At 59.3% G+C, this 114,709-nt stretch overlaps 13 protein-coding genes across 34 annotated transcripts; 2 read left to right on the forward strand and 11 right to left on the reverse strand.

Annotated features, from left to right (window-relative positions):
* Positions 1–3,477: 3,477 nt before the first annotated feature.
* On the reverse strand, positions 3,478–10,986 carry MCRIP1 (MAPK regulated corepressor interacting protein 1). Of its 2 annotated transcripts, none has more exons than XM_074319558.2 (5): positions 10,915–10,986; positions 5,480–5,535; positions 5,263–5,381; positions 4,535–4,636; positions 3,478–4,349 (listed from the first exon to the last, which is right to left on the reverse strand). In XM_074319558.2, the coding sequence occupies exons 2-5, from the start codon at positions 5,485–5,487 to the stop codon at positions 4,285–4,287; spliced, it is 294 nt and encodes a 97-aa protein (XP_074175659.1). In that variant the 5' UTR covers positions 5,488–5,535; positions 10,915–10,986; the 3' UTR covers positions 3,478–4,284. The 2 variants fall into 2 exon arrangements, with proteins under 2 accessions (XP_074175659.1, XP_019591276.1); XM_019735717.3 differs by lacking the exon at positions 10,915–10,986 and adding an exon at positions 10,230–10,315.
* Positions 10,987–11,135: 149 nt separating this feature from the next.
* On the reverse strand, positions 11,136–12,477 carry PPP1R27 (protein phosphatase 1 regulatory subunit 27). Its single transcript, XM_019735484.3, has 3 exons — positions 12,145–12,477; positions 11,909–12,059; positions 11,136–11,601 (listed from the first exon to the last, which is right to left on the reverse strand). Exons 1-3 carry the CDS (start codon positions 12,332–12,334, stop codon positions 11,478–11,480), a joined length of 465 nt encoding a protein of 154 aa, XP_019591043.1. The 5' UTR covers positions 12,335–12,477; the 3' UTR covers positions 11,136–11,477.
* Positions 12,478–16,865: 4,388 nt separating this feature from the next.
* P4HB (prolyl 4-hydroxylase subunit beta) lies at positions 16,866–27,378 on the reverse strand. Of its 2 annotated transcripts, none has more exons than XM_019735704.2 (11): positions 26,839–27,378; positions 25,513–25,719; positions 23,999–24,132; positions 23,716–23,853; positions 20,051–20,155; positions 19,760–19,885; positions 19,368–19,568; positions 18,949–19,069; positions 18,661–18,842; positions 18,474–18,560; positions 16,866–17,719 (listed from the first exon to the last, which is right to left on the reverse strand). In XM_019735704.2, the coding sequence occupies exons 1-11, from the start codon at positions 27,263–27,265 to the stop codon at positions 17,639–17,641; spliced, it is 1,809 nt and encodes a 602-aa protein (XP_019591263.2). In that variant the 5' UTR covers positions 27,266–27,378; the 3' UTR covers positions 16,866–17,638. The 2 variants fall into 2 exon arrangements, with proteins under 2 accessions (XP_019591263.2, XP_074176819.1); XM_074320718.1 differs by having other exon boundaries at positions 18,372–18,560; positions 26,839–27,049.
* Positions 27,379–32,299: 4,921 nt separating this feature from the next.
* On the reverse strand, positions 32,300–36,273 carry ARHGDIA (Rho GDP dissociation inhibitor alpha). Its single transcript, XM_019735725.3, has 6 exons — positions 36,146–36,273; positions 34,488–34,704; positions 34,260–34,343; positions 33,954–34,030; positions 33,803–33,866; positions 32,300–33,689 (listed from the first exon to the last, which is right to left on the reverse strand). Exons 2-6 carry the CDS (start codon positions 34,675–34,677, stop codon positions 33,490–33,492), a joined length of 615 nt encoding a protein of 204 aa, XP_019591284.1. The 5' UTR covers positions 34,678–34,704; positions 36,146–36,273; the 3' UTR covers positions 32,300–33,489.
* Positions 36,274–46,223: 9,950 nt separating this feature from the next.
* Positions 46,224–50,083, reverse strand: ALYREF (Aly/REF export factor). Its single transcript, XM_074320904.2, has 6 exons — positions 49,675–50,083; positions 49,106–49,237; positions 47,538–47,685; positions 46,910–46,973; positions 46,636–46,810; positions 46,224–46,543 (listed from the first exon to the last, which is right to left on the reverse strand). Exons 1-6 carry the CDS (start codon positions 49,909–49,911, stop codon positions 46,529–46,531), a joined length of 771 nt encoding a protein of 256 aa, XP_074177005.1. The 5' UTR covers positions 49,912–50,083; the 3' UTR covers positions 46,224–46,528.
* On the forward strand, positions 50,043–54,270 carry ANAPC11 (anaphase promoting complex subunit 11). Of its 4 annotated transcripts, none has more exons than XM_019735722.3 (3): positions 50,043–50,103; positions 50,609–50,728; positions 53,970–54,270. In XM_019735722.3, exons 2-3 carry the CDS (start codon positions 50,620–50,622, stop codon positions 54,113–54,115), a joined length of 255 nt encoding a protein of 84 aa, XP_019591281.1. In that variant the 5' UTR covers positions 50,043–50,103; positions 50,609–50,619; the 3' UTR covers positions 54,116–54,270. The 4 variants fall into 4 exon arrangements, with proteins under 4 accessions (XP_019591281.1, XP_019591278.1, XP_019591279.1 ...); XM_019735719.3 differs by having other exon boundaries at positions 50,073–50,296; XM_019735720.3 differs by lacking the exon at positions 50,043–50,103 and adding an exon at positions 50,180–50,323.
* A 2,035-nt stretch (positions 54,271–56,305) lies between these two features.
* Positions 56,306–57,086, forward strand: NPB (neuropeptide B). The gene is made up of 2 exons (XM_088788900.1): positions 56,306–56,613; positions 56,807–57,086. The coding sequence occupies exons 1-2, from the start codon at positions 56,371–56,373 to the stop codon at positions 56,933–56,935; spliced, it is 372 nt and encodes a 123-aa protein (XP_088645026.1). The 5' UTR covers positions 56,306–56,370; the 3' UTR covers positions 56,936–57,086.
* A 1,871-nt stretch (positions 57,087–58,957) lies between these two features.
* On the reverse strand, positions 58,958–65,676 carry PCYT2 (phosphate cytidylyltransferase 2, ethanolamine). 2 transcript variants are annotated; one of them, XM_019735648.3, is made up of 13 exons: positions 65,505–65,674; positions 63,523–63,611; positions 63,063–63,224; positions 62,757–62,823; positions 62,086–62,170; positions 61,935–61,979; positions 61,132–61,270; positions 60,856–60,938; positions 60,547–60,624; positions 60,305–60,370; positions 60,085–60,150; positions 59,812–59,900; positions 58,958–59,731 (listed from the first exon to the last, which is right to left on the reverse strand). In XM_019735648.3, exons 1-13 carry the CDS (start codon positions 65,591–65,593, stop codon positions 59,620–59,622), a joined length of 1,170 nt encoding a protein of 389 aa, XP_019591207.1. In that variant the 5' UTR covers positions 65,594–65,674; the 3' UTR covers positions 58,958–59,619. The 2 variants fall into 2 exon arrangements, with proteins under 2 accessions (XP_019591207.1, XP_074177010.1); XM_074320909.2 differs by lacking the exon at positions 63,063–63,224 and having other exon boundaries at positions 65,505–65,676.
* Positions 65,677–65,921: 245 nt separating this feature from the next.
* Positions 65,922–71,803, reverse strand: SIRT7 (sirtuin 7). Of its 3 annotated transcripts, XR_002137700.3 has the most exons (11): positions 71,522–71,803; positions 71,313–71,450; positions 71,125–71,229; positions 69,274–69,344; positions 69,106–69,178; positions 68,418–68,516; positions 68,110–68,346; positions 67,929–68,009; positions 67,658–67,764; positions 67,153–67,238; positions 65,922–66,596 (listed from the first exon to the last, which is right to left on the reverse strand). XR_002137700.3 is itself a non-coding variant. In XM_019735646.3 (10 exons), exons 1-10 carry the CDS (start codon positions 71,801–71,803, stop codon positions 66,398–66,400), a joined length of 1,392 nt encoding a protein of 463 aa, XP_019591205.3. In that variant the 3' UTR covers positions 65,922–66,397. The 3 variants fall into 3 exon arrangements, 2 of the variants coding, with proteins under 2 accessions (XP_019591205.3, XP_088645027.1); XM_019735646.3 differs by lacking the exon at positions 67,153–67,238; XM_088788901.1 differs by having other exon boundaries at positions 65,922–67,238.
* MAFG (MAF bZIP transcription factor G) lies at positions 71,741–80,824 on the reverse strand. 7 transcript variants are annotated; one of them, XM_074320767.2, is made up of 3 exons: positions 80,555–80,824; positions 76,612–76,674; positions 71,741–76,517 (listed from the first exon to the last, which is right to left on the reverse strand). In XM_074320767.2, the coding sequence occupies exons 2-3, from the start codon at positions 76,645–76,647 to the stop codon at positions 76,065–76,067; spliced, it is 489 nt and encodes a 162-aa protein (XP_074176868.1). In that variant the 5' UTR covers positions 76,648–76,674; positions 80,555–80,824; the 3' UTR covers positions 71,741–76,064. The 7 variants fall into 7 exon arrangements, with proteins under 7 accessions (XP_074176868.1, XP_074176867.1, XP_019591290.1 ...); XM_074320766.2 differs by having other exon boundaries at positions 80,551–80,823; XM_019735731.3 differs by lacking the exon at positions 80,555–80,824 and adding an exon at positions 80,269–80,359.
* Positions 80,825–82,488: 1,664 nt separating this feature from the next.
* On the reverse strand, positions 82,489–87,220 carry PYCR1 (pyrroline-5-carboxylate reductase 1). Of its 7 annotated transcripts, none has more exons than XM_019735746.3 (8): positions 87,203–87,220; positions 86,420–86,533; positions 86,140–86,210; positions 85,308–85,487; positions 84,893–85,114; positions 84,620–84,712; positions 84,280–84,443; positions 82,489–83,362 (listed from the first exon to the last, which is right to left on the reverse strand). In XM_019735746.3, exons 2-8 carry the CDS (start codon positions 86,484–86,486, stop codon positions 83,197–83,199), a joined length of 963 nt encoding a protein of 320 aa, XP_019591305.1. In that variant the 5' UTR covers positions 86,487–86,533; positions 87,203–87,220; the 3' UTR covers positions 82,489–83,196. The 7 variants fall into 7 exon arrangements, with proteins under 7 accessions (XP_019591305.1, XP_019591299.1, XP_019591298.1 ...); XM_019735740.3 differs by lacking the exon at positions 87,203–87,220 and adding an exon at positions 86,952–87,082 and having other exon boundaries at positions 86,420–86,558; XM_019735739.3 differs by lacking the exon at positions 87,203–87,220 and adding an exon at positions 86,928–87,045 and having other exon boundaries at positions 86,420–86,558.
* Positions 87,221–89,303: 2,083 nt separating this feature from the next.
* Positions 89,304–91,700, reverse strand: MYADML2 (myeloid associated differentiation marker like 2). Its single transcript, XM_019735464.3, has one exon. The coding sequence runs from the start codon at positions 91,373–91,375 to the stop codon at positions 90,452–90,454; it is 924 nt and encodes a 307-aa protein (XP_019591023.2). The 5' UTR covers positions 91,376–91,700; the 3' UTR covers positions 89,304–90,451.
* A 5,453-nt stretch (positions 91,701–97,153) lies between these two features.
* Positions 97,154–104,766, reverse strand: NOTUM (notum, palmitoleoyl-protein carboxylesterase). Of its 2 annotated transcripts, none has more exons than XM_074319862.2 (12): positions 104,683–104,766; positions 103,213–103,559; positions 102,027–102,079; positions 101,850–101,945; positions 101,314–101,374; positions 101,127–101,185; positions 100,635–100,737; positions 99,794–99,985; positions 99,558–99,658; positions 98,791–98,938; positions 97,843–97,890; positions 97,154–97,593 (listed from the first exon to the last, which is right to left on the reverse strand). In XM_074319862.2, the coding sequence occupies exons 2-12, from the start codon at positions 103,530–103,532 to the stop codon at positions 97,287–97,289; spliced, it is 1,488 nt and encodes a 495-aa protein (XP_074175963.1). In that variant the 5' UTR covers positions 103,533–103,559; positions 104,683–104,766; the 3' UTR covers positions 97,154–97,286. The 2 variants fall into 2 exon arrangements, with proteins under 2 accessions (XP_074175963.1, XP_074175962.1); XM_074319861.2 differs by lacking the exon at positions 104,683–104,766 and adding an exon at positions 104,319–104,466.
* Between the last annotated feature and the right edge of the window lie 9,943 nt (positions 104,767–114,709).

Below are 114,709 nucleotides of genomic sequence, written 5' to 3' on the forward strand. Positions count from 1 at the left end.
TCCACCTCCACCCCGCCCTTTACCTCAGGCCCTTCCCACAGAAGAACACATGGGTACTGCCCAGCATGTGTGTGTGCGCACATGTGCTACTAAAATGAGTGTGGAGACCAAGAAAGAGGAAAACATGGGTGCCGATGAGCAGATCCAACCTAGGAGTCATGGCGTGTCCCCCAGATGCCAGCTATGAGCCAGGCAGAGCGGGTCACTGAGGGCAGGGGACCTCCAGTTGGAGGAAGGTTCCAGGAGGGACACCCTCAAGGGATCAAAGGGACTGAACACACTGAGAGGAGACTTACATGTCCTGGTGGACAGTTCAGGACTCAACTGGTATTAGTACATGGAAAACTCAGCAAATGAAAAGGAAGGCAATTAATAACTCTAAGGAAAACAAAAAGTTGGGCAGAAAAGAAAAATAATCACAATTGACCACATGGCTCCGCTCTGAAGACAAACATAGACATCATAATGTAAATACCCAACACTGATGTAACCAACGTTAAGAGAACTATCTCAGGAGGCTGGGGATGGGAAGAGCGCGTATGCAGCGGGGCTGGGAAAATCGAGGACGGCAGTTCCTGTGTGCTGGTTAGAAACCCAAACCAAAGCGTCCACTGCCTGTAGGTGAGGGGCAGCGGGGAGCTGCGGGTGTCTCCTGGGCACTGGCAGCCCTCCACCCAGGTCGCACCTGCTCTTTGGGACAGTGCCCTCCGCTGGTCAGTCCCTTTTCCTGCTTCCTCCTCTCCCTGCCTGCAGGGCCCGGGGCTCAGGCCCCACCCTCCACCTCCTTAGCAACCTGTAAGAATCGATGTTCCGCGGACTCCGGGTCTGTATGTCCAGCCCGTAGCCCTTGCAGTCCACGCTGTAGCCTCGGCTTCCCACTCAGCACCCCAATTGCACACGTCCACGTTGAGGTCCTTACCCTCTCTGCGGCTTCTTGCCCCTCCAATTCACTGAGGGGGACAGGCCTCCTAAGGACAGGCCTCCCTGTTTCTGCCCTGGGCCTGCTGCTGTGCTCAGCATAGCTGGGCAGTCCTCTCACACACAGGTCCCCTCCTACAAAGCCCACCTCCACCTCACCCGGCTCACAGCAGTGCAGGGCACTGAGGGGCCTCTTAACCCTACGGGAGGCCACAGCCAAGTACAGAAGTGGGGAGCTATGCCACCGCCACCGTGTGGGGGTCTACAAGACAAGACAGACGAGTGAGAAGGGACTGGAGGGCGTGAAGGAGTCGTGGCTGCACTGCCTTTCCACCTGGTCTGTCAGCCGGCCCGACGCGGCTTCAGCCGCCAGGGGCGTGTGGCTGGGCGTTCAATGCTGCGGGGGGAGGGGGCGGGTCACTGAGCAAGCTCAGAACACGTGCTCAGCATTTACTGCTTGAGAATTTTGATAAAAATCAAAGCTAAAAAATCAGAACAAGGCCGGTCTCACAGGAGATCACCGTGTCCTCTGTAATGTCAGGTTAACAAGCCCTGCCCACGGAGCTGTCACCCTGAATGGAAGCAGTGATGTGCGCGCACTGGAGTTCAGTGTGGGGGTCCCACCAGGGCGCTCGCCTCACCCCCGCTGCCCTCACTGTATGAGGGGCAGGGCACCATCTCCAGCCACTCATGACCGGGCAGCCCTGTCTCCTGGGACTAGGAGGTGGCAGTGTGGCCTGGGCCAAGGACCCCTGCCCCTCCCTCCACAAGCTGCTGAGCTACCAGGATCAGCCACCCTTCCCCCAGTCACCATCCAACCTGCACGTATGCCTACTCCTGCCGGGACACCGACACCCCTGTTGTGGCCACACCGAGGGGACGTCTGGACCCCGCTGGGGAAGGGGCAGCATGCGTGCAGGGTCCGGCTCAGGGGCCGACGACTGCCTCTGTGGACTAGGCCCGTCTCCCCAGCCCTGCACTCCCCTCCATGCCCTCTGTCCCCCACCCCGAGCCCCCAGCAGAGCTCCTCACCCACCCTCCAGCCTGTGGCGGTAACCACACCCCCATCTCAAAGGTGTTCCTGGCAGCAAGACCCCAGGCCAAGGGCTTCCATTTCACAGAAAAGCCAAGTTGGTAGAGACAGTGGGAGTGAAAAGGCCATGAGGGGGGTCCCGTGGGCCCACCCGGGCAGGGGCAGGGTTGTACTGGCCCAGGGGCACCACCACTGGTGGGTGAGGCCAGGGAGGGTGGCTATGGGCAGGGGAAGCCCAGAATTCAGGGCTCAGTGTGGCTGGAGGGAGCAGAGGCTGGTGCTCCACTGCCACCTTCAGCACCACAGGATGGGGAAGGGCCCAGAGGCAGCTTGGAGCCAAAATCAAGTCCATTTTTAACTAATGCAGCAAGATATTTAATAATCAGGTATTCCCCAGGTGCCGCCCCAGCACCCCATTTGGGGCGAGGCCTTTGGACCACTGCAGCCCACACCTCACTTTACAGAAGGGGAAACTGAGGTAGGGCAGCCATGTGCAATGCCCCAGGGCTCACAGCAAGGCCATGACTGCGGCCACCAGAGGCATGTGCTCACTGTGCCAAGATGGGGCGGTCAGGTGCATCCCTGAGGTGACCAGCAGGGGAAGCGGGCACTAGCACAGGGCAGCCACCCAAGGCGTAGGTACCCATCTCCACCAGAGGAGACTGAAGCTCCAGACTCAGTAAGTTGCTCAAGGTCACAGGTGCAGCCACGCCCCACCACCCCTGCAGGTCTGCTGCCAGCCAACCGCCGTGGGCAGCACAGGGGGTAGGGTCGTTTGTGCCCCTTGCTCCGCCTCGTCCTTGGTCTAGGTCACACTGGCTGGAGGGTGTGATAGGTGCCAGTGAGCCCCTTCAGCCTCTGGCAGCACCCCCTGCACCCTAGCTGACCACTGCCCACCCCTGGTCCATACTTCCTTCCCAGCCTGACAATGGCTGGGAAGAGAGAGCCCAGGAGACCCAGCCAGAGGGCACTGAAACCCTTGGCAAAATGCCCCCCAGATCCCCAAGGAGCAAACAAGGCCACAGGGTTACAGGGACTTGGCGCAGGGCCACGCACCAGCCAGTGCCCACTGGCAGCGAGTCTCAGTGGCTATTTATCACATGAACCGTACTTCCTGTGCCCAGGTCCTGGGAACCAGCCCTCAGAAGATACCTCCTAGAGCCACCTGTGGGCCACTCAAGCCCTGAAATACCCTTCTGGGAAAGGGTGTTCCCAAAATAAATTCTGATTTGGCTTGTCTGGGTCTGCCCGGCCAGGGTTGTCCAGGTTTGAAGGTCAAGTGCACTCAGGTCTCTCTGGGTGGATCCAGGGCTCAGAGGGACGGCCCCCCCCAGGAGCCCACACGAACCACCCCAGCCTCTCTGCTCCAGGAGGCCCCACCTCCACCTCCTACCGCCCCCAGAGGCCAAGCACCCCCTGGAATTTCTGGGCTCAGGGGCCTTGTGCGTGACCTTGGACTCCTCGGGTTCCAGCCCTGTACGAGCTGCCGGGAGGGGTGCAGAGCCGACAGACCACCAAGAGGCTGATGCAGTGCCGCCCGCCTTTATTCACTGGTCCTCAGGCTCACCGCAGACCCTTGTGGAGAGCACAGGAAGAAAAGGGGGCCCTGCTGACGTCCCAGCACACTGAACAGAGCCAGGACCCACCAGGCAACCTCTAAGCCCAGCCCAACGGGGCTGCTGTGGCCACAGGGCCGCAGACACCAGGGGCCAGGCCTGGTCGCCCAGGATCCTGAGAGGGGCGTGTGGTGTCCCAGGCCCAGAGAGCTCGTGCCATCCGGAAGCTGACGCAGGGAGGGAGGGGCCAGGCTGGACAGTGGTGGGGACTATTCCCTCCCTAGTGTGTCCAAAGCAGCAGTAATGGCAGAACCGCGCTGCCTGTGGGTGGAGCTGCCCTCGTCCTGCCTCCTGGCCACCCCGGGGACAAACACAGCACTAGGAGACAAGAAAGGCCCCTGGCCTCCATCCTGATCCTGAGGTGGCCGGGGTGGGGCAGTAGAGGTGATGGAGGGGAGCAGAGTCAGGGTCAAGCCCCTGGGCAGGGCAGGCGGGGCGGGGAGGGGGGGGGGGAAGCTCCAGAGACACAGATAGGCCCCAGAGAGCCCCGGGAATGATAGGGCCCAGACCCTCTCAGCGACAGGCGCAGCTAGAGACTGGCCAGATGAAAGGAGGGGACTCGGGGAGGAGGGGCAGGCCCTGGCCATCAATCACGCCTCCTGGTCCTGGGGTTTGCGGCCCACTGGAAGCATGGCCCCCTGCCCCGCCCCAACCCCAGGAGAGGAGGCCAACATCAGGCCGCACGGATCTCCCCGAGGCCAGGGGAGGGGCCCAGCTTTAGGACTTCTTGGCGTCCTGCGTGTTCCGGCGCTTCAGGTCACTCAGGTCGATGGGCTTGAAGGCTGTGGGGGCCAGAACAGTCAGCGGTGGGCACCCAACAGGCAGCTTCCCGCCCCCATCTCGCCCCGCCCTCTGTCAGCCCTGGGACCCGCCCACCCTGCTGGGCTGTCTCCCCAGCAGGAAACAGGAAGTCAGGGGCCCTTCCCGCCCCCAGCCCCGCCACCCCCCACGCACCCCTCCCACTCACTCTTCAGGCTGGGGTTAGGGACCTTCTCCACGTACTCCTCCACCAGGCCCCGCTCGCTGCCCGCCACCTGGCTCCGCAAGTCCCGCTCCACGCCCTGCCAGGCTGCAGGAAGGAGGGGCCGGTCAGAGCCCGCCCACCGCGCGGAGCCCCAGCCAGGAGAGCATCCTTTCCCCCTCCCCTCAATGTCCTCTCAGACCCTCCCCAGCCCCATCCATCTCCCACTTCACAGCACTTGACCCCCAGACCAGCCAGCTCTCGACCTGAAGTTGTCCCCAGCATAGCCCAACTCCCTAACGCCCTCGGGGAGCCCTGCGGACCACGCCCCCACCGGTACTGACCAGGGCTGTGGCCAGAGGCACATGTACCCACTGGGGTACGCAGCTCCTCCTCCCAGTGGCCCCTGCCTTTCCTGCCTCCTCCATCCCCCACCTCCCAGCACACAGCCACCCACTTCTGGGACACTCCTGGGTTCCCCCCGGAGTGCACCATCTGTCTTCCATGGCAATCCCCCTCCCTCCAAGAAACCCAACCAGCTCCAAATGCTGCCCCTTCTGGGGTGCTGCCCAGTAGAAATAGCACAGTGTGGACCACCCTGTTACCAGAACCTGTCTTCACCAGACAGGGTCCCTGTGTCACCCCAGCGCCTGGGCCCTGAGGGCTGGGGAGAGTGAGGCGCAGCTCCCACCCTGGACAGGCAGGAGGGGGGCTGCGGGGGGCGCCCAGCGAACCTTCGTAAATGAAGCGCACATTCTCCTCATGGGCCGGGGTGAAGATCTCGCTGCTGTTGGGTGGGGAGCGGGGGCTACTGTTCCTCTTGCCGTTGTAGACGACCCTGGAGACCGGGGAACTGTGGGGAGGCAGCATGTGAGGAGAGGCTGGGGGCAGAGGGGGGACTCCACACCCCTCGACCCAGGGGCAGAGGACACTCCACCACCTAAGACCCACCTGGTCATCGCTGGGGCGTCTGGTCCTCGTGCTCCGCTGCCAGATCCCCTCGGCCTCTGAAAGGGAAAGCCCCAAAGGAGGACAGAGTGTCACCTCTCCAGAGGGGCTGCAGAGAGGGGAGGGGCGTGGGGCATCTGCCTCTTCCCCATAAGCTGAGGACAAACTGCTGTGGCTGGCCAGAGGCTCAGCTGCTGGGAGCCACGGACGGGCCCATGACAAGCACAGCTGCAGCCCCTTCCCCAGTCAGGGGGTACGAGATGAGTCGCGGTTTGGATCTGCGAAAAAGGGCTGCAGTCCTCCTGGTAAACCCTAACTGCCCTCACGGCCTGCAGGCCCTGGCCTGTTGTTTCCACTGAGCCTCAGTTTCCTGTCTGTAAAATGGGAACATGCTTCCTAGTGGTGAGGAACCCAGCAGGGGAATGGAACTGGCCCACTTCTGGGTCCGGAGGCTGGGTAGTGAGCCAATGCCGTCTGTCAGCCAGCAGGGCCGGAGGGCTGGGGAAGGGTGTGAGCCCAGAGGAAGCTGGTGGGCCTGACCCAGTGACTGAGACCCTGGGGTACTGCCTGTTTGTACCCTCTTTGCCCAGGGGATTTTACAGCACTGGGTGGGCTCACCTCTAAACTCACCAGCCGGACAGTGCCCCCTCTCTGCTCTCTGGCTGAGGACACACACCACAGGGTAAGGGAACCAGCTGCACAGGTTCAGTCCCAGGCCTGGCCTTGCCCCAAAGCAGGGCAATCCCAGGTGCTGGGAGTGGGGGGAGGGCACCCTGGGAGGGGCCTGGAGCACAAGAGCCTCCCCCACCAGCCCTGGAGCCCAGGGGCCCCAGACTGCCCAGAGCAAGAGTAGCAGCCCCTCCCAGAGGGCGAGGATGGGCGTGGGTTCTCAGGTTTGCTCAGCGGTCACATAAATGACTTGGTATTTAAACACCTGTACAGATAAACAGAAGCCCACAGGCTGAAGCAAGAACAACAACAAAGAAAACAATCAGCCTCCTGGAGGCCTGTGGAGTCTGGGCCCTCACAAAGTGACTTCTTTCGTGGACACGGGGATCTCTAGCCCATGGTTCTCCTGCCCGTGGCCAGAGCACCTGAGGGCGCCCTGGGAACACTCTCGCCGCACAGGGCTGTGGGCAGTGGGCCGAGGTCGGGAAGCTCCAATCACACAACAGGATGGGGTGTCAGGAAGCCCGACCCCCTCCTGCCTGCCCTCGGCCCTCCTGTGGTCTAGCCTCTTCCACCTGGCAACCACTTCTTCAGGGCACCTGCCTCCCCAGCCGCGCCCACCCCTGGGGCCTTTCTTCCCAGTGCAGCCTTCACGGGCCCTGCGCCTTCCACCTGGGGTCCCTGCTCGGCCTCTCAGGCCTCACCCAGGTGTCTGCCCCCTCAGGGCCCTCGTCGTCCTGCCTGCACAGGCCACACGGGTTCTCTGGGCGCCTGCCTGCTCCCCTCACCTCTGCAGTCCCGAGGCCTGGCTGGGCTGGACCAGAGCAGCTAGCCTGCAGGGGGCTGGGCCCTTGAGCTGAACCCCAGGTCCCTGGAGCCTTTGGTCTCTAGGGTGGGGACCCACCCCATGCCACCCCCACTGGCTGGGCTTCCTGACCAGACCAGGAGCTTGTTGAGGTCCCACCAGTTTCCAGACCCAGGGTACTTGTCACCAAGCACCCTCCTGCACGCACACACGCACGCACGTCCTACTTCGTTCAGTTCACATGTGTCTGGTCAGAGTGCACTGGGAAGACCTCTGCCAGGCGCCAGACACTCAGCAGGTTCTCATATCCTCGGGACAAGTAAATGACATTTTCAAAAGGAGCCTTCGTCTGCCTCCTCACAGGTAGGGGGGTCAAACCCCACCGGGCCTGACGTGAACGGCCTGTGTCCTACCAACTAGCCTTCCGAGACGTGGGGCACCTGAGTCTCCCCACTTCCCCTCTAGCTCAGCCTCCCTCCCCAGGTCCTTCTCACTAAGACCTTTCGCTGGCTCAGTCCTGCCGAGACCCTGCTACTGGCAGGGCTCAGGGTCACTGAGGTGTCTCCTGGATGCACCCGCAGCTTCCCGAGAGGCCAGGGGCCTGCTGCTCGCTTGCCCTCCGTACCTCCTGGGGCTCCTCCAAGGAGCTGGGCCCCCAAAGGAAATTTCCATTAAATACCAAATAAACATGCACACCCTATGACAGCCATTCCGGTCCATCTAGGGGCGCAGCTGGAGTCAAGTAAGGTGACCACTGAACAAGTGTGACAAAATCTCCACCCACCTCAGCAAGGACAGTGTCAGTGGAGCAAGGGGAGAAAGTGGGACAGTCCCCAGACTGGCCCTCCACAGCGTGGCGCTCGGCACCCGCTGACAGCAGAGTGTTTGGCTGGGCAGACAGACACCTGAGCAGCTTCCGCCAGGGGAGGGCGCTGAGCAGGGCCACTGAAGAGGAAGATATGGAGGGGCCAGGTGACAAGGGGCTGGGGAGAACGGCACAGGCCTACGGAAGCGCGGGGGCACCTGAGAAGACCCACCAGGCCACTGAGGGCTCCGCTGAGGTCAGAGACTGAAGGCTGTCAGGACAGAGACCTGCTGCTCAGCAGCTCAGGTCAAGGTGGGGGTGGGAGAGGGTGTGGCCCAGGGAGAGGGCAGCTCGGACGCCTGGCATCAGAGAAGGTACCGGGCCTTCACGCGCCTGGGCCACACGAGACAAGAGCGGGCGAGGGCACGTCACTTCTCAAACCATCTGCCTCGGCTGGTCTGTTTTCCCTCTCTCTCTCACAACGGTTATCGGGCACCTCACATCTGCAGCGCTTGCGCTCACAACCTCACCACGCGTACTGTGTGCCGTCAACTCTAAGAGACTTGTTCCAGGCGCTAATGGCTTTGCAGTTGGACTGCATCTGCGACCGCTAGCATGTCCAAGCTTGACGGCATTTTGCCATTAATGCACGGGACACGAGGTGCTCCGATCACTGGCATCTCAGATCTGATGATAGGACAGTCTCCCCTCAGCCCACAGGCCCCACCATCGGCAAGCCCAGCGGCCTCCCTGCCAGAGCCTGCCCACGTGCTCTTCATTACTTCTGCCCATTCCCAGCCACCACTGGTGTGGGGACCACCACTCATGTGGGGACAGCCTCCAGCATGGTCTTCCCTCACCCCTGGGCATGCCGGTGCCAGCGTGCTCTTCCCAACACCCCCTCCCCAAGTCACTCCCCACCCAGACACCACCCAGCCCTCTATTTCCATCAAGCCCTCAGTCTGGCCCCAATCTATTTCATCAAGTATCATCAGCTGCTGGGCCCCCAGATCCCCCAAACACAGTCTTTGCCACAGAGCCACCTCTGCCTGCTGCCATCACCACAGAGAACCACATACTGCCCCTGCTGTGCTCTGCAGGCCTTGACTGTTGTCCACAGCGGCCTAACTCACAGCACCTGGTGGGTGGCATGCTGGGCACACAGCAGGCTCCAGAACCACTGTGCTGCCCCCAGGCAAGTCCCTTCCCTTTCTGGGCCCTGGTGTCCTCATCTGAGCCACAGCAGCCGCCAAAGGTGCTAAGTCCTCCCGCTCAACAGGGACCCATCCACAGCCACCGGAAGCCACTGCCTCAAATGAAATCTCCATGGCTCCTTATACGTGACAACAGACAGGGCGATCACAGACAGAGCACACCGTCCAATGGCACTTGTGACAGTGAAAGGGAAGCTGTTGGTTACGAAGCGTGACCCAGGACAGTTCTGGGCAAACCAAAGGGAGCCAGGCCCCTCAGAAGGAGGCGGGGCCCAGGCCAGTACAGGGCGCTGTGGAAAGGCTGCAGCGTCTCCAGCCACGGCAAACCGCTGCCCAAGGCTACTTGCAGGCTCCACTGCACTGGGCGCTTTACAGATTCAGCTCCCATCCCACATGGGGCCAGGAAGGTGTCTGACCCCATCTCAGAGGCTCGGCAGTTGAAGCAGCCTGCCACCCAGCACAGTGGGGTCTGGACCCCAACCTCTGGGCCTCCAGGGCCGCGCCCAGACAGCTCAGCTGGCCTGAGTGCCCCAGAGCCCACCTCTGCCCTTGCCTGCCGCTGCCCCCAGCAGGTTCCTGGATGCCCTGACATCAGTGCCAGCACATGGAGGGGCCCTTCCTGATGGGGCCACGCAGTACCTTGTTCTTTCACGGGAACCAAGGGCTCAAGATCTCCGGAGGAGAGGCAAGGCCTGGGGAGCCGAAGCCCAGCCTCTGGCCCCCCAGTCTCATACTTCCCCCCCACACACAGGACAGGAGAAGATACTGTGTTGCCCAGTAAAGTGACAATGGCTATTCCAGAGTTAGAATCCACGACACAATTGCTGGTTGTTCTGTGTTCTTTTGGAATTTCTGCGACTCAAATTTTCTTCGATTCCACTTTCCTGTCACAGTCTGTGTGGGCCGGGAACAGCCTAGTTCCAGCCACTGAGGCATCTAGAAAATCCAAGCAGTGCCAGCAGGATACTGCTGAACTAGATGCCACGCAGGGCTGGCAGTCCCGGAAGACCCTCAGGCAAAGCCTGAGCACTGCACCACCTCACCCACCTTCCTGGTGACCACAGCAGCTCCCCTTCCCAGCAGCAGACCTGAGCGCGTGCACACCCCTCCGCCTGCCACGTCACCTGGAAATCCCGGCATCCCTTCAACTCACCCCAAATCAAGCCCAGTCCTTGAGGAATCGGAGCCCGTCCCCTCCTCCCATCCCCACCCCTCTCTCAGCACTGTCCACCCAGAGGTGGGCTCCTGCTCCTCACAGACCTCTCTCGGGGTTCCGTTCAAGCTGTCCTCTGTCCGAAACTATGGCGCTCATCCTTGGGGGTCCAGCTGAAAGACCTTCTCTTGCAAGTCTCCCCGGGGACAGGACGGGGGACACGACGTTTGCACGTGCCTACGACCTGAAGCTTTTTACGACCCGGGCTGCTCGGGTCATTTTAAGTATGAACCTGTGGATCCCACGCCGTCCAGCCCTGAGCTCCCTCCCGCGGTGGCACCGTCTCCGCCGCACGCCTGGGCAGCCCGCACGGCGGGGTCAGGCCCTGCGAGCCCCTCCCCGCCGAGCGCAGCGCAGGCCTCGCCGGACCCCTTCCCGCCGGCTCCGAGCACCGGAGGGCCGGGCGTCCGGGAGAGGCGGGGTGACCGGGGGGGAACGCTGCGGAGGGACCCGGCCGGCTGCACTGCAAGGACCCGGGCGCAGCCTCAGGGACAGTCCCGTGTAAGTGGGGACAGCAGGACACCTGTCGACCTCGGCAGCGGCAGCTTCCGAGCCCGGGAGGCCGGGCCCCGGCGGTCGCTTCCCGCGCCCCTCCTCCGCACCGCCGCGCGGCCGGCGCCCCCAGCAGGCGCGGGCCGGGGCGTCCGCGACCCCGCCCGGGGCCCTCCCCTCGCGGCCGCCGCGCCAGGGCGGGTCCCTGTCGCTCCCGCTCCGCCCCCGCGGCCGACTCACCTCGCCGCTCAGCCGCCGCCGCCGCCTCCGCCTCCGCCTCCGCCAGCTGGGGCCCGGCCGGAAATGACGCAACGCCGCGCAGGCGCGGGAGCCGCCGGGTCACGTGACGGTCGGCGCGCTGCGCGTCGGGGCCGGGCCGGCGGGGTCGCGGGTGGAGGGTCGGGGTCCCTGCGGTCCGAGGCCGCAGAGGCGGCTGCCGCGGGACTCCGGCGCCTTGCTCCAGCGCTGCCACCCCGGCCCCCAGCCCCGCGTGGACGGCGCGGCCCGCTGGCCACCGGAAGCGGCCGGAGCCGGGGGACTGGGATGGGCTGGTCCCCACTAATCAGGCCACCACCACGGGCTTGGGCATCACGTTTATTGAAAAAGTAAAAAGTGTCACAATAAAAAATTCACCTGGAGAAAAAGCCAGGCCAGAGGTGTGGGGCGGGGGTCGTGCCCAGGGGCGGGGTCTTGGCCAGCCTGGCCGGCTCTGGCCCCGCCAGCGGGCACGTCCTGGCACTTGGGGGAGGTAGGCGCTGGACTTTCTCAGGGAGGATGAGAGTCCTGGGAGGGCAGGGCTGGGCTCAGTCCATCCTGGTCCCTTTGAAGAGCTCCACCAGGTCCTTGAAGTCTGGGTCAATCAGGTCAGAGGGCAGGTCGCCATCGTCGTTGGCTGCGTCTCTGTCTGCCCCCAGGGAGATGAGGTACCTGGGGTGCAAAGGGCAGCCCTGGTTGCAGTGGAGAGATGGCCTGGAGGATGCTCCCCCCACCCCAGAGCCGTGGGCTGGAGCCCTGAGGTCCACCTGTTTTTCCTTTTTTCAGTAGGGTGAGGGGGAAGAAACCTGACCTTTCAGAAACTATGGTGACTTTCCAGTTTGCTCTAGAGAGGGCAACAGGACAGCAAGGAGATTCCAGGAGCCCTTAGGGTTCTGAGCTACACCACCAGGGCCAGCTGCATCCTGGAGGCCACTTGAGGCCGGAGGGGTTGGGATAAGGCTGCTGGCTTCACCCTCACCTGGCTATGTCGGGATACCCGTCGCTGCAGGCGATGTGCAGGGGCGTCCAGCCTGTCTCATCGCGCTGGTGGATGTCAGCCCCATACTTGACCAGCAGCTTCACGCACTCCAGGTTTCCAGAGAGCACGGCTTCATGCAGGGCCGCCAGGCCTGGACGGGGCAGGGCAGGAGGGGTCAAGGAGGAGCCCTTCCCCTACCACCCCACAGACCCTGGGCTGGCCCTGCAGTCACTCACCTGAGGGGTGGATGGTATCCAGGGCCACTTTGCGAGCCCGGATGAAACGACCCACCTGCACTAGGTCGCCCTGACGGATGTGGTCCAGGAACAGGACATCGTTGGGGAAGTGCACGCTGCGCTCAGCCAGCAGACGACGGCGCCGCTGCCGTGGGCTGAAGCGGGAATAGGGGACAGTTCTGCTGGGCATCCCAAGGGCTGTGATGTGGGCCGCCCGGTGGGAACCCCACTGCTCAAGAGAGGAAGGTGCCCAGCCCTGATCAGACACGTGTGCAGGCTCCCCGAGCTGAGGACGGGCTTCCAGCACAGCTCCCTCTGGCAAGGGCACCTCCCACTTATATAGGCCCGCAGAGCTATATAAAGCTGCGTGGTCATGCTCGCACCGCGAGGGGCTGAAACCGAACCGCCCTCCGCCCCGTGTCCAGATCATGTTTGCTGGCTCGTCTTTCAGTACACCTGTCGCTGTGCCCGGCCAAAAGGGTCAGATCCTTCCTGGCTCTCGCAACCAGCCCTGCCACTGGACCTAGAAGGTGCCTTGCAGAGGGCACTAGAAGGGCAGGGCCTACCTATATGGAAAGCACACAGGTACTGAGGACACAGCGGCCCCAGCGGCTCCCCCAGTCCTGGAGCTCTGGGAGAAGGCATGGTGTGCCATGAGGATGGCTGCCTCTACCTCCCCGAAAGCTAGGGCCGTTCACATCTCAGGAGGCACAGGGTCCTGACAGAGCTGAGCAAGGCCCAGGCCTACCCATCTTCCTCCCTGTCACTTCTCGCCTTCCATTATGGCTTGCATCATGCTCGTGGGCCTTGATGGCACTGCCCTCCTGCCTGGGAACCTCCCAGGTTGGAATTTGAATGCCTCAGCTACACAGGCCATCCCGCTCTGCCTATCAGGAACTCACAATGGTCTGTTCCCCTCCATCCCAAACTTGTTCCTGCCCCCACACATTTCTCCTGGTTCCAGGCTCCTGCCACTTAATGGACATGTGCTTACACTTCAAGTGGCATTAGTCTGCGCTCCAAGAACAGGCCATCACGTCGCGGGTGGCATGTGCCTTCTGTACCTGGCCCAGTACAGACTTACCTGTGGGAGCGCAGCCAGTGGAATTTAAGAAGACATGCCAGCACGCCGGGCCACTGCCACCTGCATTCACTGCAGCAGCCAAGGCCTGGGTGCGGCAGAGGAACCAGGGGACAAGATGTAAGCACGGGACATACACAGGAGCTGAGCTGGGCCAGGAGCGCACCTGTGGGGGCAAGGCAGCCCCACTGCACCTGAAGTTGGTTGTGTTGGTTTGCTAGGGCTGCCGTAACAAGGTGTCAGTCAGACTGGGGCCCTGAAACAACAGAACTTCATTCTCTCCGGGTTCTGGAGGCCAGAGTTCCAGGTGTCGGCAGGGTCGGTTCCTTCTGAGGGAGGGTCTCTCCCAAGCCCCTCTCTGGTTGGCTGCCATTGGTGCTCTCTGCTTGCAGATAGTTCAGCCCATGTCTGCCTTCATATTCACAGGCCTGCTTCCTAAGTGTGGGTCTATGTCCAAATCCCCCTTTTCATAAGGACAACAGTCAATGGATTGGGGCCACCCTACCCCAGTATGATCTCTTAAATGATTACGTCTGCAAGGACCCCATTTCCACATAAGGCCCCATTCTGAGGTCCTGGGGTTAGGGCCGCACATATGAAAACTGGGAGAACGCAGTTCAAACCCTAACACTGACAAGAATCCCTCAGTAGTCACTGAAGGCCTGACAGAGAACAGAACCAAGACTCGCCAGCATTCTTCACAGAGGTGGGGCAGGCAGCTGGGTCACCTTTGCATCACCAAGCTGGTCTGGGGCCAACACAATCAAATCAAGTGTGTTTGACACCCTCTAGGTGCAAAGCCATGGGCCCAGTGCTGTGGACAAACAGGGCATGTCTACCATGGCCTCCCAGCCCTGCCTCAGTGGCCACAGCCCAGGCACCCCGCCAGCCCTGCAGGCCTCAGGGTTCCTGCACTTCAGGGCTCAGAGACCGAGCTGGGCGGTCTGAACTCCTGGCCACTGGGGAGGAGTCAGGTACCCTTTCTTTTGGCTTATTTACACAAAGCCCAGAGACTAAAAGTTCTACCCTGCAGAGGAGACAGAACTTTCCTTTGATGTGAAGATTACCTTTTCTGATGTTATGGAAAGTTCTCTCTGCCCTCCCCACTCAGATGAGGATCAGATGAAAGGACGCTGGATGACGCTGCACCAGCAGCATGACCCTCCCCTAGAGTGACCAGGCCTCGGGCTGGCAAGAGACAGGCTGGGGCAAGCCCATCGTGGCTTCAAGGGGACCCTCTGGTCCACCTGCTAACGGCAAGATGAGAGCCGGCGGGGTTGGGGGGGTTCTGTTAGGATCAGAGAAGGGACTGGGGCCCAAAGCCTCCCCCGTCACTACAGACTCCCTGAAAGGCACTTCTGTGCTTTTTATTCCAGGGAGGACACGGGACCGGGGACACGACCTGCAGAATGGCACCTTGGAGTGCTTTGGCCGAGAGCAGTGTAACCCGCCACCATTGTCACAGGGTGCTTGTCACACAGCCACATCAGAAGCAAGCCTGTATTCAGGGAGTTCTGTCCCTGGTCCTTCTCAGCCCAAGTGAATTTATGAAGTGATCTGGTTTGCATGATTTTAAGTTTCTGCCATCTAGAGGACTAAAACAAAAACATGTACTACAGAAAGCTCACTTTGAAAAGTTCAAGGGGCACACCCAGCGGTGCTCCGCCTCCAACAGGAAACACCCATGGGGGGCCTAGAGGCACTGCAGGGCCCTCCCTCCTTGCAGGCACAGGCTCTGGGCCCAGGGGCCTGGGGGCGTGTTGCACAGGCCCAGCGCCTCCAGGCCAGCGGCTTCCAACCACCTGGAGGGAGGGAAGGAGGGAGGGAGGGAAGGGGGGGGACGAGGGAGGGAGGGAAGCGGGGAGGGAGAGATTAGGATGTCCCAGGCTGTTAAGCCTTAACTGCAGGACCCAGAGCCTGCAAAGTCTCTTGGCTAATCCACCAGCGCTGACAGGTCGTGGACTCCTCCCTGCAACCTCCCAGCCAACCCAGGCCCAGGAATGCGCTTATCACCTGCGCATTCTGCAAAAGGGGACAGGTATCCGTGACATCCCTTCCCAGGAGCACGTGATGGCAATGCTCTCACAGCTGTGCCCAGTCCCAGCCTTCTGTGCAGAGAGCCAGGCCCCCACAGCTGGTCTGCAGGGTCACTAGCCTGGTGGCACATTGCTGGGGCAGGGAGGGCAGGATCGGGCTCAGCTCACCCCTTGTCTCTGTGACTCCTGACAGCCCTGGAACACACACAAACCCTGGAACAGACTTGCTGGAGCAGCCCCGGCACACACACACCCAGAACCAGGGAAGGATGCTGGCCATGGGCAGCTGTCCGCTCGGCCACTGAGCTAGAGGAGCGATGCCCAGACGCCTGGGACCGTGGACAAGCCCCAGCCAGGTGAGGCCTGCCCAGAGCTCTGACACCGGGTACTCTCCGCACACCGGCTGCACACCACCTGCCCTGGTCAGACAGGAGCAGCCCTGGGGTTGGTGAGGACCCAGATGGCAGGCTGACCAGACCACAGTGAGGAGGACAGGGTGGGTACATGGCCTCCTGCTGGGAGCGTGACTCTGGTCTTAAGGGAGATGACACCCCCACCTTCCCGTGGGCTGTGACCACTGAGAGAACCATGTTCCCAGCAAGTGCCATGGTCACGTCTTCTGGCCATGCCGCTGGCACCTGGAAGCTCCAGCAACCGTGAGCTTCAGAACTGGGGGCCCAGACACTGGAAACACGTGTGCCTCCCACTCCGAAGAGCAAGTTGGAGGTGAAGGCTCAATGGGACGCATGGAGTGACAAGTAGGGCTCCACAGTGCTCTGTCCTAGGCCTCCTAAGGTGGACAGCGTGTCCACTGGAGGTCAGCATGTCCACGTCACGGGCAGCCCTCCTGCCTGACCGGCCACTGCAGACGCATAGCTGGTCCCCTCACAGTGCTGTCCCAGCCCCATCGCCCCTGCAAGGCTCCCCTCCCGCCCTCAGAGGGACCCATAGGCACTGCAGGCACAAGAGGTACCCCAATCCAGGCTCAGAAGTGCCATCAGCCCCGTACCGCAGCCAGGCTAACAAGTCTGCAGAAAAATCCATCTCGTACTTTTCTCTATGCCAACTACAAGCTGAGGTTCGAGTCAAATTAATTTTAAAAACTTAGTGACTCGCTGTTTTAAGACCGGATCCTTTTCATATGAATGTTTGGTGACAGGCATAGCAACGTGTCGTCTTACCCGTCCCTGAAGCTGGAGGGTTTGTTCCCATCAGACCCACAGTGGTTGCTGGCCTGGGTGGGAAGGGTCCATCCCCATTACACAGGACGCCAGCTGACCTCTGGCTGGGGTTGGCTCCACTTATCAGTGTCCTGATACGGAACTCGAGCAAGATCCACGTTGTGACAACCAGATGCCCCGGGAGGGTAATGCCAGCCACACCCGTTACTGGTTAGCCAGGTAAGCCACGTCACTGAGCAGGGCCAGGCAGCACCCTGACCCTCCACCTGGTGACCCAAGCCCTGTGTGCTTCATGCTCACACCCTACTCTGAGAGGTGCCTGCACACGAGTGGCCCCACCAAAACCACCTTCTTTCCCAATTTGGAATGCCAGCCCCACTCCGGAGACTGCAGAGATCATAAAACAGATGTGAAGACAGGCAGTAGAATTTCAACTTTATTTGGCCAATGTGTTCAGTTCCAATTTCCAATGTGACAAATGCCTGAGGAACTGTCAACAATCGATGGGGTTCAAGTGTTCTGGGCGTCTCTGGCCTGGAGGTGAAGGGTCCTGGTTCTGCCCAGTATACGCCTCAGGCCACCCACAGGGCAAAGCAGTGAAGGGCCTGGCTGGGGAGGGGACCAGGCTGGCCCTGCTGCCCCTAGGACAGAGATCTGAAGTCTCCATTTCACCAAACAATGCGAGAGCCATGCTCAGTCACGGCAACACTAGCATGAGGTGAGAATGACCCGTCCAGTCTGGGTTGGTCCCTCTCCACGCAGGGGACACCAGTCTCCAGGGCGGCCTGGCCAAGGTGCACAGACACCCTGGCGTCCAAAAATGTCTAAAAATCCCACAGATGAAACTTGAAAAGTGACAGCATAAACCTAACAGGAAGGAGACAGTGCCAGCGTGAGATTCCCAAACATTTTAGCGAGCGCTCTGGACAAAACCTTGTACGAAAAAGTACATCACAATTAAAAAGAAACGGCCCCCAGGGTGGGCTGGCCTGGAGAGGGATCCCTTTCCAGAAACTGAAAAGTGGAAGGAAGAGACGGGTCTAAATCTATGTGTGTTAGAGTGAAGTGTTGCCTCGGAAGTTCCCTGTATTTCTGGTGGCCGCTCCTCCTCCGAGTGAGGGTCCCGGGCCCCGGAGCTGGGCTGCGGGGGAGCAGCCCTCCGAGGGCGAGGCGGGTGCCCAGGGCTGGCTGCGACATCACAGTTCGTCCTTCACAGCTTTCTGATCGTCATCGTCCTCCAGGTCAGGCTCTTCTGCTTCCTCTAGGTCTTCCAGATCCTGGGACGTGGGGAGGAAGAGGAGGACGTGAGAGCTCAAGGCCCCCCGAACGCCTCACACACAGGGACGGGCTGGCCACTCTGGTCTCTGTGTGCAGAAGCCTGGGTGCTGGTGCCCTCCCAGATGGATGGCAGCCAGGCTGTCAGCTGGGTGAGCGGCAGGGCAGCCCAGCATGGAGATGCAGCGAGGCCACCCCCTCCAGCTCTCAGGCTTTGTGGGGCCAGCGGCAGCACACGGACCATAGCCCACAGGCGGCCCGGGCCCTCCACAGTCCCAACCCCATCCGGCTGAGCAGCCAGAATGGGCTCCCTCAGCAGACCTGCCCCCACCCACTTCCCAAGGTTTCTGGATGGGCCCTGCCAGCCTGAACTGACCTGCCCTCTGCTCCCCAATGCAAATGTCCTGTTATCCAGGAGCCCCCACACTGCCACAGCCTCTGGGCCCCGGTGCACTTCTGACATGCCCTCTGCTCCCCCACAGCTGACACCAACAGGGCACCTCAGCAAAGGGGCGAGGGAAGGACGTTTGGGTCCCAGTGAGAAACCACATGGGGTGAGTCTGAGGTTTCATAAGTGAACGCTGGCACATGGAGACAATTCCAAAGAGAAGCACGCAGAAGTGCTGACGGGGAGAGCAATCCACATGCACGTACAAGGAGGGCTTTCCGGGAGCACACGTGCCTCCTGCATCAGTCCGTCGGCTGGGGTACAGGCTGTGGCCCGAGGCCAGCTGGGGTCGGACAACCAACACTTACGTCGTCGTCCCCTGCCCCGTCCTGGCCACCGCTCTCCAGAAACTTCTTAAAGCCGTCTAGCGTCCGCTCCCCGTTGTAGTCGATGACCTGTAGGGAGGAAGGGGGATGAGCAGGACCCTGGGGCGGTGCTCCCTCCCTGCAGAGGCGGGGCTTCCACAGTGGGTGCCCCACCCACCCAGAGACTCACCTTCCGGTCTGCGCCCGCCGGGAAGAACTTGAGCGTGGGGAAGCTGTGCACTTTGACGGCCTCCACCTCGTTAGCCGTGGAGTCCATCTTGGCGATGACAACATTGTCATGGTCCTTGTACATCTCTCCGAGCTTATCCCAAATGGGAGCCAACTGTTTGCAGTGGCCACACCACGGGGCATCTGGAAGGAGGCAGGCCTGAGGCTCGCTGGGCCAGGAAGCCATTCCCACCCGCCCTGACCCGAATCCCCTTGGGGAGCCCACAAGCCCAGATGGGGCTTCGCTTACAGAATTCCACAAAGACATTCTTTTTCTCATCAAAAGCCACCTCTTCAAAGTTCTTCCCGACCAGCACTTTGACAGGGTGCTTGTCCCAGTCTTCTGGCAGCTCCTGGCTCATCAGGTGGGGCTGGAGAGCAGGCAGAGGGTCAGGGGCACGGCCGCCAGGGGCCCCCAGCACCGTGTGGAGCTGCACAGCCACCCCTCGGCCGACTGCAAGACCCACGGAGCCTGAGGAGGGTCAAGCCCACGAAGCTGGTGGGGGCTGCTCCCTGCTCCCCACACAGTAGGGCCATTTCACACCGCCCGGGGGCCTGTCCCCAGGAGCCTATGCTCAGGGATGCAGCCAGGATGCAGCCACTCGAAGGCAGCAGAGCCACGAAGGCAGCAGAGCCACGCAGGCCCGCCCCGCCCCGCCCCGCGCACACCTTGATCTTGCCCTCCAGGAAGCGGCGGCAGAACTCCGTGATCTTGTCTGCTGTCAGCTCGTCCGACTCCGGCTTGTACTTGGTCATCTCCTCCTCCAGGGTGATGAGACGCACGGCCGGGCACTCCTCCTTCTTCAGGCCGAAGAACTCGAGGATGCGCTGGTTGTCGGCGTGGTCACTGTCGATGAAGATAAACAGGATCTTGGGGGAGAAAAGGCACGTTGAGCGGCACTAGGAAGGCAGCATGTTCAAGGTGACGTGTCTACTCTGGGCACTCAGCACAGGCACGGCCAGGCCATGTGCCAGCTGGGAGCGGAGGTGGACCCACTCAGCCCTCCCCAAGCCCCCCAGGACCCAGGACAGGCGGTAGCGGGGGCGGGGGCGCCGTGCACCTTGCCCTTAAAGCTCCCAGCGGCGCTCTTGAAGTTGCTCAGTTTGCCATCGTAGTCAGACACGCTCTTGGGCAGGAACAGCAGGATGTGAGTCTTGATCTCCCCTCCGAAAATCTTCGGGGCCGTCTGTTAGGAACAGGTTACTCGCCCTGAGCCACAAGCTAAATGATGCGTAGGTGTGCGCTCAATGGCCCCCCCGTCCCTGGACGCCCAGACAATGGAGACACCGACCAGGGGGCCCCAGGGCACCGCCCGCCCCGGCACAGGCCCAGCGGGACCCAACAGCCGGACCTGTTCGGTGAACTCGATGACCAGCGGCAGCTGATTGTGCTTGATGAAGTCCAGCAGCTTCTCTTTGGTCATCTCCCCCTCAAAGTCATTCCGGCCTTCGTCAAACTGCGGACAGAACAGAGAGAGCCCTGAGCGCCAAGCCCCCAGCGGGCCAGGCAGCCCCGCCTTCTCTGTGGGGTCCACAGCACTGGGGCAGACCAGACCACACATGCCTGTCCAGCAAACAAAGCCACATGGGGCCTGCAGGGACCAGTGTCCTTCCGAGTACCAGGCAACAGTCACGTCCCCAGGGAGAGAGCGTGGGCTCCCAGGAGCACAGGGCCCAGATCCTGCCCCACAGGGCTGTGGACCTACGTGTTCTTCAGTCACGAGCCCCACATCCCGGTGCCGGGAACCCTCCTCATCCCCAAGTCCCTAAAGCTGCAGGGCTCAGGGTGCGGGACACACCCCCGTGGGTGGTAGTGTGCTCAAGTGTGCAGGGTAGTTTGAGAGGGGTGGCACGTTTGACATTGCAGCAGACTGAAAGCAAAGAGGAGAGCCCTACTGTCTTCCGTTTAGGCGAGCACTAAAGGGACCAGGAGATACTACTCTTACCGCTAAAATGTCGTCTGTGAAAAATGAATTTTCACAAGAATTATTTGACAACATGTAATGGCTTTACTAGTGTTATTTTAGAATGAATAAGTTTTTAAAAAGTTTCTCAGCCTTTCTAACAAAACAAAAATTGACAGGTAGAACCCACACCAACAAGCTCTTTGGGCTGCCGACACGTGAGGATTTCAGAGGTCTTGGGGCACAAAGGTGGAGGCCAGAGGCCAATGGGGCCGGGCGCCTTCTGGCCAGGCTGCACAGACGCCACCTGCTGAGGTGGGGCCTGAGCCTTTGCCGGTGGGCACTCCAGGTGAGGCTGCTATCATTCCTGAGCTCTCAAATGAGAACTGGAGTGCAACTACTCACCTTTCTTTCTGGCCCATTCCCCAAACTAACTTTCAGGAGAGCAGGTGGCCACTCCCCGCTCCCACCCCACATCACATTAAGGCAGACTGAGGGTCGGGGCGGCAGATGGCTCAATTGGTTAGAGAGCGAGCTCTTAACAAGGTTGCCGGTTTGATTCCTGCATGGGATGGTGGGCTGTGCCCTCTGCAACTAAGATTGAACAACGGCAACTGGACTTGGAGCTGAGCTGTGCCCTCCACAACTAGACTGAAGGACGACTTGGAGATTATGGGCCCTGGAGAATCACTGTCCCCAATTAAAAAAAAAACAGACTGAAGGTCCGGCACCACAGCACAGGCCCCTAAGCCCCTCGGCCCCCCAGCCGAGCCTGAAACCTGCCCCATCTTCCCCACAGCGCACACATGGATAAAAAGGGAGAACAGCCAAGGCCAAGAGCACAGTGTTTAGAAAATGAGGAGCCAGCTGGGCAGCTCCATCAGGCACACAGCGGGCCAGGCCCCTCGCCCCATTACAGGCACACAGCCACCATCCACATGCCCCCTGCCCGAGCAGCCAGCATTGTCTGCCCAACCTCACGCTGGCCTGCCACTTTGTCGAGCCACAATCTTTTTGGTAATGTTGCCACATTACATTGTGTTCACCATCTACTTTGTTAAAAAGCAGCCAGCCAGCCCTCACTTAGCTGGTGACAACGGCAGGAGGCCCAGTGCCCTGGGCAGAGACCCTCGTCTGGCAGCGGAGGCAGCCCTGCCAGGCCCCAATAGCAACACCACAAAAAGGTTCAACATGGCAGGCGCTGGAGAGGCCACTCCAGCTTCCAGGAACAGGCAAGAAAATAAGAATAAGCGTCGAAACAAAGACACAGGATGCTCAGCTCTCAAACCCATGGTCCGACCTCGGTGACCAGTGCCCAGGACGGGACTGGGCTTCAGTGCCCTCCTTGTCGTCCTGCCCAGCATGCAGCGCTGGCCCCTCCGGGGGGCCTGCACGCCGGGGCCGTGGGGAAGTGGCTGGCTTGGCCAGGCTGCCCTGGAAAACCCGGCTCCCTTTGAGGAACTGGGCTGAACAGCTTGAAGGAAAAGGACAAGAAAGACTGAAAAAGAAAATGTGAGAAACTGAGTGTGACAGCTGAGAAAGTAGGGACGCCGGGCATGGCAGAAACCTGAGGGGCCCTGGGTCAGAGGCGTCTTCCTCTCGTCTGTGGGGCTCTGTGTCTGACTGCAGCTGATTCCCACTGACCCACAGCAGAGGCCGCTGGCTCAGCCAGGCTGCTGCCTGAGCAGACGAGAGCCACCGTGTGGATAGGAAGCGCTGCCTATTCACTGGCACCAGACCTGAGGGCTCTGCTGTGCCCGGCCTGAGTGGACACATGGAGATCGGCTGGCACCAGTCTTTGCAGAACAAGAAACGTGTGCTCTAACCTTCAAGGACCTGCGATTGGCTATGACAACGGGCACTCTCGATGTCGAGGGTGATGGGAAAGAATGGTGTGGACCAAAGCTTCAAAGGCCTGGGACACTGTCCATCTAGACCTCAGGACGAGACCCAGGCCTTTCTCTTCAACACCCACGCAGCTTCATGAACACTCATGGGTGTCCTCATCAGATGTTAATTACAATTTCTCGGACACCTTTGCAATGACAAGTGACTAATTCACTGATCGGTTCCCTTCAGGGAACATTGGACTTCTGCAGAGCAGCGAGCACATACAATGCTTTGAGTGCTATCAAGGAAGGGGCTACAGACGTACCCCAGCGACAAGGACACAGAAAGACAGCCACAGGGAGCCACCTCAGCACCCTGGCAATTCTGTTCTCCTCTGGAGCGCTGCTGGGGCCTCGCCCCGTCGATAGCCCCAGCAAAACGCTAGATACCAGGCAGTTACTCCACGAAGACGCCCGCTCCTCAGCTCACCATCACTGCAGCACACACACACACACACACACACACACACACACACACGGCCCCCAGTGAGGGGCTGATGCCTCACCAAGCACTGTCCTTCCTGAGAGCAGGACGGCATCCTGCCTGCCGGCTCCTCTCCCAGCCTCCTCTCCTCCTGTAGTCTGCACCGTGCTTTCTGGCCCCCCATCCAGGGATAGCCCAAGAACATGCATGCGTGGCCGGCCCCATCCCACGGCCTGGTGGCTGAGATGAAAGGCAAGCACCCCCATCACTGTTGGTAACGTGCCAACACGACTCCTGCTGTGTCCTCGCCAGCAGCCCCTTTATAAAGAGGAGGGACACCAAACGAGGGCCTGCAGGAGCTGTAGGAACGGGGCTTTGCCAGCAGTATGGGGACACGCACCCCAAGAAGTAACACTCTGGAGCCTGTTTGGGGTGAAGAGAAGTTTTGGAACCACATTGCACAACATAGTCAATGCAGCCAGAATGCTAGACTTGGAAACGGTTACAACAAATTGTTACATGTCTCATCAATTGTTTTTTTCCCCAAAAAAAGCTACCTCTCCAAAGCAGCTCTGCCCTCATAAAACAGCACCCAGGGCTATCAGAAGCCGAATGAAGGGCTGAAGGCCACCGAATGGCTCTGATAGCCTGACGTTGCAAAACGGGCCCTGATAAGTAAGGCTGGCGGTCCAGCGGTCAGGGCAAGGTTCTCCAGGTGTGGCAAGAAGGAAAGTGACACCACCCCACAGTGCGACACCTCGACGACCCCGGGCGAGCCGAGCGGCTGAGGGGCCACTCACCTTCTTAAAGAGGACAACCCCGTCCTTGTCCAGCTGGTACTTGGAGAACACATCACTGGTGGACGTCATTCCAAATGGTATGTCATCAGTGGCCTCTGCTGCCAGCAGGAACTGCTTGGCAGAGTCTGACTCCGCGTCCTGCAGAGAAGAGCCACAGGTGGCATACAGCTCACCACCCAGGAGCCCTGTCCGGATCAGCAGCAGGGCACACCACAGTGCCTGGGTCACAGGTACCTGTCCACCAATAGCTGGGCAGGACCCGAATGAACCCCGAAGCCTTTACCTTGAAGAAGCCGATGACCGTCACGTCGCTAGACTCCACCAAGGCCTCTGCAGCAGCCACGTCGGCCAGCGTGGTGGCAGCAGGGCCCGTGCGTTTCTTTAGCCAGTTCACAATGTCGTCAGCTTCTCTGCCAGCTGTACCCAAACACAGGCAGGGGCCACTTGAAACCAGGGCGCACCCTCCCTGCCCATCCCCGTCTAAGCTCTCTACCAAAGCCACCCCAAGACAGCCTCGTGCTACAGAAAGAGCACCTTGTCCATGCACCTGTCTGAATTCCAAGCTACAACGGCCTTTCTGTGTGGGGGAGACTGTGGTTGTGTTAAAGCAGGGGAAGGGCAGTGGTAACCTATCGGGGATAGGATGAAGAGTCCCTTTTCTCATCTAAGCCCTTTGTATTTCCTAAGTTTTCCTTGACGTTTGCATTCATTAAACACACACACTCCCCCCACAGTGGCCTCACACTAGGCTTTGTCTTAATCGGAGATGTGATAACACGAAAAAAGAAAAGCTAGTTAGTAAGTGGACCTCGGTGCCAGTGTTCCCAGTGAAAACAGGCCCAACTCTGCCCTTCCCCCCGTGCCCAGGCCGGTCAGCAGCCCTGGCCTCCGCACCACCTGGACTAGTAAGGCACCAGGTCAGCACGTGCGCGCCGCCCGAAGCAGAGAATGAATGAGCAGGAAGACACCCAGGCCTCTTGCTGCAGGTTGCGGACTCACCCCTCACAGAGTCTGACTGCCTGGGCCAATGTGGGACAGGCTGCTGAACCTCACGTTTAAAAGGATTCTGCCAAATACAGCAGAAAGCTGAGTCACTAGTCACAGGTGGAACTGAGAACAGTCTCACCTAAAGAACCTACGGCTTAGTGACAGGATCCTGGTAGCTTTGGACAAGGCACTTCCTGCTCCAAAAGTGAACACAAGTAAAAATGGGAATAATGAAAACAGCAGCCAAGCGAGAAGACCAAGGCTGCGATGTCAGAATTAACATGACAGGCTGCTCAAGCGGATTGTGACAGACGAGCCTCAGAACCGGTTTCAGACAAAAGACTCTCCTTTGGTCACAGGTACTGCCCGGGCTCCAAAGGGGCCCAGCCCCATGAAAGCAGCCTCGGCGTGAGCACATGGCTGCTGAGGGAGCTGGCCCGGAACTCAAGCTCTGCCATGACAGCTGTGTGACTCGGCTCTCAGCCTCGGCCCTTGCACGTGGAAGCCCTCAGCACTCAGCCTGGTGGCCAGCACAGCTGACAGCGGCCAGCGCATGTGGTGTCGCTGCTCAGTCTGAGGATAAGCTTCAGCCTGTTACCCACCCCCAGATGTCCCTCCCCATTTGAGAAGTTCTTCCGGAATGACAACTTTCCTCCCGTGACCCTCAGAGGCTGAACTAGACCGAGAACAAAGCCCAATGAATGGTTCCCCCCCACATGCCTCTAAAAATGGGCCTCCCCACCCATTATCCTCCAGGGGCTACAGGCAAACCCGTCTGCCGGCAGGTGGAGGGCAGAGCTGGAGTCGTACCTGTGTACTCTCTGGGGGAAGCTGTGTCTCCATTCTTGAAGAATTTGATGGTGGGGTAGCCACGGACGCCATACTGCTGGGCCAGGTCAGACTCCTCTGTGGCATCCACCTTTGCCAGTCTGATCTCCGAGCCTTCCGCCTTCAGTTTCCCAGCTGCTTTGGCATACTCAGGGGCCAGAGCCTTGCAGTGGCCACACCAAGGGGCATCTGAATAGGAAGGTGAGATGTTAGAAAGCAGCACTGGCCCCAGCTTCCCTCCCCTTCTCCTTGGGTGCTTTCCTTCCTGAAATGCTTATCTATTCTCCGAGATAACCCTCTGAACGCAAAGGCTGAGCTGATACCTTGGTACTCTTAGGCAATCTCAGGACGGGAGGGCACAAATCACAAAGCAGCACCACCTCCTACTGAGCTCTGTCACTACTCAGCACAGGAAGACAAGCTCTTTAATGATTAGCAACTTCCTATTACCTGCATGCAGGCCATCAGGGCCTTGTCCCTGGGACTTCACTTCAGGAATGCCGAGAAGAAGCTAATGCCACCACATTCAGATAGACCTAATCACAGGTGACACACATCTGTCCTGCACCTCATTAAAACTTGTTCTCTACACTGTGGGAACAAGACTATCTCTCACCAAGGTTAGCAGCTGCCTTGGGCCTAAGATTTCCAGCCCAGACGGTCAGGGCTTAAACACTCATAAACACAAAGCTTGGGATGCTGCTGGGCAACACTACTGCCAGGAGGCGGCTGTCCTGGGTTGAAGGTGGTGCAGGCAGAAGCAGGACGTTCTGGGGTGCAGTTAGGGGGCTGGCCCCTGGCCCCTTACTTTGTATTTATGGCAGCTCGTACAATGAACCCGGCTTTTCTAAGACTAACAGAGGGACCCTGCCATGTGGACATCAGGCAGAAAATCAGCCCTGGGTCTCAGCCCACAGTCACCCTAGGATGCAGCTGCCTCAGGAAGGGTGTCTCCAGGACGCCAGCAGCGCAGGGACACTGACAGCAAGTCTGTGGGCTGTTTCAGCCCAGGATGAGCCTCCCAAGGGGTTAGGAGTCAGCGTATCCACAGGTGGCCGGAACGCTGACAGCCCTGAGGACCCCAACCTGCTGCGGGGGTTTAGAGGAGGTAGGGTGGAAAGGGGAGCGCGGCCCTCTGTCCCCTAGGCCCCCTCAGTCCCCACTCTGCCCCCCAGCGCCCCCTCCGTCCCGCCCTGTTCTGAACGCGCCCCGATCCCTCCGTCCCCTGGACCCGCCCGCCCCCTGCGCCCCTCTGTCCCAGTCCCCGTCCCCACCCCGCGGTGGCGGCGAGGCCCAGGCAGCACTCACAGAACTCCACCAGTAGGTACTTATGAGCCGCCAGCGCCTCCTCGAAGTTGCCCTTGTGGAGCACCAGGACATGGTCCTCCTCTTCGGGGTCGGCGCCCGCGCGAGCCAGCGAGGCCAGGGCCAGACAGAGCAGAACGCGGCGTAGCATGTCGGATGCGGGCGCGGCGCGTCGATCGGCACCGCCGGACAGCGAGGCCTCGAGAGCGCGCGCAGTCCGCCCCGCCCTTATAAGCCCGGCCGCCGCGCGCGCGCCCGCCCGCGTCCACCCCTGATTGGCCGATGGACTCTGGGGCTCGCCTCCGCCGCCCTCGGATTGGATGTCCACACTAGCCCCGGCCCCCGATTCAGAATAGCTACAGAGGCCACCTTCGCCCTCTCCCGGGATTGGCCGAGGAGCTCGCGCTCGCGCTCTTCCCCAGCCTCTCATTGGCTTCCGGCGAAGAACTTTCTCTCCCTCGACTTGTAACTGGTGGCTTTCTCCCACACTTTCTGCGGGTCAGGAATGGCTGCCACCTTCGGAGGCCCGAGCTCTGCGGCTCCTGATTGGCCAAGAGATGCGCGCACCCCGCGCAATCCTTCGTCGAACGTGGCAATGGGGAGGAGTCCCCAGCCGAGGGGCGGAGCTGCGTCTGCGCCTCCGAAACCCCTCGTGTTGCATTCTGACTGGACCGCGTACCCGTAGCTGGCACCGCCCTCCCGGCTCGCGGGGCGGAATCTGGGCTGACGCAACTTCCGGCGCGCGTGAGGTGCGTGCCTCACCTCCCCGGGGGTCTGGGTTCCGGAGTAGAGGGCGGCTCGTGGGCAGGGGTGCTCCCAGCGGCAGCCGGTGGGTCGTTAAGGGCCCAGGAAGGATGCGATGGGACCGGGAAAGCTCGCGGGGAGGGCTGCGGAGCTGGTCCTGGGAACTGAGAGCCCCAGCCTTCAGCGCGGGAGCCTGCGCGGAGTGGGGCCGGGAAAGGGGAGGTTGGGCGGATCCACCTCAAGGTCCAGAAACGAGGAAACAGACCCAGGGCCCCACGCAGACGTTGCGTAAGGGCTGGAGCCGGCCGCGGGCCGGGAGGACGTCCGGTCACCCGCCCGAGCGAAAGGCCCCAGCGGCGACACTGGCCCTTCCCCTTGGTTGCCAGATCCCACGAAGCTGTGCGATGCTTCTCAGGCGCTGGGTAGCAGCCACGAAAGGATCCCCGGCCCCGCGCAGCTCCAGACCCGCTCTGTGCAACCGGTGGTCCCTAGCTGCCACCGCGGCTGCTGAGCGCTTGAAGTTTGGCTGGCGCTACTAAAACGGGCCCCGAGTGTAACACCCACCCGACTCAAAACTTAGAATACGGGCAAAAGAAAGTACGATGTTTTCACCTGTTCAGATGTTTGGGGCTAAAAACATTAAACACATTGGGTTAAGTACAAATAGTGAAGTTAATTTCACTTGGTTCTTTTTGAGTTTTTTTTTAACATGGCTCTTAGAAAATTTTAAATAACAAGTGTCTCCGGTGATTTCTGTGCTCTGGAGGGATCAGCTCCCTCTCACTGCTCAATGCCTCCCATAACCTCTGCCTTCCCCCAGCTGCCCTCCCCACCGGTACTTCAACACTCCTTTCTTCTGCGCCCCCCCTTCCTCTTCATTTGTATTCACTTCCTTATTTGAAATGGCACCACCACAGAATTGAAGACTCGTCAATTTAATAACTTGGCAGGGAACGGAAACACTCCCCATTAAATGTACACGTCGGCAAATGACATCCTGATTCCAGAAATGGTGAGACACAGAAAAAAGGTGCTTGTGTACTTTTCAGAGTGTGCATTTGTTAGTAGGTTGCTCTTGAAGGCATGTTTTCTCATCTTTCTTACAGGGGACTCCAACTAGAATATGAATACCTGAAGGTCATGACCAGGTTCTCCGTGTGCCTCCCTCACTTCCAGTAGAGCAAGGGTCAGTCAGAGGTGGTTGTACCTGCTGGGACACCTGTCTGCTTCACGGGGGTGACTTTACAGGAGCTGGGACTTGCTGCATAGAAAGGCTGCAAACGTGCCTCAGCAGGTGCCCACTTCCACCCCAACGCAGTGGGGCCCTGGCCTGGGTGCTCGCTCGTCATAACTGGGAATTGCAGATACAATCCCTTCTGCTCTCTGAGGACAGAGGGTTGCTTCATGTCTACTGCCCTAACCCCCACCGTTTATAGTTACCGTGACCCTGTTCTATAGACCATCATTTGGGACCTGAGACAAGGGACATTTGTACCACATCTAGACTTCAGAGGAGCTCATGAGCTGAGAGTTCAGATGCCTAAGTATTGGGGCTTGAGCTTTTTTGGCTGATGGGGACAGAGTGAAGGGATTTGTGACACATGCTGCTGATTAGTTTGTGATGGTTTGGAGGCAGTGTAGCCCCAGAGCACAGAGAATTTACAAAGGTGAGAACATGGGGACCAAGGGGAGAGCAGACCAGTTGGGGACCCAAGCTGCTGGCTGTGGTTGAGACTCACTCTGGTTGCGTCTGGGCCTCCATGGCCAGATGCTGAGGGCAGTTGTCACGCCCCGATGCAGACGACGACAACGACAAGCCACTGTTCTGCAGCCCAGGTGGCTACAGCCAAGTCATCATTCTGTGAAAAGCAGGGCTTGAGCTTGGAGGGATCACGGCATTTTGACGCCTTGGCTGTACTGATGTGCTTTCTCCTCAAGGCCGCTCTGCCCATCTTGAATTGACCTCGCTCACTGACTATGCGGAAGCAGCAAAGCTGGAGGGAGGCCTGGCTTGGGGTTGGCCTGAGATCCCGTCTCTCGGGTTGGTCAGAAGCTGGGTGAGGGAGATTGTAGGGGTGCATCCAGCCCCCCACAACACAGGCCGGGGTCACTGAACACCTCTGCAACATCAGCCCTCGGGGAGGGCTGATGTTCACCCCTGTGCCCCGGCCCTGATTTGGAGTTTCCCTTGGAGGTCAGGGCCGCCTGCCCTTTTGGCTTCGACATCTGGACCCACACAACTGTTTCAGGACGTCGTCCAGGAGTCTCTCATGCTCAGAGAAGGTGCCCATTAAGCATCGGTTGAGCTACTGATTAAATGTTTTGATAAATACTATTTTCAAAAATAGAGTCCTCAGAGGCGGCGGCTGGATAGCTCAGTTGGTTAGAGCGCAGTGCTCTTAACAAGGTTGCTGGTTCGATCCCCACATGGGCCATTTGAGTTGCGCCCTCCACAACTAGATTGAAACAACTACTTTACTTGGAGCTGATGGGTCCTGGAAAAACACAAATAGATAAGGTTTAAAAAAAAAAGAGTCCCCAGAATAAAACAGCTCCCTTCCCACCTGGATTGGAGGTGTTGAGGGGTGAACAGCAAGCTTGTGGACCCCTGGGAAGTGCTCATGTGGCCGCTGAAGGCCAACTCCTGACTGCAGGTCCCCACTGCCAAGCAGCAGTGGGGCTAGGGGATGGAGGGCTGTGCCATGGGCCACGCAGCCAACATGTGGGCGAGCTTGGGAACAGGCGACAGCTGGACTGGGACACAGGCGCAGTAGTGAGTGTGGCCCCAGTGGCCAGACATGGACCCTGACAACGAGTGTGTCAGCGCTATGCATGGAGCAGATTCTTGTAAATCAGTGACTGGTGATTAGGTGGTCACACGAAAGGCACTCCCCCTGCAGTGGAAGAAGGGTCCTGAGGTGGCTGAGGAGGCAGAAGCTGGGAGATGACTGGGGGTCATGGACAGGGAGGGGAGTGGAGGGGACCGCAAGCTCTGGCTCACTGGGGTGGGGCGGCCAGGCCCAGGAGCACCCGGCTGTACAGAGGGGTTTGGGGTGGGACCAGAAGGATCAGGTTAGACTTGGGACCCGAGAGACACGTCATGGAGCTCCTGCAGGTGCCACCTCATGCTACCCTTCACCAGGGAGGAGCCAGATCAAAGTCCGGGCTGTTGGCAGTGTGCCTAGACAACTTGGCACTCGGGGTCCGAGTTCACATGGGAACTACAGCTGGGGAACCCCACGAGCAAAAGCAGCAGGAGCCTGAGAAGGCCCTCGCCCAGCAAGCTGAGCTGCTGACAGCACAGGCTGCCCCTTCACGATGTTCACAGGACCTTCAGGAAGTGAATGGGAGTGTGGGAGTGGCTGCTACAGGCCGGCTGCTGGAGAGCCTGGCTTCTCCACCAGCAAGGAGGTGGCTCAGAGGTGGCTGCATCTGAGTTCAGTGGGAAAGGCCTGGGGCCTTGGAGCCTGGAGCGGTGCCATCTCACTGCCTTCCCCTGCCCAAGCTGTCGTTCTCTGTGGGACAGCTGGTTCTGGGAGAGGCCGGGTAGGGTCTTTGCCCCAGCGCAGTGGGGGGCTGGGAGCCCAGGCTGCTTCCCAGGCTCCCTTGGATCTGTGTCTGGGCCATCATCCTGTCATCCAGCACAGGGCCCAGCCTCCAGGATGCCCCAGGGGCCTGGTAAGGAGGATTGAGGGGGTGACCAGCCCTGTAGGAGCTGTCTTGACATGGACAAGTGATCACTGCCCTGGGGGGCAAGAGGGCATCTCCTGGTCCACCCCAGATGGCAGGGCACACCTTGCGGATAAGCACTGGGCACAATAGCAGGACTCCACTGATAAAGTTGGGGGGTGGGGTGAGGGCTCCTGGACAGCAGTGTCCTGCCCCCAATGCCTAAATGACACATAACCACTTTAAGGGGCTCAGACCACAGAGGACATGTCTCAAAACCCACATCAGTCCAGAAAAAGGGGTTTCTGGAACTGACCTAGAGCTTGGGTTATCCACGTGCCCTTCCCTATCCCTGGGCTGCAGGGCTGGGAAGGGGGCGCATTTACTGGGTGCCTTGAGGGTGGTGCCGAGAGGAAGCAGTGCTCTCCCTGGCAGCCTGAGGTCTTGCAGAGATCCTGCTGGTTAGAGGGACTGGCAGTCAAGTGCGCCTGGCCCCTGGCTGCCCTTGAGGGCTCCTCTGGACTCTGGCACCTCCCCTCTGCCCCACCTTGCTGGTTCCACCTTTGGACCACTGGCCCTACCTGGCCCTGCTGGATGCTGGAGCTTGGCCTGCCTTTCACGCCACCCTCTCCATTGGCCTAGCCTTCCCCTCCGCCGGTACCCAGCCTCAGGCTCACCCACACACCCAGTGGATCCACAGCCCGGGGACGATGTCTCCAACTGTCATTCCTTTGGTTTCCCATATAATGCCTCTGGCAGAGCTCAAGTTTCCTTCTTTGGACTTGGGGCATTTCCTCAAGGCTGGACGGTAGCCATGTGGGGACAGAGCAGGTGGACGCCAGAGGGCGCACTGCAGACAGCTGGACACCAACCGGAGGTCCTTTGGGACGTCCGAGGTCTGCACAGGCCAACACTGCCACACAGGCTGGGCCAGGGTTTTAAACCTGTTCAACAGTTGCAGGACTATGGGGATCACACCTGGCCCCTGGGGGCAGCAGAGGAATGGGCCCAGCCCTCCTCCCCCACTGAGACAAGCAGCAGACACCCCGGCTCCTTCAGGGAAGTTTATTTCCTGGTCAGAAAAGGAGAAGCAGGGACAGGTTCCTGTGCGGTCCAGCCCAGGGCCTGACCAGGGAGGGGCAAGGAGGGGAGGCACAGGGGTCGGCTCCGGCTGTGCACGCTTGGTCCCACAGTTGTCCTGGCTGGGTCTGGGGAGGGCCTGCCGGGGATGGTGGCACCGAGCCTGGGGGCAGAGGTGGCAGGCCAGTGGGCCCAGAGGACGGCACACGTGGAGGCAATAAATACTGACAGGCCAGGCATGCCACTCCAGGCTGGCAGGCCCAGGTGGGCCAAGTAAGGCTCGGCCACTGGCTTTGTCTGCCGAAGGCTCTGGGGGGGCCGTGGGCGCTGGGTCTGGGTGTTGCCCGCTGGGACAGATGACAGACAAGGCGAGGCGTGAGGACTCCCAGCCTCGCAGATGGGACTGGAGGTGACTGGAGTTTTGGCAATTTGGCTTTCTCCAAGCCCCTGGAGCTGTCCCCACAGCCCTGGCTGGGGGAAGGGGGGGCGGGGAGGGAGCTGGCCAGGCCCTGGCAGGCCGGGAAGCAGCAGCAGCAGCAGCAGCGTCCCACTGCCCTGGGCCCCAGGGACTGCGGGTGGGGCGGGGGCTGGGGAGACCACATGCTCATGCAGACACAGGGTCAGAGGTTAGTGACGGCCCCAGAACACACGTTCCGCATGTTAAGGCATCATGGTTAGACAGTGACAGCGACAGATGAACTGACCAGGGAGGGGTGACGGCTGGAGATGACCTGCCCCTAGGCCCTGCATCGTGCACCCCACCCCCACCCCCACCCCACAGGGGGAGATGAGCAGAGTCAGGGCAACCGAAAAGGCTCTGGGGGACCTGAGCACCCCGAGACCCCATTCAATGCCCCACTCCCTTGGAAAAGCCAGGGCCGCAAGTTGGCTTAGAGCAGGGGGACCTGGAGGAATCAAGAGGGAGGCGCAGGCCTGGGCTGCAGCTTCCCTCCCCCACAGCACAGGCTGAAGCAGCAACAACACTAGGTCACCGGGAGGCTGGGGCCTGCGGGCTGGGGAGGGCCAGGAGGCAAACCAGGGGAGATGGCAGCGTGGGCAGGGGCCCTGTCAGCACTTTGGTATGGGGTCGGGTGGGGGTGGGGTGGGGGTGGGGAGCATACATCCCTCCGTCCATCGCCCTGCCCGCCTCCCAGGCCGGGCTCAGTCCTTCCACTCCTTTTTGATGGTGAGGTTCCACTCCCAGGACAGGTGGTCAGTTTTGTCGTCGTCTGTGAAGCGGGACTTGATGTTGTAGCTGCCACGTGCCAGCATGCCCTTGGGTGCCTCCTCCATGGGGGTCAGGAACTCGTACTCCTCCGCCCGGGGCCCGTAGCTCCCCACCATGTAGTCAGTCTTGTCAACTGCAGAGCAGGGAAGTGGCCGTCAGGGAGCCTTTCCTCCCTGCCTCCCGATCCTGGCCCCGGGGGGCCACCTCCCTCCCGGGGGCCGGGGCCTGGCGCCCATCCTCACTCACTCTTCACGCCTTTCCGGTAAGTGTGCTGGATGTACTTCATGCCGGACACGATCTCTCGGTTCACCTGCAAGGAAGGACCCCAAGCGGAACTCAACTGGGCTCCCCAGCCCCAGCCCCTCCTGGCGCCTCCCTCCCAGGGCGCCCACCTTACCCGAAAGGAGATCTTTATCCGGTACTCCACTCCCTCCTTCAGCACAAATGACTGCTTCTTGAAGCTCTCCAGGTCGCCTGTGTTTGGGAGGACACTGCGCTAGGAGGCTCAGCCAGGGGAAGCCACACCTGGGCAACCCCACTGGGACTGCATCCCGCGCCCCCTCCACAGCCAGAGCCTTGACCACTGGGTGGCCCTTCCTGTGCTCCCCACGAGAGGGCGCACGGTCTCCAGGAAACCATTTTTAGAGGAAGCAACAAGGTGTCAAACACAGCCTCAGCCAGAGACCTCAGAGGCGCCACTCACCTGTCAGGTCCAGTTCCAGGGGGCCTGGGGCAGTGCTACACACCAGGGTCAGGCGGGTCACAACAACATTGGGGACATTGGGGTCTGTGGAGTGACAGCAGGTTAGAGCTCCACCCCTTGGCGTCCCACCTCAAGCACACAACTTGCTGCCTGGGGTGAGGGAGCAGCACTGGGAACGCAGAAGAGGCACAGGTGTCCCCTCAGTCTCAGCGCCGCCCACCCACTCACCGGCGGACACGGCCACGCGGCCCAGCAGGGCCTCCTTGTACTTGCGCAGGCTCTCGTCGTCCTTGTCCAGCTCCTGGATCTCCTGGATGCTCTTCTGAGCCGGGGGCTTGTAGTTGACTGAGTGCTCATCCTCCTCGTTCTCGGCTGCAATCTGCGCCAGCTGCTCAGCTGTGGGCTCCTGCTCTGCCATGCTCACCTCTAGCTGGGTCCGGAACACCTGTAGGGGAGCAGAAGGGGCTGTGGCAGCCTGGAGGGACCCAGTATCTCCCGCTCCCGATCCCTGGCAGCAGGGGGGCTGTGTTGAAGGCATCTTTGCAGGTGGCCAGACCCTGTAGCTGCAGCCAAGGGGTGATGCACCTTCTGGTGCGGGAGGGCGGCTGCAGCCGGACCTTTGCAAAGGGCCTAGACACAGGCTCCTGGGGCCAAGAGGGGCCTCACTAACTTGCCTTGCCCATTTCAGGGGACTAGGCATCCCCAGGGGGTGGGACCAACCCCAGGCTGGACTGGCAGGACCCGACTTAGTCACCTCAAGTTCTGCTGCTCTGAGGTGCCCAGGTCCTCACCCCAAGGTACCCCTCCTGCTGGCTCAGGGAGCTGCTCTGACCAGGGGCACCCATTGGCCCTGTCCTGGCCAGAATGCAAGACCTCTATGCAAGACACAGGTCAGTTCTGCCTCCCCTGCAAACACAGGGCTCTCCTAGAGCGCAAATAACTAACCCAGCCTGAATCCCACAGGTAGGTCCCAAAAGCGCATGGGGAACTCTAAGTGTTTGCCCACATTCTCTCCCGCTGTGATGGTTTGTGACCTAGAGTTGGGGGCTGCTGCACCCTGGGTATTCTCAGGACCCTCTTTATGGACCTCCGCCTAGAAGAGCCTGGAGCAACACTGTTGGAGCAGGAGCAGAACAGTACAAGAGACTAAGGATCCTTGTAGCACCTCCTAGGATCGCGGACGGTGTATCTGACACCCCCGCAGACCCCTCTCGTTGTGTGGGAGGCGGGTCAGGGCCAGCTGGCCCCGGACCTCAAGTTGCCACGGGATAAGAAACAACGCCTGGCAGCCGGGATCTGCCCGAGTACCGGATCCCACAAAGGGCCGCTTGGCCACTCGGAGCGGGCCGGCCGCCTCAGGCGGGTGGGGCCGCCAGTCCTTCCAGGCCTCCCAGGCGCTTCCTCTGGAATTCCTCTAGAAAGCTCACGCCCTGCCGCCAGCAAGTGCGGACGCCAGCGGCGGGGGCCTCCAGCGCCCCGCCGGCGCCCGCGCTGCCGCAGGACCCGCAATCAGGGCTGGCCGAGGGGTGGGGTGGGGTGGGGTGGGGTGCGAAGCTCGGAGACGGCCGGGGGCAGGGCGCGCCTTCCCCAGGGGAGGGGCGTCAGGCCTGGCGCGCACCGGCGAGGGGGCGCCGCGCACGAACGGCGGCCACAAAGAGGCCTGCACCGGCCCGCGCCCGGGGCCTGCGCCCCCCGCCCGCACGTGGACGCCCGTGCGCCCGGGGACCCGCCCTGCGCCCCGGCCGCCGCCCGCTGTCACTGTTGCCCCCGCCCCCGCCCCCGCCCCACGCAGATCCCCCCGGCGGGAGGGGCGGACAAAGACTCGGCCCCCGCCCCCTCCCAGCCCCGCCGCTTTCGCCGCCTCCGCCGCCGCCCCTGGCGCTCACCGGAGGCTCGACCGCGCCGCGCTCGCGCTCCCTCCCGCACGAAATGACGAACGTCGGCGCCCCGCCCGCGCGCGCCCTGCCGGCCACTTCCGGGGTCACGCGATTTCCGCTCAGGGCGGGCGGGCCGACGGAGGGCGCATGCGCGGGCGAGGGGTCTGCCGGGAACGCGCGGCCGCCATCTTGCGGGGCCAACCTCGTGGGCGCGTCTCGCATGGGCGGCTCGCGAGGCCGGTTTGCCCGCGAGGGCTGGTCTGGTTGGTGCCTCTGCGCCCCTTGCTGCGGGCATTTTCCAGCTCGGGCGACCCCACGGCTCAGCCCACGAACTCAGACTGGGACGGGGCAGTGTCACCGTCTTGCGTGCACCCCGCCTGGACGTCGTGTGTTTCTGCCGCCATCTGTAACGCGCGGGACTTGTCCCTCCGCAGGCGCGCAGCCCACGTCGGGGCCCAGCGGGCGTTGCTCTCGCAGCCACGGCTGTTCTGGTCTCAGCCCTGTAGCCCGGTCCACGCCAGGCCCGCTGCGGCCGCTCTCCCAAGTGAGCCCGCCCGTCGGTCCTCGCGCCGTTGCCGCACCCTCGTGGGAGTTAACACTGGCTGTTCTGTCGAGTTCACACTACCACTCACACGACGCTCTGTGGGTTCCGGTCCTGTCCAAGCCCCGGGGGTGGGCATCTCCTGGTGTCTTGTGCACCCAGCACAGACGGGAGGGAGGCTTTGGCTAGAAATAAAAGGTAAAAATTGATTCACCTGGCCAAGGGTTTGCACACCGGAACCCCAGGCAATACCCAGAGGGTTCAGAAGAAGAAAAGCTAAGAGTTCTTACAGGAAAAAGCAGGCTATAAAAATCGGTCCAGCATTCTAGCTGCTGGATCGGCCTGAGATCACAATCTTCCAGATGTCGGTGGTTTGCACCTGGGAACACTTTTCCAAGCCCTTCAGGGGCTGGCTGTAGGATTCATGCGTATTTCCAGGCATCCATGCACAACTGGGAAGTTCCAAAGTTTAAGTGCTCACTCAGGCTGGTTAAATAAAACCCATTCCTCACGCTCAGCTCATTTGCACTGAACCATTTTGTTGGCTTGACTACAGGAACTCCATTTTGAGTTATCTTTTCTTCACTTTCTCCTCACTTTGCAGCCTGTCCAAGGTTTTGCACGTGACCCTCTGCCCTGCCATCCCCTGCGATGAACAAGGCTCAGTGTCCCGGGCACGCTTGGGCCCAGCACTGCCCTCCTGGACAGGGGTCTGGCCATTGTCCTGTGCCCGTATGTTGCCCTCCAGACTGAAGGAGTATTTTTGGGCCCAGCACACTTGGCTACCTTGTGAGCAATACTTCAGGGGAGCTGGTCACTGAGGAACTCCTTGCCTCCCATGACTCTGGAAGCTGCTGGCACAGACGACACAGGTGCTTCAGTCGGCTCTTTACCACAGACCCCAGCGTCTCCATTTGTGGGCTCTAGTTGTATGGATTTCAGACCTTTGTCCACGCACCAAACAAACATTCTGTAGCACCAGGGGCCTCATAAAATGTGGGCTGTTTGGCAGAGCCTGCAGTACCCAAAACCTCGCCTGGCATTCCTCCCTGTGGGGTCCAAACCCCTAAATGCCCCACCTGGGGGGTGCGCCTCCCCACTTTCACCCCCTGGCACTTGTAAAATTGTAATCACGTGACAATGGACTCATGCCTCCTTTAATGATGGTTCAACTCCAGGGCAGTCGGGCCCTTCTGTCTGGTCTACACTGCCTGGCGGGGAACCCAGGCTGACAGAAGTCATCGCACACACACCTCTGCACCGTGTGCGGGAGGGCATTTGGGGCGATAGAACAATGCGTAATACTGACCTCAGTATGTTTTGGAAAGATCTCTCTCCCTTTTTGAGGTGTATTTGCAACTTTCCTGTAACTGAAAGTTGCACTATCAACTTTATACGCAGAAAGTTTGGCCAAAGGCAGAGCATCCTAATTGGTGTTCATTGTGTTGCTTCTGAGGCATCTTACTGGGGACCGTCCCGCGGCACAGCCACCTGAGTCACGGCTCAAGGACAAATCTGCTTTCAGACGACCCACGTACCTTAAAAAGAAAACCCAAACTCTGTTATAGAAAATTTAAACATATGTGTATTAGTAATCTCTTGCTGTGTAAAAATGTAGCCTGGAATTTAGCAGCTCAAAACACCCAACACTGGGGCCAGCCCGGTGGCTCAGGCGGTTAGAGCTCCATGCTTCTAACTCCGTAAGACTGCCGGTCGATTCCCACATGGGCCAGTGGGCTCTCAACCACAAGGTTGCCAGTTCAACTCCTCGAGTCCTGCAAGGGATGGTGGGCTCTGCCCCCTGCAACTAAGATTGAACACGGCACCTTGAGCTGAGCTGCCGCTGAGCTCCGGGATGGCTCAGTTGGTTGGAGAGGTTGGAGCGCGTCCTCTCAACCACAAGGTTGCCGGTTTGAGTCCCACAAGGGATGGTGGGCTGTGCCCCCTGCAACTAGAAACAGGAACTGGACCTGGAGGTGAGCTGCGCCCTCTACAACTAAGACTGAAAGGACAACAACTTGACTTGGAAAAAGGCCTGGAAGTACACAGTGCTCCCCCAATAAAGTCCTGTTCCCCTCCCCCAATAAAATCTTTTTTAAAAAAAAATGAGCAAAAAAAGCAACACCCAACACTTATTATTTCCCATGGTTTCTGAGGCTCAGGAAGCAGCGTAGCAGTGTGGTTCATGGTTCTGGCTCCAGGTCTCTCATGAGGCGGTGATCAAGCTGTTGAGCAGGGCCACAGTGTCCAAGACCTGCTGGAATTCCAAGTTCACGCACGTGCTTGGGCCCTCAGTTCCTCACCGGTGGGCTGATGGCCTGAGGCTTTAGTTCCCTGCGACCTATAGCTCCTGTCCCGGCCCCTCCATAGAGCTGATCACACAGGGCAGGTGGCTTCCTCCAAGTGAGGCCCAGAGACAGACAGATGGACAGGCAGAGACAGACAGAACAGAGAAGGGAGACAGCAAGCAGTCAGAGGAAGCCGCAGCGTCTCTTACAACGTCATCTTGAAGTGTCACACCATCACTCTGCCCTACTATGCCGGCACGCAGATCTGTCCTGGTCCAGCAAAGGATGGGACTGCAGGGTGTGAGCGCCAGGCGGTGGCCCACCGCACACCAAAGTAGGAAGCGTGGTGTCATGAACCCAGATGGACCTTCCACGCAGCTTTGGTGGCTTTCCCTGGCAGCCAGTCCCGTTTGACCTGCCCCTCTTCCTCCCTACACACCGCTTGAAGCAAATCTCACATGTGGTTTCCACCATGTGGATTTCAGCGTGTTTATTCCTAAGGAAAAGGACTCTTTTTTTTGGATAAATGAGCCACACCTGTCCAGGTGTCCTCCACTACGTGACAATCACTCCACATGCAGGGGCTCAGAGCAGGGTCCCTGCTATCTCCTGTCCTGTGGGCCCAGTGAGCTCAGCCAGGCCTGTCCACTGAGGACCGCCCACAGGACTGCCCCTACTTCAGAAGTCAGCCACACATGGGGTGCCCAGGTTACCTACATTTTTGCTGACAGACTACAAATTTGAGGGTCCCCACGATCACCCCCTCAGGTTGAAAAATGCTCTAGAACAATTCACAGAACTCAGAAAAGCTCTTCACCCGCGGTCACCAGTTTATTATAAAGGACACAATTCAGGACCAGCTAGATGCAAGAAACGCACAGGGTAGGTGTGTGTGTGGGGGGGGGCGGGGTCCGGAGAGCTCCACCCTCCCAGCACTTACCCCTGTTCACCACCTGGAACCTCTTCAAACCCCACTGTTTAGGGGCTTTTATGGACGATTCATTAAAAGGCAAGACTGATGAAATCATCGTTGGTGATTAACTCAACCTCCAGCCCTGTCCCCTCCCAGAGGTCAGGGGACAGGGCTGAGAGTGCCAACCCTCTAATGATGCCTAGTCTTTCTGGTGACCAGCATCCATCTTGACACCACCCAGAAGTATCATCTCATTACCATAAACTGCTAGTGGTTGAAAGTAACTGGTTATGAATAACAAAAGCCACTCCTGTCAGGATATTCCGAGGGCTGGAACTCTGGGCTAGGAATTGGGACAAAGGCCCAATCTACCTCATAGTGCCACAGTCAGTTTTCTGTGCTTATGCCCTCAGGTGTGGAGGAAACTGGGACACCTGTGGTTGAGACTTCCCTTGCTGGCACTTCCGGATTTGCCTGCCTCCGCCCTCCCCGTGTGCTGTCCTAGTCTCAGGCTGGACAAGCCCCAGGTCAATTTTCAGAGGTGCCATGGGCTCCGGATGGCAGGCTGGCCTGCTGTGCCCCCCTCAGCATTATTCTCAGCAGGCGTATTTCATCAGGCATTGCAAAGTGGTCATTTCCTAATATGCCAGCACTGCTTAGCTGGAATTCTTTTTTAAAAAGCTCTCCCCATCAGTGATTTAATCCCTTCAAAATACAGTTTGTATAGAAAACAAAACAAAACAGATTATATGTTTTTTCCTTTCATGTGCCAATTCTCAGAATGAACCATTTCGTGCCCAAGGAGTCCCCACCCTCAAAGAGGACAAAAAAAGGTTGTCTCTGAAATCACTGCTGGTAACTTGAGTGGCTTGTTTATGATGGATTTGTACATCTAAGAAACTGGTATGCTCACATTGATTTTTACATATGGACGTTATTTTACAATTAACGAAAGTGCTAAAACATTTATAATTTGTTTCTACAACCTGCATACGTAACATACAGACTAACTGTCTAGGGTAAATAACCACAGACACGTTGATGTATTTAAAATTAATGAGATTACCTCCTGGTACTCTCGTGGTTTTATCTTTACATTAAAATCTTTAATGATGCATTCTTTATTGCTAATTTCTCCCAAATAGTCAGTTAATCCCAGGGTGACTCATTAATAATAACAGCTAATTAATGTAAATCATATAAACATTTATAAAAATTACACAACCATATGTAATTCCATAACTAATATATGCAAATTAAAAAACAATAAAAAATAACAACAAAAAAACCCCAGCAGGGTACGTTGGGGAAGCCACCATGGAATACAAACGGTAAGGACAAACTTAGTACAAATGATACAACTAGCAGTGAAGCAGGTGGAAGAGGAGAAAGGGACTCACATTTTGGGCACCAGCACGACCCCGGGACTCCATGGCTCGACACAGAAATAACTGAACCCAATGCTGTGCCTTGGTCAGGAGAAGTCTCCCGCAGGGGATGGGTCAGTGGTTCTGACTAGGTGAGGTGGACACCTAAACGATTGCCGACGTGTAGGCAAACATCGTGTAGGTGATGGGAGCAGTGAGAACAAACACTGCCAGAGAAAAAAGTTACAAACAAGCGGAGGAGAGAATGACTGGGCTGCGGGCTTGGAGTCAGACCGCAGTGACTCACGGTTTTTTCATGCGTCTCTTCAGCCTGAGAGGTACAGAAACGAACGCAGATGTGTGCACAGGAGGTAGTGTGTGCATTTCCTAGCTCTGTCCCCAGGGGCCGGTGACAGTGAGCACACCCAGCACACCAGTGCCCATGAAAGAAGCTGGGGAATAGGTGAGCTTGGAGTCTCTCCTGGCACCAGAAAGTCAGGAAATGCTTTCAAAAGGACCCGGCATGTCAAAAGGGCACAGGAGGGACCTCAAAGTTCCCAACTGCCAAAGATGAAATAGTCTGAGCAACAAAATCAGTTACCCGATTCTGACTCAGAGTCAAATAGCCACGAGTCCACACTGACATAACTGGCTGGATAAGTGGTGGGCAAGGGATGGATGGCTCTTTCCTAAAAGAGAAATCTAATTACTGTTGAGGGATTGAGGGAAGCGTGAACAGTCCCCGCGGAATCCACAATAATTACTACCACAGGATGCTAAAACTCACGGGCAAAACAGGTATTCACTTCGTCTCTAAGTTTCTCCCCCAAGATATTATGGGTTACGAAGGGGAGAACAGCCACTTTACAGTGGAGAAACCTGAGGTAAGTGAGCCAAGTCACGTGGCCAGTTGCGAGACAGACCGACCGCCATCGAGGACCCTGTGGGACGGACAGAGATGGAAACATACCTACTGCTGTGTACTTGCCAAGAATACCTAACTCTGGTCTAATCATAGTGAGGTAATTCCCAATGGAATTGACCTTCAGAAGTGCCAAGGTCATGACACGCAGAGGCTAAAGCCATGCCAGTCTAGGACGGGTCCACGAGCGGGACCAGGCTCTCCTTTTTCAGGTGGGCTAGACAAGTACTCATAGCACAGGTGACGAGGACAGTTGGCTAACCCTGCATAAGGCGGGACAGTGGGATTGCATCAGTGTTCGTGTCTGATTAGGTAAGACACTGTCCTTGCTTTTACAGAAATACACGTGGAGGGGTTTAGGGGTAAGTGGCATCATGCTGTAATTACTCTCAATCCATTCAGAAAAAAACAGAATAAAAAAGATCTGGTGGGATGTTAACACCTGGGGAGTCGGCTGAGGAACGTGCAGGAATTGTGTGTACTGGTCTCTTCTATAAATCTGAGTATCAAAATGACACTTGACATGTAGTTAAATAAATAGGCTGACAATAGAAATAAGGGAAGATGATAGCTGTATCAATTTCAGGAAGATTTAAAATTATCGAGAGTACTTCTATAAAATTTAAATAATCCAAGGCAATCTGAAAGGCGGTGAGATGTGATTCTTCGTCAATACAGACAAGCAGCGAGGACGTGGCAACATCGGCTCCTTATGCCCGGCTACGGCCAGTGGGCATGCATGACGGGGAAGCTGTTGGGGAAACAGAGTGGCGGTCTCTCAAAACCCGAACTTCGAGGTGCCCTGGGACCCAGCCATTCCACTCTGCTTTCAGAGAACTGAAAACACGCTCACACGAAAATGTGTTAAGTGCTGCTCATGGCAGCACTGTTCTAACAGCCCAAAGTGGAGCCCCAAGTGTCCGTGAACTGAGGAGTGGATCCACAAAATGTGACGTGTTTACCACAGAATATTCGGCAAGAAAAAGGACTGATTTGTGCTAGAAAATGGATGAGCTTCAAAAACGTCATGCCAAAGAAGCCAGACACAAAAGGTCATGTATCGTCCTATTACATGTACATGAAATGTCCAGGATAGGCAAATCCAGACACAGAAGGCAGCCCGGTGCGTGCCAGGGGAGGGAGGACATGGGGCGTAGCTGCCAGTGGGTTTCCTCTTGGGGTGATGAGATTCTGGAACTTCAATGTGGTGGTGGATGTGACGGTAAATATAGTAAAGTCACTGAATTGTACACTAAATGGGTCAAGTTCATAGTATGTCACAGCTCAATAACGTGCTCATTTGTAAACACGTGGTAACAAGGGTTTCCTCCGACCACTGCTGCAAAAGTAATCCCAAGTGTCGTCGGCCTTTTGCGTTGATTGAATGTGCTAGTTTTCCAACTTAAAAACTAGTTTTGTTAAACAAGCACTTCACATTCCATACAGCACTGCAACAATACCGAGGCCACTCCATCGTCTGCCTTCTGCTCGCTATCTGTGAACATCCCGCACGTGTCCCCAGACGCCCGGCCCGAGCAGCCCTCCCCCGGGCCAGGCTGCACCTCTGGCTGATGTGCCCACAGGGCTCCTTCCTTATCTGCCCCCTGCCCAGCCACAGTGGGGTCTCACCACAGGACCTCTGCATTTGCTGTTCTCTGCCAGTCACGCTTGCCCCCCAAATATCCAGGCTCGTGCGCCCACCCTCTGCCTCCTCAGCAGGGCCCCTCCCCGGTCCTCACCACCCTATTTTCCTCCATCTGACGCCCCCATCGAACTGCTCATTCTAGGAGGACAGGGACTTGGTTTTGCTGGTGGCTATTTCCTCTGGCACCTGAAGACGGTGCCTGGCATGTAGCAGGCACTCCCGTTTGTCAGACAAGTAAACAAACGTCATTTTCTTTAAACTCTAAAGTGTACAGATTACCTCACTATGCTCGGGGGGGAAACGAGACCTAGCAGGACACTTACGAGGGAGGGGGTATTTGACTACTTCTGCAGCCAGTGACAGAAAAGCAGTCTCTGTCCCGCTTGACTTCCTCCTACTGTACTTGTGAGATGGTCTTAGTTTCTTGTCGGATTCCGTATCAGACTGTCAGCTTTGAGGGCAAAACAAATCCACTCACTTAGAAGCCGCGGTGCTGAACACAGACACAGCACCTAGAGGATGCCAAAGGGCACTGGGGTCACCGCACATCCGTTCAGACCATAGCCGCCTAGTCACCCGCCGGGATGGAGACGGGCCCTGCGACTCGGCATCTGAGCAAAGAACGTGAAGGACAGAAACGTGCCAAACCAAGTAGCACTCCACCCTTTCACTCACTCAGGCAGCATCTGGGGACAAGCAGTGCTGGCCACCCGCAGGGATGCCCAGTGCCACCCTCCAGGGGCCCAGACGCCTGGCTTGCCAGGGATGATGGGTGTCATCTCTGGACTCGACAGCTTCCACCCCATTTCCCTCTCGAAGCCGACCCAGTGTGGACATTACACTACAAGGTCCTCCAGCCCTGAAGTAACGGGACACTGTCTGTTTCACAAACTGGAGGAGGCGGAGAACGCTGGTGAGCCCTCCCCTAGGAGCCCAGGGACACCTGGTCCACCCACCGCACCAGACTTGCTGGCCAAATCACGGGGTTTTCCTACTCAGCCATCTCCTTCACCACTGGGTCCTCGTGACCATCACCCCGCCCTCCTTCTGACCCCTCCAACATTCCCTGGGCCCCACCACCCACTTCCACTTTGCTAGTCTCCATGTGCCAACAGGGGCAAATCAGATTCCAACCCCCATGGGCCGGGCTCTAAAAGCCCACCTGCCACCTACACCAGACATAACACGTGGCCCCTTCCCCTTTGCTTTCTTGGGCCCTTCGCACCAATGACATCCGCCTGCCTGGCCCTTCATGCTGCCCAGCGAGCTGAGTCCTGGCCATTGCATCCAAGTGGCTGGGAGTCCAGCATGATAGCCTCTGGACTGGGCTGACCTAACCCTTCCATCAGGTACTCTAGGTTCTGGACAGCAGAGAGGGTAACCCGCCTCTCCCGTCAACTCTCCAGGAGGCAGGCTTCCCAGCTGGCCTGTGCCTGCTCAGCCCAAGGCCACCTCCTCAGGGATGCGACCTGTCACATCTGTCCCTCAGGCCACCGGCTAAAGCCAGGATCTGACAGTCCCTTCGCCTGCTGGACTGGGCTCCTCCGAGGACCGAAATGAGCCACCTTGTTCACCTTGCCCTTCAGTGCCTGGCACAGCACAGGCCACACAAGTGAGAGCATTGGAACTCACAGAAGGCCACCTGTTTGTCACACCCCTCCTGGGTCACTCACTCTGGCCCTGTCCCAAATGTGGAGGTGGACTTGAGAGCCCCACATGAACTGCCTCCTTGGAGGCCATGCAATGTGCAGGAGCCAGAGCAGGACCCTTGGCTCTGGCGGGCGGTAGGTAAAAGTGAGTAGCCCCAGGCTCGCCCCCTAGAGCGGGAGGCAGGAGACTGAAGAGACTTCAGGTGGGTCTCTACGCCCAGCCTCCCACAGGGCTGTCGGCCCCTCCTAAACTGCACCCCACGTGTGGCCCTAGCTTGCTCAATTGTCCACATGGGCAGATGTGACTACAAGCCCCTCCCGTTCTCTGCCAGAGCTTCCAAAGCGATCTCAGCACAGTGAAGAACACACCCTCCGCCTGCTCCTTCCACGCCCACGGAAAGGCTGAGCACGTGACGCCGTATGCTGCCGTCAGCTGCGGAAGCCAGGCTTTTGGGAACCAAAAGCCAGAGGAAAGGGTCGCTTGAAAGCGAGCGGGTGGCAACACGAAGTGCCCTGCCCCTCACCTCATGGTCCAGTGGGCAGGCAGAGGGACTGTGCTGTGTCCCTTACCTGTCAGGTCAGAGGATCACCGGCAGACACAGAGGCAGCCACCATCTCTGGAGCACTAACGCCAACCCCCATGCCAGGACGCCAGACGCCAGGCAGGGCTGGTCCCCACCCCCTGAGGGCCCATGTGCCTGCCTCCTGCCTGAGACACCAAAGTTCTGGCCTAGACAAGAACTGCAACAGTGGGACAAATCGGACGGTTCCAGTTCTACACACACTTCTACTTTATTATGGCGAAGGCGAAAAGGCCACCTTCTCCACAACAGCAACCAGTAAAATTTATCCCAAAAATAACTCAGTACAAAACAGGTCTGTTACAGAATTTTAAAAAAAAAAAAAAAAAGGGAAAAAAAAACCTTTACATGAGTTTTAAATCCTATTTTAAAACGTAAGAGAAAACTTCATCATTGGCCACACAGCCCCAGCCCGCCAGCCCCTCCCGTCAGGGAGCATGGACGAGCCGCCTGGAGCCTGTCCTGTGCACAGGCTTGCTGGTCTGTTTAACTGGTGTCCATCTGAAAGAGAAAAGAGGTTCTTGCTCGAAAGGAGGTCCTAGTCACCCCTCCCGGTCTTGGCTGGTCCCCACTCTGGCCCATCTAAGACTTACTCTTGCATTGTAAGCGTCCAGCTGGGCGTCCAACTCCTCTGCGGAAAGCTGCTGCTTTGAACTCCTGCCCGTGCCTCTGCCTCTGCCCCGGCTGCCTCCACGGGCACCTCGCCGAGCGCCACCGCCGCCAAATCCTCCAGAACCACGGTTCCTAGTCATCCCGCCTCTGTTCACACTAGCGAGGGAAAGGAGACTCCTTCACACACATGGCCAGGCCCGCAGGCTGAGCGATCACACCACAGGCCAACCCCGGCCCTGAGGCCCCAGAACTCACCTCTGTATCGGTCTCCGCTGTGTGTCAATCTGTGACGTGACGAGCTGAATGTTCATGGGGCGGCCTGTGGCAAAGAATACAAGAGGGCACGTTCCTGTTAGAGACCTCTGACGCCCACCCAGGGCACCACGCCCCGGTCTCCATGCAGGCACTGGGAAGGGGCCGTGCGTGTCTCGATCGCTCGCGACAAGAGATGGCGCCGACGACAACCCACCACCACCTCCTCGCTCCTCAGTCCAGCTTAGGAGGGTGTCTGGTCAGGTGTCCAGGCTGCTCATGGGCGGAACGGTGTGGGCGCCCTGCCAGGAGGAGAGCTGGTACCTTTGTTTACGACTACAGCCCCACACTCAGAGGTGTACTCTGGCAGCTGAGAAGGCTTCACAGGAGTGAGTCTTCCGAAGGAGCTGAACGAGGGGAGGGATGTAGCTTGCTGGTGGGGGTTCACAAGAGGTTGGTCCACATGTATGGGGCAGCGTGAGAAGTGGCAGAGTGGGAGCGAGACAAAGGGGCGAGTGCAAAGTGTCCTCAGCCAGAGGGGGAGCCATATTCCTGCATGGACGGGTGCCAGCCCCAACTCCACAAACCAGGCGTGGCCCCTCAGTCTTCTTAGGTCCAATCCCAAACGCACCATCCAGAGGGACGCCGTTGTACTGTTTCATAGCTTTCAGGGCGTCTGCCTTCCGTTCAAAGTGCACGTCGGCTGTTCCCAGACTGCGACCGGAGCGGTCGTAGTGCACGGCCGCTTTCTTCAGAGTGCCAAACTCAGCAAAGAGTTCCTGGGAGTCGGAAACAGCAACTGTCAGCGAGCTCTTTTCCTTCTGCTGGCCCAGGGACAGTCCCTGGAAGTGTGAGCTACTTTGAGGGGACTTCCCTGGGGGCAGGGCAGTGGTAGTGGGAAATGGGGGCAAGGATGGGGCAGGTGGGACAGCCCCCTCCAGGAGCAGCTGGGCCTGAGGGCTCCTGCCAACTTGGGGACCTGACATCTGTACCACGATGCAGGTGAAGGACTGCAAAGCCCATCAGTGAAGGGCACGAGATGAGGTCACTATCTCTTTCAGCAAAGGAAAGTGTACAACACACCCAAGGACTGTGCCAACAAACAGCAAAGGCCAAGACCACAGCTCAAGGGGCGCCGTCTGACATGTGGACCAGCTCCAAGGACCCTGACTCGGGAGCCCTGACCCAGCCCCTCCCCCAGGGCAGATTCTGGCTCACCTTTCCCTCTCCTCCTACTCAAGCCTGCCGCAAAGTCTGAAGTCAAGCGCTGCCATGGAAACTGCCCTGACCTCAGGCAGGCTGGGAGTTGGAGAGGGAACCCAGAGTGTGGGGCTACTCCGGCCGCAGGCACACAGCGGGAAGTGGAGTTCACCAAAAGCGGTTTCCAGTGGATGCCAGAAACCACCTTAAAAAAAGTGTTGAGACACTGTGAGTGCTCACCAGCCTTGCTCTGTCCTCCCACAGCTGGGCTCTGGGAAATTGAACCCAGGAAGGCCCAGAACCCTGACCCGGCCATCTCCAGGACTGACCCCCAAGATGTTGTCATTTAACCAGAAAATAGGTTTAAATGCCTTTGAGGTTCAATCAAAAAAAGAAAAAGAAAAACGGGGGCGGGGGGGGACGGGAAGAGGCTTCAACCAAAGATGGGTTGGCGAATCATGCTACTAACAAGACCTGAGGGATGGTGGTGAGTGGAACGACACATGTAAGAAGACACAGGGCTCAAGGCCGACAGCCAGAAAGATGCGCTGGCCTGCTTCTGTGCTGTCACCTCTACAGAGAGGGAAGTCTTTCTCCTCTCAACAAATCATGAAAACGAGCACAAAGTAAAGCAACAAGCAGCCCAGCTCCATCAGTAACACAGGAACCACGCAAGTCTGACCAGTCTTTTCCTGTTAGAAACGGGAAGCTCTGGCAGAGAGCTTCACTCACGGAACAGGTTTTAGTGAGGGAGGGCAGCGGCTCCTCACACTACGCTGGGGGCCTGTTTTCCAGCACAAATGGACCTACTCCTCGCAGGTTCAGCTCTAGCATGACCTCGGCTCTCCACGCCAGCAGCCCCTGACAGGGCACAGTGGCTGGCCCTGGGGTGCTTGGGGGGGCTCAATGTCCTAAGGTGGGAAGGGATTCAGGGCCACATCCCAAACACCATCAATTCCGCGTGGGTCAACTACCGACCGACAGGATCCTGTCTCTTACCTGTATGTCAGCGTCGGACACTCCGAAATCCAGATTGGACACCAGCAGTTTCCCACCGGTCTCCACGCCGGCGCCACCCCCAAAGCCGCTGTCGAAAAGGTCATGTTGCCACTTGTCAGGAAGTTGTTTTGGCTGAAGGGGGGAAAGCACAACAGAAGCAAACCCGTGAGTCTCATTCCAGGGCTCTCCCTCGCCCTCACTGCCACTGGAAGACCCTCTCCCAGCGGGGCCCGGAGAAAAGTGCGAAAAGGGGCCTGAAGCCCTGCGCTTCCCGCCCGCGCCGAGCCGCAGTCGACCCTGCCGGGGCCCCACGTTCCGCGACTTTTCCAACTAACTTCTCGCCGCCGGTGTGGCTGCGGAAAACGTCCCCTCAGTCCCTGCCGCCACGAGGCTCGGCGGCCAGACAAAGGCCGGCAGGGTGTCCGCCTCCCTGGCCCGGCCGCGCGCGACATCCCGCCCGGCCCAGCGCCCGCGCCCACCCGCCCGGCCAGGCCCGTCGCCCTCTTAGCCGCGCGCCGCCCCGCCGCCCCGCTCCCCCGCCGCGGCCCGCCGGCGGCCTCCGCACTCACCCTGCTGTAGGGCGCCGGTCGGTTCCTGCCACCGCCGCCCGCCGCGCCGCGGGCGAGGGCCGGCCGGTTCCGCATGGGACCGCCGCCCCGACTCACTCGCGCGGCGGCCTGTGCTCCGCCGCCGCGGCCTCCCTGCGAGCCAGCCCGGCCGCGGCCCCGGCCCCCGCCGCGGCCGCCTCGCTGGCTCCGGTTCAGCTTAATGATGTCGTCCAGAGACATGTCCATTTTGTCGGCCATGGCGGGCGCGGAATCGGCCTCGGCTCGAGCCCGCGCGTCAGCACGCCGGCGCGTCACTTCCGGCGCCGCGCGGGGCCTTCCGGTGCCGCGTTCTCGGAGCGGCCGCCGATTGGCTGCAGGCAGGCGGAGGCGGTGGGGGTCGGGGCGGCGCGTGCGCACTGGGACGCGGGGTTCAGCGGGCTCCGCTACCAGGTCCCGGGCCACGGCCGCGATAGTTTTTGTACCTTCGCGCGCGGGCTCGGGCGCTGCCAACTGAAGGCGGGCGGTGCTGCGCGCGATTAAGTCCGCTTGGGCGCGGGGGCGGGGCGGAACGGGGCTCGTCGCCCCTCCCCTTGGGCGCCTGCGGCTGGGTGGTGGTTTCCCGCGTGAACTCACAGCAAGCGAGGTTCGAGTCTCTGTCCGTCACCCCCAAGTTAGTCATGTCCTTCAAGAAGTGCTGCATGGCACGTTCTGGCAGTTATTAGCGAAAGCCAGCGCGCCCTTTGGCGGGTTTTTGCAGATGCCCTGAGTACGTGGCGAGCACCCGGGGCTCCGGTCCTCCCATGGGCGTCCCCTGTAGCCGCCTTTTCCCCTCTCGGTGGCTGAAAGGGTGTCTCAGAGCCGACCCTCTGCCTCGGGCAGCAGCCCTTGTTTGGTGTCTAAATGCTGTCGCTCTGCAGACCAAGGGCAGCAGGTGATCTCTTCCCCTCGCCCGCAGGCTCCACCGTCATGAAGGTGAAGATTAAGTGCTGGAACGGCGTGGCCACTTGGCTCTGGGTGGCCAACGACGAGAATTGCGGCATCTGCCGGATGGCCTTTAATGGCTGCTGCCCTGACTGTGAGTGTCCCCTGTGCTCGCTGTCTCTTGAGCTCTGTTTACTCGCCTTGCAGTGCTGTCTCCCCCAGAAACACCCGCACAAAGTCCCTGGGTTTTGGTCTCCCTTTTCTCAAGAAAAGTTGGCAGAGAAAAGGTAGGCGGTTTGGGCCCATATTTGTATCAAGACACCATGAAAAGTTTTGTAAGGAGAAACAGTACAGCCTTTTATCATCAAACTGGGCTGGGAAACTCAGGGGACAAAGAGACGCATTAAAACTTTTCATTTGAAAATTCTCAAACAAGAAAAGGAATATTAGAAGGATACCCCCTCCATTGAGCACATGGAGTAACAGTGAATAACGTTTCCATGTTCACTTCGTGGGCTGCCTCCCCCCACTCACTCAGTCGCATTTAAATGTAACGCTACTGTTGTCACATCAGACAACCTAAGAATTCCTTACTGTCATCTGTGCCCATTCCTAGTCCGCATTCAGATTTCTCCGGTTGTCCCCAAATGTCTGCTTCCCCAAGTGGTCTGAACCAGGACTCCCCATTTCATTACTATGCTCCTTAGCTATTTACAACAGCCCTTCCCCCGCCCCTCTCTCCCCTTTAAAGACACCCGACTCCTTTAGGAAACCCATGTGTCACCTTGCACAGTGCCTACCATCAGGTGTTGTTGGATTTCTTTGTGATGTCTTTTGCCCTGTTCCTTTGTCGGCAGTATGTTCTGTGAAGTAGAAATGTTTGATTATATATTTAGGTCAAAAGCAGATTTTTGCACCAATGAATTGAGTTTTTTAGTCAGACCCAAGTGAACCCAAAGCAGAAGCAAGGGTCAAGGCTTTGTCTAGGGTACAAGGGCGGTCCCAAGAGGAAAAGGGGGGCTTGGGGACTCCTGAGGAGCTCCTCACTGCCTGTGAATGACCAGGCCTTCGTGGGGGCTACGTGAGTGCCCAGAACAGTGACAGTGCTTTGCTTCTTACAGTGAAATGTAAACCATGGACTTTTAGTGCAAATACTTTTTTCTTCTAGGCTTAATCTTTATATCTGCTTTGGCTGAAAGGAGATCCCATTACCCAGGAATCAATCCATCCTGATTTCATCAACTGGGTGGGACTTATTCTTAGAAAGTCATTGATTGGCTCTACTTGATCAGGTTTCACTTAATGAGAAGAGCGATGCACAAGGTTTGGTTTGATTTAATCTATTTTTAAATCGCCATTCCTGAGGGTACTGCAGAGGCAGTGAGACCCTGAAGGAGCAAATCCTTGCAACTTTCTATGCAACAGATTGTTACTTTCTGAAAAGGCCTCAAAAGCATTTTTGTGGCTGTGCCCTTGGTCGATGTGAGCTAGTGAGCCTGTATAAAGATGGCACCAATGGGCCCGCACTGCCTGAGGAGCCCGCCAGTACTATTCCAGCTGGGCCTGTGGCTGGGCATCTCCGCCTGTGGGCCTGCCAGCTGCGAGAGTAGCGGTTCAGAGTTTGAGCCTTGGACCCTGTGGAGTGAGCCAGTTGTCAAGTTCAAGGTGCCTGATGAGAATGAGGTGCTTTCTGTACAGATGAGGTGGCACTGGGTTTCTGTGGCTCAAGTGGAACTCCTGTGGGGAGCGACAGCCTCTGAGCCTACGATAAACCCGCCCCGTGTCCCTGAGGGCTCTGGGAGTCAGTCTTGTTGAGGGGTGTTTTAACTAAAATTAGGGCTTCCATCAAGACACTAGCAGGCCTTTGGGGGAGTCACCGACCTGGTGCTCGTGCGCTCATCACGTGCCCCCGGCAGGTTTCTCTGTCCACGTGCTCTGCAGCAGTGGCTGGGTGGCCGGGTGCCCCACCAGGCGGCTACCAGGCTCCTGTTCACGGTTTTCCATCCTCTATTTGTAAAGGACTCTCATTTTTATACGGTGATTCCAAGGGGCGTTCTTTCTTCTGAGGTTGGAAAGGCCCGAGGTGGGAACTAATCTAAATCAGGTGTCACACAGTGTGGGCTCCTGACACAGGCCTGGGAAGGAGAGTGAGTGACATGTTTTGTATTTGCTGAGCACATAATTTTCTGGTAGTTTTGTCATAAAAGCTCAGGAAACAAGGGACGTTTTTGGTATAGAAAGGATTTTTAAAAGGTTGAGAACCACTGGCGCGAACAAGCAAGTGAGAAGGTGGAGCGGTGGCCACTCTCACCTCGTCACTTGGTGGATGGCTGTGCCCTCTGGGCGGGGACTGTGCGTGCTCAGCAGACCCTGAAGCGTACTTAGGAGCCCACGTTTGTCCCTGACCCAGCACCCACCCCGGCCGCCGGTCTGAGATGGGGTGACATGGAGGCTGCAGAGTGCTGAGGGGCTGGAGGAGAGTGCAGGCCGTGTTCCTAGCCCCTTGTTCTGTACAAGCTGTCGCTAAGTGGGGTTTTGGGAGCATTGTTTTATGGCTCGGCCGTAGTGTTATTTGTTTAACGTGCTGCAGGATCACGCAACCCCATGTTTGGTGTCACGAATGGCGGCCAGGCCTGGCCCTGTGGTCACGAGTCCGAAGACAGTTTCTGTCCTCGGCACCTAAGACACGTGTTGCAAATGGAGCTGCTGCCTGGAGAAGATGTCCCTGGTCACTGGGCCTGGCTTTTCTCTGAGGTCCCTTGTGTTTGTGCAGCAGTGACCTCTGGATGTAGCTACCGCTCGCTAAGTATAGAGGGCCCCCAAGGCAGTGACATGGGGGAAAGGCACCCCAGGACAGGGTGGAAGCAGCGAGCGTCAGTTCTTGGATGTCCATGGGGACCCTGCTCGGGAGGCCTGGGGAGGTCACTGTGCGCTGCTGGCACCGCTGACTGACAGGGTTTTCTAGAATCTGGGAAATCAGAGGGACGCTCGTGTCTGGAGCACGGGCCGTGTGGCGTGTCCTGTCCATAGATGCAGCCTCCCAGGAGCCGGCAGCGTGTGTCTGGGCATTGGAGGTGGGACCTTTTCAGGCTAGAAACGGCTGAGATGGCGGGTAGCGCTGTGCTCACAGCCGGCCTATAACAGGCTAGGCACGGACGGCAGTGTGCGAGCTGCGGTGTGCGTGTCCTCAGCAGGCACCGCAACGTGACAGTGACAGTGCAGCCTTCTTGCATCACAGGTCACGTGGCCAGGCGCAGGCAGGCGCGCTGCCCCTGCCACTGGGCGCCCTGAGCTGCTCCTGCCCCCCCCCCCAGGCCTTGCGGAGGCGCGGCCGTGCCAGCCCCGGGCTGTCTGTGAGCCCGCCGTGGCCTTGTCCCTGTCCCTGTCCCGTGCAGGCAAGGTGCCCGGCGACGACTGCCCGCTGGTGTGGGGCCAGTGCTCGCACTGCTTCCACATGCACTGCATCCTGAAGTGGCTCAACGCGCAGCAGGTGCAGCAGCACTGCCCCATGTGCCGGCAGGAATGGAAGTTCAAGGAGTGAGCGCCCGCCCCGCGCGCCCGCCATGAGATGAGGACCGCCGCCGCCGCCGCCACCACCACCGCCGCCGCCGCCGCTCAGCCAATAAGTAGAGCTCATTAAACTGCCCGAGCCTCGCCCGAGGCCTCTGGTTGCCTGTCGTCTTGGCGCTGACGTGGCCTCCGTGTGTGCTGTGCGTTGATTTGAAAACTCATGAATAAACATGTCTGAGTCACACTGTGGGAGGCCAAGGAGCGCAGGATCCACAGGAAGAGCCTGGGGCAGGCGTGGCTGCCTGCGCAGGGGGCTGGGAGGCCTGGCGGTGCAAAGGCCCCACAATGTTCAGCCAAGGGGACAGTGAAGGAACCATGGTGCGGAGACCCATGGCCCGTCGGCCAGCTTCTCACCTGATGGGGAGGAGCTCTGGGGGGGGCCACAGGCCCAGCCCCACACATTGGGCGGGCATCTTCTGGGGGGGAGACTGCTGTAGGCTGCATGTCCTGTGAGCATGTCCGTTCTCCGTGGCCCTCTGGGGTTGCTCCCCTGTGCCCCATGATAACCCCTTCTGTCGCCTGTCCTGAGCCGCCAAGACAGAAGACAGAGCAGTTCATCGGAGGGGCAGGCCCTGCCTCCTGCCTGGAGGAAAGGAGGCCCTCACGGAACCCTGAGGTCAAGTGCCCCTTGTCCAGAAACCCAGCTGCAGGGTCCCCTCGCTGGTTGCTATCCTGGGCAGGACACACCCAAAGGAAGACACCTTGTGACCGGGACATATGGGGAGCATGAGGAAGGGCGCCTGAGTGAGCTGCTGAGGGGCAGCTGGCGGCCGGCCCTCCCACCCCCACACCCTGTCAGGCCCTGGGTTCTGGGCAGCCACTCTTCTCGGAGCCTTTCTGTCTACAGTGTGTCCAGATCTCGGGAGTCACGAGGGGTTCAGGAGAGGGAGGTAGGCCAGGGCTGCAGAGGACCCCACTGGGTGGCTGCAGCTTTCTGACCTCATCCTGACCTGCCCCCTGCACTTCCGCCTTCCCTGGGGAATTCCTGTGATAGGAAGTGCCCATGGGGACCCAGCCTCCCCAGCTTTTCACTCACCCTTTGGGATAGGTGCTCAGCCCTGAGGGCTTCCTAGCCTGCCCCAGGTCACAGCGTCCTCTTGGGGGCAATCCCCACTTCCTGCACTGGGACTCCTCAGAACTTCCCTGGGTTCCATCCTGGTCTCAGGGCCAGCTTGGTACCCTTGAGCTGGACACAGCCCCCCAGCAGGCCCTGCACACACCCAGAGTCCAGCCATCTATCTTCTCCCAGGAAGCGCAGAACCCCATACCCTCCCCAGCCCCCTCCCCAGAGGACAGGGTCACACCACCCACCTTTGTAGACCTCTTCCCTGTCCTCCCCTCCTTGTCCCCCAGTGAGCCATCCTGACTACCCTGCCACCAGCTCCGTTCTCCCACACAGCTGTGGCTTCAGTCAGGACCTGGGTCAGTTCATCTGGACGCTGGCATATAGCGGAGTTTCAGTAAATGAACTTCTGCTGGGCAGTGACATGTTCCTTCCCTGAGGCCAGTCCCAGAGTGTGGACCAGTGTGTAGGGTGAATGCAGAGAGGCCCCAAGCTCCTGAGGCTACCCACCCCAGGGACCTCGGATCTCCTGGGCCACCCCTTGACTCAGTTTCCAGAGGTTGGGCCTTGCTGCCCCCCCAACCCTTGCTCCCCCCTCTCTGCCAGCAGCAGCCCTATTGATAGAACTTTCCCCCTTGGGCATGAAACACTGTGGCCCCCAGGCCAGCCCAGACTGATTCTTCTCCAGACGCCCTGCCGTTGGGGTCAGCTCCACTTTAGAATGGGAGAAATTGTACCCTGGGCAGTGTAGCCAGTGGTTCTCTCTCCAGCTTCATGAGCCCTGGGGACCTCTGAGTGGTGACCCTTAGGGCTGGGGCGCCCTCAGGTTGGTTGAGGGTTCAGTGCAGCCCCACTCGCCCTTGCTCTGAGGCCCCATGGTGCCAGGCTGGGAGCCGTGGGAGCGGCCTGGGCGCCCCCTCCTAGTAGCCCCAGACAGGGCTGGAAACAGGACAGCTGGTGGGGGTGGGAGCCCGCCTCCCACTAAGCGCTGGACTCATCAGCGCCTCAAGCAGTGACCTGCGCCTGCCTGAGGAGGCCGACGGTCCGCGGCACCACCCCCGCGCCCCTCACTCCCGCCCCGCCCCGTCCCCACCGCAGATATAAGGCGCCCCGGCTACGGCTGCCGCAGCTCCGAGCCCCGACGCCCGTGCCGCTCCGTCTTCATGGCCCAACTCGCGACGCTGGTGGCTGCCGCCCTGGCGCTGTGCCTGCTTCTGGCACCGCCCGCCCTCGCGTGGTACAAGCAGGCGGCAAAGCCCAACTCCTACTCCGTAGGCCGCGCTGCGGGGCTGCTGTCCGGCTTCCGTGGGTCCCAGTACGCGCGGCGCTCGGAGCCCCCCGTGGGCACGGGACCCTTGGGCCGGGCCGATGCCTTCCCAGAGCTGCGCCCCAGCCTGCGGAGCCCCGTGAGTGCGGGGGCGGGGGCGCGGGGCATTGGAGGGTGAGATGGGGACGGTAGGATGAGGGGCAGAAGAGTGCGGGAGGGTGGGAAAGGGGACACAGGCAATGGGGGGCGCAGAGCGGGATGGGGTGCGGGGCGCTGGGGGGGATGAGGGATGGGGCGTGCAGGCCGCCCCCTCAGCGTCCTTCTGCCCGCAGACCGTCTGCGTCAAGGACGTTACCCCCAACCTGCATAGCTGCCAACCGCTACCCGACGGACGAGCCACCTTCCAGTGCAAGGCGGACGTCTTCCTGTCGCTACGAGCCACGGACTGTCGCAGCGCGTGAGGCGCCACCTGACACCTGGACGTCGCTTGTCTCCCTGCGGGTATCCCCGGCACGCACCCTCAGAACCCCCTGGGGCTCGAGATGGCGCCCAGCGCTGCCCACCCCATCTCCACAGTAAATGGCTAAATGAATAAATACCTAGTGCTCCAGGCTTGAGTGTGGGCGCTGTTGGAGGGGGCAGGGCCCTGTCAGTCTCTAAACTGATTTTGCCCCCAAACCACAGGGCCTGACCCTTACCAGGCCTGGAGCTCGCCTGAAACACCCTGCACAGGAGCACCCCAAACCCCACTGCTCCAGAAATGCTGCTGCGAACGTTCTTCGGTCCCCAGCCTCACCTCACCCTGGAAGCCTTCTAGAGCCCCCACCCCGTCGGCCAGAGACTGCTCTCCATCCGACCTTTCCAGTCCGGTGCTTGTCCCCACTAGCCACGAGGTTACTCAGCCAGCTCCAGCGTCTGTCCTGCTACAGGTGGCCCCCTAACCACCCCATCCAGGTGCCCCCCGCCTCAAATCCGGGTTTCTTGAGGCCAAAGTTCTCCCTTACTAGAGGGGCAGCTCCTGGGGTCACTCTTTCTTGGATAACTCCCCCACTACCTCAAAATACTGTGCAGAGCCCAATGCATCGGGTGTGGTGCCCAATGAACCAGCTGGCCCAGGGAGGAGGGGCAGCCAGTGGTGCAGCTCCGAGATGAGCAGGAGCTGCCCCGAGGCCCTCCTGCCAACTGACAAAGCTGGATGCAGCTGGTGCCCAGCAGCTGGCCTCCTGGGAGCTGTTCATCCCTCCCCACAACTGCGGTGCTGCCTGGCCTGGAGGAGGGCGGTGGGCTGTGTGGGCCACCACTCCCAGCACTGGGCCCCACCTCAGGCTCATTACTGCTATCCTTGCCCCGCCCCCACCAGGCCGCCTCTGAGTTTCCCTCTGGCAAGTGGCTAAGTGAAAGCTGGAACCCTGGTCCCAGAGGTCCCAGGCCTGTCTGGCGGGGTGTCCCCCCACCCCATGGAGCAAAGGCCAGCTGGGCCTCGGGGAGCCCTGTGCTCAGAAGCTGTGGGTGGAACTCATAATCCCATTGCACCTGGGTAGATGTGTGTCCAGGGGTGATGACCTTCCAGACCCCCTGGCCCTGAACCTCCACCTGTGGCCCAGCCGGGGCTCACTGGCTGCTGCTTGGGGGCAGCACCTGCCTCAGGGTACCACACAGCAGGCCTACGGCTGACTAGTATCATGAGGAGCCTGCTGGCTGCTCCCCGTCCTCCCCCATGAGTCTAGGGGGGACTGGCTGGTCCCTCAGCTTAGGGGTCTGAGTGTGGGCAGGTCCTGCAGCACAGGCCTCCTGAGGTTTGGGAGCCCAGATGGGGCAGGTTGCAGGGAGAGCCCTGAGCCTCACAGTGTAGTGCCCCCAACTTTGGAGGGAGGACAGGAAAGTGGGTGGTGGCCACCCAGTCGGGGATGTGTGTCAACCTTCCTGGGCTCCTTGCTTCAGTTTCCCGCAAGGGTTCTCAGTTCAACCTCCAGAACAGTGAAACGGAAAGAACAGGCCCACTTCATACTAGAGAGAACGCTGGCCCTGGGCTCCCATGGGACCAGGCTACAGGATGCCCCCGACCCAGGAGCTGAAGGGCAGAGACCATTCTGGAGGGAAGGAGGAGGGGCTGACAAACACCATCGCAATCCTCACTTCTGAACAGAAGACCAACCCAGCCATTGCCTGCCCCACCCCACAAAGGGACTGGGTCAACACCATACAGCTGTGGGGCTGTTCCACGCAGGCTGACTTCTGTGCGGGAGCCCCAGAGATTCAGTGGGCCCCGCTGGGGAGCCCAGCCCAGCTCTGGGCAGAGCTGTGGGGACTGAGCCTCTCATCCTCCTGGTGACAGACCGAGGCCTGAGGGGGTCGGGGGTTTAGATCAGGGTGCTTCCTCACTGCCTGGCTGTCTGCCGATGCCCTCGCTGTTGGGTGAGTGGTGGGGAGCAGGGGCCAAGGAAGTGGGTTCCCCAGTCCTGAGCAGGGATGACAGCCTGACACAGAGCCTCCCACCAGGTGTATTTGGTTGTACAGCACTGTTATGTACAGAATCGAGAAGAGTCTGTGGGGAGAGCAGGAGGCTGGCCTGGGCACAGGGGGGCAGGGTCCTGGAGCCAGGCCCTGGGGCACCAGGGACACACTGTGTGGCAGAGGCTGCCTGTGCAGCAGGTGGCCTGGTCTGAATCCTGAGGAAATGTGGGGCCTTCGAATCAGTTTCCCTGAAATGGGCTCCCCCCAAGCTGGATGGGCAGGAAGTGCCACCCAGTGCCAGCTGGCAGGGGGTATCCTGGTCAGCAGGAACCTCCCATGGGGCAGACTGGGGGAGAAGCAGTGGGACCACGACGGAAGCGGGGCCTTCCTTGGCATGCAGGGCGGTGCCCTCCGCTCGGAGGTGCCTCTGCTCACCCTGCCCTCTGGGCTGCTCCAGTGCTGGACTCCTGCGCAACTTAGCGGGAAGGGGGTAAGGGCGCTGCAAGCCAGATGCCTCGTAGGCAGGGGTGGGAGGCGGTGTACTCCACGCCAGTCCTTCCAAGGCCAGGCCGGTTAGAGGGGGGACACTGCAGCTCCATTCAAAACCATGTGAGCCGAACTCTGGATGCACACGTGGGAAGCAGAGCAGGGAGGGCCACGCTCCAGGGCTCCTGCTGACAGGCCCCCTCCGTCAGAAGTCGCCGTCGCTCTCCCTCTCGGGCCGCGACTCCTGCTGCCTCATGGCCTCCAGGAAGGCCAGCTCCTTCGCCTCCTTCTTCTGGTTCCGAGCCTCGTACTCCAGCCTGGGGGCCGGGTGTGGGGTGAGCTGTGCGCCCTACCCGGGGCCTCAGCTCCATGTGCCCCACCACCCAGGACACCTCACCTGTTTTTGATGATACGCTGCACGATGAGGTCTGTGGTGAGGTCGCTCCCACTGTCGATCTGACAGAAGATGCCCCTTCTCTTGGGCTCCTGGAGGCCGGGGAGGAAGGGGAGATGACGGCGCTCCTCCAGACCCCAAGGAGACTGCCTGGCTGCCCTGGCCCATTGGGTCCCCACCCCGGGGCAGTGGGGCAGTTACTCCCGCTCGTCAGCAGCCTGCCTCCTGAGACCATTTCCTAGACAGGTGCCAGAGGCTCGGGCCCAGCATACCCACCTGGTAGGGGTCCGAGCCGTCCTTGTCAGGCACAATTTCCGTCTTCCCGTGACACACCAGGTCCACCTGCAGAGGGAGTAGGGGTCAAGGAGCCCTCCCCGCACCCCACATGGCTCTTACCCTTAGAGGGCCCCACCAAGGAGGCAGCCACAGCCACTGTCCACTGCCTGGCCTCTGCCTCAGCCCAGCCCTCCCTGGGGCCAGCCATCGGGAGTCTCACCTTGAAGTGATCCAGGAGCTCTGCTGTGACCGAGTATGGGGCCCCAATCACCACTTCTGACACGTACTGTGGGGACAGGGAACACAGCGGGTTAGCCAGGACCCGACCAGGCTGCACAGTGGTGGGACATGACCCTAAACGCCAGCCAAGGCTGCCAGTGCGGAAAAGAGACTCTGCGAGGTAGCACGGTGGGCGGGCTGTCTCCTGCCCCTGCCCCACCCGCCCACCCACCCAGCACTTACCCGGCAGGCCAGCACGCTCAGGGTTCGCTCATGCAGGTTCATGATGGGGTAGTTCTTTCCCTTGTAGTGGTTGACCTCCTAAGGCCAGAGCGGGGACGGGTCAGCAGGCACCCTCCCAGCAGTTCCTCGTGGGGCCCCCGCCAGGGTGGGGAAGCCCCAGACGGTACCAGCCTGCCCCAGGAAGAGGCCGCAGCTCATCTCCTCTGCCTGTCAGCATCTGGGGCTCATCCCCAGGGCCACCTGTGCCCACCCTCAACCCGAGGAGCCCCCGAGGCCCCATGACCAGCTGCCCAGGGAGGGGGCTGAGACCTGGTCAAAGTGTAAGCCAGCGATGACATAGGGCCTCTCTGCCAGGCCATGCACCTTTTCCAGGAAGTCCACGTGCCCGATGTCTGTGCTTGGGTTCAGGAGCAAGTAATCGGACAGGAGCAGCCACCCTCCACCCGCCTGCCGCAGCCCCCTTTCCAACGGCCATGCCCCTGCACCCACTGCTGTCCAGGGGCCCCACCGGCCCGCAGCCTTCTGGGGCAGGTATGGACGTGGAGAGGAAAGGTCTGGGACGACACTCCCAGTTCTGGAGGATACGGAACAGGTCAAAGGCGCCGGCCACATAAATGATGGTGTCGCCTGGCTGGGGCTCCTTCCCAGAAGCAAACTGGATGATCTTCTGGGATGTCTGCAGAAACTGGGACACCCCCGTCCAGGGGTTCCGTCCCCCTGGGCACTATAAGCCAAGAGGTCAGGTCAGCACGTCCCTCACCAGCGCCCACTCGAGCCCCTCTTCTCAGCCTGGGGCTGCCTGCACAGGCCTGTCTGTCTGCTTGGGCAGGCACAGTGTGGGACAGAGGGAGCAGGTGTGGGGTCACAGTCCAGGACTTTTCACCCCAGGCTGCGGCCTGCCAGCTCACTCCCTCACTCGCTCGTGCTGTGTCAGGGCAGGTGACTTTGGCAGGGACACCAAGGGCTGGGTGGCAGTGCCTGCCGGGTCCACACCACCGCCAGGCTGGGTGGGGCTGTGGCTCCACCCCGTGGCCATAGCAGGCACTGCAGCCACCAGCACCCTGGTCCAGCCTCTGGCCTGCCAGGAGGGAGGCCAGTGGACACAGCCCTCCCTCAAGGGAACCCCACACCCTGAGGCCACTGTGTGGTCACCTGGGAGGAGACTTCTGAGAAAAGTGTCTCCCTGGCAGGTGTCAGGTGAGGGAGCTAAAAGGCAGAGAGGGCTAGGCCACCTGGTTAGAGACCACCTGTCACCAGGTGCAAAGTCCTTGCTCTGCTTCCGGGCAGTGGCCGCCGGGATTGGTCTGCCGGCCAAACCTGGCTGTCTGTACCCGGTCAGCCCCGAAGGCAGGAAGCAGGGTGGCAGGTGCGGCTCGGGCAACACTCACCTTTCCAAAGCTGTCTGCGTATTCCCGGTACTCGGAGGACATCTCCTGCACAGAAGGGGCAAAGGCAGGCAGGGTGGGTGCTCTCACCTTCCCTCCCAACAGTTTCCTCAGGCTGGGACCTCAGAGACCCTGCCCCTGTCCCATCACTCACTTGGCCACGGTGATGGGCTTTGGTCACCAGCAGCATGCGGCCGACGAGGTCCGTGGTGGACACACCCTGGGTGCGCCTGCACTCTCTGGGGACAGAGGTGGTGACTGGTGTGACCAGAGCTCTCAGCTGACCCCTTGTAAGGGCAACCAGGCCCCGGCTGTGCTGTGCACAGGCCTGCTTCTCCTCACTGCTCTCGGCTCCAACGGAAACCGGGACCAGGAGGGTAGGGACGGCCACCGACCTTTTATCAACTAACGGAAATGACGGACAAAGGGAAAGCATTGCTACACCCCAAGCGTGCAGTGTTGGGGTGGTGGCGGTGCTGGTCCCCCTTTTGCCCACTGTCTGACACCCAGGTCCTGCCCCACTGTATGTTCTCTGCCAAGGGACTTCCAGGCTGCACTGTCCCATGCAGGAGCCGCTGGCCACGCTGGCTGTTTAAGTTCAAGTTAATAAAGTAAAACCCAGCTTCCGGTCGCATCTTCACTTTTCCATTGCTAGCCAGCTGTCCACAGCCCACGGCCACCACACAGACAGCACACGTCTCCGATGCCACGCAGCACAGTGCCCCCCAGTGCCAGCCATGGTCACGAGGAACAGAAAAAGCTCGAGGGCAGTATTGAGTCCCGGTGCTCAGAAGGGGGCCGTAGAGGGGCCGTAGCGGGGCTCACCTGTACCTCCCAGCCTGCTTCACTTCCTCATAGGTGTCCCGGCCGTCCACGGTCAGTGTGATGTCATCTAAGGGGTGACACGCATGTAGAAACAAGGATTGTTAACCCAAAGTCACCAAGACCTTCAGGGCCCACATCCCAGGTCTGCCCCAGTGACGTGGGCTCGTTTCTGGGGAAGAACCCAGAATGTTCTCAGGTCCCCAAAGGGCTCGGTGATCCCCAAAGTGTAGAGGCCCAGCACTTCGGTCTGATCCTAAGCCCGCCCTGAGTACCCAGACCACTGGAGCCCCAGCCCGGCCCACTCACTGCCGTGGACACAGAAGTCGCAGCTGTACTTGTCCAGTGTTTCCAGCGTGGTGACATAGGGAGCTGCTGGCACCACTTCGTCCACCCACTTGATGGCCTGCACCATCTTGTACCTCTCCTCCTGCGTGAATACTGGGGGTCCCTTATGCTTGGAGATCTCCTCTAGGGCCAGAGATGAGGGCGAGGAGGAAACGATGACCCACGGAGGGCAGGGCTGCAGCCCCATCTTAGCAACACTCTCCCACACTCGAGTGGCCACTGCCCTGTCCATGGTGCAGCCCAGCCACTCAGTACAGGTTTGCTGGATAACCACACAGTCCCATCAACAACCAAAGTTCCAGATTGAGGGTTCCCTCTGACAATTAGGTCCTGCAGGGTCTCAGTCAGCAGGGCAGCCCCCAGGTGGGCACGGGGGTGAGGGAGGTGGTGGTGGAGGGTGGGCGTGGCAGCCCCAGCTTACCGTCAGTGTGCACGCCCACGATGAGGTAGTCGCCCATGGCCCGTGCCTGGCGCAGCTGGTTCGAGTGGCCATAATGCACCATGTCATAGCTGTGGAGAGGGCGGGGGTCAGTCCCTGGGCAGCTAGAGGGCACAGCCTGGCTCGTCTGCGGCTTAAGCCCTCTGAGAAGCAGCCCCTGGGAACTGCTCCTCAGGTCCGGCTGGGCCTGGGCTTTCAGAGGGGAGGCGGGCACTTAGCTTGTCCTACCACTGTTCCCTGGGCCCAGGGCCAGATTCAGCAAGCGTGGCGGGCATCTGGCTGTGCCCAGTGACAAGGCCTGCGGATCCAAGGGCTGGAGAGCACAGGGGATGGTGCTCGCCCGTAGCCGCCCTGCTCCCACCCCTCATGCAAAGCACCACGGGGAGTCCCTTTAAGCTGTAGAAGAAACTGTGTCAATTCGGCATTAATTCAGGGGTGGGCTAAATGCTTTACTGCCCTGAAGACAGGTGGACAGTCCCTGGGGCCAACACGAAGCAAAGTCCAGCCAATGCGCAACAGCAATCACTAGCTTTGGAAATCCTGCTCATCTGCTGCGGCCTCCAGAAACTCAGTGACACGTGCTGTCAGGGGCCAACAGCCACTCCCTACCCCCTGGTTCTAGAGACTCTATCCTCAAATCAGGCCTGGTTAAGGGTGAACTTAACCCAGTGTGCAGCGTGGGTTCCCACGTGCTCTATGTGCCCTGGGGAGAACCCATTGTAAGGCGTGGCTCCCCACATGCTCTATGTGCTCTGGGGAGAACCCACACACTTCTCTGCAGGACCCAAGATGGGCAATCCTCGCTCTGCCCCTTCCAGCCTCACATTACCTTCTGAGTGGGCAAAGCTGTCCCTGCTTCTCCAGGAGACCCAGGCCACTGGGTGTACAGAGCCGTTCTACTCACCACCACCTGCTACCCCTATCTCAGCACAGCAGGCCCCAGCAGATAAGCCTGGGGGGTCACAGGGCCCTGGCCCTGGGATAAGGGAAGAGGGAAGTCTAAATCCAGCAGCCAGGCCGACCCCTGTGCCCACTGGACGGGCTGGGCCAGGGGATGCACAGAAGGCAGGTGGCACTGGGTCCAGGGTGTGTCCCAGTCACGGTGGCCTTATGGCTGCAGCCTGACTAGGGCCAAGGTCAGAGTCCACTGACACGAAGCCAGGCTCCCTCTCCCCAAGGTAATTCAGGCACAGCCTCGTGTGCTCTCCTCTGAAGCCCTGGGCTGTCCAGGTAGTGGCGTTTCTTTCTCTGCTTCCCTCAAGTAAAGGTCTGAGAAAGCATGGAAAGTGACAAGTTATCAGTTGGCAGCCCCACCCATCTTCAAACAACCCCCGCTGTCTGGCTTGCCAGAAAAGAGGACGGATGGGCATGTAACCCTCCCGGGGCGGGGAGGGGGGGACACCCAGGAGCTGTGGGCTTCGCTGAGGCTCCTGGATAGAGGCAATTCCGGTGCGCGGACACTGCCTGGACACCTAAGAGCACCTCTGTGGTCTTGTGCTGGGCAAGCTGAGGAACCTGACACCAGGAAGACAGTTGGGCGCCCGGCTCCTTCGGAGGGAGCGCGGTCCTGATGGCACTGAAACGATTAAATCAGCTCATCAGAGGAGATGCACACAACTGTTGCCACCTCCTCACAGGAGCTGGGCTGGGCGGGTGTGCCTGGCTCGGCTTACTGGCAAACGTCAGGGAAAGAGCGCCTTAGGGAAAGGCGTTTCTCAAAAGTCCCCAGTGCTGGGCCAGCAGGCCCGGCCTCCGGCGTGGGACCCGCACGACGGGCTGCCCGCGGTGGGGGTGATCCCTAGTCCCAGGAGACCTCCGGACCCAGGCAGGCCGAGCCCGCCGCCTGCTGCCCCCCTGACTCCCCGCTATTGACCGCCTATCCCGGGCCCGGGGAAGGCCGGCTCACAGGCGTCTCCGGCTGCAGCGCAGCGGCCCCCCCACCCGCCAACGCCCACCGCGCTCACCAGCCGTCGCACCACACCCGCACGTCACGTCTGCCTCCCGGGCCTGGCCGCTCCGCGCCGCCCAACGCCCCGTGCCCGTTTCGGATCATGTCGCCCCAGCAGCGGCGCGGCTCGGCCAGCTCCGCGACTCCGAGCTGCTGGCCTCCGCCTTCCCTGCGCACGCGCCATCACGCGGGCCTCACCAGCCGCACCCAACCAATGGCGAGCGGCGCCCCGCCCACCCATAGCGCGCGGCCAATAACGTGGGCGACCGACCTTGGCAGAACCGAGTCCCGCCTCCCCTGCGCACGCGCGACCAATGGCGTGCACACGTCGCCCCTCCGCGGGCACCTGAGGGGCAGGTCCTGGCCCGCCAGCCGAGCCGCGGACCCGCTCCCACACACCGCGTCAGAAGGAGTCACTCGGTGACACGGGAAAGACAGTGCAGAGATATTTAATATCAATAAAAATTTCTGCCGAGAGCCAAGGCTGTCACGCCGGTACGGATTGCCGCAAACCAATACAGAAAAGGGTTCCTACAAAGTTGACGTTTTTAGCAAGAAGTAGAAAGAGGGTGGAGGCCCCTGAGACTAGCCTGGTGAACGAGGTAAGGCAGCGCGTGCTTCCTCCTGGCCGGCCAGGTGCCAGCTGTGAAATAACCCGAGTTCTGTTCTCACAGGGAGGTGTGGCTGCCACCTCTAGGAAGAGGCCGGTGGGCCAGGTGTCCTCAACACTCAGGCCCACACCAGGGCAACCACAGTAGTGCAAAGGGGCTTCCCGCAAAGACAAACATCACCCCCGAGAATTCCCACTAGACCCTGTGGGGCAGCCCTGGCCTTCTCGGTGCCAGCAGCCCCTGAGTCCGAGTCCCAGCCATCTGCAAAGTGCCGAGTGTTGTTCTGTCAAGCTCCAGGTTATGTCACTTTCTTCCTTTTCGTGCGTTTGCTGCAGCCCCTGCCGAACCAGCCACCTAGGATGGGGGCTGAGCTGAGGGGTGCATCCCGGTCCCTGGGTGGAGGGTCCTCTTGGCTTCTGCACAGTGACTTCCGACTGTGGCTGCCTTCTTCACCCGCACGCAGGGGAGTTGCCAGGGAGAAGATGGGGTCCTGCCACCTACCAAAAAGGGAAAGCTGGGTCGGGCGTGCCTGGAGCCTCTCAGTCACAACGCGCCCCAGGATGGGAAGGCTGACTGAGGAGGTGACCCTGCTCCCTCCCCGTATCTTGGCCGTGGCGGGCTTTGCTCAGTGGTAGCCCCACTGTTCCTGGGCTACAGAACAGCTGTTAAGAGGGGTACACTCCCAGACTAGCTCGGCCTCGGCAGACCTGTGTCCTCGTCGGAGAGTGAACGGCCGGGCATACACAGTGGGGTGGCAGGAGCCTCAGCAGGAATGAGTCACTAGCAAGTCTGGGCCCCACCTCACTTGTATGGCCAGGGGCAGGTGGACCAGACCCTCTCCCCCATCCCAGACCGTGACACTTGATGAAAGGCAAGGCCAGCTGACTACAGGCTACCGGGTGAGAGATCATGTGTCGGACTGAGATGTAGAAGCACATGTTATCAACTTAAGATACAGATAAGCACTGATAAGGAAAATGAGCTAAGTTAATGTAAAAAAAAAGTACAGTACACGATAGGCCCACATTACAGAACACCACAAACATAACATACAAGAATTGCCAGGCCCAGAAGGTGAAGGGATCCTTAATTCTCGAACCCTTTGATTAAAAGAAGTTATTGATTTCCCCTATAAGACCCTGAAAATTCACAGAGAGAGAAAGTGTAAACTTTTTACTCAATACATACACCATGTCTAAATTATCACAAATTCTGTATTAAGGCAGTTTAAGCTCCCCCCGAGTTTGTCAGCTCCCCAAACCAAGTGCACTGAAGTCTGTTTGCCCAGCACTGCCAAGCGCATGTCCCTTAAGGGACCTTCCCCTCCAGGCCATCTGAAGCAAAGGAGGACGAACCTCCAGGCACACACTAGCGGTCTCCCTCTCCCCACAGGGAGTCCTGTCAGTGCGCCTTGGCCAGTCCCTGCAGAGGCCAGCACACTGCAGTCATGCCTTACAGTTTTCAACACCTCGGAGCTTTCTCTGTGCTTAGCTCCCGAGAGCAGACAGACACGGCCCATCCACACGGGCAGCAGGGCGATGGGCCCACGCCCCCTCACCTGCTATAGGGGGGTATCTCCAGGCCCAGCTCATCCATGAGGAGTTGCATGACGTCATCACACCTCCCGTGGAGCTTCAGGGCAGCCCAGTCATCCTTTGGGGTCCACTGGGGACAGGGAAGGTGAATGAGGACAGCACCTCACTCCTTCCCAATGCCCTGCGACCTGGGCTCTGCTTGGCCAGCCCCCCAAGGTGCGTGAGTTCAGGACAGAATGTCACAGGGCCTCCTAGAGCTCAGGTCTCAGGAGGCAGCTCTGAGCGCTGAGTTACCTGCAAGTTCACAATGTAGAGCTTGGGCCGCCGGCTGGGGGGCTTGGTCATGCACCAGAGGCGTGGGTATTTCTTCAGAACCTGCAGGAACAGACGGACACAGACCACACAACCAGGGAACGAGGCTATAGGAAGCTGCCGGCGGGCTACTCCCAGCCCAGCCACAGTGCCGGCTGTGTACCTTTAAGCTGGAGCCTAAACACAGGATCGTATCCGCTTTGCTAGCAGCCTGGGTGGCTGCCTCCCAGTTCAGGGGCTGCCCCAGGGTCCCCCGCTCCCCAAAGTGCACGATGGTGTCCCGGAGCTGGGCCCCACACTTGTGGCAGACCCGGCCTGTCTGGTGTCGGTGCAGGGCGGTGCGCTCCGTCACGTCGAATACTCGCACGTACTCCCTGTTGGGGGTGCAGGCCGTGCAGACCTGAGGGGGAGGGCACTGTGAGCAGGAGGCACTGGCCCGCCGCACCCCCAAGTCCCGGAGGGAGCGCTCACTTCAATGTACATGTTTCCGTGGAGCTCCGAGATGGCTGAGCGCGGCAGCCCGCTCCGCAGGTGGAGCCCATCGCAATTCTGAGACACCACGTGCTGCACCTGGGGGAGGCGGGTGGGAGTTGGCAGGAGGGCCGTGGGAAGCAACACCCACCCAGCAGCGCCACTGGCTTGTCCTGAGTCTAGCCCAGCACCCCCAAACCAGAGGCACGTCCAACCTCACATGAAGCCTCGAAGGCAAGACCAGGGCAGCAGGCTGGTCCGAGCAGGGCTCAGCACGGCCCGCCCCCAACAAAGGCTCACACACTGGGAGTGGCCAGGAGGGTGAGCCTCGGCTGGAAGGGGCTTGGGCCCAGGCTGATGCCCTCTTGGGTCAGTTTCAGGTCCCTGAAGGCCCAGGAGGATCGACCCTTCCCCACTTGGTTGGAGGTGCTCAGCAGAGGGTCTCCAGAGATTCCCTATGAGTTCTAGCTGTGATGACTCAGAGGGGAAGCTGCCCCCTTGACGAGAAAGCACAGAGGATCAGAGGGAGGCTCACACCAGGGCTCTAAACTGCTTGGTGGGCACTCATTACGCGGGTCCACTGGCCAACAGGAGTAAGATGCAGCTGCCACTATAGCACCTAAATGGTGCTCCAGGTCCCACGCTGTGGACACAGCAAGCACACCAGCTGGCCACACAGGGCTCTTACCAGCTTCTGCTCATGTAAGCGGGCGATGCTCATGTGGGTGAGGGTCGGCTCGGCCTCACTCAGATCGGCAGCACTGCCAGGTGAAAGGGAGCACAGGTGAAGGGGGCTTCCCGGTCAGGCCCCTGCTGCCCTGCTCACCTTGGTAGCAAGGCTGTGTACACTGCTTACCTAACATGTCTCCCTTTCTGAAGCAGCGTCCACACTCCATTAGGACCCCGGTAATCTGGGATAGAGGCTGCCTGCATGTTCAGAAAGACGATAAGCCTGGTGAAAAGGCATCACAGAAGGCACTGGCAGAATTCCCAAGAACAGAAAGCATACGTTTCTCCCAGCGTGTTGCAGGCTGACCCGCAGACCGGCCTCTATTCATTCCACAGACTCAGCATTTTCTAGTCTAAGCTGCCTGAACCCAGATGGAGAGTAGCCCATGTGGCTCCTTCCCTCTGCCTGGACTCCCGCTCTCACCTGGTCCAGCTCATTCTTCCAGCCACGCTTCCTCTGGGAGCCTTCCTCAGTACAGCCTGGCTCTGCAGCCACACCTGTCTTCCACACTGAGGGTGGGACTGGTCAGCCTCACCTGTGTTTCCCCTGGGCCTAGCCAGTACACAAGAAAGATGCAGCGGTGATCCCCTAGGTGGGATCCCTCCTCTGTCCAAATTCTTCCATCTTGATGCTGTGCTTCCTGCCCTACCTTCATAAAGACAGGCGAACCTCTCCAGGTGAGAGATAAACACCACTGAATTGCCCAAGTTCCCAATCCAGTGGAACAAAGCCACCCAAGACAAAGAGAGTGTGCCAGGATCCAGGTGTTCTGTGCTCCTTCTGTGGAGCCCTGTCTCCTCCCTGCTGCTTACGCTCCGAAAAGTGCCCACTCTGACCCGTGGTTCCGACTCACATCACAAGCTCAAACAGCAACACTCACACCAAATTAATGAGCAGCACACACCTTTAAGTAGGCACCTGAAGCTCTTTAAGAGGTATTATTATTGCTTTTAAATAATCACACGATGGGAGTTCACCCGTGAATATGGGGGGAGGAGACCAGATTGCCAGGGCTCCAGAGGGTCCGTAAGTCACAACCGTCAGCCCACCCGACACACTCCAGGTACTGCCCCCGCAGCCATCCCTGTCTTATCTCACCTGCACCCGTAAAATTTTACCCACACTTTGAGGCCCAGACTCAGTGTCACCTCCTACAAAAACCCAGCTGGGATGATTTCCCAGCTGAGACCACAGGGGTGTGTCTGGATTTCTATTGTTGACCTAACACAGCCAGCTTCATGTGACAGCTATATGCTTATATACCTTAACATATCATCTGTGGGCTTCTCCAGGATGGAAATCCTGTGTTCACCTCTGCTGGGCCTGCACGCGGGTCACACTCAATCCACCCCATCAGACAGACAAATAATGTGCCACCCACGTTGTCAAAGCAGGTCATACACATTCCATGGCCCAGGAGAACACCTCGATGGAACTTTTCAAAACCCAACACATTTCCCTTCTTTGCCTGGTGTACTTTAATTCTTACTGCCTTGCTTTCTACTTTACCTTCCTTCAACATTCAAAAAAACAACGAATCAGGACACAGTTTGGGGCTTACCTCTGCCCACATAACTTTGGGACAGTAAATTAACCTCCTTAGCTTAAACGCAGAGGTGCCTGCAGGAACTAAGCTATTACGTCCCATTTTTATTCCTTTTCCTTTCTTGTCTCTAACTGGGTATAACAGACTTCAATCCTGTAAAAATGTTTATCTACTTAGTGACGTTTCAAATTGAGTCATTTTCAGCTTTTCTAAGAAAGGAAACAACCTCAGTCAGAGTTGCTTTTAAAGTGAGTTTTTTTTTTGCGAATCAGTTTTCCTCAGCTCAGAGTACAGTCCTCAGTCCTTGGGTCACACGCCCAGAAGGGGGCGCCCCGGGCGCGTCCCCGCCAGCCCCCCGCCCGGTGGTCCGGGATTCATCCGGACCTAGGAGTCGACCCGGGGGCACGGCCGTTCACGCCTCGCCTCCCTACCGTGCTGATCCCCGCGCCAGTGTAGACGACCAGGTACTTGGCGTTCCGCACGGCTCCGGCCAGCTCCCGGACTTTCCTCCGCAGCTCCTCCGGGTCGTCACACACCTGCCGAGACACCCAGACCGGGCGTAAGCCCCGCCCCCTACCCGGCGAGAGGCCCGGCAGACCCGGGCGCGCGCGGGACTCGCCTCCTCCTGCCGCCGCTTCAGGCCCTCGCGCCGCCTGCTCCGGCCCTGCAACTCGGTCACCAGGTCCTCGCTCTCGGCCAGGAGCCGGCCCTCCTCTGCGCTGCGCTCGGCCGCCGCCTTCCTCAGGATGCGCGAAACCTGCGGGCGCGGGGCAGGTGATGAGGGCGACGCGAGGCGGGGACGGCGGGGCGGGGCAAGAGGTGACATACCTGGCGGAGGCGCTCCCGCTGCTGCTCCTCCCGCAGCCTCCGGACCCGCTCGGCCGCCTTGCGCTCCGAGCGGCTCAGACCCCCGGCTGCCATCGCTCCCGAGGAGATCCACGCTTCCGCTTCCGCCTCCCGGCAGGCCGCGCGCCGACACATGCGCGCTGGGCCCTGCCCCGCCCTTCCGGCCCCGCCCGCACCGCCCCAATTTAAGCACCTGCCAAGTCTCTTTAAAAGGTGTTTATTGATCATATACAAAATAAAGAAAACCTTATATATCACAAACATACACTATGTACAGCAATAAATACCGGGGGCCCGGCCCAGTGCCGCCCCTCCTGGACAATAATTTAGCAATAAATACTGCACAGGGCAGGGTGGGCGCCTAAGCGGGCGGCCCTAACGAGGCCCCTCCCCACCTGGATCTTCGACGATCCCCGCCGCCGGGCAGATCCCAGGATACCCCCACTTCCCCCTGACTTCAGCCCTAGGCAGCACATGCAGGGTCTGATCAACTCTGCCTGGACCCACCCGCTCAGCGCCGGGAGAGCAGCAGAGCTGGACACACTGGCAGCCCTTGTCCTGTTGCCCTAAGATGCCAGGAGAAGGCTTTCTGTACCCACTCCCGTTTGGTTAAAGGCTTCCGGGACTAGCAGATTGAGGGGATGGGAAGAAGGGAGGTGCTGGGACACGAGGTTGCTGGAAGGGTCGCTCCTCATAGTTCACTGGGGACACCCACATACCAAGGCTGGGGTGGAAATGTATGCGACTGGCCCAACAGGTACAGCACACGCCCAGGACAGGCCAGAAGCAGGGCAGGCCATCAGTCTCGAGGGCACACCCCTGCCTCTGTGTGTCCTCCACTCTCTGTCCCCATCTGCTCCAAAACCAGAAGCCAACAGGAAGGCAAAAACGCGCCAAAAAGAATTATTCAGTGGCTTCTGGGGAAAAAAATCGTTAATGTGTTGGTTCCTTTCACCAAACCACAGCCTAAAAAAGTAACTTACAAGATCCCAGAGCGGAAACAGCACTGCAGCCTGTGGCTCAGGCTTTCCAGCTGTGGACGGGAGCTTTGGCCAAGCGTCCACTCCAGAGATGGAGGCAGCGGGGACCGGATGGGGCCTGACCACCCATCCCAAAGCAGGCTATAGATCAGAGCTGTGGGCCGGGCCCTGACCACTGAGGGCTGTTGCTGACAGTCAGAGTTGTGCACACAGACCGGAAGCATGGACCAACAGGAGGAAAGCCCGTCAGAAACCAGCACACTTGCCAACTGCCATGCAGCAGCCGCATCTTCTCACCTGTACAAAGGGCAGTGCCACCGGAGCAGCAGCCAGGGGCTGTGGGGAGTTCTCCCTGGGGCCATGCTCTGGGAAGGAGCGGACCTATTCCCACAGAGTTCTCAGAAATCTAAATGTCCATGTTGGGGCAGGGAGGAGTTGGGCGAGGGCACGGTGGGAGCAAAGGTGCACATTGTGGTTTACTTAGCGGACAAGTTTGGGAGACCTGGCTTTGGCCGAAGCCCTCGATTTGCTGTGTCAGAAAAGTGGAGGGGAGAGAGGGGACACAACACCCTCACAGTAGGAAAACCGAATTAACAAGAATCAGAAAGACACCAACCAGTCACATGTGGACACAGTCTGCTGTCAAGAAACCAAAGGGAGGGAAAGAGGTGGAGTGGCCCTGCAGGCCTGGCTTGATGGGAACTGGATGCTCCCCCAGACCCAAGGAGCAGTTGTTCCAAATCCAAAAACCCTGAAAGAAACCATGGTCTCACTAACTCCAGAAGCTTCTGTAAACCAAATCAAGGCCTTGCAATATGTGTTAGCACATGCCTGCCCTCAAACCCTCCTCTCACCTTCCTCACCCACCTCTTCCCTCCACTCTCCAGGTCTACAGCCTGGCAGGGGTGTGCCGAAATGGACAACGACCTCCCAGCCAGGACAAACGTGGGGACCGTAAATGGACATGGAGGGTCTGTTCCTCCCACCACCAGGGCAGAACATGACCTCTCTTTAGGAACTGTTATGATGCAATTCCAACTCACTGCTGCTACAACCACTGACAACTCTCGTCTGGAGCCTGCGAAGCAGACAGACTGGAGGGGGAGGAAGCCACTGTGTGATCTGGAGTCAACAGTCAACAGCTCCATTGCAGGCTGACTCCGGTACAACTAGGAACGTCTCTGAGCATTTAGGGTCCACAGCAGCCCATCGAGATGGCAGAAATTGACAGCACGTCCTACTCCCATCCCATGGGCACACTGGGTCAAACTCTGGGATGAAAATCCTGCTGCCCACGAGGTTAAACCCTGCCAGGCAGCACTGATGCACTTCTGTGCTTTTCAGGGGGTCAGGGCCCCCAGAGAAGCCAACCCGCAACCCCAAGGAGAGGCCAAATGAGGCCCATGTGGCTGGAGACGGGGCACTAGCCTCCTGGGGGGGACGCCACAGACAGCCTGTCACGTGCCTATGAGGAGCTTCCCACCCGAGTCTGGGAGATTGGCTGCCTCTGCCGAGTGGCCAGGATGGGGATGAGTGTGGACTCAGTCCAAGAGAAGCACCTCCATAAGCTGGGCAGTGGATCCCTGGAAGACACAGACCCAAAGGGAGGTGGAAGAAGGCCCAAAGCCGAGAGCTGCCAGCACATTCAGGGGCGAGGAGGGGCAGGACCGGCCCTGGACACTAGCCCTTGTCTGGCACTGGTGGAGACCCCCAGGCCCTCAGGCAGGCAGAAAGGACCGCCCCAGGTGGGCCCCGAAACCACCTGGTTTTGTCTGGGAAGCACCACCCGCAGCATGGAAAACAGTCCTGGGACAACTGGGCAGCAGGTCTCGCAACCCCTATGTGGGCCCCTGGGGTTCCCCTGCTGAGGCCCATGTGAAGCCTAGAAGAACAAAGCTGGGGTCAGTGGCCAGAGCCCAAGCATGGTGACTGGATACCAGAAGGAAGACGGCGGGGGCAGCTTGGCCGTGGCCCCGTGGGCACCCACAGTGACTCCTTGGTCCCTGCAAATCCCCCACCCAGGGCTAGAGGCGGTGGGCATGGAAGCAGCATGGGGAGCCGCCCGGGATGGCCCCCAGTTTCACCTACCCTGCCAGTGGATCAGCCCAAGCCTGAGACACACATGCGAAGCCAAGGGTCAGAGGGGAGTGGGGGTAGGAGTGGCAGAGCCCGGAATCTGACCTCCTGGAGGTCTGGGGCAGACGCTGAGGCAGAAGAGGCCAGGCTGGTGGGCACCAACCTCCCCAGCTCTGCTGCAGCACGTACCGCCTGGCACCCCAGCCTGAGCCTGGCAAGCCAGCAGAAGCAAAACACAACCAAATCCAAAACAAACACAGGAAAACAGACACGAGAAGTGACACCCACAGGTCAAAGGTCACCAGAAGCACCAGCACGTGACGCTGCACAACACCTCACCAGGCACAGACAACACCACTGCACCGGCAGGAGACAGGAGACGGAAGCAGGAAGGGCGAAGGAGTAAGTCACTTTCGGTACAATTGCAAGAGAGAGCAAAGAGGACGTCAGGACGCGCCTTCTGGTCGCTCGCGGCTTGGCTTTTTTTTTTTGTCTTTTTTTTAAACTAAGTTTTATAAATAACATCTGATAACTCTGTGTATATAAAAACTAAACTCCAACAGCCACAAAGACTTGTCTGTAAGTTTACAAGAAAGGGATTTTTTTTTTCTTTTTTTAAACTAGCAGTTTCTATTATACTTTCTTTCCTTTTCCATTTATATGGTCAAATGTTCTTGCTTGTTTTTTGTTTTTTTTTTAAAAAGACAGTTTTATAAATACTCTGCAGCTCTTTTTTTTTCTTTAGCTTTTAAACATATAATTTAATAACTTCGTAAAAGGAACTTCTCTCTTTTAAATAAAGGGCTATGTAACCACACAAATAGGTCATGTAAACAGTGACACGGGACCCATCGCAGGACACTGGACACACCCTTCACGTACGCTCACAACCAGTGGTTTGGTCTTGTTCAGTGCAATGCGTCAGGCGAGAGTGCCGAGGCCCCGGGCCCATAGCCGCACGACGCCCCATCCCCCAAGCACCTAGGCTGGTGGCCTGCCTGTCCAGGGTCCTCAAGGACACCCTCCTCAGAGCAGAGCCCATCTATACCTCTGGTCGAGCTGTGAACTACCCAGGCCCCTGCCAATGCAGGTGGCCGCCAGGGCCTATGGGCCACTCAGCCTAGCACGCTCCCTGCTCAGGGACCCTTGAGCCCCTAGTGTTTGCTCGATCTTTCTGCCCATTCGCACAGGACCACTCTGGACTCCAAGCCCACATGGCCTTGGTATTAAGGGCTGGGGCGGCCCCATGTCACCACCGAACTGACCAATCCCAACATACAAAACACATGATGACAACGACGAGATCAAGGGGCTCAGCCCGGTGCCCCTGGGGTGCAGGTTGTGCTTTGCAGGGAAGGGAGGAGGTAGGAGAGGAAGAGGGGAGGAGAGGAGAAAGAGGGGGACAGGGCTGCCAAATTCGCCATGCGCCTAGTGGCCCCTCGAAGACCCGCCTGGGCAAGCGCACGTCCCTACGACCGGGCGTCCGTCTTGGACTTTACTATTGTGATGACGCTGGTGGCAGCCACCTTGCCGGGGACGAGGGGCCCCAGGCCAGCAGCAAGGGGGCCCCGAGCTGGCGCCACGGGGCTGCGGGCCACGGTCCTGGCGAAGTTCTGCAGGGCCTCGTACTTGGAGCGCAGCGCGTCCAGCTCCAGCTTCATGCTGGCGTTTTCCGACGCCAGCTTCTCCACCTCCTGCTGCAGCTCCGCCTTCTGCTTCTCCAGCTCCTCCTTCTGCGTCACGCGTTTCACGCGGCAGCTGGCGGCGTAGCCACGGTTCTTGAGCGTGCGCCGACGCTGCTTCAGCTGGATGATCTCCTCCTTGGACAGGCCCCGCAGGTGCTGGTTCAGCTCCCGCACCGACATGGTCACCAGCTCCTCATCGGTCAGGCTGGTGCCATTCTCGCCCGGCTCCCGCTTCACCTGGGGGCGGCACAGCGCACGAGGTCACGGGCTGATGTGACACCCATCCCTGTACCACCGCAGCCCCGAGACATGGCCCGTCCTGTCTGCTCACCTTCAAGGCCTTGTTTCCTTTATTGGGGGTCGTCATAACCCGGGGGCTCAGCAAGCAGGCACTCTGCGAGACAGGGAGCAGAGGTCAGAACCCTGGAGAACACCCCTCTTTCCCTGTGCACCGAGTCACGCCCCTCACCTGCCCATTCCTGATACCTGGCCTCAGGATGGCCCTTCGCCCTTGCCTCTCCTGAGATGGGCTGCTCCCGGTCTACCCCGCCCTAGGGAACCAGATGGGGGGGCCAGGAGGGTCTGAGGGGGGAAGGGGAACTGAAGGGCTGTTAGGCAGAGGCAAGAGAAGGGGCTGATTAAAAGAATGCTGGAGGGGCCAGCCTAGAAGGAAGCCTAGAGCTTTAAAAATAACGCCGGTGCGCACCCGAGCCCCAGAGCGGCTGTTCCTGGCGAGTCATGCTGACTCAGCACATTGCTCCCGCTCCCTCACTGGCCTGGCACTCCCCAGGCCGCCAGCCAACACAGCCCCAGGGGACCAGCAGCCAGAGCAGAAAGCTGCCGGGGCCAGAAAGGCCAGCCGGCCAACAGCAGGTGAGGGCCAGGGCCAGCGACCCTGCGCGTGTGTCTCCCGTCTCCTAAAGCCACCTCCCCTAACACGGCCCAGGACAAAGCCCTGCTCCTATGAAGGCTTAGGGGTCCGTCCCCACTGAGGACTCAGGGAGAGGCGGGATGTGGGGCAGTCCCGATGCGCCCGGAGACTTCTCACTTTGAAGAGTGGCCCATAGGTCCTCCAACTAGCTCTGGCACGAGTACCCCCACCCTCCTCGGTGAGCCTCCGCTGCAGCCGATGGAGTAACCATCCTGTGGCTTTGGGTTGCAGCAGCTCACGCCCCTGCCCTCCCTATCTAGGGTATTTCACAAGATCGCCCACAATCCGCCACCCTGGGGCCTGCTCAACTCCTTCTGGGCCAAGGACGGCCCTCTAGCCCCCTGCCCAGGGTCAGCACCACAGGGCCCCCTCCCTCCCACTTGGTCACCGTTCCCTCTTTCTGCTTCCTGAAACCCCACCAAAAACATTTTTGTACTCCTAGTCCTGGGATCCTGGCTACAATAGCTGCCGCCACACCGTGCCCCCCCCCCCCCCCTTTCCAGGTTGGATGCAGCGCTAAGACAGACTGCGTTCTCCCTCCTGGAGGACCACTTCAGGTAACTCTGGGCCAGGTCTCCTTCTTACCCTCACTGGAGCTAAAGTGTGGGCTGGGAAGGTAGAGGCGCGAGTGGGCTCCAGGGTGGACTGCACCTACCCAGCCTTGCATCAGGAAGCGAGGCTGCAGGAAGGAGGCCACAGGCGTCTCCCCACCGCCAGGCCGCCCAGGGGCTGAGGCAGGCCTGGGAGCCCAGTTCTTCCAGAGAGGAGGCTGTGCAGACCACAGCTGGAGGTGAGGAGGTCCTCAGGGCCCCACGCCCAGCCTGGGCCAGGCCCTCTTGGCAGCGCACAAGCTGGGGTGTAGGGGCCCTGTTCTGCGTCCTAGCACTGTCGGCCCAAAGGAAAAGCCCCAGCACCAGCTTTTCCCACCCCCATGCTCCCTCCACCCCTGACTGCTGAGCACAGCGGTGACTTCCTGAAGAGATCACACAGAAAAGTGCTTCCTCAACAGATTTCACCCTCTGCAGAAGGCCTGAACTCAGCACAGTGCAGCCAATTGCCTCCTAATCAAAGGTGTGTGTGAGCAGGGGGAAGGGGGGGCAGGTCTCAGGAAAGCCAGTGCTTCCAGCCTCCTGGCCTGGCCTTGCCCAGCAGACACACACTGATGCGACAGAGACAGCTTTGGAGATGGGGTGGCATGGGAATGATGGCTCAGGGCACCCCTAGAAGCCAGGCGGAGGGGATCCTAGAGACCAAATCAAGAAACTGCCCCCCCACAACTCTCCTCCCCACCCCGAAGGCTGGACCAGAGCTGGGGCTCGGTCATCCTCCTTCCTCAGCTCCCCCACAGGCTGAGTCCACCTTGTGGAGAAGGCCCAAACGGCCCGAATCCACCAAGGTACCCTGGACCACCCACTCAGGCCGGGAGCCAGTCAGGAAGGGGCAAGAGGTCTGGGCAGCCCCAGCCTCCTCCCGTGGGCCCAAACTCCAGGGCATGGACACAAGGCAGGAGGCAAGACAGCCAGCCTCTGCTCTTTGTCCTGGCCTGCAAACCCCCGTGGCCAAACCTTCCAGGCAGACATGGCCTTGGGCACTCTGGCACCCCGTCCTAGCCGGGCCTCACTCCCACCCTGCCCATCAGACAACCTCCTCCAGAAGCCCCCAGCCACTAAAAGTCACTCTGAAAAAAGTCTAAAACTTAATTTCCACCGAAGCCTAATGTACTGAGAAGACTTAATGCAACACCCCTCCAGAAATCTGCACTTACCTAGGGCATAAAATTCCAGCCAAAAGATCAGCTGAAGCGTTAAAACATCTGGCATCTCTAAGCCCAGGGCTGCCTGTGTGTCTGAGAACAAACCACAAGGCCAGCCAAGCCTGGCCATGAACCCGAGGCAAGAAGGGTCAGCTCTGGTCTAGACAAACACTGCCCTACCCCTCGAGCCAGCAATCACCCACACACTCAGGAGAGGTGGCCCAGGCCACATGACCCTCAAGTGGTCACTTCCCAACAGTCGCCATCACCTGGCCCAAAACCCATCAGGGCCACGTTCTCCGCTAACCTGCACAACACTGGGCCCCAACCTCAAGTGAGACAGCTTGGGGTGACTGGGACTTGCACTCTTCCACCCCAGCCCACCTGCTGTGCTCTGCAGGCTAGGCACCCACCATGCTACCACCACCCAGAGCCTCAACCCAGACAGACTCCATGGCTGGGCTGCAAAGAGGGGCAGGGCCTGCTCACCAGACACCTTGATCCCTAGGGCCCACGTCCTGCAGCTCCCTCTCATGTGCAGTCTCCTGGTAGAGCTGCGCCTGCTTGCCCCCTTCCCTGTCCACTGTCACCCTGGGACTCCAGTACAGGCTGTGCTATGCCGGGCTCACTGGGGGAGCCCTGGCTCCTGGCTCAACCCCACCCTTTCCCCCCCCCGTTGCCCCTCCTTCCAGGAGGCCCCACTGCCTCCCTCTCTGGCCTGTGTACCCCTCTCTTCCCTGTCCAGGGGCACCCAGACAGGCGGACCAGACCAGTCACAGGGAAAGCCTGCTTCCCGCCCCCTAGCACGGCCCCCCTAAGCTCCTCCCCTCCTCTCACTCAGAGAACTATTTCCCGGTTAGGAGAACTGTCCAAGCTTTGGGTCGGGAACCAGCCGCTGGAGAAGAGCGTGCCTGGGATGGGATGGACAGGCCAGGGGCTTCACCTTCTACCGCGCCGTGGCCCCTCCAGTTCCTCCTCACCACCCTGCCTTCAACTCGCACCTCAATCCAAACTTAAAAAGCCGCCCCAGCCCCTGGGCCCGGCTCCTTCTTCACGTCCCAACGGTTCCCTTCCACCCCTCGTTTCCCCGCCTTTCAGGCCCCAGGCCCCTAGCTCAGATCCCCCCGGGCACCGGGATGAGCGTCGAGTGACCTCATGCTGATGACTCAGCAAGTCTCCCTCAGGGCTCTGGCCCGCGTGTGACGGAGCGAAAGCGACGCGAGCAGGGTCTTCCCAGCGCCCCCACGCCAGCCCTCCCCGGGCCCGCCAAGGACCCCTGCACCTGGGGAGGCGGCCACACACACCTGATGAATCAGCAGCTCGGGCCCGGGCGGCCGGGCTCCTCCGCGGAGCCCTGGGCGCCCAGTTCGACCCCACCCTTTCCTCCCGCCGCCCCGGCCGCCCCTCCCTCCACTGAGCGAGCCCCGCGCACGCCCCGCCCGCCCTTCGCCGCCCCGCGGCCCACTCCCAGAACCCGGGCGCGGGGGCCAGCAGTGCCCTGCCCGATGGGGAAATCGAGGCACGGGCCGCCAGGGGCGCGCGGGGCAGACCCGAACCCAGGAGCGCCCGGCCCGCGCCGCACTCACCCACCACACTGCGGGCCCGGGCGGGCCGAGGCCGGGGCGAGGGGCGGCGGGCGCTCCGAGGCCGCGCGGGGCTGGGCCGCGCGGGGGCTCCGGGCCCGGGGTGGGGGCTCGCCGCCTGCGCGGGCCGGGCCGTGCGCGCTGGGAAGGCTGGGCCGGACCAGGCTCGGTATCCGCCGCCGCCGCCGCCGCCGCCGCCGCTCCACAGACGTCACATGATGTTTGGTCACGTGGGCTCCATTCATGAAGCGGCGACGCGACCCGCCGGGGCTTAAAGGGGAAGGCGCGACGGCGGCGGCGGCGGCGGCGACGGAGGCGGAGCGCGCTCAGACTGCGCCTGCGTGTCCGGGCGCCGTCGCCCCGGCAACGCGCACCGCCCCCTGCCCGGGCGGGGTCTCGCGGGACTGGCTCGGGCGCGCGCTCCCCGGCGGCCACGCCCCCACCGGCCTTCAAGGTGGGGCCTTGTGACCGGTTCGGCCGCTTTCCTGACCCTTGTGTGCTGACACTTTCAAAGTCCATGTGTCCAAGAGGCCGGCTTCTACCTGCCCAGGGTGGGGGTCTCTGCCGGGGGCTCACTCCTTAGGCGGGCCCTGCATGGACTCCAGGCCCAGCACTGGCCGCAGTAGTGGGTACGTGGGGAGTGACCAGGCCTGTCGAGGCCCCCCTGGCAGGCACGGGAACGCAGCCCTGCTCCTGGGTTTTTTTGTTGTGCATTTTCTTCTGTGTCTCCTTTCTCCCTTTCCGTTTGGAGGGCTGTTCCTTGTCCCCAAAGTGTCTCATCTGCCCACCTACGTGCACGGGGTCTTGGTTCTGAGTGGGCCCAGGGGGAGGGGAGAACTGGAGATGAGACACTGCCAATGCTGTTCCTTGAAAACCCCCGCTCAAGAGCTCTCCTGCCCCAAAGGGCACCCTGCTGCCCTTTGGGGGACACCACCTCTTGTTCTGAGCGCTCCTGGCACATCCTAGCAGCCCAGACTAGCTCCCCTAACCCACCTGAGCAGGGGTGAGTGTAAGTGGTGTCAACCTCTGAGGTAAGGGGCCGCCTTTTACTATCTTCATGCTCTGTAACTGCTTTTTGATGCGTCAAACGCAAGCACTCTGGCTCCATCAAGTGCTCTCACCGTCACTCCTCTGATCTTGCAATGGTTAATTTTGTGTCAAATTGACTGGGACACAGTGACCAGATATTTGGTCAAATATTATTCTGGCTGTTTCAGTGAGGGTGTTTTGGCATGAGAGTAACATTTAAATTGGTAGATGTTAACAGCTTGCCTTCTGTAATGTGAATGGGCCACATTCAACCAGTTGAAGGCCCAAATAGAACGAAAAGACCGACCCTCCCTGGTGTGAGAAATTCCCTGCCTTTAGACACCACCTGCCTGGTGGCTCTGCCTGTTGTCCTTTGAGTTGGAATGTCAGCTACCTGGGTCTCCAGCCTGACGCCCCACCCTGCAGACTGGACTTGCCAGCCTCCATAGTTGTGGCTAAATCTTTCTTATATATAACTTAATATCTATCTCTGTGTCCTACTGGTTGTTTCTCTGGAGAACCCTAATCTAGCTCCCTACGACCCTCCCGCTCCAACTGCCTCTGCCTGGGTGAGTGGGGGCGACATATGCCCCCACTAAGCCCGGAGACGTGAAGGATGCAGAGGCTGGTGCTCCCCCCACAATGGGGAACAGAGCAAGCCCAGCCTATGGTGCCAACTTCCAGTGACACTTCTAGCGACTGGGGCTTGAGGAGCTATACCCTTCCCTAGAGGCTCCCTCCCCTCTGCTCACTGGGAGACTCCAACCCTGGCAGCCTGGCTGCCTTGGAACGTAGGGCTCTGGGGCCCGGGGACTACTGGCTTAGCCTTTACTATTACACCCAACAGCAATGACCCCCTGTGGCAGCTGGGGGCCACCCTCCACACATGCTGAAAAAGTCAGAAGTTAGGGCACTGGGCTGGAAACCAATTTATTTAACCTAAAAGGTCAGGGAGAGAAGTGACAGTGTCTGTGGTTCAGGTCAGGAATGGGGGACAGTGGCCTGAGAGTGCTGGTAGCCTTGGAAATCCAACTGTCTGAGGAGCCCTTTTCTCAAATGTCAAATGGGGATGAGGGGTGATTGGCAGCTGGCCTCGAACTGTAGTCCCTCCCATTGGACTCAGGATGCCTGGGATCCTCTGGTGCTTCCCACACTGAGGAAGGAGGTGTTCCCCCCACCCCCACCATGAGTGGAGGTTAGGGAAGTAGCAGATGTGGGGCAGGGCTCCCCCCTGTAGCTAGACCTTCACAGGGACCAGGGGGAACCTTGACCTTTGTGCTCAGCCCAAGCCTCTCAAACCAGCTAACGCTGAAAGGTGAAGCCCCCAACCCCCCGCTTCCTGAGCTCCTGAAAGGTGGTCCTGATTTGGTTTGGGGCAGAGGAAGTGCAGGTTTGAGGTCAGAGTCCATCCCTGTTCTGGGCCAGAAAGCATTTGGGGACTGGAGATTCCCACTGGCAAGTGATGTGGCCCCTCCCTGGCTATGACGCTGGCTGACCCCAGGTGACCAAAGTCGTGGGCAGTGGGGCCACCCTATGTGGCCCGGGGCTAGACACCCAGCACAGGAGCTCTGAGCCAGGAGAGAGAAGGTGGCGGGTAGCCTGGCAGGCAGGTGAGACACTTCAGTCTTTCTTGCCAGTTGGGGCCATGCTTCGGGGAAGCAGCTTGGCGTGGCCAGAAGGAGCCAGCAGGGCCCTTGGAGGGGAGTCCAGCTTCACCTTGTCCAGGACAGTCTTCTTGATGGCAGCTGGCGAGACCTTCTCGCAGTCAGCCATGGATTGCAGCTCCCTACGGAGGCAGTGAGGGTTGGGTCCAGGCTCCGCCTCCTTCCTGAACCCATGTGTCCATGTGGGAAGAGGAGTCAAGGCCCACAGCTCCCTGCACCTGCCAGCCCAGGGTGCTGCAGTGCTGTCACACCCCCTTCAGGGCCCTTGCACCGCAGTTCCCTCTGCCAGCTACCCTCCCCTAGACTGCTGTCTGCCTCCCTCTCACCTCATTCAAATCGACTCAGTAACCAAATCTAGCGTCAGGCCCCCAGACTTTGAGCCCTCACTGTCCTGAGCACAGGACATGTGCCTCGTCTGTCTCCCCTGCGGGTTGAGGCCAGCAGGGCAGCACTGTGTTCTGGCCTTGTTGTCATGTGGTGGCACTCGGAGAAGCCTGGGGGGTTAGACTGGAGGGCAGGTGGGGGCTGAGAAAGTTGCCCGTCCATCCTCAGACCTGAATGAGGGACAGTGACTCCGAGCTGAGACACCAAACTGTGTCTGTCTGTGCTGTTTGGTTTTTCTGGCAGCTCTCATGGAGCTGCCATCGTGCCAACACACTACACCGCGTCCTGCTCGTCTAACTTGCTTAACCTCCCCAGCCAGGCTGGGAGAAAGGTGTTATTGTCAGGCTCACAGAGGTTCCTTCTGGTTCCCCTGGGCCCACCTCCCTAGCTTGGATGATCACCCTAGTCTGATGGCCACAGATGATGAAACCACGTGGGGAGCAGAGTGAACACCCAGAGGGCTGCCCCTCCCGGCAGGACGATGGGCACTGCAAACCATATGCCAGGGAACCTCGGGGCTCCCCGTGCCTTGCCCATAGCCAGGCCCGAGCTCGATAAACATCCACTGAGTGGATGACGGAGCAGATGCGAGTGAGGCTGAGGGCTCTGATGCACTGGGTGGGAGGCCCGGGGGCGGGCAGCAGCAGGGGCCCACCGTGTGCGGATGCAGGAGGCCTCCACAGCGTTGATGAGCAGGGAGCGGAAACCCCCACTCTCCAGCACGTGCAGGGCGTGGATGGTGGCCCCTCCAGGAGAGCAGACATTGTCCTTGAGCTGGCCTGGGTGCTGTTCTGAGTCCAGTAGCATCTTGGCAGCCCCCTGCAGCCAGAGAAGACAGGCTGACGGCTGTGGGGGCACCCAGCCCCCTCCACAGGGCACTGCCCCCAGCCCCAGCCACTGCGGCACCCACTGACTCTCCACCCATCCATCCCCATGCACCAGCCTCTCACCTAGCAAGGAGTGGCCCCCACCAGAGGGTCAGAAGAAATACTGACCAGCAGAGCCTGGGCCCCAAGGCGGACTGCCAGGCGCCTGGGAAGCCCCATCTTCACGCCCCCATCAGCCAGGGCATCTAGAGCTGTGAAGGCCTGCAGGGAGAAGGCACCTAAGCCACTGTCCCAGGCCTCTTCTCCTCCAGGCAATGGTTGGTTGGTCCAGCAGCTCTGCCCGCAGTGTCCGGAGCAGGGAAGAGGGTGAAGGCTGGGCAGGTGTGCCCTGAGGTTCAGCCCATGGCTGCTAGCTGCCGCCCACCCATCCCCAGTGCTCACATAGGCTGGGCCGCTGCCACTGAGCCCCGTGACGGCATCGATCAGGTCCTCCTCCACCTCCGTGCAGAAGCCTACACTGCCCATGAGCTGCTCCAGGAGCCTGCCATCCTCCACCTGGGCATGGGTGCCAGTGGCATATACCGTGGCCCCCTCCCGCACCACAACCGGTGTGTTGGTCATGCAGCGGATGACTTTGGGGGCTGGCTGGAATGCCATCAGCTTCTGGAGAAGAAACGGGCTGTGTATCCATCAGGACCCCGGGCCCTGAGCCCTGACCCGTTCCTGAGTTTTCACTGTGCACTGGGCCAACACACCCATTTCACAGATGGAGGGCTGAGAGGGCCAGAACTCCTGACCATGGTGCACATTTCTACCCCTCCCCTAGCCCCACTGGGCCTGGCCCTGCAGTGCCCACCTTCTCGATGGAGCTGATGGTGACTCCAGCCGCGCAGGACACCACAATGTGCCGGTCCTCGATGTCAGCCCCAATCTCGTCCAGGATGAAGGGGATGATGTGTGGCTTGACGGCCAGGAAGAGCACGTCGCTGTGCTGCACGGTCTCCTTGTTGTGGGGTGTCAGGTTCACCCCCATCTTCTGCAGGGAGTGCGCAGGCTGGCTAGACCCCCAGGATCCCTCCCCCAAACCAGGAGCCGCAATGTGGAACAGGACTGAGGCTGCTGGGAGTGTGGGCATGGCCGGCTGAGGCTCGGGGCAAGGGGCTCTGACACCCCCAACCGCCATTCCCACCTAGAAGCAGAAGCATTCTGCTCTGGAATGTGCCCCTTCTGCAGACAGAAAAGGGACACTGCATCCATGCCACAGCCTTGGCCCAACCCACTTTGGGCTGCAGCCTCAGACCCTCTACTTTCCAGGTGTGGGTGGCAGTCTCAAGCTGGGGTGCCTGTCTACATCCTTGGATCTAGAGCCCTAACTCTGCTATGGCAAACCGAAGCTGTATCAGTCATGGATGTGTCTCACCTGGCCCCACACTGTGGCCCCATCTACCTGGCCCCCACAGCACCCCATTCCAGACCAGCACTCCCTCCCCACCAGATGCACCCAGGTCTCAAGAGCTGAGCAGGGTCTGTAAGATACTCCAGCCCAGGGCCCCTCCTCTAGCTGGAGTGGGGGGCTGTTTCATGGTGCCCCCTGCTAGGGCCTCTACTCCTGGCCCTCCAGGTTCAAGGCTGTCACAAACCTGCCCCAGACACACTGACCAGCCCCTGCAGGGCCACCCTGCACCTACCCTGAGGGAAGAAACCGTGGCCAGGTCCATGTCTGGGGAGCTGGCCATTATCTTGTGGGCTGCTAGGACGCCTGCAGGGGACACAGTTCTTCCATCAAGGCCAGTCCTGGCCTCCCTCTCCCACATTCCCAGAAAGGAAAGTGGAAATCCCACCACCCAGGGCAAGACCCCAAACATTTGGGGCTGCCATTTCCTACAGACCCCCACCTTCATCCCCCAGACTGCAGAAGGGTAATGGCCCACCCTCTGGCACTGGGCCCGCTCCTGGCCAGGGGCCTACCTGCTGCTGTGAAGCCCTTGGCCAGGGCAAAGGCCAACTGGCCAGCCCCGATGAAGCCCACGCTCATGGTGTCCAGAGGCGCGCCCACAGCTGGCACTGGCTCTGCAGGAAGAGCTGCGGGAGGAGATGGGGCAGGATTCTGCGCAAAAAGTTAGGTGGGTAGTGCAAGGCTTGGCCAGGACACCGCCAGCTGCCCCCCCCCCCCAGTTGGTCTAACTTTCCCCTCGGCTGCCCGACAGCCCCGGGCCGGATAACTGCTGCGATCTCCCACCCATATCGGTGTCCCGGACCTGCTCCCCAGGGCCCCAGACACGGGGCAGAGCGGAGCGAGCCGGCCTCCGGAAGGGGTGGGGGGGGGGTCGGGGGGGATGGACTGGGGGCGGGGGACGACCAGCCAGCGCTGGGTTGAACCTCAGGGTCAAGCCCCTCCCGTCCTAGCACCCCTCGCCCTAAGCCGGGGGACGGGGGTGCAGACACGCATCTACCCCTGCCCCGAAGCACCACCCACCTGGCCAACCCCGCGCCCAGTTACCGAGCTACCAGGACAGGTTTCCCCTCGCCTACAGCACGGCGCCAGCCACGCGGCATCCACGCCCCGTAGGTCCCGCCTCCGACGCCCCGGCCAATCCGCGGCGCGGCCTCCCCGGAGCCGGCCAATCGGAAGGCGCGGGCGATGCGGAGGGGCGGTTGCATCATCTTCTCGCCCAGCTCGCTCCTCCGCAGGCCCAGCCTTGTCTCCCTGCGCCCCCAGGACCCCCGCCCCAGAGCCCACCACCCACGCACCCTGATTCGCGCCTACTGAGACCTCGCCCCAGAACTCCACCGCTTGGAACTCCACTGTCCACTCCGATCCCCGGATAAGTGCACCCCAACCTTTGGCCGTCGTCCCTTGACCTGCGCCCCTCCTCGACCTGCGCCCCCGCCCCCCGAGAACACGCGTGGAGACTGAGGACGCCGGGAAAGGGGGCGGGGGGAGTGAGGCCCTCAAGGAGCATCCCTGCGCAGGGGCTCCCCACGCAGGGCCCTGTCGAGGGCCACATAGACAAGGACATGTCAGGCCTGTGTCCCCCAGGCTTGCACGGGGTGGGGTGGGTGAAAACATTTTGCTAAATGGAAACATTTTAAAAATATTACTATTTTGACGCTGTCTTTTGCCATTTGAAACTTTTTTTTTTATTGTATCAGGAGGCTGGGAAACAGGAGAGAAGCTCAGCCTCTGGAGGCACCTGGGAGTCTAAGCATTCCCAGAGGTCCACCTGGGCCCTGTCCCACCATCTCTCCTGGGCCAGGCGCCCTAAGAGAGCTGCCTGGCATTCAAGCCATGGGCCTGTTGCTATGTCAACCTACCCAATAGGCGTTTGGGGTGGTAGTGGTCACCCAGTAAACAGAGGAAAGTGACCTACAGTGCCCACCCCTCCCACGGAGCACCCCCCACCCCCCACCCCCACCCCATGTTCCCTGACATCTTGTCTGCAGGATGTCTGGAAGGTTTTGGCACTGAGTTTTCTGGAGAACGTGGCCTCAGTCATTTCCCCCTGAGGACTGGCCCAGGGCTTATCTAAGCTGAAGCTGCGTTTGGGTTCAGCAGAGTCTGGGGTCCCAGTCAGCAGTAGGGTCAAGGGCAAAGTAAGAAGAGATCATTGTGGATGACCCATCCCCACCTGGGGAAGGCATGAGCTTCTTTGTTTCATCAATTCTGTAAATTAAATGACACCTAAACAATTTCAGAATCACTCTCATGGTTGTGGTACAGAAGCAGGGCTGTGGCTTTCCTGTGACAAAACAGCCACCACCACCACTGCCAGACCACTGTGTGGTGACTGTGCACTGCAGAGTTCCAGGCCTCCGGGTCTATCGTGTATCTATCTGGTGATTAGTCCTCAAGTTCCAAGGGAGGGACTGCTCAGGGGAGTGGCCCCCACACAAACCCGCTGTGTTTCACATGTCTGTAATGAGAAAACGGAACCTCTTCTGTAAAGTACTGTTTTTTAAGTAATAACAGCAAATAACTCCCTCGTCCAGCAAGAGAGTCCCCTGGTCTAGGGATGGAGTGTCAGCAGGAACGTCCCCATGTGAGCCGCTCAGGACCTCTGCCAGGCTCATCTTGAGCCCTAGATCCCCTCCCCTCCTCTGTCTCACCTTTGGACCTTGGAAATTTAGGGTTGGTGGAGCACTGGGGATATAAGGCCAACGGACAGTGAGGAAATTGGGAAGTTGGTGACATAACTTGTTTCAGAAGTTTGGCTAAAAAAGGTGTCCAGGCCTCCCTGTGAGCTGGGAAGGGTGTGGTCCATATGCTCCTTTGTCACCTGGAAATGTGTCCCCTAACCCTCACCCTCCCTCAGCCAGCAGGGGCCTTCACACCACCCCAGGACATGATGGCTCCTGCCTTCTTGGGGATCTGTTGATGAGCCTGCCACACCCACCCCCTGAGGTAAAGGACCCCTGTCAGAGTGCCCTCCCTAGCGGGCAGGGGCCACTTGGCTCACACTCTGCTCAGTGCCAGCACAGGGAACCCTCGGAGCCAGGCATGAAAGCTGCCTGGGCTCGGCTACCCACCTGGGTGCAGCACGCCTCTGTCCACCACCGCGTCAAGGCTGCCCCGGAAGCCCCAACAGGGGTGTGTGTGGGGGGCTAAGTGCTGAGAGCCACTGGGAGGGGGCAGGACAAGCTCGGCATCACCCACCTTCCCCCATGCTCATCCCCACTGAGGGAGAGGACACTGCCTGCCCCTTCCTTGGGTAGCGCAGGCTCCCTCATGGCTGTCCCCTCCCTCAGCCCGGGCGGGGTCTAGGCTCTCCTCCTCAGAGCATGCTGCAGGGTTGGCCCAGGTGGTACAGTTGACCACTGCCTCCTTGAAAGAGACTGCTCACCAGAGCCAGGGTGCAAATCAGTGTACGCATTTATTTCCTGCTCAAGGCCCTGGCCAGTCCATGGGCTCTTAAGCAGAAGCTGGCTGGAAAGTGGGCCCTGGTGGTCAGTGGCTGGGCAGATGGACATTTGCGTGGAGGTCAGGGCCTGCGCAGCAGGAGGCGCCCGGTGCCCAGGCTCCGTGTCCCAGTGGCTGCCCCAGGTCTGCGTCACCTGGGTCCACAGCAGACATTGCAGAAGCTGCTGAGTGGGGGCCGATGGTGGGTGGCCCGTCTGGGAGGGAACCCAGCGTCTCCTCAGTGTGCTGCACTCTCTGCCGGCAACTACAGGCCACCTGCACGGTCTCCAGCCCTCTGAGGCTGCCCCGTGTGACCACACCACAGTCCTGGCTCCGACTCCGGCACCTGTGGCTACTCAAAGGCAGGCGAGCTGGGGCTCCGATTCCCAGCTCCTTCTCTTCTGGGAGCACAGACCCTCCCCCCAGCAGAGCCCTGCTTTGATAGCTGTCAGTCCGGGGTTCTAGGAACTGCCCCCCTCAAAGCTGGAGAAGGATCCGGCCCCCACACCCCTCCACTGGCCCAGCTCTGGCCCTTTCCTGGGCTTCTTTCCAACCCCTTCCCACACCTCTGAGAATTGTTCCTTTTTCAACTCTACGTAGGTTACCTAGCCTGAATGTGGGCTCCAGATACTGATGGACACACGGGACCGCCTCCTAAATCTGAGCCCAGTGTCCCCATCTGCAAAATGGGTCACAACAGCACCTACTTCGAAGGTTTCTCTGGTGTTACAGTGACCATCACTGAGACAGAGAGGGCCAGGAAATTGAGAGAGACAGAGACACAGAAATAGAGCTAGAGATAGAGAGAGATAGATAGAGATAGAGAAGAGAGGAAGACAGAGAGACAGAGAGAGAGAGTGACACAGACAGAGAAGGCTGGGAGCTGCGTGGCGGAGGTTCCTACCATATCCTGCTCAGGGCCTCCTGCCCCTCTGTCCCCCACCCCTCCCGTCCCCGAGCTCTCAGCGCTGCCAGAAGTCCAGGAGTGGCTGTACTGGTTGCCTCCTCTGGCTCTTTCCCGGAGGGTCTGGGTCCTCCTGGGTCACTCTCATGGTGCCTGGTGCCCCGGGAGAACAGAGGTGAGTGGGCTGCCTCCTGCTGGGCTACAGGGTGGGCACGAAGCGGATCCTCTGGGAATACGCGAGGTCGGCAACATAGAGGAGCAGGTTGACGTAGGTGAAGATGGCCACCACCAGCTGGCTATCCCAGGGGCAGCTGCCCCGAGAGCAATCGGGGGGCCGCCCGGGCATGCCGTACTTGGGGTCGAAACAGAAGACGGGCCAGATGACCGCAGCACTGAGGTAGAGGAGCACAGCCAGGAAGGTGTACACCACCACCACACGGTCGAAGGGGCAGCCCAGGCCGCCCATGTGGCCCATCACACTCAGGGCCACCACGGCCACCGTGGCCAGGAAGCACAGGCTGTAGACTGCCACACACCACTGAGTGGCCACGTAGCGCCCGTAGCGACTGTCATGGACCAGCGCTCCAAAGATGATGCAAGCCACGAAGGCCTGGACGATTTTGAGCAGTCCGGACACTGTGGCCATGTAGCTGGCCACCTGGCCTGGCCGGGCCCGGGTCAGGGCCACCTCTGCAGCATAGGCCAGAAAGAGGAGCCCGGCAAAGACGCTGGCAGCCAGGCGGAAGTCCCTGGCCACACAGCCCGCGGGCTCAGGTGGGCACTGCAGCCGGGTGAAGTACAGCGGGTAGATAACGGCGGCCGTGGCCGACAGCAGTGTGGCCAGCATGGCAAAGGCTGCCGTGAAGTTGCCCCAGGAGAGGCGCAGGCAGCCATGGAGCCGGGTGAAGTCACAGGCCACCACCAGGCCCGAGAGGGCAAAGCAGAAGCCCCAGGCAGCCATGCAGAAGGTGCCCTGGATGTCCGCGAAGCCGCCCCGGTGTGCCACCAGGCTGAGGGTGGTGCAGCCGAAGGCCAGCTGCAGCATTCGGGCTGTGCCCACCGGGGACGTCACAGCGCCCAGGTACAAGTACCCACCCCCAGGGGGCTCCATGGTGCTGCCCATCTGACCGGCCACGTCCTTGCCTCACACAGTGCCTGGTGGTCCTGGGGTTCCTGTCAGACTGCAGCCCCTCTGTCTCCTTCAGCTGAGCTGTGGTGGCAGGTGCCGGCAGCCTGCAGTGGCAGTGACATTGCAGTAGGCAGCCTCTCCGCTGCTTCTGTGGGGAGGGCCAAGGCCACCCCAGTGCTATAAATAGGTGGCCGTGATCAGAGCCCCAGAATAGCAGCCTGCCAGCCTGTCCCCATTGTGGGGGGACACCTGACCCCTATGTCCCATGCCAAGCCCCTGCCAAAACCATTAACCCCTTGTCTGCTGGCACCCTCCCTGCCTCACTGCACCTGTGTCGGTCAGTCAGTCGGCTCCACTAGGGCACGGGAGGAAGGGGGAGGAACAGAGAGGAGAGCAGAGAGGACCAGCTCAGGCAGCCTCCAGGGCCAGCTGAGCTGGAGGAGGGGTGCAGGGAGGCGAGAACAGCAGGGGTTAAGGGAAGAGGGTCAGGGGGTCATGGAAGGGGCGGGGTGAGGGGTGGGTTCCCTTCAGTCATTCCAGAAGGTGTATTAGTTCAGAGCTTGGATGGTTTCAGGACCCTGTTGTCATTGTCCCTGGGGCGCACGCTCAGCTCTGATGCCTTGGAGATGGTGGGAGAGAGAAGTGGAGCATGGAGACCCTGTGTCCCACTTGCAAAGGTGCCCCCATTCTTCTCACAGCCCCCAACCTGACCCTGGGGGTGCAGTTTTAGTTATGTTTTGGGGGGATCATTATGGAGCTCTTTATCAGTCCCTCCTAGACATGTAAACGCCTAGAATAAACTCAGGCTAAAATATTGATCACGTATGAAATGTTTCTGCAAATGAAAACCTTTCTTTCTGAGTGTACAAGCAACACAAGGTTAGGCTCAAGCAGTACAGGGAAACAGAGAGAAAACTTGCCTGTGATGCTATCGCCTGGATTCAGCCACTATCAATGGTCATCTCATGTGTGTACGTGTGTGTGTAATTAGATGTATTTCCTCTCACTTTTCATTTAGAAAAATTCCCAGTCCTCAGAAGAGTTGCGAATAGCACTATGAGCATTCGTTTATCTTTCACCTAGACTCAAGAATTACTAGTACTTTTCTGTCTGTGATCTGGCCCCCCCATTGATAATTAATAAGAATGTTAATTCTGCAGCTACCCATAGGAGAGCTGGCCCCTAGCATCTTCCACGGATACCTCCCACAGAGCCTGACCGTGACAATGACACTTGGGAAATTTAATAACACCGGTCCTTATTCAGTTTTCCCCACCCAGCCCCCAAATATACTTCATAGCTTTTCAAAGTTTTGCACCAGGGTCTGACTAGGATTATGCATTGCACTGGGCTGTCATGCCTCCCACTTTCCTTTATGATAGACTAGAGTCTACTTTTTTTTGGTATTTTGTAACACCGACTTTTTGGAGCATCCAGGACAGTGGCTTTCTAGATCGTCTTTCAGTGTGTGTTGTCTGACTGTTTCCTCATGGTTAGACTCTGGCTAAAATGATCTTGGCAGGAAACTCCTGTGGGAGATATGGGGACTCCTCGGCGTGTCCACTGGGAGAATCATGAGGTGGGTATGTCCAGAGCCCGAGCAGCCTGACCATCTGGCTGGGAATGTCCCTGGTTGACGTCTGCCTGGGGTCCTAGCTTCTGTGATGCTTCTGTGGGCAGTGTTTTCCATGAACACAAACTCCCCTCCTTGAAAAGCAGAGTCGTACCGGCCGTCTGACCCAACATGTTTCCAGAGCAGTGAACATAATCATAAAGTCAGGATTCCCATTGGTTTTCAGGTCTTCCATCCTCGGGGACAGTGTCTGGACACGATGAGTGGGCAGCAAGGCCTCACAAAGCGGACCTTCCATGGGGGGCCTGCCCACTCTCTGGGGGGCCACCAGGTCACTGTCACATGCAGGAGGCAGGCTCTGGCCTGGGGAAGGGTCCTCTGTGCGGGCCCTCCAGGCATCCATAGCAGCTGCCTTGGGACCATGGGAGCTGGAAGGAAGGCTCTGTTCGGAGGAGACGGTTTATCTCAAGCAGACATGCCCTGCTTCAGCTGGAGTTCATAGCTCAGCGAACCTTAACAGTGAACCCAGCCACGTTTCCCAACCGTACAAACGGTCCCTGGGGCACCACCCTCACAGTGCCCTTGTCCTCTGCGTCTGTTGCCTCCACGCCCCCAACCAAAGGGGAGCAACTCCTAGTGCCTGAAGCCTTGGGCATTTTGGGGAGACTTGGCCTTGGCATCGCCAGCACTTTGGGGTGTCCCTAGTGCTCAGGGTTGGCCAGTACACCTGTGCAAGGAAGAGGCAGCCTCCCAGGTGCCCTGTGGCAAGTGTGGTAAGTGAGGCAGGCACCCTTTGGTGGCCTTCTCCTATAAAAGTTTGTTTGCTCCCTTGTCACAATTACAAAAACACGGAGATTCTGGAGCGACAGTTTCTCGCACTGCAGAAATAGCAACACAATTTTAAGTGAATTAACTGGAAACCACGTAGAGCTCAACAGTAGGGACAGGGCACATCCATGCAACGAGGCTTTCTTTCATCGCCCTGTGAATGCGTGGGGGGGGGGGGGGCGCAGCCAGGGGCCAGGGAACGGGACGGGTTGTGGCCAGGCTGTGAGGCACAGGCTGTCCCTGGTCTGAGATCAAAGGTAGTACGTGGACACATAGGCCTCTGGAACCACGGGAAGACGGGTGCGGGCCTGAGCTGTCCCCGTGGTCACCTCCCAGGTGTGGGGCAGCAGGTGCTTGTTGCTGTTGCTTTGGGCTTTCCAAATTTTCTAAAAAGAATAGCAATTACTTTCTGAACTAGGAAAAAGAATACATTTAAAAATAAATGAAGGGCAACATATGAAAAAGGATAAAAAAATAAATGAAGTGTATCTTACTACAATTTTTAAAAAAATATCTAGATTTATATTCTCGTATGAATAAAAAAACTCACGTTTACAAAATTTTTCAGAAGACTTTATTTTTTAGGACAGTTTTAGATGTCCAAAGAAACGGAGCAGTCCCCATACACCCCACACCCCAGTCTGCCTCTCGGTGAACATCTTACAGGTTCAAGGATGTTTGTTACAATTCATGAACCAATGCTGATATATCATTATTGATATATTGTTATTAACTGAAGTGCACACTTTATTTCCCTAGTTTTTAACCTATTGTCCCTTTTCTGTTCCAGGATCCCATGTGACATTTAGTCCTCACGTCTCCGCAGGCTTCCCTGGGCTGGGACGTCTCTCAGATGCCTCTTGTTCTGGGTGACCTTGGCAGTTCTGACAGTGCTGGGGGGGTTCTGGAGACTGTCCCTCTACTGGGATTTGTCTGACGTGTCTCTCACGGTTAGTCTGGCCTCTTGGGCTTGGGGGAGGAAGACCACGGAGGCAAAGTGCCCTTCTTATCATGTGACGTCAGAGTCCGTGCTCTAAATGTGACTCGTGAGTGCTGCTGTGACTTTGGTCACCTGGCTGAGCACTGCAGAATTGGTGACACCCAGGGTCCTTGTGCATCCTGGACTCACTTTGTCACTGGTCCCTGCAGTGAAGCACCATGTGGACTGAGTGCTAAGGCTGTGGTGGCTGTGCCTCCTCCTTTGTCAGGACTGTGGCCAGAAAGAGTTTATTCATTTGGTGAAATCCCATTGGGCCTAACCCACAAGTGTCATGTTCAGTGAACTGGCAACGCCCAAGACACACAAAGACACTCTCTGAGCCCTTCAGCCCACCTCAGACGGAGCAAAACGCATGTGTCATCCTGTGTCTTCGTGCTGATGTCACCACTGCCCCCCTTCTCCGCACAGTTTGTCTCCAGGCTGCACCTCCTGGTCTCCCGCCTATGGTGTGGAGGGCCCCTCCCTCAGAGCAGAGTCCTCCCGGGTAGGTGACAGGCAGAACACTTTTAGGTGGTCCCAGCCACCACTCCCATGGGGAGCTCTGTCCATGGCCCTTCTGCGAGGCCCGGGGAGTAAGCTGCTCCCCTAAGCTGGCAGCCACCCCCAGGCACCCCTCCGTTCATCTCTAGCCTTTGGCCACCCCATCCCTGACCTCACCGTCTCCCTTGCCCACTGGGGTTCCATGGGTTCCCCCAGGAGACCGTAGAAGAGACCACCGATGGGCCACTTAGCTCCGCCTAGGGAAACGACATTGGTGATGAGTGGGCCCAGGTGGGGTGAGATGAGGCCCAGGCCCCTAGGCAGGGCCTGGCAGGGCTGCCGCTGCCCAGCTGACACCAGTACCCTTGGGTTACTCTGTCCCCTTGGTCCCAGGCTGCCCTGATATGTTGGCTGAGCTGGTCAGACCGCGGGACACACCCCTGGGTCTTATTGTAGGGTGAAGGTGCGAGATCCCCGCAATTGTCGCAGCTCTGGGAACAGGGCTGCAGGCGATCTGATGTCTGTGGTGGGAGGCCAGGAGCCAAGCCCAGCTGACCTGGCACGGATCCTCCCTCTGTCGCTTACAACCATCACAGAGCCTCTGTGGGTCTCACAGAGAGTTCCCATACCCTCCACTAAAGGGGACAGAAGGGTTTAAAACCAAAGCCACCTGCAGGGCAGCTGGGGGAATGGATGTGCCAGTACCACACCATGTTCACTGCAGGGTGCACTCAGGATGCCCCGGCCATGGCTACTGGAAGCGAGGCACAGCCAGCAGCCTCCAGCAACCCTAGCTCTGGGGCTTCTCCCACAGATATGGTACACGGTCCCATGTGCAGTGATGTCGACACGGCGTGTCCATGCCTCCTTCTTTGTGCCAGATGAGAGAGTGAAGCACAAAAGCCACGGCTGACCCGCCACGTTGGGCCAGCACAGCTCTCGTGGGCCCCAAGGCACCGTGTGAAGTGACCACAGCGTGTGTGGTGCGCTGTCGTTGTGTGAAGGGAGAGTGGTGCATGTGCATGTGTGTATGTGTTTTCTGGGGGTCTGGGTCCTTTGGGACCACCCACAGGAAGATTGTGACACCTTCATTCTTGGATGCAGAGCCAGGGGCTGGGCTGGACTTTGCATCTTTCAGACGGTGAACAGTGTGACCTAGCAAAAATGCGCACAGTGCTAACTTTTAAGAAAATGTTAGCTGAGAACAGAGTATTTTTTTTGGGTGATAAAGTTTTGACTGAAGGTTGCTGTTGGTGACCCATATCATGAGGGTGCAAATGCAGAGTCGTGCACTGTCAAACGGTGACGTGTGCGTCATGGGAATGTCACCTCAGTAACAAAACAAGGAGTGGTGGAGCTGTTGTCCGCCTTGAGGGCTTTGCCACAGAGGGTTGGCTGGGTGGGTGAGCAGAAGCTCAGCTCCTCAGGAAGGGCCTAGAATGGAACACGAAGTGGGGTGTGGGCCTGGGACAGGATCTGCACGTCCAGGAAGGGGTCAGAGGTCAGTGTGTCCAGGAAGGGGTTGAAGGTCAGCGAGCCCCGATGGTGGCCCAGTTTCCCTGCTACAGTGGGGTTGGGGGAGGGGGTGCAAAGTGGGCGACTGCCCGTTCAAATAAACACGTCTGGAGGGGGAGGCTCTTTTGTTGTCTTTTTTTTCATTATTTAAAAAAAATATGTTACAAAACAATATCATTCATCATATATTTCTTGCTTATTTTCCTTTTTTAAAAAATTAAAGTAATAAAAAAGTCACTTTATAAAATAATACAAAAGGACAGGAGAGGCTGGGGCTGAGGGGCTGAGGAATCCAGTGCTTCTGGCTCCCCACCCTGGGCTGGAGGCGGGGGAGGCGAGTGGGGTGGCAGGGGCCCTGAGACCACCCCTGGGGCGAACGGCAGGTCCACCCTTCCGGCTGGGCCTCCTGAACGCAGTGGGAGAGGGGCAGTGAAGGCTGCGGGGGGGATGGCCGGGGCCCTGTCTGTTCTGGGAGGGCCAGGAGGGCCTGGGTGGCCTCGGGGGACCCCCTAGCTCCCGCTGCTCAGCATGCCCAGCAGTTTACTGGGCTCCAGGCCCTGCTGCTGTGCCATGGTCTGCACATCGAAGCCCATGTGCATGAGGAACTGGGCCACGTTCATCTCCTGCCCCGTGAACCGGTCTCGGATGGTGGGGCAGGACGGGTTGCAGTGCGGCCAGGGGCAGCTGTCCACCAGGTGGACTGGGCAGCCCTTCAGAGGGGCTTTGCTGGCCTTGTGGCTGTCGTGGAGGCTTCTGTCCCAGCAGTGAAGCGCCCGGGGCAGCGAGGTCCCCTTCACCTGGACATCTGTCCAGTGGCTACAGACAGAAACCCAGGGGGGTCACTCAGGATGTGGCCAAAGCAGTGACAACATTGCTGCTGCTGCAGGTGCAGCTGAGTCTCAATCCCTGCCGCATAGCTGACCATCTGAGTGGCTTCGAAAGCCCTGGAAGGAAACCCTTCCCACAGCACCTGGCGAGGAGGGAGGGTGGGGACAAGTGGGGGTGCTGTGCATGTTAGAGCGAGAGGCACAAACACGAGCTGTCCCCAGGCATGGGGACACTGACCTTCGGATGATGATCTCGTGGGAGAGGCAGGCGGGGGCGAAGCTGGCCCTGTGGGGAGGAGGCAGACGGTCTGTGAGCAGCCCTATCCCACCTGGACGCCCACAGGGGAGGCAGCCCCAGCCCAGCACCCGGGAGCCTGCCCCTGCCTGGCTCCCACCTCCTTCCTTTTGCTGTCAGGTGCAGGCCTGTCCCCACCAGCCTGTACGCTCCCTGCTCACCCTCGTCCTTTCCTGCTTCTTTAACCTGCCTGCAGTCTACCTCTTCCAGGCAGGGCTGGCCAGGCAGTGGTGAGGGGCTATCCCGGACAGGCGAGTATTTCACCAATTTTAGAAAAATAGACTTTATTCTTAGAGCAGTTTTAGGTTCACAGCAAAATTGAGGGGAGGTACAGAGAGTTCCCATCCCCTCCCCCCACTATCAACATCCCCTCCAGATGGCACATGAACCTACACTGACACGTCATCCCCCAGGGTCCGTAGCTGACATTAGGGTCATTCTCTGTGTTGTACATCCTATGGGTTTGGACAAACGGATAGTGACACGTACCCCCGACTACAGCGTCACGGAGGGTATTTTCACTGCTCTGAAAGTGTACCCCCCTCCATTCATCCCTCCCTCTCCAGCCCGACAACCCCTGATCCTTTTACTGTCTCCTTAGTTACGTCTGTGCTGGAATGTCATAGGGTTGAAATCACCCAGTATGCATGCAGCCTTCTCAGCTGGGCTTCTTTCACTCAGTCATATGCACCTAAAGTTCCTCCCTGTCTTTTCACGCTTTTCCTTTTAGTGCCGGGTAATGTCCCACTGTCTGGGGGGACCTCTCTATATTCATGCCCTACTGAGGGCATCTTGGCTGCTTCCTGTTGTGCTATCTTTGAGCCTCTATGTTTTTAAGGGAAGTGGTTTACTGCATGTGGAGGGGGGCTGACGGAGCCCCCGCACACTCACGACACGTCCTTGAGAGTGTCCCGCAGCTCCCTGCCCAGGTTCTGGATGTACAGCCACTGGCCCTCCTGCAGCGGCTGGCCCGTGAGGTGCACGTTGTCCACAGTCAGCTGGGCCTCGTCAAACAGCCACTGCACCACGAACACTGGGCCTAGGGGGCATGGCTCAGCTGTGCCTCGCTTCCGTACTCTGTCCCCCAACCTAGGCTCAGGGTCCCCAAGGTCTGGGCTAGCTCCCTGCAGGCTCATAGGCAGCTGGCCTTTCCCCTCTGGTGCCAGCAGCCAACCTCCACCCGCCCCCCATTTTGTGCCTTAACAGCCGCCCTTCCTTAAGGAAGTACCTTGTTACCCCACCCCACCCCCCATCACCTTGGCCTGGCTCCCAGGGACTCACGTTCACCGAGATTTGGTGATGATGTCCCTTTGCATGGGACATGGCCTCTGCCCAGCATGTGGGGCTGGGGGGGGGGGGGGACAGCCAAGGCCCCGCACAGAAGCAGCCTGGTGTCAGCTCCATAGCATATTCCTCACCATGGTAGTGGGCAAGGTGACCCCATCCTGGTCTGCCCGAGACCCAGTGGTCTCAGTGGTAAGACGGGGACAGTCCCAGGCAGACTGGGATGGCTTTGTGGCCCTGCTCCCAGGCAGGGCAGGGGTCTGGGCCCGGCCTCTGGGGGCTGGACTCCAAGGTGGATTTTCATGAGGTGCAGGAAGCCTGGATGGTACCCCCGCCCCCAGTTCCCCACCCATGTGCTCTGCTGCCCCACTCACAGCGCAGGGTGGGGTAGACTTTGTAGCCAAAGAAGCAGTTCCACTCTTCACCCTCCTTGAACTGGCGCCGACAGCGTTCGGGGACCATGCCGTTCCAGTACCTGGGACACATGCTGCCAGTTAGTAAGGCCGCTTTGGATCCCCAAGGCCAGGCTCTCGCACCACAGCCGCCACCCCGCCCCAGGTCCTCTGCATGGGAGCCGGGTGTCAGGGCCAGGCCCTCCCTCCCAGGGCACCTGATGCCACGGCGGATGGCCTCTGTGGGTGCACAGGTGACAGTGTCCAGGCAGTCCGTGCGCAGGTATTGCTTGTTGTCCAGGAACCAGCCTGAGTCAGCCAGGCCCCGCACCTGGATGGCCGGGTAGCCCAGCTCCTCCAGCCGCTCGGCCACACGGTCCACATTCAGGAGCACGCCCGTGCCCCCAGCGCTGCACCAAGGTGGGACATGAGGCCAGGCCACAGGGAGGGACACTCAACCCCCTGAGCCTGCCTGACCCCAAGCCCGTGTCCCATGGAGGGACAGGGTCCTGGTATGTCCTGAACTGCCAACACATCCCTCGTTTACATGCAACACCCATAGGCCTTTCAGGGTCCTGGACACAGAGCTCCAGGCCCTGACCCAGAGCTAAGTGGCAGGCCACTTGTCCCGTTTTCCCTTCCTCTCTGTCACTCTCTGCCTCAGTTTCCTTATCTGAAAATGATGATGAATTATGTGGCCTCGGGCTCCTTCATCCAGCCCACCAATGTCCCAAGGGTCTCCTACATGCCTGCTGGGATGGTGACCAACAAGTGTGATCCCTGTCTACTGGGACCCTAGGGTAAGTGGGACCCACAACTAACTGGGGCACTGCAGTCCCACTTCCCTCACATGCACAGCTGTGGAGGCCAGGAGCGTCCTCTGGACAGCTTTTAGCTAAAGCGTCCATCCGCACGCCCAGGCCTGCCAGGCTGGAGCCCCTGGGTGTGCCCAGGCTCAGCCCGCCTCTCCCTCCTCTCCTTATTCCCCCCTCTGCCCCTCCACACTCCCCACCCCCCTCAGCCCCTCCATACTCTCCCCCCAGGCCCCTGCTGGCCCACCTGCTCCCTGCCAGCAGCAGCACCTTGGCCCCGCTCAACCCTTTGCCCAGGAGTTCTCGCACCACCTCCTGGATGATGAGGGCGCCCATGAAGGCATATTCATCTGCTCAGAGAAGGGGGGGGTGGCTTCAAGAGGGAGCCTGGACAGAGGGCAAGGCGTCTGCCAGGTTGGAAGGAGGAAGGGTTCTAGCTGGGGTCTGGAGGGTCTGCCTGGGGCTGGGGCCAGGGGCTGAGTAGAGTGAGGGAGGTGGGTCCTGTGGATGTGCAAGGCCATGCTGGGAGCCCCTCCCTAAGGAAGAGCCAGGCATGAGGACCTCCCAGGGGCTAGGCCAGCCACAGACAAGCAGGCAGTGGGCGCTGGGGCAGGCACCCTGGGACACACTGGCTGTTAACAGTTGGAAGGAGTACAAGGCTGAAAGCCTATGTTCCCCCGGAAGCCCAGCCCTCCCTGCCCTGTCTTAGAAGGGGCAGAGGGGAGGGCAGGGGACTCACTCTTGTCAGACTTGGATGAAGCCCCACTCCAGACGTCACTGGAGCAGTAGGGGATGAAGCTGTGACACAGGAACACTGTGAGACTGCCGTGGTCCTCCACTGCCCACGGCCCCAGGAAGGACACCCCTCCCCAGGAAGGACACCCGAGGACAGGACCCCTGGGAAGGACCCGCTTGCTCCCTCTTACACCATGTTGGCGTTCCACCAGTGGGGATTTTCCTCTGGCTGGGAGGACAGGATCCCCGTGCCTGTGGCGGGGAGGACAGAGGCAGTGGGTCCTTCTGATGGGGGGGTATGCGGGGATGGGGACTGCTGGAAAGTCTGGGATGTAGGGGTGGTGCCGCAGGAACCAAGGTGGCTGGGGAAGTGGGGAATGGCAGAGTCACTATGGTCAGGATGCCCAGTCAGGCTGTGACACCTGGACGTGGCCCTCGACCACCCTCACTGTCCACCTGCTGCTTGAACCTAGGGATGACTGCTGTCCTGAGCCTCTCCTAAGCCCTGGGAAGTTACCTGGGGAAAAAGAACTGAAGAGGGGACAGCTTGTGCTCCCTAATCTTAGGAAGTTCAGAGAAGGGGGCGTGAACATAGATGGGGTGGGGCCTCTCTGGGGTTCTAGGGAGGGAAGGGGAGCTTCTTCTAGGACCTCAAATTGTGAGCCCCTGGAGGCCTGCCCCTTGCCCCCCAGGTGCGGCCTCCTGGGCGGGTCTGCGCCCTGCTGACCTGTGCGGGTTCGTGGCCAGTCCCTGGAGCTCATGAGGCGCCGCATGGTGTCGTACCGGGAGTCGCAGTTCTCCCGGTTGAAGCAGTACCAGCCGCCTGCGGGCACGGACACCACCTCAGGGCCGGCGTGCCCAGGGGACCCCCACCCACCCCACCACTTCAGCCCCTGGGACGCACCTTCCAGAAAGAGTAGCCACCGCCGACTGCCCTTGGATTCCTTCAGGTAGTAGCTGCAAAGGAAGGCGGTTGAAGGGGGCGGTCAGCTGGGCTGCAGGGCCCAGGTCCGGGGAAGAAAGGGTCATTCCACCTGTCGCCGGGCGCGCGGCGGCCGCACGGGGGCGCCGGCGGCCAGGCCCCAGCAGAACGGCAGGCGGGCCAGCGGCGGCCGGTCCCGGGAGGTGGCGCTCGCAGGGTTGGGAAGGGCCGCGAGGGGCTGTGTGGTCCGTGGAAAATCCCCACGGCCCGCCCCGCGCGGGACCAGCTGTAACCTCGGCGCCGGCGGCTGGGCGGGGGTGGGGGGGTGGGGGGTTGTCTTTGTCGGGGCTCAGGATCCTCCTGGGACGTGCAGTGGCACTTGGAGGATGCAAAGCGCCCTCGCTAGAGGAGTGTGCATGGGGCGGGGACACTGGGACTGACACAGCGGGTGTGAAGGGGCGCGGGCGCCACCGAGGCGAGGTCGCAGCCGTCCTACCGAGGCCCGACTGAACATCCCGTTTCCTGGGCTGTGGATTCGCTGAGAGTGTGGGCTCCCCGGATCCCTTCCCAAGCCTCAGCCTCGCATCCTTCCTTTATCTACTTCAGGGCTGGAAAGGGTGAATTCTGCACCCCTGGTCTTTCTGTCCCACCTGCGCCCCTTCTCTGGCCCTCGGTTGGCCAGCATCCCTGGCAGTCCCCGCAGCAGGGAGCAGACCTGAGTTGAGCTGGGGTGGGGGTGAGGGTACCGCAGGACTCTCCCTGCCGGCTGTATCGCCTCTTCCTTCTGGAGTCAGGGCCACTCGCGGACTGCAATCTCCCCGCCCAGGGACCAAATGACGCGAGTAGCGGGCTGGGCAACGGGTGGCCAAGGGGTCAGTGCCCGGGCTGGCCGGGGACCAGTGCGCACTGCCCCAGCCCCCCGCGCTTCGAGTCACGGAGCCAGGCTCTGCCAGAGCCAGCACCTCCGGGAGCCCGACGGGAGCCCTCTCCCCTGGGGAGGAGAACTGCCATGGGCAGTAGGGAGGGTACAGCTCAGAGACTCCGTGCATTGGAGAGAGACAGGAAGGCGGCATGTACGAGGGTCGCTGGCTTCGAGGAGGCCAGGAGCCCGGCGGGGGCCACTAGCAGGGGTGTGCAGGTCTGTCGGGGCAGGCGGGTGCGGCCTTACCCGGCGGGGCTGCCGTCGTTACAAGTCACCGACGTGTTGAGCAGGAGGTGCAGGCGAAGGTCTTCGTTGAGCTGCTGCGCGGAGCAGGGGTACAGGGACTGCGCCAGGCTCTTGACCTGCGCCATGAAGCTGTCCATGTTGCCCTCCACGGCCGTGAAGTCCAGCGGGAAGCTCTCCACCGGCTGTCCGGCCGCGGGCGCCGCCTCGGCCCGCTGCGGGGGCGGCTGCTGGCCACGGCGCCGCCAAGTCTTCCTGCCCTCGCCGCCCCCGGCCCAATGCAGCAGGCCCAGCAGCAGCAGCACGCGCACCCCTCGGGCCATGGCCGCGCCGCTCGCGCCCGCGGCCACCTGCGGAGAGCGGGCGGCCGTGAGCCAGCAGCAGCGGTGGGGGCGCCGGGCCGGGGGCGTCTGAGCGGCGGGGCGCTGGCCGCGCCTGCTCGCCCGCCCTGCTCCCCGCTCTGGGCCCGGCCGAGGAGGCGTGGGCGGTCGGCGTCGAGGCTCTCGTGGCCCGGCGCCGTGGCCTGGACAGCTCGAGCTCCGCGCTTGCGGCCGGCCGAGTGCAGCGCAGGGTCTGGGTGCTCTGGCTCCGGCCCGCGCCAATGAGCGGCGGGGGCCGAGCCTGGGCGTAGTTTGCGGGGCCGCCGCGGCCCGGGTGCCCGCGCGTCAGATGTGCCGCCGCCGCCCGGGCTCGGCGCAGGGGGAGGGGGCCGCGCTCGCTCTTTTCTTGGCGGAGACATCGCCTTTTCTTCCCAAACCGCAAGCCTGACGGAGGGGCCTGGACTACCCCGCCGCGGCCGCCGGAGGCGCTCCCGGCCCGGCTCCGTGGGGGGGCAGAGCGGCCCGCGGCCCGGGCGGCTCCATTCTCCGCGGCCAGCCCGGCGCCGCTGCCCCCGCCCCCGGGGCGGCGGGGTAGGAGCGGGGCTTTTCCGTTCCAGCGGCACTCCGCCCACCGCACGGTGGCCGGGGCCCGACGGGCTGGGGGCGCAGGGTGGGAGCGCTCACCTGAGCCGCCAGGGTACCCCTCGCTCCCGCTGCCCAGCCCAGAGCAGCTTGAGGGCGATTTGGTCCGCACCCTCCACCCCAGCAGCCCCGAAAACCCCCGCTCACCGCGGCCTCGCGCCCCGGCTCCATGGCGTCGCTCGCCCTGCGCCACCCCGCTGGTGCGCCCGGCTTGGCTGCCTCCCCCTCTGACGCTGGCGCCTAGCCGCCCGGGACTTTTATCCAGCAGGGCCCCCGGGATCAAAGCGACGGCGGACATAGGGCTCCGCGCCGAGGGGCCGGCAGCAGCGGCGCCCGGGGCCTCCCGGAGGAGCGGACAGGTGTGGCACAAGGCGCGGACACCCAGGCGATGGAGAGGCTGGGCGCCCCTGCACAGCTCCATGCGGGAGTTGCCCTGTCCCGCGCCTCGGTGGACAGCTTCTGGGAAGCCTTCGGAGGCCGTGAGGGGGCCAGAGGGGGCGCTGTCACCTACCGAGGTCGGTGGGCCTCGAATGGGGTCCCGGATCCTCCCTGGATCCTCCGTGGATCTTCTAGCTGCAGCTTGCCACTCCGAAGAGCCCCAAAACCTCTCCCTACTCCAGGGCCACTGGGGTAGGAGCGAGGATGGAGAAGAGCTGCCGGCTTGGTGTGTCTGCTCAGTGACCTGCACTAACCATTGTATCTGCCCATCAGCTCAGCTCACCTTCCCAGCCACCTTACTGGGGACAGAAGGAGGTTCCTTGTCAGAAATCAAAATGGGGGAGGCAGGTGTTTACTTAGGAGGCCTCTACCCGGTGGGTGGGGAGACAAAAGAAAGAAAACCGTTTATTCACCCTCCACACACATGAAATGCCAGGGACAGCTTTGGTAGACCTCTCCCCATTTCCCCTCTCAGCTGCAGCCCCATGGCTGTCATTACACCCATTTTAAAGACAGAAAACAGGCCTCACCTTTTGGGACAGGGGTCCAGACCTGGGGCAGGGCTTCCTGAGCACCCCTCCTAATTCAAGGCAGTGGGGAAGCTGTGTTCTCTGGGAGGCCCGGCAGCCCCTCTGGAGCAGGAAGTTACAGGCAGCCAGGGCTCCCCCCCCCCCCCCACAGTCCACCTGGTTGCAGGGCACCTCTGGCCCTGAGCACTGTCCTTTCCTGTCCCCAGTATGAGTGATGAGCTGCACACACCTACCCTGACAACACCCAGCGGGCTGCTCCGGCTGGGCTCTTGGAGGACCAAACAGGACCCTTGAGAGCCGTCCTGTGAGCATCTGAGGGATATCAGGTGCTGTTATGTCAGATTAGGCTGAGGTGCCCTGGAGGGCAGCCTGGGCTGGGTCACTCAGAGCAGGAGAGGGTGGGTCCTCCCCACAGGTACCATCTGGCAGCTGAGTGCCTATTTTCCCGATGAGAGTCAGGAGCTGACAGAAGAGCGAGACAGACCTCGGTTCATTTGGAAATCCACACTCTTGTCAGTTTAAAGGCCCTGTTTGAGGCTGACCAGATGCAGTAGCTTCAAACACAGGTTCCATCCAGAGGTGTTCTCCCCATCCCCGTCCACCTGCCCAAGAATCCTCTACCTCTATGCGTGTTATTCCAAGTCCCAGGCAGGGAAATTTTCCTCCCATCAGGATGGCATGGGCGTGGAGGGTTATGCTTCACACTGACCTGGCTCTGAGCAGTTTCCCGGTGGGGAGGTCCTGGGCAAGGCCCGTGACCTCTCTCTGTGCCCCCGTTTCCTCTTCTTTAAAGTGGGGCAATGACCGTACCTCCATCAGAGGGATTATGGGAGCCCATGCGTGAATGTGCACAGCAGCTGACTGCCAGTGAAATCCCAGAACCAGGGAAGAGCATGCATATTATATTCGCGGCATTCGCTGTACTGAGATTTTGCCTGCACAGTGGACCAAAATGAGTTCCTGTTTGGGTTTATTCAAGACAGCTAGCAGAAGCAAAGAGGCACTCAAATTCAGCCTTCCCCAGCACTTCCTGCCCTGTGTCCCGCCTTCCCCATTCTCTTCTTTGGCAGCAGCCCCCAGATGCCCCAGACACCATGTCCTCCTCGGGATTCAGATAGACCAGGTCTGTTCTTGCAACCCCTCTTCCCGCCCCCCGAGGAGCCAGCTTTACCTCTGCACCTCGGACTCCTGCAATCAGTCTGGTGGGGTCTCTGAGGACAGCAGGACCTTAAACCTGGTCCTCTACTTCCAGGCTGCCTGCACCCAGCCCAGGGGCCACCAGCCACCGTGGCCCTGACAAGTGAGAGGAGGGGGCCCCTGGGTTGAACAGCAATGACCATCTCACACCCATTTGGATGGCTGTGATCAAAAACAGGGAAAATAATAAGTGTTGGCAAGGATGTGGAGAGCTGGGACCCGTGCATGGCGCATGGGACGTGCACTGGTCTGGCTGCCATGGTGACGATGCGGTGGCTCCTCGATTCGGTACACACAGAACTGCCGTATGATCCGGCAGCTCCACTCTGAAGTATGTCTTCCAAAGAATGAAAAGCAGGTGTTCCAACAAAAGCTTGTACATGAATGTTCATAGCATCACTATTCATAGTCACCAAAAGGTGGAAAACCCCAGCTGTCCATCAATGGATGAGTGGATAAACACAGTGTGGCCCATGCACACGATGGAATAGTACTTAGGCATAAAGAGGACTGGGGCTCTGACACAGGCGACAACATAGACGGACCTGAAAACCATGCCGTTCGGGGAAATGTGCCAGACACAAAAGGCCATGCGTTGTATGATTCCATTTCTATAAAATGTCCAGAATGGGCAACTCCACAGAGACAGGAAGCAGACTGCTGGTTGCCAGGGGCTGGGGTAGTGATAGGAAGTGACTGCCAATGGGACGGGGTTTCTTTTCAGGGTGATGGAAACGTTCTCAAATGGATCGCAGTGCTGGTTTCACAACACTGCAAATGTACTAAACGCCATGGAATTGTACACTTTACATGGGTAGTTTCATGTTGTGTGAATTTTACCATCAAAAAACCCCCAAAGCACTAGTGTATCAGACCAGCGATGGCCAGCAGGCTGGACACTGGGCACCAGGTGACTGGGGGGGGGGGCAGGTGAATGGAGTGCCCAGGTGGGGAGGAGTAGGCTGGTCCCGCTCTGTAAACCTTGCTGGGATGTGGGACGTTTTGTGCCCTAACTGCAACACAGGGGGATGTAGCAGTGCCCAGTTTGTCCCTGCAGGGCCTGGCCCTGCGCCCTCTGGGCCCAAGGCTGGGTCTCTGAGCCTCACAGGGTCTTGGGGGCATGAAATGAGGTGGGATGTGTAGGGGCCGTGAGCATGTGATAAGTGATGTCATCACTCTCGGGTACATGCTGGCCTTTCCTCAGGGACCAAGGTAGACCAAGGTTCCTGGCACAGGGGACTCATGGAATGTCTGGTGGGCAGACTCTCAGGCTGGGGGACGAGGACAAGGAACAGTGTCCCAAATTGCCTTGTTGCAGTGGTCTCATGGAACATGGACACTGGACACGGGACCCGCCCTTCTCTGCCACCCTCCCCGCCCCTGTGGCCACATCCAGGGTGGATTCTGCATCACTCTTGCCTCCCTGCTTCCTGGCTCCCACTCAGGTGGGCGGCAGGTGCTTGTGCTTCTGGCTGAGCTTGGGTCCCATTCGTTGCCAGCTGCAAGGGAGCCTGGGAAAATGAGAGCCCAGATGGGGCTCTGCCTCTTTAGGAGGGGCGCCCCCAGGTGTAGGATGGGGGCGCAGGGGCTGTTCCTCTGGGGAAGAAACTATGGGGGAAGGAGCCAGGGTCCCAGATGAGCACAGAGTTAACCAATGGGAGCTTTGTGGACACGTGCTCATTTCCTGGAATAAGGGCATCAGAAATGGAACATTTCAGGAAACTGGAACTTGGGATCTAGCTGGGGCAGGCTTGAGGGCCTAGGCTGGCTGGAGGGCGCTGGGGCACAGGGAGGAAAGTGGGGCGAAGGGCTGTCGGTGGCACAGGGCGGTCCCACGTGGGCCTGACAGACAGATAACCTGGCTTTCAGAGCCTCAGGATACCCAGCAGCTCCAGACCCAGTGCCTTTGACTGGATGTGGGACTGCCCCATGCCACCAGCCGGCTCCCTCTTGGGGCCCCTTGAGGGCTCTGAGCCTAGGGGCTTGCAAGGCATGAGGGCAGCTCTGTGCTCCAGCAGCTGCCTGCCGTCTGGGGCCCAGCTGTTGCCTGCTGGCTTCAGCCACCCCGCCTTGCACAGCCACCTGGGCGGCTGAGAGCCCCAGCTGCTGGCCTCTGAGGCTCAAGAGGCCAGGGAAGCAGGGCAGGCCACCCCACTCCTCCCAGCGGCTTACTCTGAGGGGAGGCCCTGCTCCTCAGCCAGCCAAGAGCCCATCTCCAGCTCTGAGCCTGGGGAGGGGCCTCAAGGTCAGGCTGTGCAATCACAGAGTTTGAATCCCTATTTGGTTTCCCCAGAGCCACCAACCCCATCCGTTAGAAGGAACCCCCTTGGCCTCATATCCTGGGACCTTGATGAGCAAAGCCTCTTACCTGGAGCTGTCTTGTGTGTGCGGGGGCTGGGGATGGAGAGCTGGGACCACTGGGTCAGGTTCAGGCCTTTCCTGGGCAGCTCCTAGACCTGAGCTGGCAGACATTCTCTCATGGGAACTAGGTGGGTGTTTGCAGACCTGGCATGAGCAGCCTTGGGGTCACCGAGTGGAAGAGCTCACACATACTCCTCGCCCTGGGACTGAGAGCACCTGGGAGTCAGACCCCCCTTCTCTTAGGGGTGAGAGCCCCCAGGGCTGTGGGTGGAAGTTGAATCCTAGATGCTGTGACCAACCCCCAGATGGTGAACTGGCCTCCAGGGTGGGGTTTTCTGGTCCTAGGCTCAACCCCTGGGGGCCTCGGACCCCAGTAGTCATTTGGAAGGACCTGCCCGCCTCTCAGCATCCCTGCTCCATCCCAGCCCCCCTAGCTGAAGGACCCTCCTGGGTGCCAGCTTGCAGCTGACCTGGGGTCACTGGGGTGTCCGGGTCCACCTGGGAATGGCCACATCCCAGAGCTGGGGGAAGGAAGGGCATGCGGATGGGAGGGCCTTCCCGTACATGGTGTAGATGGGCCCTCTTGGGGTATTATGGGAGCATCTCCTGCGTGCCAACTTGTGCTCCTCACTATACAGGTGAGGAAGGGTATGGGGAGGTCGGGTTGCCCCAGGCCCCTTGGGGTGGGCCAGAGACAGCTCCTCCTCAGCTCTCCCAGCTGTCTCTGCTGCGCCCTAATGAGCTCCAGGCCGGCTGGTCCCCATCTGTGTAGCCTGCTGGTCCCCAGCACCCACTGCAATAGGGGCTGCAGGCCAGCAGGCTGGCCCGCCATGTGACCTTCGGCCCACCCTCCCTCCAGCCCTGTGATCCGCACGTGGCCTCTGGGGAGGCAGAAACAAACCCTCAGATCTCACCCCTGGGAACCTTTCAGCGCCAGCAACATCAAAGGGGGCAGTGGCTGGCCGTGCTGCGGGTGCTTCTCTTAAAGGGCCACGCCATGTCTTAATTCAAAGCAGATCCTGGGAACAGCTGTCAAACCGCCTGGGAGGGAGGACTCCGGCGGGAGAAGCTGGAAGGCGGCCATCCCTGTCCTCTGCAGACCCCATGTGTTTGCTTCTCGGGGCTGATCAGAGGGCAGGTGGGGACTACGCTGAGTGGGTCTTGCATCTTGCAGAGGCTCCACCAGCCTCCACCTGGGAGTCACGCTGCCCTTCTCAGAGGAGGACCCTGAGTGCTGGGCAGGCCCACCTGTCAAGGGCTCTGATTATTCTCTGTGGGAACTTAGAAACTCAGTTCATGAAGTCAATACCCTGTTTCCCTGAAAACAAGACCTAGCCGGACAATCAGCTCTAAGATGTCTTTTGGAACAAAAATTAATAGAAGACCCAGTATTATATTACATTACATTACATTATACTACATTATATAAGACCGGTCTTATATCATAGTAAAATAAGACCGGGTCTTATATTAATTTTTGCTCCAAAAGACGCATTAGAGCTGATTGTCCGGCTAGGTCTTATGTTCGAGGAAACATGGTAGTGTGGTTTCTCTGAGTGTGAGTTGAGGTTCTTACCTGCCCAGGTGTCTGCCCTGCCTGGAGGCCACTGACTGAGTCCAGAGGTGGGACAGCTCCATGCACGGGGTAGGAGGGGTTCCTGATGGTCACAAGTTCACTCAACAGAGCTCTGTCCTGGCAAGGGGACTCCAGGAATAGACAGCAGGCTGGTCTTCTGGGAGGAGGGGGCAGATGTGACCTGATGTCAGGAGGGGGAGGGAATGAGGAAATGGGGCACAGCGGTGTGGCGGTGTACTAGGCAGTGGGAAATTACTGCCTTAATGAAAATACAGGTAAGATCCAGAAGGTTCTATATTGGAAAGTAGATTTTAAACTACTTAAATTGAAAATGCAATTTTACCATAAATATATATCTGGGGTGCCAAAGAAGTGCATACACATTTTAAGAGATGTCATCTACTGTGCTTACGCAGTAGTTCGCCATAATCAGAAGTGTCTGGACGCTGATGGTAACCACTTTAGCACCTCTTGTAATTGCAGAAGTCAAACGTGACTTGTACTCATCTTTTGTTATCGTTACATATTGAGTATTACAATTAATACAGTTTTTTTCCTTTTTTAAAATGTGTATACATTTTTTTGGCACCCTCTGTATGGCACACACACATATGTCGTCAGTGGCTAGATTATAAGTATAGCGTGGGGCACGGGCTGTGCCTCCCCCAGGGGCTCAGCACAGAGGGGGCTCAAAGAGGCCACTTGCTCCGAGAGTGAGCCGTGCATTCTCCCAAGGAGGCAGGTAAGAAGAGCATCAGTTCTCAGGCTAGGTGGAGTCTTTTTTTAACCTATAACATGTGACCTGAGGTCCTAATAGAACCATAGTTTGGGACATAATTTCTTTGGAAAATACAGCCTCAGTCTCATTAACATTGCTCTCGAAAATAGCCCGCTACCCCCCTCGTCTCCCCAGAATTCAGGTGCGGCCCCAGGCTAGCCCTGAGGGGTTCTGGGCAGCCTAGAGCAAGGACCCAAACCTCGTCTTCTGGCCAGGCTCAGGGTTCCCACAGCCTGCTGGGGGAATTGCTGTCTGTGATGTACTGTGCTACTTACCTGCGCTGAGCCTCCATGTCCCTGGGAAGGGGGCACTGTCACCGCTCTGGTTTGACAGATAAAGAACAGAGGCCCAGGTAGCCAGGATGTGTCAATGTTCAGGTCGGTGCAGGTAGGGGGTGGACCTCATGCCTTGACGGCACCCTAGGCTCCTGGACGCTGTGATAGCCTACATTACATCCAACTGGGGACACTTTGTGCTCTGGAAGTGGTGTGCTGTGGATGGGGTAGAGTGGGAGGGGTCCTGACCAGGGTCACGGGGACTTCAGTGAAAAGAACAAAGGCAGGTCTGTCCTGGGTCACCTGTTGTGTAAAAAGGAAGGAAGGGAAGGATGTACATCTGTGTCCCCTTAGCATCCTGACACATGCATTTGCTCACCTTTGCAAAAATAAATGCAGGAAGTCTACCCAAGCACTGAAGGAAGAAGGTTTTCTACAGGTTGAGTGGCAATGGACAAGGAGGGAGCAACCCTGGTCTATGTCTCATCTTTTTTTTTTTTTAATTTTTATTGGGGAATATTGGGGAGTAGTGTGTTTTTCTAGGACCTATCAGAGCTCCATGTCAAGTTGTTGTTTTCTAGTTGTGGAGGGCGCAGCTCAGCTTCAGGTCAAGTTGTTGTTTTCAATCTAGTTGTGGAGGGTGCAGCTCACTGGCCCATGTGGGAATCGAACCAGCAACCTTGGTGTTATGAACACTGAGATCCAACCACTGAACCAACCGGCTGCCCCTCTATGTCTCATCTTGTACTTATAATTCTTGAGTCAAACAAATGTTTTGCATAATCAAAATATAGCATTAAATAAAAAATGATGAAAAGAGACCCCAAAATACAGTAATATATAAATGAACCTGTTTATCAAATTAGTATGACCACAAAGAAAAAAAGAATTAATTCAAATAACTTTGGAACACAATCCTCTGTATTTCTTTAGTGGGATATATTCTGAGGACAAAAATAACTACAAATGGATCTTGAAATTTCCTTAGTAGGTCTGTGGTTAGTAGCAGGATTGCTGTAGTAATTCTGAAGCTATTTGGAGGGTATTTTGGAACAGAGCAAACAAATATATTCATGTTACCAAGAGCAAGGGTTTTCACTGTGGAGAAAGAGATTTTCGGTTGAACCATGTACAGTTGCCTTTTTTTTTTTTTTTGTAGATAAAAAATGGTTGAATATTGGCAATTTCATAGGATTTAACCAAATACAAATACAGAATGAGGGAAGGAAAGGGAGAAGCCTGAGGGGTGGCTTGGAGTGAGAAATATTCAGGTGAATTCAGGGTGTTAGCTCTGTGCTCTGGGGAGCAGAGGCACCCCAGCAGCCCTGAGCATGCTCAGCTCCAGACCTTGCTTTCTTACTTTCTTTCTTTTCTTTTTTTTTTTAAAGAGGGCGCAGCTCACAGTGGCCCATAGGGGATCGAACCAGCAGCCTTGGTGCTACCAGCACCACGCTCTAACCAACTGAGCCGCCCCAGACTTTGCTTTCTAAATCCCATTCCCTTCTAAAGGGATCAGTGTGTCTTTGAGAAATGGTAGGTTCGGGCTGGGGCAGGGGATACCCTGTTGTGACAGAGGTGAGGAAATGCTCAGAAAGTAATGGAAACAGGTAAAAAGTGTGGGCGGAAAAGGGGCCACAGACTGAAGCCGACAAGCTCAGGGGAGGCCAGGCTAGTGGGCCCTACAAACCCAGAGATCAAAGGAACCACTCAGGGTCGTTGGGACATAAACGTTCCTCACTAAAGCGGGTCATGGCGGTAGTTACATCCTAGGCCTGTAGCTTTCTTGACAAAAGTCAGTCTTTACCGGAAGTGAGCCTGCATGCTGTCTTTCTACATCTCAGATAACATACCTTTTTTTATTTTAAATTTTATTGGGGAATTTGGGGGTACAGTGTGCTTCTCCAGGGCCCATCAGCTCCAAGTTGTTGTCCTTCAATCTAGTTGTGGAGGGCATAGCTCACTGGCCCATGTGGGAATTGAACCAGCAGCCCTGTTGTTCAGAGCTGGTGCTCTAACCACCTGAGCCATCTGCCCGCCCCTCAGATAACATACCTTTGAAAAGTCAGGGGCTGGCCTCGGGTCTCAGGTGGTTGGAGCGCTGGGCAACTAACACTAAGGTTGCTGGTTCGATTCCCACATGGGCCAGTGAGCTGCGCCCTCTACAGCTAAGATTGTGAACAACGGCTCTCCGTGGAGCCGTGTTGCCGTGTGCTGCCATGAGCGGCCAGCGGCCAGCTTAAGTGGCTGGCAGCCATTGTGAGTGGCCGGCAGCCAGTGAGAGCTGCCGTGAGCGGCTGATCCACCGATGACCGGCAACCTACTGCCTCAGCTGGGGGGAGTGCAAGGTTCATAATACCAGCATGGGCCAGGGAGCTGTGTCCTATACAACTAGACTGAGAAACAAAGGCTTGAACCAGAGTGGGGAGCGGGAGGCAGAAGGGCGGGGGGGAGAGAAGAAAAGTCAGAGTAATTCTCTTTTCCAGACTCCTCAGGGCATGACACCAGGAACCCCTCATTGTTATCTGGTCCCCCACATACCATCTCTCTGTGCTGTAAATGTTCATTATTATCTACCCTGCACCCACCAATGTGAAAGAAGTGTGTGTCTCTCCATCTTACTTTTTATCCAGTCCCAGAGATTTCCCTGCTTTGCTTTCTCCTGCCCCTTTAACCTCCCACCCATGGATTCCACGTAAGCCCCTTAGTCTCCTCCTTTGACCCCAATGTAAAAAATAAACTGCAAAACTGCCGTTTTCAGGAGCATTTTCTCAATCCATTGAGATTTTGCTTCCTGGTAATTGTTGCCAGGTTGGCTCAAATAAACTCATAAAAATTCTCTACAGGTTTAGATGTTTCTTACATCGACACAAGGAAGTACGAAAGACAGGAGTGAGGTGGGACTGTAGGCTAAGCCAGAGAGTGGCAGCCATGTCAGATTTCCCAGTGTCAGTCAACAGTTTGGTGGTTATGTAAGAGACTGGCCTAAGGCTTAGAAAATTCACTTGAAGGATTGACGCATACATCTCCCACTCACTCTCAAATGGTTCTGAAAAATGTTGTATGTATGGAGAGAGAGAGATGACAAAGCAAATGGGGCAACATGTAAACAACTGGAGTCTGTCTGGAAGATACACAGGAGTTCCTTGTACTGCTCTTGAAACTTTCTTCTAAGTTTGAAATCATGTGAAAATATAAGCCACTCCTCCAAAAAAAAGTTCAGGAGCCAGCTTGGAGGGGGTCTGGATGGCCGAATTTGGATCAATTTGAGCATCAAAAGGAGTAACTGAATGAAAATTAAATTCATGAATATTTCAACCCATGAATTTGTATTAATATTTAAGACTTTTCAAAAAGGAGGGGAAGCATTTCTTGACCAAAAAATG

Source organism: Rhinolophus sinicus, chromosome 12 (genome assembly GCF_057876585.1).
Source record: "Rhinolophus sinicus isolate RSI-liver-muscle chromosome 12, RSI-T2T, whole genome shotgun sequence".
NCBI lineage: Eukaryota > Metazoa > Chordata > Mammalia > Chiroptera > Rhinolophidae > Rhinolophus > Rhinolophus sinicus.

Bases quoted from the DNA above. Each gene is read 5' to 3' on its own strand.
- ARHGDIA (XM_019735725.3), bottom strand. From the start codon at position 34,677: ATGGCAGAGCAGGAGCCCACAGCTGAGCAGCTGGCGCAGATTGCAGCC. The intron at 34,344-34,487 runs GTGAGTGGGTGG...GTCACTCCACAG, and splicing joins CCGCGTGGCCGTGTCCGCCG to ACCCCAATGTCCCCAATGTT. The intron at 33,867-33,953 runs GTAAGGTGGGCG...CCTTCCTTGCAG, and splicing joins GGATAAAGATCTCCTTTCGG to GTGAACCGAGAGATCGTGTC.
- MCRIP1 (XM_074319558.2), bottom strand. The intron at 4,637-5,262 runs GTTCGCTGGGCG...TCCTTCCTGCAG, and splicing joins TGTGCGCTTCATTTACGAAG to CCTGGCAGGGCGTGGAGCGG. The intron at 4,350-4,534 runs GTGAGTGGGAGG...TGGCCCCCACAG, and splicing joins CCCTAACCCCAGCCTGAAGA to CCTTCAAGCCCATCGACCTG.
- SIRT7 (XM_019735646.3), bottom strand. From the start codon at position 71,803: ATGTTTGTGATATATAAGGTTTTCTTTATTTTGTATATGATCAATAAA. The intron at 69,179-69,273 runs GTAAGCAGTGTA...TTCACCTGGCAG, and splicing joins CAGAAAGGGAGACATGTTAG to TGCTGCCGATCTGAGTGAGG. The intron at 67,765-67,928 runs GTAACTCAGCGC...CCCTGTCCCCAG, and splicing joins TCTACATTGTGAACTTGCAG to TGGACCCCAAAGGATGACTG.
- PCYT2 (XM_019735648.3), bottom strand. From the start codon at position 65,593: ATGATCCGAAACGGGCACGGGGCGTTGGGCGGCGCGGAGCGGCCAGGC. The intron at 60,939-61,131 runs GTATCCTCCAGA...ACCCAAGCACAG, and splicing joins CGGCGCCTTTGACCTGTTCC to ACATCGGGCACGTGGACTTC. The intron at 60,625-60,855 runs GTCTCAGCCCCC...CTCTGGCCTTAG, and splicing joins CTGGCTTACACTTTGACCAG to GAGGTCAACCACTACAAGGG.
- PYCR1 (XM_019735746.3), bottom strand. From the start codon at position 86,486: ATGAGCGTGGGCTTCATCGGGGCTGGCCAGTTGGCCTTTGCCCTGGCC. The intron at 85,488-86,139 runs GTAGGTGCAGGG...CACTCCCTGCAG, and splicing joins CCACGGTTTCTTCCCTCAGG to AAGATGGGGGTGAACCTGAC. The intron at 85,115-85,307 runs GTGGGCACTGCA...TTTCTTCTCCAG, and splicing joins CCATCAGCTCCATCGAGAAG to AAGCTGATGGCATTCCAGCC.
- NOTUM (XM_074319861.2), bottom strand. From the start codon at position 104,342: ATGGAGCCGGGGCGCGAGGCCGCG. The intron at 97,891-98,790 runs GTGAGTGTGCGG...TCCTCCCCACAG, and splicing joins GACACTCTCAAGGACGTGTC to GGCCAGCTTCGCCCCCGCCT. The intron at 97,594-97,842 runs GTCAGTGTCCCC...TTCTGTCTGTAG, and splicing joins CACGAGATCATCATCCGAAG to CCACTGGACAGATGTCCAGG.
- NPB (XM_088788900.1), top strand. From the start codon at position 56,371: ATGGCCCAACTCGCGACGCTGGTGGCTGCCGCCCTGGCGCTGTGCCTG. The intron at 56,614-56,806 runs GTGAGTGCGGGG...TTCTGCCCGCAG, and splicing joins GCCCCAGCCTGCGGAGCCCC to ACCGTCTGCGTCAAGGACGT.
- ANAPC11 (XM_019735722.3), top strand. From the start codon at position 50,620: ATGAAGGTGAAGATTAAGTGCTGGAACGGCGTGGCCACTTGGCTCTGG. The intron at 50,729-53,969 runs GTGAGTGTCCCC...TGTCCCGTGCAG, and splicing joins TAATGGCTGCTGCCCTGACT to GCAAGGTGCCCGGCGACGAC.
- MYADML2 (XM_019735464.3), bottom strand. From the start codon at position 91,375: ATGGGCAGCACCATGGAGCCCCCTGGGGGTGGGTACTTGTACCTGGGC.
- PPP1R27 (XM_019735484.3), bottom strand. From the start codon at position 12,334: ATGCCCAGCAGAACTGTCCCCTATTCCCGCTTCAGCCCACGGCAGCGG. The intron at 12,060-12,144 runs GTGAGTGACTGC...TGCCCCGTCCAG, and splicing joins GGATACCATCCACCCCTCAG to GCCTGGCGGCCCTGCATGAA. The intron at 11,602-11,908 runs GTGAGGGTGAAG...TTTGCACCCCAG, and splicing joins GGGTATCCCGACATAGCCAG to GTACCTCATCTCCCTGGGGG.
- P4HB (XM_019735704.2), bottom strand. From the start codon at position 27,265: ATGAGAGGCTGGGGAAGAGCGCGAGCGCGAGCTCCTCGGCCAATCCCG. The intron at 19,886-20,050 runs GTCCGGCTGTTG...TGTTCCTAACAG, and splicing joins TCATCGAGTTCACCGAACAG to ACGGCCCCGAAGATTTTCGG. The intron at 18,561-18,660 runs GTGAGTCTCTGG...TCCTCCCTACAG, and splicing joins CGGCGGGCGCAGACCGGAAG to GTCATCGACTACAACGGGGA.
- MAFG (XM_019735729.3), bottom strand. The intron at 76,518-76,611 runs GTGAGCAGACAG...TGCCGCCCCCAG, and splicing joins AAGGAAACAAGGCCTTGAAG to GTGAAGCGGGAGCCGGGCGA.
- ALYREF (XM_074320904.2), bottom strand. From the start codon at position 49,911: ATGGCCGACAAAATGGACATGTCTCTGGACGACATCATTAAGCTGAAC. The intron at 47,686-49,105 runs GTAAGAGACAGG...TCCGACTCCCAG, and splicing joins TGTCCGACGCTGACATACAG to GAACTCTTTGCTGAGTTTGG. The intron at 46,974-47,537 runs GTGCGTTTGGGA...TCTTTGCCACAG, and splicing joins CAACGGCGTCCCTCTGGATG to GCCGCCCCATGAACATTCAG.